The sequence below is a fragment of the Eleutherodactylus coqui genome, chromosome 8 (genome assembly GCF_035609145.1).
Source record: "Eleutherodactylus coqui strain aEleCoq1 chromosome 8, aEleCoq1.hap1, whole genome shotgun sequence".
In the NCBI taxonomy this organism is placed as follows: domain Eukaryota; kingdom Metazoa; phylum Chordata; class Amphibia; order Anura; family Eleutherodactylidae; genus Eleutherodactylus; species Eleutherodactylus coqui.
Window position 1 is genome coordinate 85,265,767 of NC_089844.1, and position 144,179 is coordinate 85,409,945.

The 144,179-nt window shown below is 42.0% G+C and overlaps 2 protein-coding genes across 2 annotated transcripts; both read right to left on the reverse strand.

Moving 5' to 3' along the window:
* Positions 1–6,401: 6,401 nt before the first annotated feature.
* TBR1 (T-box brain transcription factor 1) lies at positions 6,402–12,305 on the reverse strand. The gene is made up of 6 exons (XM_066577419.1): positions 11,617–12,305; positions 10,327–10,481; positions 9,958–10,079; positions 9,045–9,203; positions 8,204–8,265; positions 6,402–7,236 (listed from the first exon to the last, which is right to left on the reverse strand). Exons 1-6 carry the CDS (start codon positions 12,303–12,305, stop codon positions 6,402–6,404), a joined length of 2,022 nt encoding a protein of 673 aa, XP_066433516.1.
* Positions 12,306–28,829: 16,524 nt separating this feature from the next.
* PSMD14 (proteasome 26S subunit, non-ATPase 14) lies at positions 28,830–111,427 on the reverse strand. Its single transcript, XM_066575940.1, has 11 exons — positions 111,297–111,427; positions 102,791–102,842; positions 80,532–80,603; positions 76,093–76,212; positions 72,086–72,156; positions 64,876–65,026; positions 41,014–41,121; positions 36,564–36,638; positions 34,674–34,799; positions 31,246–31,308; positions 28,830–29,469 (listed from the first exon to the last, which is right to left on the reverse strand). The coding sequence occupies exons 2-11, from the start codon at positions 102,836–102,838 to the stop codon at positions 29,371–29,373; spliced, it is 933 nt and encodes a 310-aa protein (XP_066432037.1). The 5' UTR covers positions 102,839–102,842; positions 111,297–111,427; the 3' UTR covers positions 28,830–29,370.
* Positions 111,428–144,179: the final 32,752 nt, after the last annotated feature.

Consider the following 144,179-nt stretch of genomic DNA (forward strand, 5'->3'; position numbering starts at 1 on the left):
AGAGGCCATGGAAGGAAAACATCTTTCCCAGTAAAACAAGGAATCTGAAATTAGACCATTTACTGCAATTATAAGAACAGCTCTTGGGGATAGTTAAATAGTGGACTTAACCTAGATTGTAAAACCTATTAAAATTAGAAAATATATAAATACAAGACCGCAGATTCTGAAATATCAACATATATGATAACTTGAACTTGACTTACAATCTACTATTTACATATTAAAAATGATGTGATAGAATAATAGTAAAAATCAGTAGGAACCGTTGACATCAGTGAAACCCACCCTCATTGTAGTGATGGAATAAACATACGGAAGGAGCAGATTTACTAATACTGTCTAATAGTTGGGCAGTGCAATATTTAAATGCACTAGACTTATCATCCAGTATGAGCCACTGTGATGAACTGCTACATTTTAGGACTGCCTAGTCTACATTTATATGACCTATTAGTTGGCTTATTTTTATGCCAATTTTTTAATGCATTTAGGGTGCATGAGGTTACCTTTAGGCCACACCCCTTCCCATGAAGACACGCCCATTTCTCAGACACATTAAAAAAGTGTCTAAAACACATCGCAAAAACTAGCACATAGTAACTCTGCGCCATAATTAGCATTCCATCTTAGTACCATTTTACATGCAAGAAGAGAGGACTTGGAATGGGCTGAGTCATGGCAGCAACAATGAAAAGGAGGATACCAGACATGGTAATTATACACTTTACATCTCTAGTGACATTTTTACTGCATGCCAAGACTTATTTGCTTAGAAATGTTGCTTAAAGGCCCATTCACATGGGCGCATTTTCTGTCCTGTATTTTTTAGTGACTGAATATGGGCAGCACACAGATCCATTAAAGTAAATTGGTGAATTCAGATGGGCGTAGGTTATGCAGACCGATGTTGCATGTAAGAAAAAAAATCACAGCATGTTCAATTTTGGTCAGTATATGGACCAAAATCACCTTTGAAAGTTAATGGAAGTTTTAAAAAAAAGAAAGCAAACATGAATGCTACATTTATATGCAGTGCATTTTTTGCACAGGTCACCAGGAGACCATGAAAACAACAAAGTAACCTTTTTGCAGTTTTCTTTTTGAATGTGTGAAATCAGATGACACACGAATGGCACGTGGACTTAAAAGTTGCCCATAATCAGCAAAAATGCATGCAACATACACACAAATGCAATGAAATCAGTCCATCGTTCATGATGAACCAAAATTGCATACGCTGGTGTGAATGAGCCTTTAGATCAAACACTGGTTTCTTCACCCTGTAACATCAAATATACTGTATATGTTATATATCAAGTATTTAGTTAATCAAGTACATGACATTTACTGCAGCTCTTTCAGTAAAATCATATACTCCAGTTTTCATATAAAATATGAGAAATTGGAAAGAAGTGAGATTTTTAAGGAGCCAATATTTCACTCTTATACTTGGCCTTTTTTCATAATGGAAAAATATTCCATCATAGTCTGAGGTCATGGTGTGTACCGTTAGAGAATATATTGTAGCCATGGTCCACAAATCTATCATATTAGTTCATGAGTAAAATACTGATACTTTAAGGTTGATAAAAAGAAACAAAGAATGTTACTAGAAAAATGTAAAAGTAGCAATTCACATATGTACAACATTAACCGAATACTAATGTAATACAAATACAATATAACACATAAACATGAAATTCACATGTTCAACTACAAAACCCTCAGTGCTCTGTGGAATAATAAGTGCACAGAGCAAATTTTACAACTTGAATACCAATGATATAATATTAATTTTAGGCCTGTGCCTGAATAATACATTACAGTTTTAGTTCAGAGCGGCTAACAAGGGACAATATTTTCACTGCACTGATGTCACTATTAGAGTGGAGTTGGACATCATCAGTTCAGTTATTTCACAATCAGCAAGTACCCCATAACAAAAAAAAGAAATATTAATTCTTACAATGCTCAGAATTTCATTCAAAATATGCAGTGGAAATACACAGCTATTATACTTGTGCATTACAGTGTTCTTATCCAATTGTTGTGGTCCCAGAGAAGTCACAATTATGAAGTGTCGTTATCAGAAATATCCTATAAACATCATAATATCCATGGCTAGATTACGAAGTAGGAAATAGAATATATTTTATCTTTTGGAAACAATTATATATATTGATTGCATATTCTACTATCATGATCTATAATATATTTATCTATATAATACAGTGTAGATGTTTTAGGCAGGGGCGGAAAAAATGCTGCAAAATTAGATTTTTTAAATTAGAAAAATAAAACGTGTCTAATTTGCTCCAAATTTATTTTGCAGCCGGGCGACTCCCAACATAAAGCCAATGTCATTAAGAACTATCTCCAGCATAAAGAGGAACCAGGAGTCCACAGAAGATTAGATCAGTGGTTAGGTCTACAAGATGTTTAGAAAAACCTCCCAAGTTCCTTCAAAAACTGTGTGCAAGTGTACCTAGAAGAATTGATACTGTTTTGAATGCAAAGGCCGGCAACAGCAAATATTGATTTGATCTAGATTTCTCTTTTGTTCAGTCACTTTGCAGTTTGTTCATTAACACTTCTACTTTTGAAAGTCTTACACAGTAATAAATATATATTATTAAATATACATATTTACAGTATTCCTAAATATATATTATTTAAAAATATATTATTATTATTATTAATAATATATATGTGTGTCTGATTTTTAGGTTTAAATTCAGTGAAATGGAGCCTATTTGCATTGCATTGTATTCCTTATATTACTCACAAATCAGCAAGCTATATAATGGCAAATATAGTAGTAATACTGTATGTCAATTGTTGTATGGAATGCTGCTGATTTATATTGCTGACCAATATTGTGTAAATTAATAGACTGTGTTCATATGCCCCTATACTGTATGCAAGTTAGAGTACTTTTTTCTTTGCACCCCATTCTCATACAGTAAAGCATCTGTAGCTTTCACATCCTCCTCCCTTCCTGATACTGCAATAAATAAGAAAGCAGAAATAGCTATGCAGAACTTAAATGTAAAATCTCAGTATATCACAAGCTGCTGATATATTGCACATTTTAAGCTTTAATACAATATCTAGTATTGAAAAGCATATGTCATTATCACCAGCTCAGCCATCAGTCTCACTTGGAAATGGAAAATTGGGTTCTCATTAAACATTACCTGCACATTCAGCCGCTCAATGAATAGAAGGTCCCTTACAGAAAGCAAGTAACTACCTCCATGTATCACACACTCCATAATCATAAATTGCCAACACATTGGAACCCAAAGGTGAGAATGGAAAATATTTTTATCCATAACAGAGTCGCAGTTTTTCTCTATCACATTAATATTAGCTACAGCAGCAGAACAGAAAGCCTCATACACAGCTGCATAGCAGAACGAGGAAATAGAGGGGTTAAAGCCTATACAATCCCCCTCCACATTGGTTATTATATCCTGTTAGATACTGACTGACATATGCAGACATGATTAATGTTATAGTAAAAACATAAGGAGTTGAAGTAACAGTATATGCATTGGCAATGCAGGCTTGGAGGCTCGACTAATACGAGACAATCTGATAAATCCACTTATATAAAGTCAACGTGTGGACAAACTAGCAAAATATAAGGGAATGCAATTAAATATCTAAGGAATGAATACAAGAAATACGTTTAAGTAAAAAGTTGGACCAAATATAATATTAAAGCTAACAATACTAAAAAAAATACTGAAAATTGTCCGCCTTTTATGCATTAATACTGCTCACTGATTAAATATTAACAGTAAAGTGATAGTAAATGGTTAATGATTGGGGGAAATAGACAGATAGATATGAGAGAGAGAAAGAAGAGAGAGATCATGCATTACTATTTGCATGTATGTAATGTACTAATGCATTTCTTTCCCTCATCAATATAGCTACATGCACTTATTCTGTTACACATATTATTCATTCTGAGATAGATAAATAGATAGATAGATAGATAGATAGATAGATAGATAGATAGATAGATAGATAGATAGATAGATAGATAGATAGATAGATATGAGACAACAGAGTGTGTGTTGTGAGAGAGCGGTATATATATATATATATATATATATATATATATATATATATATATATATATATATATATATATATATATATATATATATATATATGTAGCTATAGATAGTAAATATAGAGAAAGATACCCTGTTTCCCCTAAAATAAGACAGAGTCTTATATTATTTTTTTCTCCAAAAGATTTTACCTTTTTACACGAATAGCTGCCTGGAAACGATTTAAATTGTTTTTTTATATATATTAACTATAACTAGGGCTTATTTTTAGAGTGGGCTTATATTTCAAGCATCCTTAAAAATCCTTAAAAAATCATACTAGGGCTTATTTGGGGGTAGATCTTATTTTCAGGGAAACAGGGTACAGGTATATTTATTCGTATAAATATTGGTTGCCTTCATATTATATCAGTACTAATTTAATATCATCAGGTAATTGTGTAGTAATTTAAAAAAAAACCTCTGTATTAAACCCCAGTTTAAAAGACATTTCAATGTATTTGTTGAATTTATTTTAGCAGTCGAGATACAGACAACACATGAGAAACACATCTATTTCAACGTCTCGATCATACAGACAAATAAATAACATAAAAGCAGATATTTACAAAACTGTACCATGAAAAAAATGAGTCCACCCCATAGACAGATCTGTACAGAGAAAATGTAACGTTTGTCTTCCATTGTTTACAGATTTTGGATATTATCATACTGATTATTATAACCATTTCTAACTGCATAACATGAGTGCAGTTTGGGTAAATGATTGCGTGGCTATCTTGTTTGCTTGCTTTTACATGTTAAATATGGCCGAATTTTTATTTATTTTTTTAAAAGGGGAAAAAATAAATCGAATAAATAATAAATAAATGAATTCAGCTAGACTAATGTTTCCCAACATCTATCCAATAGAAAAAAATGACGGATTTTCCTAAAATGTATTAAATGTACAATTCACATTTTATTTCCACTACACTATGTCACCAGCAGACCAGAAAAAAATTCCTTTGTTTATAAAATTAGTTCATACACAAAAAAATATTTAAAAAAAAAATTAAAAAAGAGACAAATAAGGAACAAATTAAAAATGAGTTATATGATGAATTAAAATAAAACAATTGAACAATATATGAAGTATTCTATGCAGTTTTTTGGCAGACTCTTGCCTTTGGCACAATGAATAAAATATAAATATTGTAGTATGATGTGAGAGAGAAAAAAAAGTCAAATACGACACAAATATGTGCAAGTTCCATATAAAACTGTGGAATACAATACTTGAGTGATTTCCACTATGTAAACATTCTTTGCAAGTGGTCAATACAGCAGATTAATGCAGAGGACGCATCAAGAAATAAATGCATAAAATACATAAATAACTAAAAATGATCATTAATTAAGTAAATAAATTATGTAGTTAGTTAATTGATTAGGACAAGATGAATTTTGCTGGCGACTTCACAAAGTTAACAAAAATAGTACAGTCATATCAGTGTATCGTTGACAGTTTATTCAACATCCCTACCATGAATGATATTTGCCATGGGAGGAAGCGCTGTATGATTTAACGTTGGGAGCACACAATATATCTCCAACAAGACTTGCTACAAATGAAAGCTGCCATAAGAAGGCAGCTGAGGGTACTACTAGGTCCTGTTCCTCCAAGCTAAGTTCAGCTGCCATTAAAGCAATCCATGGACCTAAACCAACCACTGTCCATGCTGTTGGAACTACTGCTGTTCATGGTGTTCGTACTACTTTTGTCCATGGTACTGGAACCGCCAATGCTCATGGTGCTGAACCTAACAAGGTCCATGGTTCTGAACCCAACCAGGTCCATGGTGCTGGAATCACTAGTGCTCATAGTGCTGAACCCAACAAGGTCCATGGTGCCGAACCAAACAAGGTCAATTGTGCTGAACCCGACCAGGGCCATGGTGCTGGAACCGCCAATGCATCATAGTGCTGAACCCAATAACGTCCATGGTGCTGAACCCAACAAGGTCCATGGTGCTGAACCACCTTCAATTGTGGCGTGGCATATAATTCAGGTAGTAAATAGGTGAAATGCAAAATAGGTGTCAGTGCTGTGATTTAAAGAGTTTTAAGACAAGTTCCCAACTCGGCAGCAAAACATAAATGGTCGGTGGTCTTAAGCACCATCCAGCACTTCTTTCTATGTGCAGAGTCTGTTTTTTTCTCATCAGAAGCTGTAGGTGAAGTTCTAAAGACACTGCAAAGGATTTGCTCATTAACTGTCCTCAAGGTGGCAAACCTTGGTCGATGGGCTAACTTTAAGCAGTGACTAAGTTAGGTGTGGGTGTAGAAGCCATAGTAACCAAGATCTTTGGCACAGTTCTTCTCACAGTCTCTAGAGGGCAGAACTTCACTTTTGAGAGGTGAGGAACTACCAGATACTGCCGGGTCTGAGGGGGAAAGTCGCCTTCTCTTGGCCTGTTCATAAATTCCGGAGTCGGAGGAGTCCATAGACTTAATTGAGGGAGGTGTTTCGATCCAGCTGGTGTCAGATAGGTCTTTGGGTTTGGTGTCCTCTCCCAGTGGGGACCTATCTGCAGCTAACGTTTCGGCGTCATCTGTACCAGATAGGTAGGGGTTTGAAGATCCTACCCTGGTCCCTGGGGCCCAGCAAGACAAGACAGATCCGGTTTTTGTGCAGTATTGTGGTGGGCTTCTCGCTCCCCAGCCAGTAGGGTCACTGTAGTAACCCAAGGGGCGCCCGGCGCAGCCGGCCGTCGGCAAAGGAAGAGCCTTAACGCCTGCCGCTGCGTAAGACAATAAAGTGGCCGCATTACCTGCAAAGTCTGTGGCAGCATCATAAGCAGATGCTGCGGTAAAGTCAAGTCTGTTATTAGCCGGGGTTACAAACCAGCGCTGCGGAGAAGGAGCCCCGGGGTCTTCAACCTGCTGGGGGGAAAGCAGGCCGTTGGTATGTGGAACGCTGCGGTCTGTACCTGGCCCTGGCATAGATCCTGGAGGGTGGAAGCGAGACTTGGCATAGTTACTGACGAACTGGTCTTGGAGAAAGGAGCTAGCCATAGAGTACCGGGCCCCGGGGACTATCTGTGATCTAGGGGAGTCATTAGGTGATGGGGTTAAGCGGTCCAGATCACAACCGGTGTAAATCCTGTAAGACAAAGAGTTGTCCTTCAATAATCAAGTACAGGTGGAATGGATAAATACAGTTGACGGACAGATAGAGAGATAGATAGATAGATAGATAGATAGATAGATAGATAGATAGATAGATAGATAGATAGATAGATAGATAGATAGATAGATAGCCATTGAATAAGCCAAATATCTTCTATTTAGTCCCCCTACTACGAAGCTGTAAACAAGTGTTTAAGTATTCCCCAAATATTATAATAGGAAATGGCAAACTGCGGATTATAAAGAACATTCTCAAATATTTGTATCTCTAGAGGTTCATACACATGACAAAGCTCTCTTCCAAATTCAGAATATCTACAACAGTTCCGCATATCCAAGAAAAGAAATATATGTGTTATGAAGAAAACAAACAATTATAATAATTATAATAATAGCAATGTTAACTTAAATTAATCATCATAATTATTGTGCTCTCTTTTTGAGCACACTGAGTAGGATCCTATTTTCTACTTTTACAAGCCATCCATTTCTTTCGAAATAACTCTTAGTATGCCAAAACAGGTGAAAGAGCACTGCAAATGATTATGCTGTTTCCAAAATATATTTTCAGGAAACGTACAGAGAGCTTATCTCCTACATATTGGGACAATAGATGCTCAAAGTGGGTAGATTATTATGAAATCCACAAATAGAGTAATAAAGTTAACAGGATTACTACTTATGAGAACATATATTGTGTGTGTGTGTATGTATAGTATATACACGCACATCATACACGCATACATATTTTCACCTATACATGCATATACAGTATAATGAACATACACACATATGTATAATTATACACACACACATATATATATATATATATATATATATACACACACACACACACACACACACACACACACACACACACACACACACACACACGTAGAATTAAAATTATCATAATTTGCCTTCTATAATCTTGTACATACGTGTCATAATTGTCCCGAAATCCTTTGGCAAAGGGATTATGGTCGATTTTTAGTTGGGTAATCTAAAATGCAAAGTACAGTTATTTAGAACACAAACGGTATCAGTATTTTACAAATATTTACATGTACGGAAAATTCTCAAAATTTTTGTGGTTTAGAAAATCGAAGATGAAAAGTGAACAAGTCCTGAGCGAGATTCCTCTTGTAAATTGTTCTATTTTCCTTTTTTTTAAGTTTTTTTCCCTTGCACTGATAGAATTCAACTTTATTCCTTTACCACAAATATTAAAAAGAAACTATATATCTTTTATGTTGCCAGAGCTCCACATGCAGTCTATGAGGAGAGGCGCTAGAAACCCTGCGCACGGAATTTCCAGACTTCTATGATGATGAGAGTGAACTTAGTTTTCTTGAAAGTATTATCATTACTAGTATTGATAATGATAATAGTAATAATAATTTGCAATAAAGTAAGTGTAAAATTGTTTTCAGGCCTCTCTAATATGTTCCATTTTTAAACATTCCATTAATTTGAGGTTTCTCTGGTAGGATCCCTATATAATGTGATTTGTAACAAATGCTACATTTATTTCTTATTTGACCATCTATATACTTCCATTGTTTATAACTGTAATAATAATGTTACTACCATTGCTTGTACTACGACTATTTTAGTACTACTACTACTTTCTACTAAGAATAATAGAAATGTGTCCTTATAATGATAAAATTGTACTTTATAATAACAATTAGTTTTTAAGTCATCATGTATCTTGATTTTTCATAACCCTCATTCATCACTCATGGTCTAAGCGGTAAATCATATAAAGGGTATATTTACATCAGTATTCTGGTAAGCAGTGACAGCAATAAACTGGGTCTCCGGGAAGGTGAAGGTTTGCACTCTGCCAGGTTGACTGGTATCCTCTGTACCGTCTTCATTCACCTCTACAACATGCAGCCGGGGTTGGTACTTATGTAAGGACTGCAACACAACCATCTACCAAAACACCAAGAGAGACCAGATCATATCACTGTGAGGTGTAGATACACGCTGTGCTATGTCAATGTGGATATATATATATATACAATGTTTGTGATAAATATGCACATTACATCGTAGGTAAGTAGGTAGGTAGGTAGGTGGGTAGTGGATAGATAGATAGATAGATAGATAGATAGATAGATAGATAGATAGATAGATAGATAGATAGATGGAAAGATATGAAAGAAATAGATAGATAGATAGATAGATAGATAGATAGATAGATAGATAGATAGATAGATGGAAAGATATGAAAGAAATAGATAGATAGATGATAGACAAACGGTAGGTAGATACATAAAGTAGATAGATAGATAGATAGATAGATAGATAGATAGATAGATAGATAGATAGATAGATAGATAGATAGATAGATGATACCATAGAGGAGGGTTTCGGTACACAGGACACTCTATATAATTGTTTCACAAAACTTATAAACCAAGCCTACAGTATATGGAGAAAGGACTTGCAATTGCAGCCGCTCCTGCACAATACACACATGCACAGTAATTTATTCCAGGCTGATCTGTGTATCTGCAAGTGTTTGAAATGGATCTTGCAGATGGTGTACAATGACACACATGCTATAAATATATCCCATGCTGGGTGATGATAGCAGGCTGGGGATTCAGTACGGGGCTGCACTTACAATACACAACTGCTGCTGCTGCTCAGTGCAACTTCTAATTAGGAGTATTGCACTGACCTGTCCATTGTTGTTGGAGGCCCCTTTATTGTTAGTAAGTTTCATCTTCCCAAATGAGATTTCCTGACGCATCCAATGAGCTCCTGTATTAGGGGAATCCGGGTGCATGTAAACCCTGTTACCTGTTACAAAAAACAACATAGGTACATACATGATCTACAAGCCGTGCATTGTGATATCTGTGCCTTCATTATAGTTACATGAATTCCATCATTTGCATATTATTTTCTCTAACACCCAATTCCTTTTTTCCCTATCATCTGCTCATAAAATCCCAGGCATTTTCCATATTACAAAAGCCTCTAATTAAGGTTTCTCACCTAAAAGAGTGTCAGAGATTAAAAAGGGAAAGTGTTAATTGGGACTTGCCTTGTACATTGGTGTCCGCTTTGCCACAAGGAACCCATTTGCCCCCTTGAAATCTCCAGTGATTGGGATCAGCAAGAATCACATCTACAAAAATATTATAATGTTGTGTGGGGTCCAGACCGGAGATGTTAAAACTTAGAAAGGGGAACATTCGCCTAATACACAAAAGGAAAAGACAGATAGAGAAAAGGAGAATGCTTGTTTAAGGGAGAAGATACACGCTATATGTAAAAAAGAAAAAAAATCTATATATACACACAAAAATTACTGTATACATGCAATATCTATCTATCTATCTATCTATCTATCTATCTATCTATCTATCTATCTATCTATCTATCTATCTATCTATCTATCTATCGTGCGTGTGCAGTAATTGCAAGTTGACCTTGTTGTTGACTTAAAAATGTAAAAGAATCATAACACTAATTGTTAAATAATAATAAAAATGTGATATTACTTAAAAAATCTGTATAGCTTCATAACTAAGTACTGTACTTAATATTAATAACATTATATACGAAGAGGGATTAGTGCTTCAAGCCATAATGGTCAATTTAAAAGTAGTGATGATAAATTTGCTTATGAAAAGAAACATAACTGCTCAATAATAAAGCAAGAAAGCAAGAAATAAGTAAAATATAAAAGTAAATAAAGCAAGGGTATATATTACAAGCATGAATACATATACAATACTACACGCAAATATAGATAGATAAACATCACTGAAATATACAATTATATATATATATATATATATATATATATATATATATATATAAAATCTAAAATTTTGCAATATTATAGACTTTTTAACAATACTGCATGTGTTATAATATTTAAAAGAATGTAAAAATATATTTTTTGTTATAGGTATGGATGTCTTGTCCAGTATAATATGTAGCAGCATTTAGTTCCCAACATAATAATAATAATAATAAAATAATAATAGTTGAAGTAATAACAATAGAATATAAATAACGATATAAAATACCTAAAATAATATGAAATATATAATACCAAACAACTAAACATTAACCATATACAGTATATAATAATATAACAGTCAATATAATATAAATAATAATAGCAATATGAAAGTGATAATGATATAAAATAAAACAATACAAAAGAAATAAACGATGTTGATATAAATAATAAAAAAGAGTAAATACTAGTCATACAAATCATACTAGTAGTGACAATAATAACACTAGCATCCTGCAGGGCTCTAGTTGCAGCCACATGCCTGGCATGGTACAGATTGTATCCGGCTGGCACGGTACCCACCTGCCCTGCTTTGTGATTATCATCTCAGTCTGGTGCCTGTGAAACTTGAGCCACAGCGGCCGGTTACATAGGTAGACCTGAGCCTTGCCAGGGACCAGTCCGGGCTGAGCGGTGGAGAACTGGTAGAAAGGTGCCCCTTGGTAGGAGTGCCCGTACTGCTGCGTGTAAGGGTATCCGGTGCCAGGGTATCCGGTGCCAGGGGAGGAATTGCCCAGGAGGCTGTTATAAGCTCCATTAGTGATGACTGGATGGTGAGCCATGTAGCGGCTGGGGCTCCCGATAGAGAAGGCTGGGTGAGCCGCTCCATGCTGACTTGGATAAGGGAACATAGTAGTTGGAGCTGCAGAAGACTGGGACTGACTGGACTGAGGGAGGAGATAGCGATCTGCTGCAGATCCATCGAAATTATGACGAATCTCAGAGACCCCATCCAAGACAGGAGACAGCTTACTCCTCTGTCCGTCCCCTGGTGCCTCCTTGGAGTCAGGGAAATTGTCTGGATCTGACTGATTCGTCATCCCCCTGGTAGTTTTTTTCAGAGGTGAACTTCTCTCCAGGTTGTCAGAAGTGGAGATGGGATGTTCATGTAAAGCATGCTCAGAGGCTCCTGGATGGGGGTAACTGCTGTTCACACTCAGGAATTTCTTGGAGAGCATCATAGAGGGAGAGATGCAGTGATCCAACTGCATAGCTAGCACCAAACTAACCCCTCAGCCCTTACATAGAGAGCACCCATCCAGGGGAACAATTAATGCCTTCCAACCCTTGGTGCTGCCTCTCACATCGACTTTTCTGGGGGCTCACAGATTGGCCAATTGACTCCATGCAGCAATAAGACAACATTCTGATCCTGCTGCATGGTGAACTGATGAAACAGCTCCTGCCATTGGTTAACCGATGACAGTAATTTAATTAGATAGGCATTAATTAGGATAATCACCTGGCTCTTAGATGGCAAATTGTCGGAAGAGTTTATTATTGTGAGCAAGGAGGAAAGTGTCTTGTGTTTGTCATGCACTAGAAGGATCTCATCACCTTTAAGCATGTAGGACTGTGAAGAATTGCTAAGAAGGATGTCTATTTAGTGTGACACTGGTGCAACCTCTTCATTTTCTTTGGGGTGGGGGCAGATGTTACGGTGGAGTAGGTTAGGAGCAAATTGGACATTGTATTAGATTTTATTATTTGAGTATCTTTAACTCTCTGCTGCAATGCTGTGCTGCTGCTGCTGCTTTTTCCTCCTCCTAGGCAGCAAGTGAATAGAAAAAGAAACTATCTAGCATCTGCTGGGGCTGTGTGATCTCAGGCGAGAGAGGGAATATTGAGTCCTTGGATAGGATCTGAAATAATTATAAGCTGCTGACTTGAAGTGACTTGATGCATTTGTAGTGATGTTTATATGACATCTCTGATAAATAAATATTTCATTTGTGTCCCTAATGCAGGAGGAGAGAAAACATCAGACCTGTATGAGCTTTAAATTGGAAGGGACTGAGGTCTTTGTTCCATCAGTGTATATTTATGGAGGTGCTCTCCTAGACCAAACCCACCCCACAGACACAGTTTATCTGCACCACAGCTATAATGTGCACAACAAGTGGGAGCAAAATTACAAGATTGTAATGAATATTAAAATTGCCTCAGGTTGCTTCCTTTAATTTTGAACAGGCCTGGAATATATAATGTGCCTAATAGAGCAGAAAGTCAACTACAACTCCCAGCATTTCACTTGCAATCTTGTCTTCTTTTTTAAAGAAGAGCTGTCACTATGTCTGACATGTCTGTTTCATTACTCACTTGTATTCCCCTTGGAATAACAATAAGGTAGACTTCACACAGGCAGTAAATGCTGCAGAATTTCCACTGACGCAATCGCTGTGGAATTTCCGCAGTATTTACAATACAAGGTAAGTGAATACGATTTGAGAAATCTCCTTCACACATCATGGAATTTTTTTTGAAACAAATCCGCATAAAAAATTGAAAAACGTTGCAGTTTGCTTTTCTGAAGCATCTCTATTTATGTTGTGGAAACTACACATTTCTGCAGCGAATTTTCGCCATGGAGAGCAATGGCTAATATGAAAACTGCAACATAGTCCACAAGTAGAGTGATGTAGCGCTTTGTTTTGCTCTAAATCCACTTGAAAATCTGGATGTTTGTTAATAAAGTTTGCCAATGTGGCCTGGGAAGTAAGAAACTACCATATCATGAAAAAGGCAACACATTCCACAGCAGAAAATCCATACGTAAAAACACGATTACATATACAAATTGCGTAAGAAAAATACTACTAATTCCGCAAAGGCTAATTAACTCTTCCCATCTGCTTAAAGGCAACATTAATTCTGCAGCTAATACGTCCTGTGTGAAGGTATCCTTAGGCCTCTGGCACACTATATCATCTATGTGTAGTCCAGGCAGCATACAGACCCATATTATTCAATGTGGCAACACGTACTAATGCGTATTATCACATAGACACGGACTGTTTGAAAAAACTCATTGCATGCACTATTCTGATCCAGTTTACCTATGAGACTCAAGCCTTCAAGTCAATGGGCATAAAAAAAAAAGAACAGCACATGGATGCTATCCGTGTGCAGTTCAGTTCGTGTGCTGTCCATTTTAAAAAAAGGATGCAAGAAAAAAAATTAGGCTTGTTTTAGGTTTGTTTAGTGGATGTGAAATATGGATGGCATACACAGTAAAACAAAATGGACACATGGACCGAAAACAGAGTATTTTTGCACTCGGAAGAAAAAATGTCAATTTTTTGCAGAGATATTGAAGACTTTTTTTTTCTTTACACAAGCGCACATCTAGCCTAATGGAGTATATTTTATCTGCATTGTGTCATTCCTCCTGGAAATGTATAAATAAATTGATAATTCACAACTGTTAGCACTGCTTTGACAGTGTAGGGACACGACTGCTTGTTAAAGGGGTTGTCCCACTTCTAGCTGTTTTGCAGCAGGAAGCAGATAGCGCCATACATTGCAATGTGGCCTGGGTAGGTACTGCAGGCTGAGTCTTTTAAAGTGAATGGAACTCCACCTGCACTACCAACCCTGGCCACTGCACAATGTCTGCTTTCTGCAGTAAAACAGCTAGACATGGGACAACCCCATTAAGGCGAATGGTTACACCCATTTGTGAATTTATTAATGCATTTCCCTGAAGGACAGGTTTTTATATGTCCAGTACTCAGTCTTTTTTTCACCTTAAGGCATTGTAGTGATACGTTGAAAGGAAACTGATGGCAGCACTGATCCAACAGCTTCTATGGGACAGTTCACATCAATTTTGATACTGAATGCCTTCCTGCACCAGACAGAAAAATGTTGCATCGTCAGGTTTTTTGTCCGGTTATGGCTGCTGGACGGGTCCAAAAAATGCTTAAAAATGTCATTATTTGTGTCTGACTCTGGGATAAAACCAAATTGGCTGAACACATCAGACGGTTGGAAACCCAGACTCAGGCTACATTTACACGGGTGAGAATCACGTGGGATTTTGCGTGTTGCGAGTTGCACACAACTTGCATGAATATGAACTCCATTCTTTTTAATGAACTTATTCACCTGAATGAATTTTTGATGGGTGAGGGGAAAAAAATCGCAGCATGTTCTATCCTTTCTGCGTTCCCTCGGAACGCCTCGCCCATTGTTTTCAATGGGACCTTTAAAGAGATGGCATGGCACTTGCCGGCCGTGTGAAGTGCATGCGAGTGATTTTTCCCATTGACATCAATCCTCTGCCCAATATTGTGCTCACCTGTGTGAATTTAGCCTCAGAGAGGAACAGCATAATGCAGACTTCTAAGAAAAGATGCTCCAGCATTATTAATTTACGGGCAATACAAGTATTTTACTAAAACAGGCATATCAGGAGGGCTTTCGTGCTATTTAAGGGGTCAGTTTTAAAGACAGATATTATTAGTATGGAAGATTAGCCACAGGACACATATTTAGTTATATGTTAATTCTGGCTTCAGTTAATAGAAACTAATTATCCTTGAAAACAGCACCTATCATGAGATGTGTTTAGTGCTGCATTCATCTACTTGAATGGAGTAACTAAGCTGCAATACCAAAAAGAAAAAAATTGCCAGATGGCAAAAACAAGGCCATACGATGGCGTCCCTAAGGTTGGTTTCAGACGACCGCATCGTAACACATCTGTAATACGGATCGATATTATGTACGTGCTACAGAAGACATTATAGCCGAATGTCATCAATGTTCGATCAGTATTTTCCTTTGTATATTTTATTCTCAACTGGGCAAATACTAATCCATATTTACCCAACAGGAAATAATAGCAATATGATGGCAAATACGGGAAAAACAGGTCATGACGCATTAAAAAAATTAGTAAACCCTACAACAACTATAGAGCAAAATGTCAAAAACACATTCGCCTCAAAATGCTGTCAATATATTATAATCTACTAGATGTAATGGTGATACAGTTTTTTAACATCACTTCCCAAGTATTAGCCCCTTTCCCCTGATGACGCCAGCTCCTGGTGAAACATGTTGGGGGTTATCGGTTTCTATAGGCAGTGGTCTCTAGCAGCTGTGAAGTATATGAAAGCATCACTCTGCAGCAGAGAACGTAGGCTTCCCTTTCCTCTGATAACTATGTATCATTAGTCAATTTGTATCTTCTTGGGAAGCAATGTTGAGAAACTGTATCACCATCAGGCCACTTTCACATGGCAGTATTCTGGTCAGTAAGCCAAAATCAGGAATGGAGCCTACAGAGAGAATAAATAAAGGAGAAATTTGTGCTTCTTCCGTATTTTGGGCTCCCGGTTTCCGCGTACAAATGCGGATGTAAAATACACCCTTTTGTGTGAAATTAGCCTTATCCTTAGTCTGTTCACACTTAGCATTATGAAACAATTGTGTTTTTGACATTTTGCCCTATAGCTGTTCAGGGATTTACATGTGGCAAACGTTTCTTTTTGTGACTGATGTATGCCCTAGGCTTCCCTTTGGGTCTTGCAATACCAGACAAAGCCTATGGTCAAAAGTGGTGCTGTTTCCGTGAAAAAAAAAAGAATAGAGAGTTTTAGGTTGATGTCATGTAGGTATAAGGGCATTTGCACAATGAGCATTGCGTATCTGCGCGATTGTGTGTTTTATGGTACTTGTTGCGCGTGTAAGTCAGGCACATTTGCATGCAAAAAACAGGCAAGCATCCTTCCATTCAATGAAATTGATAATGAATATAATTAGTTCAGTATGTAATCTTTCCCTGTGCAAATGTGCAGCAAAATAGAGAATGCTGCATATGTTTTCACGGAACTGCAATGTGTGCGCAAAAACCGTGCATGTGAATGAGCCCATTTAAATTAATCACGGCCCCATATCGCATTGCGTGCACCTAGCATGCAGTGGCCCTGTTGACAACAATGGGCGCTGCGATGCAAGAACACACAGAAAGATAGAAGATGACGCAATTTGTTTCCGGCATCGCGGTGCCGTGCAGGAAAACATCACTCATGTGTATGACCGCATTCAAAGCATGGGGTCCATATTTGCGTAAGATTTGTATGTCTCGCAACGTACAAATCTCGAGCATTTTTTCTCGCCCGTGTGAGCACAGCCTCATTGTGATCTGAGTCAAGCACTTTAAGGCAGAATTCACACAGACGTATTTGCACATTAAACATTTGTGTGCTTAATATGCAGAAAATAGAACCCATTGATTTCAAGGGGTTCGTATACATGCGCGTATTCACTGTGCATAATTTGGTTGCGCAAAAGAACTTGCAATGTGCTCTATTTTCCTGCTCATTTGCACAGAAAAAGAACACAACTTGTTAAATGAATTGGCCAATCCAATGGCTAAAGGCCATCGCTAAAACTTTGCTCATCGGCGATCGTTTTAGTGATAATCGGTGCGTGTAAATGAGCGCGGGGCACCTGCATTTTGGGCTCTTTTCGCTGATCATTAAAATCAAGTGAGCTTGATTTTAGTGATCAGTTTTATCAGTCGTTCTTCACGGGTAGTGCTGATAGCATTGTTTCCCCGTGGGGAACAAAGGATCTGAGCACAGATATTAGCCTTGGGCTATTAGCTGCTTTCAATGAAGGCATCATTAACATACATAATTGGCATTTGGGTAGCTGAGAAGCTACTTGAATACCAATTATTTTTTAAGCAAAATAATCGCTCAAAGCTTTGAGCCATTATCTGCTCGTGTAAATGGGCCTTAGGAGCATCAGTGCCAATGTGCAAAAACATGCCGAATGCAAATACGTACATGCTTGTGTGAAACTGTTTTCTGAACTGTCATAGACCTGGATACAATCACATTGGTGCGGTTGTTGAGCTTGAATCCGATTCCCAAACTGTAGAAATATCTAACAGAAAGCTCCATAAAGCGTTGCAGTCCTCGCATTCTGGAAGTCACTGATAGCATATTGTCACCGGTGTAATCTAATTAGACAGATCATGAGAAGAATATTACTACAATGGTTTGCCCTTCTGATAGCCAGAGTCACAGAAAATGATGACTTTATGATAATAAATGCACAGAGAATTCCTATAAATGCTATTTATTGGCCATGGCATCTATAGAACTATTGTCTATGTCCATTTTACATAACGCACATTTGGCCAGGATGTGACCTGAGCACAAACATATAAGTATTTCCTATTGTTTGGGCCGACTACTGAAATACATTGTTTACATATAATACCCTGAGGATCAATGATTAAAGGGAACATGACAGATGCCAACAATCCTGAAATACTTCAGTTTGCACACTGGCCGCTGGAGCACGCACAACAGGCTAACAGTTCCTGTTTTCTGCATCTCACTTAGCTTTGCAGCACAGACTGGTGCAGAATGAATTGCAGGGGAGCTGCATAAGGCAGAAGGGTGGTACTATACACAAAGAAAAGGCTTCTCTGACACTTCCAGGTCTGTGCGAGAGAGCACACTAATAATATCACCTTTAGGCCTCCTTCACATGTGTTTTTACGTTCGGCCGTATGCGCCGTTAAATAGCATGATCGAGCCCTGATCTTAATTGGTGTATTTTCATCCATTCACACTGGCAGCTGCTGTGTGTCGTTAACAAAAATACAATCATGTGACAAAAACCATTGATCGTCAGAAATCCTTGGAATGAATTTTAATGCTTAAATAAAGCCAACTGTCTACTTTTCCCAGTGTTGGACGCAGCTAAACTCGCTTTTTTTCAGCTCCCATTGAAGTCTATGGGAGTGTCCAGCGTATTTTGGTAAAAGATAGGGCAAGACCTATCTTTTGAGGCAGGTATAAAATCAGCAACAGAAAACTGTCCATATGTGCTATTTATCCCGGAGTGTTTTTTTTATGCGGCCAAAAATCGTTCCTGTGAATAAGGCGTTACTTTTATAGCGCATACATATTACACTGCACTTTACATGACTTGGTTTCAGGTTCTGTCCCCAATGGGGGTCACAATTTTTAAATTTACCTATTAGCATGTTTTTGGAGTGTGGGAGGAAACCGGAGTGCCCGATGGAAACCCACCCGAATACAGATAGAAAATACAAACTCAATGCAGATGTTGTCCTCAGCCAATTACTTCCTGGAGACTGTAATAGTCTATTGAGACTTTTCTGCCCATTAGGGCTAGGTCAACACTAGCCGTAAGCGTGGGTTCCACCTGAAATACTCGGACACAACTCACACCGGACAGCACATGGCCGTCAGTCTGTGAAATGGACAGTAAGAGGACATCCATGAGTTATTTTCAAGCAGGTAATTGGTCCATGTGAATAAACATCCATGTGGATCGTCCCATAGACTATAATAGGGCTTTGTGTTGTCCATAGAATTACACGGAGGACACATGGCCCCAATATACACTAGTGTGCGCCTAGCCTAAAGGATATCTGTCAGTGTCCCTGTAGCAACTAAACTAGTAGCTCAGCAGAGATGCTGATATTGGGGACAGGCTACACATATGTCCTCACTGCCCAGCATGCGTCAGGAACCCTGAAATCAGTCTATGATACCACCACATACCATATGTAAATGATGCTAGGAGTGGTCAGATGGACAGTCCATTCCGACATGGTGGTCCTGGGGTTTTTGCACTTGGTGGTTGTCAACTTTTCCCCTTTGCCTCCTGACCGATGCTTGAGTTGTCAGCCCATTGATTCTTTTTAGCAAACATTAAAATGCTCAATCTTCAGTTGCACATCTCCGTATGAACAGGGTGATGTGCTGCTGATCACTGATGGGTGTTTGTGGACAAACGACCAATTGGCCATCCCGATACAGACAATCCTCTGCTGTGCATGACCAGCAGTGAATGAGAGCCAAATGGCATGCTTTGTCAATGGGGCTCACTACAACGGGTCGATTCTTGTCCAAGACTGGGTTTCTATACTGCAGTAAAAAAAAGTTTGATGCTCCACCCACCAGCGGTATATGTTGCCCGTATGATCTTGTGGTGCATTATCAGAAGATATTGTGCTGCGGATGAGCGGGGTTTTGAATGCATGCAGTTGTCGCAGCATGGAAACTCAGCCTATCAGCTATTAGAGCGCTAAATCACGTGAACGAAGAATATCTGTGCCCAGGTCACGGCTATTCTTGCAATTCTACCCAGCTGGCTGCATGGATGAAGAAAAGCCGCGATTGAGTCCCGATCTTAATTAGCATTTTCTCATCCATGCACACGGGTGGCTGCGGTGTGATGGCAAAAAAAACTCCCCTAGAAAATCGTGATGCTGGAATGCGCCGTGATTTAGTGCATGTTTGCGAGACTCCCATTGAAATCAATGGGAGTGTTATACTATGTTTACCGCGGCATTCAAAATGCCGCAGTAAGCGCGGAAAGAGGCAACTGTGTGAGAGCGGCCTAATGCTTAAATAAAGCCAGCTGTCCTCCTTTCCCAGCGTTGGACACAGCCTAACTCCCTCCGTCTCCCGTTTTTTTCAGCTCCTATAGATGTCTATGGGAGCTTCCAGTGTATCTCAGCAAAAGATAGAGCAAGACCTATCTTTTGATGCCGCGTATAAAATCAGTTGCCGTTTTCGGTCACCGATGTGCTATTTTTTCCGGCGTGATTTTTTTGTTTACGCTCCCAAAAATTGTTGATCTGAATGAATACACTGGAATCCAAAGCTTCAGATGGTTGCAATTTTTGGAGGCAGCTACAATAGGTGCGTATGTACGGTTGTGTGAATAAGGCCTTGAAGTAGTTTAGAGATGATGCATGTGTTGTGCATCGTAAGCCACAAATAAAATAAACTCTTGATAATTTTAAGCTGCAAGCCGGGGTGCAGGTTGTAATTAGTGTCTCTGATACCTATCACAATGCTAGAAATTCAGTAAGCACCCTGACGGGGAGGAGTTACTCCAATTAATGAAGTGCAAATTAGGTAGAAAACATATTTGCCTTGGGGAGCTGAGAAGAAATGTATCTGATGCCAACGAAACTGTAAATTCTGTGCAGTGCGCTTTTTATGGAAAGTTAAGCAATATAATTATTACCGCTGCAACTGGAATTCATTACATGGCGAAAACAACAATAATTCCTAGAAACGTAACACATTGCAACTGCTGGCAATCAAAAATATAGGATATAGCGTATTGTGCACACATTTGCGCATGCCTATTGACTTCTATGCACAGGAAAATAGAACATGCTGCAGCTTCTTAGGCGTGTTCAAAATGTGCAGGAAAAACACACGCATGTGAATGATCCTATTGCAATCGATGGGTTCTATTCACTGCGCATCGTTCATGCAAATACGCCCGTGTGAAGCCGGCCTAAGGAGGAATTCACACGGAGGGGAATGGTTGCAGAATTTTAACGGCAGAATGTGAGATGACATTTCGCAACAATGTAATTGAATAGGGTCACTTACAAAATACAGAACCGAAGATAATCCTGCTGCAGGTTTTCTAATCCACAGCATTGCTCTATTTGTTGCAGGAATGCAGCATATTTCCACCACGGAACACATTCATCGTAACGCGATTCCATGGTGAACATCCACACCAAACTCTGCATTTAATCCCCAATGTGTGATCACAACCAAAGGCTACATTTATAAGGGCGAGTGCGGTCGCGTGCGTTTTACCTGCAGATGGTAGGTGTTCTTTATGACAACCCGTCTCGCATCTCTTAAATTCCAGCTCGCACGGTTCATATTCATGCCAGTTTTCTCTGTCTCGCAATGCACAAGTTTTGTACTCGTGTGCAAGTAGCCTAAGGGTCCTTTTACACAGAGCAATTTGCTCCAGCAGATGAGCGCTAATCAATGATATCTGTGCTCTGGGCTATTTATACAGGCCGATTCTGACTATTATGAGTCCTGGTTGACATTGGTCAAGTAACTGGGCCCAGCTCATGGGGTCAGTATATGACTTACCCTCACATTTTTGTGTTTACATTAGTCAGTTAATTCACCCTAGTAAACTCAACGCAGAAAAAAACAAAAATCAAAACAATCCCTCCTTCCGCTGCTATTCTACTACAAATGATGCCCGACACTCATCCCTGCGTGTCCTCGCTTTCGTGCTGTCACACGAGAGCTAGTATCACTCTCTCACAGCAGGGAGGCTGCAGATTTCTCTCCTCTCGCTCGCCCGCCCGCCCCTCTACATTGACTTAACATAGTGGCCGTTCAGTACTGAACAGCAGCTATTTACACTGAGCGATCAGCTCATCATCCATCGCTTATGCTGCAGAAACGATGGACAGTGTAAATAGCAGCTGTTCAGTACTGAACGGCCGTTATGTTAAGTGAATGGAGAGGGGGGGGGGGGTAGCCAGTGATACTAGCTCCTGTGCAGCAGCATGGGAGCCAGTATGTGCGGGGACAAGTGTTGGGCATCGTTTGCCCGCCACTTATCCCATCTAAATGGGGCTTTAGAGGCAACTCTGTTGCTGTGGAGCCCCACCTTTCTGAAGAGTTATACTTAAGTCTCGCACAGCTTTGTTTTCTAAATGGGAAAATGTCACAAGTAACCTTCTGACTGTAAAAAAAAAGTGATACTGAGCATTTTTTTGCAGCAGTCACACGAAACTATATTCTGCCCCATTAGTGAAGATAAATCCCAGTTAAGTTGCAGTTTTACCACTTCTTGCAACCAAATTTTGCCATGACCACTAGTCTTTGGGATAAATGTTGGACAACTATGCGTTTCCTAGCCTAAAAGGACTTTTTCGCCACAATTTCCATAAGAGGCAGCTTCAGTCTGATCACTTAATGAGCTTACATAAAATCAACGGATACTCGGTCACAAAAATACAACTTCAGCTAAATGCCCTGCTATATTCAGTTAGATGCGGCAGACTACCGTATACATGTTGTAGCATACTCTACTAAGAGTGCAAGAATTATATAGCTGGTATATGAAACAAAGATTGCCGGCAGAAAAAGGCTGCATGGTCCATCTAGTCTGCCTTTCGATTTCTCTCTTGGATGGCTATATGCTTACCTTGGGCAGCTTGAATTTATTTATTGTTGATTTTCCAACCACGTCTGCTCGAAGTTTGTCCCAAGCATCTGCTACTCTTTTTGTAAAATACACTTTTTGCCAAAAGGAAAAAAAAATAAAAATGAAGCACTTAGGAGGAGTTGTCGCTTTGCTACAAAACTCGGCATACAGTTACGTCTCAGGCAGATATACAGAAGATTAGAGTTGGGGCTCCTACTCACTTGCGTTTTTTTTTTAATGCGAATGTCAATGGGACCTTCTAATGTTAAAGACGCAGCGCAAGTTTGTGCTTTGCGATTTTTGTGCGATGTGTTTTTAATAGTAGAAAGTCCCATTGACAGTCACGTTAAAAAAAGTGGGTAGAAGACCTTGAGGTGTGATTAGATGAAGTCTTGCCACCTGAGGCCTTAAAGTGGTTCAAACCCTTGGCTTATAAAAAGGCTCTCAGAGGCTCCTTGTGTGTAGTGACCTCTTTTCCCACTTGTGTAGAGCTTGTTGACTACTAGACGCTTCTACGATGCAGAGAAGAGATTTCACCCAGTGACGAGTTTGACAGGGGGCACATTAGTGGGATCTGAAAAGCTGGATTGATGAATTGCCTGCCGCCTGACCAGACTGTTAGGAGGTGACCAACAGATGTGTGAGGGCACATACAGAAGGCGACTGGGTTTAGGACACCCTTGACAAACCACCAGCAGAAAGGATGGTCTGATTGACAGAACCATGCAGGGATTGAACTCGCAACCTTCACTCTGCGCCACACATGAGGCTCTACCGTTTTAAGTCTCCTCACACACTCTGTCTAGGTGCCCTCCCTAAGGAAAGAAAGATTGCCTTTTTGTACGGTCTTTGACACCCACCCACCATCACCTCCGTTTGCAGTGGTGTTGTGAACGATAAAACTGGACTGCTACGAGGGACAATGACAGCTCAGCAATAGGTTTAGGACTTCCTGCAGCCATGTGTTGCCCCTCATGACAGTGCTTCCAAGAGTCATCTTCCAGCAGGATAATACTCAGCTGCACAAGGGAGTCACAGAAATAGCCTCCACAACTTTGCTACAGTTCTGTGGCTTGGCCAGTCGCCAGATTTATTGCCAACAGAACATGTGTGCGACCATCTGGGACACCAACTTCAACAGCCTACAAGTTTGCACAAGCTAGAGTCTCAGTTACAGCAACGGTGGAGCAATAAGCCACAGGATATCATACAGAACCTAAATGCCTCCATGCCCCTCGTATCACATCTTGTATCCAAGCTAGGGGCGGTATAACAGAGTACTAGAGCCTTCATGCCCACCTGTATCACATCTTGTATCCAAGCTAGAGGTGATACAACAGAGTACTAGATCATCCATGCCCCTCCATATCACATTTTGTATCCAAGTTTCTCCTCCCTTCAATTATTCAGTTTTCCGCAATACATTGTCCTTTTGCTTTGATATTGTAAATCACTTCCTTATATCAACTTTACAATCACACAGGAAGTTTCATTTGATTCTGACAACTCCTTTTAGGTGTTTTTGACAATGAGTGTAATATTTCCTGATGTTGCTTAAAGGGGTTGTCCCGCGGCAGCAAGTGGGTCTATACACTTCTGTATGGCCATATTAATGCACTTTGTAATGTACATTGTGCATTAATTATGAGCCATACAGAAGTTATCAAAAGTTTTATACTTACCTGCTCCGTTGCTGGCGTCCTCGTCTCCATGGTGCCGACTAATTTTCGCCCTCCGATGGCCAAATTAGCCGCGCTTGCGCAGTCCGGGTCTTCTGCTTTCTTCTATGGAGCCTTTCGTGCAAGATGCCGGCTCCGTGTAGCTCCGCCCCGTCACGTGCCGATTCCAGCCAATCAGGAGGCTGGAATCGGCAATGGACCGCACAGAAGAGCTGCGGTCCACGGAGGCAGAGGATCCCGGCGGCCATCTTCACAGGTAAGTATAGAAGTCACCGGAGCGCGGGGATTAAGGTAAGCGCTCCGGTGAGCTTTCTGTACGTCCCTGCATCGGGGTTGTCTCGCGCCGAACGGGGGGGGGGGGGGGGGTTGAAAAAAAAAAAAAACCCGTTTCGGCGCGGGACAACCCCTTTAAGATTTTTCCCCCAACTAATCACAGATTGTGTCCCCTTATTCTTTCGCCTGAACCTCTAGCATACCTAGATTTCCATGATGTTTCCCCTTCCCCTTCTTTCCTCCACACAGTACAGATTAAGTTCTTTAAATCTTTCCTGACAAGTTTGGTTCTTGAGACCTTCCACCATTTCGCAGCCTGTCATAGAACACTTTCTATTTTATCAATGTGTTTGGTAGGTGAGGTCTCTACAACTGACCCCGGTATTGCAGATGTGGTCTCATTAGAGCTCTATACAGCGGGATCACAATCTCCCTCTTTCTACTGGTTATACATCCGGCTGAACAGCTGAGCATCCTACTCGCTTTCTTTGCTGCCTAACTGCACTTTTGATTCATTTTGAGGCTGTCAGAAAATCAGGACCTGTAAATCCTTCTCTTAAGTCCTGGATAACAGAACAGATAGTCTGAGGATTTCTACCCCCGAAGTAAATTTTTATAAGTTTGTAAATATTGAACTTAATTTTCTAATGTTTTCACAATTTATGCAGTAAGACTAAAGCGTTCTCCATGTTCAAGACAAGAATCAATCCTACTGCACACTTGTGTCCTCAGCAGACAGACCCCACTTGTTAACCCTTTGCAATCCAATTTTGGATTCAGGGTTCCTAGGGGGCTCTCTCTTTCTGCCATTATACAATGGCGCCATCTGCTGGCTAGAGCCAGTACTACGGTGTGTGACATGATGGAGAAGCCCCCCGACATAAGAGCGGCCAGTAATCTACAGTAAGAATACTCTGCCGGATGTCTTCCAACATCGGAGCTGTACAGCCTTCAATCAAAATGGTCTTTAGACGTCAGACAGTGGATTGGAAAGGGTTAAACCTTCTGTTACTTACCAAGATTTTTAAAAGAAAAGGACCCAGGACAGACCCTTGTAGTCAGCACTTATAACTCGTACATTCAGAATACACTCAGTTAAAGGTCAAAGCTGATGAAAACATTTTTTTCCATTCCTGACCACTCACCTGATTACCTGTCGCAACTCTGGAGGTCTCTTCAGCCCCTTGTCTGATACTTGTCAGACACCATCTTGAGCGAGTTCTTTTTTTTCACTTTTATTTTCCAAACTATTCCATGATTCTTCAGCACAGCATTAGCTGAGGCTATACCATTTCTGCCTGCTAGGAGCACAGGAGGCGATTTCTGTGGTAAGATTCATGCAACAGCATCACAAACTGAAATTAGTCGGTTTCTCAGACAGTAGATCTGAACTGGTCAGAATGGAGATCACATGACCATCTGAGGAGAAAGAGGCTGGGAGTCTCAGACAGAAAGAAATAACTGCCAAAGTATCACTAGCTCACATATATACTGGAGGGAATAGCTACATAATGAGTGGGGTGGGGGTGGGGGGAAATCACTGGAGTAGTCCTTCAACAATACCACCCTATTCTTTAAAGGGGTTGTCTCGCGAAAGCAAGTGGGGTTAAGCACTTCTGTATGGCCATATTAATGCACTTTGTAATATACATCGTGCATTAAATATGAGCCATACAGAAGTTATTCACTTACCTTCCCTGCGCTGGCGTCCCCGTCTCCATGGCTCCGTCTAACTTCAGCGTCTAATCGCCCGATTAGACGCGCTTGCGCAGAAGGGTCTTCTGCCTTTGGGTCTGTCCGGCAGCAGCCCTGTTTTGGCTCCGCCCCCTTCTACGCATCATCGCGTAGCTCCACCCCGTCCCGTGTGCCGATTCCAGCAAATCAGGAGGCTGGAATCGGCACACGTGACGGGGCGGAGCTACGCGATGATGCGTAGAAGGGGCAGAGCCAGAACACCGCTGCTGCCGGACAGACCCGAAGGCAGAAGACCCTTCTGCGCAAGCGCGTCTAATCGGGCGATTAGACGCTGAAGTTAGACGGAGCCATGGAGACAGGGATGCCAGCGCAGGGAAGGTAAGTGAATAACTTCTGTATGGCTCATATTTAATGCACGATGTATATTACAAAGTGCATTAATATGGCCATACAGAAGTGCCTAACCCCACTTGCTTCCGCGAGACAACCCTTTCAAACCAGCTGTGCATCCATTTGACACTTTTTTGAAGGATGTATTGACCAACTCTTTTAATGGCAAAATCTGTGTCCCCCAAGAGACTCTGGTCACATTGGCAACAATGTGTAAATGAAAAGACGTAGTAAAAGATTATTGGTGTTAAGCTGTGTAACACCTCAAAGTAAAAAGGAGACTGGGCATAATCCCTAAATGATGAGCTTAGGTTCACCACTAGTCAAGCAGGTGTACCTTATAAGTGGAAGCTGAAGACTGCTACTAGTCTGGTGCTGACTAAAGTGATGTGTAGAGTCTAAGAGATCCTCCCATTCTTCACCGGAGATCCCTCCACAAGGAAGCTTCAACTTAAGAGATTTTCCAGGAATTTACTATTGATGAATTATCCTCAGGATAGTTCATCAATACTTGTTCGGCGGGGATCTGCCACTCCGTGTCCCCACCATTATCTAATCCTCTGGCCTGCTGTCAGTGCAACCTAGCAGGACTATGCACATTGGGGTCGGAGACCAAAGTGAAATTGTAGGCATACTTCCCTTTGATTTCAATGGGAGCAATGCCTTTTATTACACTTTCAGCTCCGACCCAAACGTGGCCATCCAGCTCAGTTGCAGTGACAGAGGGCCGAAGGATCAGCCGATTGATGGGGATACTGAGTGGCAGATCCCTACTGATCAACTATAAAAGGACCTATCCTGAAGATAGGCCATCAACAGTGAACTTCCAAAAATCACTTTAGGGAGTTGCATCCCCAGATCATGGTTCTCAAACTAATCAACTATTGTCAGCAAGACATGTCGGTGCTAAAGCATAGAAGAGTAGTCATGCAGCAGAATCAGGAAGCCAATGGAAGACCCCAAATCCAGAGGACGAAGGAGGGGGCAGACTTAGAACTCCTGCCAGAGGTCAAAGCAGTGAGACGAACAAGATGGTGACAAACCCAAGGAGCGAGGCAATGGGCAGGGAACAGATTCAAACCGAAGCTCAGAACAAATAGATCTGAAGGAATCAATATTTGGGTAGAGGTAGTAGTCAAAGAATGGCAACTGATACTCAGACAAGGTCAGGAGCCCCCTGATTGTTTAAAATAAGAAACCAGAATTGAATAGCATCTGGCTGCCAAATTCTCGCCGTCTCTCAAGATCTTTGCTTGCCGGCAGTCTAAGAGAGCATTCTGGTTATGTTCAGAGTAGACCCAATACTCCTTTCTGCTAAAGGACTTGTTACAATTGTATCCCGTGTAGGCAACCCTCTGTGAGCTAAATGCATCAGCAGGACAAATGTCCCTCCTGTTAGTTTGTTACAATGTATCAGTGCAGGTCTGGAGTCCAGTCTGTTCATCTCACAGAGGAATCTCTAGACGGGGAACAATTGTAAAAATAATGCTCAACCGTGTGAATTATTAGGGCTGTTCAAGTTTTCACTCTTGAATATAAATAACACCTTACAGAAAGCGAGCAGAGATGTTAAAAATGTAAAGGCATTAAACCACAAAAGTTGTAGAACTTTTCATTTATACATTGATTAAAAGTTTATTTCCATAAAGCTAGAAATCTCATTTAAGAAAAAACGTACAGGAAACAAAAAGATACAAAAAGACAGGAAAAGTGTAAATGTATTTTTATTGTATAGCAACACTCACAGCACAGATTTCCCAAATATTAAATGCAGACTTAATAAAATTTGCCCTGATGAATGTTTAAAGAACTTTGTAGCCTGTGAAGTCCCCGACATTTAGGAACAGAAGTAATTACACAACAGAGACCAGGAGGTGTTACTGTGCTGCTCCCAGGTCACCAGCGATGCCAGATGTCCCCATCTGAAGTAGCAGTTCATGTTCTTGGATGTCTTTGAGTTTAGTAAAACGGAGTTTATTAACTGATGAAGAGTGAGCGTGCGATCGTCACTTTAGACGCATGCCCGATTTGTGTCCGTATAACCCCGTTATTTACATAGGATTTGGCCAGAATAGGTTCATTTCATAAGAATTAAAAAAAAGAATAAAACTGCAGAAAATAATAATAACGACTTATGAAATGAACATTATTGCAGCGGATACAAAGAATAGGACAGTCTGGAAGGCTGACTGCGGTTTTCATATATAACCCACTTAAGAAAAACAAGACGCATTCTTGGATGAATCTGTTATTTAAATACAACCGTGTCCAACATGGCTGCTAAACACTGGACTATGTTTGAGGTCATCAGAACATCCACGTGTTCTTCCAAGTGGCGTTTGGGATCCTGTTGGAAGGGAGGAAAAAAAAAAGTAGTAACCATGGTGTAATGCAATAAAGTCATTAGAGGGTTTTCTGGGCAAGAACTATTGGCTTAGAATAGGTCATCAATAATCAATTGCCAGGGACTCTCAGCTCAGGATCGGCGGTGAGCAGCTGATCGCAAGGCCCGCCATCAGTCGTCATTAGGGTAAGGTGCGGAAATACCATAGCTGGCTTCACTCCCGTTGAAATTAATGGGAGCTGAAGCTGGCCCATACACGTCTGCCACTGACACCAAGGTCGGACACAGGAGGATAATAGCTCCCATTGATCTCCGTGGAAGTAAACTTGACAGAACAGAACAAATCTCTCTTGTCCTAAGGTGCCCATAAGCAGTAGAGCTATATTGACGAAAATGGATGATTTCAATCATGACCAAAGTTCATTGGGTGAAACTAAGGAACGATCATTTTAGTCAACCAACTGTCTGGAATGAAGTCATCCATGTCTGAAACGGTCATCAGATAAATGAACAATTGTTCTGAAAGAGGCATTTTGTCCAGTGAAAAATCGTTCGTTCTTCGAGCAACATCACGGAGCATTTATGGCCAAGGTGAATAGCGATAACAGCCAATGTAAACTAAAACGTGTACGGCTGGGTCGGCGGAATGATTGTTCACCAGATGAACATTTGTTCAACCATTAACCTGCTTTTATCTAAGGTGTAAGGCCCTCTCTGGACTGATAGATTGGGAGAAAAGCAGGATTGGGGATTTTGAATTTCAACATGCAATTCTTTTGTTCTCAGGGGCTTTAAATTAAGCTTTTTTGAACTTTTGGTGCTATTTTTTAGTTCCCGAAGTGGACTTCGAGATGAATTTGCTCAATTGCTAGAATAGTACACTGCATTACTTATGTAGTGTGTTCTATTAAGCTTATGCCAACAGCCTTCTGGAATCTGTGGGAAGTAGGACCCAGTAGGCTGAGTTACATGGCAGAGATGAAGGCCTCTGTCAAGCTTCTGGTTGCCATGAGAACCCATTGGTACCCTGTGATCGTACTGCGGGCTGCTGACCGGTAACAGGAAGAGCCTTCTTCTCCTGTTATCTGCTTAGTTGCAGTTGCTATTAATTGTGGAATGGAAGGGGTTAAACTTGTAGGATATGAAGTTTTTCTGTTCATGGCCATTAGAACAGGAGCCTGGCTATCAAAAGTCAGATAAGCCACCGGCTTAAAAAGATGTATGAGTAAGTTTAAAGCTCAATAGTGACTGCCATAAAAAGGCATATTGGTGGTCACTAAGGGGTTAGGGGGGAAAATACACCTGGCACATTCTTCTGATGTTCATTTTAGAAAATAATTGCATTACCCATGATATAACAACTCTGGAGCAGCTGATCTGAGATCTGAGCGTTGCAAGGTCTCTCTTATTCCCCCTGAACATTTATGAATAGGCTGACAGCTGGGCGTTACCAGTTGGGGTTTGTCCTCATTGTCAGCACTGATTGGACAATATCAGACAATGTAGAGACACACCCCTTCTGACAAGAGGAACCATAACACCCAGTTGTCAATTAATTCAGGTATTTCTAGGTGGAATAACAGAGGAATGGCACAACACACATTTATAAGAGAAGATGCTCCAGAATGGTTCTTTCATGGGCAATATATTAAATATTAAAACAGACACCAATAGACAAATGATAGAAGCTCTCTTAAAGCCCAAAGCTATTCAACGCTTCATCAAAACGACTACAACTACTGTCATCTCCTTTAATCATGGAGTGTAGAAATAACGTACCTGTTTCCCAACATTTTTTATAGCAAGCTGCTCCGGTGTCATCTTATCTTCCTCTTCTACAGCCTGGAAAAAAGACAAATCTTGTAAATAACCTGTTGTTATGCATACAGTACAATGAGTTACAAGGTTAAAGGGAGCGTGCCACTTGGTTAACCTCTACTAAACCATCACCAACAAGCTGAATAGTGCAAGTAATTAACATATACTAATAATTCCACACCAGACAGGCACACGGTAAGTTACCACCTACAAGTCAACTGGGTTGTGCCGCCTGAGTAACCAGGAAGTTTGTGCTGTAATCATGCACATTGTGGTGTGAAAAGGTTCTAATGACCCCCGACGACCATCTGCTGAAATAGCTGTCACTCTGTCACCCAACTTCATGTGACTGTGCAGATGGATCCAAAGGATGTACACCCAGCTACATTGCACATATGCTGGAAGGTGGGAGACTTTGGGATCTGTTTACATTCCTTTTAAAGGGATTGTCCCACTTCTACCTGTTCTGCTGCAGGAAGTAGACAACGCCGTACATTGCGCAGTGGCCCAAGCTGGTACTGTAGGCAGAATGGCAAGTTTTATGGCGCTGAGTTTGGTATGCAGTGAAGAGGTGGTGGTCTTTGCCCAAGCCACACCGCCTCAGTTATTAATGATTTATTCTGAAAACAGATCATCAATACTGGAGTCCTGGTAAACGCCTTTAAAGGTGTTCTCATGTCTTTTGTTTACAATGGCTGCAGTGGTCACATGGTTATTTACCCACATGACTGCTGCAGCCAACTAAAGGCCCGAGAGGGAGATCATCAGCAACATCAAGTAAACTTGTCTTGGGCTCCTACGTTAGAAGCTCACAAGACAGATCTATGGCATGTCACTTGGCCAAAAGACCCAGTGACGTCACCTGCCAAGTAACGAACCCACATTCTGGTGCCACGGTGAGCATATTTCTTTTATATAGTTTTGGGCACGGACACCCAAAACTACATCAAAAAAAAAAAAAAAAAAGGGGGGGTGGGGGTGGTCAGACAACCTCTTTAGGGAAATAATGCTCTGCAGAGTATAAACAGAAACCTACAAGGTCTCCGAAGAAGTCCATAGGTCATGAAAAAGTTACGGCAAAACTTATTTACAGTCTAGTAAAAAGGTTTCAATACAAGATGCTGGTTTAAAAAAAAAAAAAAGCCCACCACAGTTTTCTTCCTCTGTAAGAGCATTGTACAATACTCCCTCCAATTATAGCAGCAGGCCAAACATGAGCGCCATTGTTCACTCCTCTATTCCTACAAGCTTTCAATTAAATTAAATATGTACCGATCAAATTTGACAAAGCAGAAGAAAGCTGAATATTTTCCTCCCGTCAGACTGTGACCGTGAAACCACAAGACAGATTTCACCTTCACGTCTTTCAAAGCTACATGGAAAGCTTCTCAATGCCATGCCTGACACCCACTCTCATCCACTGGCAGCAGCCACATCGAAAAAAAATATTGAAATGACAACACACGCTACAGGCTCAGATACTAATCAGTCCCCACTGCATGGCGACTAGAATGCTCGTCTGATATATGGAAATGGGATTCAGTAGTGAGCTAACAGAGCGAAAAAGCTCTGCCATTGTAACCACTTCCATTGTGAATCCATGTTAAACTGGACGGCTAGGGTAAAGTACTTCCTTTAACCCCTCTGCACGGTCGGAAAAGTCCAAGGTAAAGATTTCAGAATGGATCTTAAAGGGGTTTTCCCACAGAGGACATTTATCAGCCATCTACAAGATAAGAGGTGAAGTAGATTGTACAACCCATGTAAAGTGCTGCGCTATATAAATAAAGCTGATTAAATGCCTGATCTCTGGAGGCAGCACTGCTCCAAAAGCCTCCGTTCCTCCTCACTAGATCACAGTAATGAGTCGTCTGAATGGAACGTCAGTCGAACACATGCAGTATTATTCAGTGATCAGACATTTATCACCTATTTTGAGATAGGTGATAAAGGTCAATTGCAAGACTACCCCTTTAAAAGAAAGGACCAGTTGACACAATGGTTTCCTAGCAGTGTCGTCACCTCACTCTACGTGCACTGGAGGGGCCACAGCGTCCGGATCCTTACCAATATGCCACCAATTTGTTTCTTTTCATACTATAAGTAGGACAGTAGAGATGAGCGAGCATACTCATTAAGGGCAGGTACTCGAGCGAGTATCATCCTTTTCGAGTACCTGCCTGCTCGTCAGAAAAGATTCGGGTGCCGGCGGGGGTGAGCGGTGGGTTGCGGGAGTGAGCAGGGCGGAGTGTGGGGAGGAGAGATCTTCCCCCCTGTTCCCTCCCGCTGGCACCCGAATGTTTTCTGACGAGCAGGCAGGTACTTGTGAAAAGGACGATACTCGTTTGAGTATCTGCTCTTAACGAGTATGCTCGCTTATCTCTATAGAACAGCTAAATGTTCCGCTTAACACCTTAATGACCGCCCCTACGCCTTTTTACAGCAACTGTTAAAGGGCCTTACTCTCATGCAGGTATTATTTCACGGTGCTGCATCAGAAGCCTGGCACAACACTCTTGTGGCAGGAGGAGTGGGCGCTCGACTGTTAGAGCACGTACCAGGCTGTCATCCAACAGCAGGGACTGGAGAAATCTCCAATCCCTGCTATCTAACCCTTTACATGCCACAGTCAATACAACCATGACATGGAAAGGGCTGACCGATAGAATGGGCTCTGTCTGTCAACCAATGGTACCAATAGGTTGCTATGGCACTCAGAGGCTTGAATATGGGCTCCCCATCTGCCAGCTATGATGGCCTATGAGGCTCAGTATACGGACAGGAAATAAGTCTGTGTGAATGGGTCCCACGTCTGATGAACGATCACATTAAAAGCATTGCACTACTCAAATAGTTTTTTCCAGGACTCTAGTTGATCTAACTTTTCGATAAGACATTTGTATCCCATCAGTGGTGGTCCGCTATTCAGCTGTTTGAAGACATAGTGCTCCGGCGATTGCTGCGGCCGCTCATCACGCCAGTAAATTCAAGATGATTTCTCATGTGGCCTGAACACAACTCCGTCCCTTTCAAGTGAATGGGATTGGGCTGCTATACCAGGCACTGCTACTATGAAGCGTAGAGCAGGGATGAGGCTATGCTGCGAACTCTTCAAACAGCTGATCTGCGATGGTCCCAAGTAGTGGATCCCTACTCATGAGATTACTGATGTCCTGGAAAACCCCTCTAAAGAGGATCTCACCACCACTTTTTCCATAAGGATATAAAATATAGGTAACATCCGGGCCTTGGTGCTATAGCTTTTACCACTATAATATAAAGAATTTTTTTTTTTCTTTTAACTTGTCACACGATTGCCTAAAAAGCAGCCCACGAGTGATTTTCATATGTACTAAGAGACAGAGCGTCCTAGAGAATGCGCCGGATACCTTATTATAATTCTTGGCAAGTTCTAACATTTCCTTCACAACAGTCTCATTGAGTTTGCAATGTTCGCTGTAGTCCTGAAGCGTCAATCCCTCCATCCAGCTCTTCTTATGCAGGTTCAGAAGCATCTGCAATTAAAGTAAAAATGACAACATTAAAATCAGAACCATCTGAAACGATTGAGAACGTGTTGTCATTGTTAATAAAGCTCATTGTAAAAATGACTAAATTAGCAGAAGATGAAAAACTGTAATATCCCGGCACATCATTGAGAGAGAAGTGTTTTACAAACAGAGCGCAGCTGACAGGACGCCCGTCTCAGGCGCAGGTAACACGTAGCGCAGTGTTGGAACACTTCTCCTAAAGACTAATCCTCTGTACTAATAAACGTGTAGCTTATTATGCTCCAATAAGACAAAGTACACTTAAAGGGAACCAGTCACCTCCCTGCTGCAACATAAACTAAGGCATGGTGCTTTTAGGAGAGGTGACCGGGGCCAATCATGTATTTTTATTGCAGCTCTCGTGTAAATCAATGGGAGCTTCACTTGCAATTACAAGCTCCGGCCACTACACCGGGGTTGGGGGATTCTGCTCTGACCCTGATGCATCCTGGCGGGTGCTGCCTGAAAACACCATTAATGCTGCTTTGACGATATTAATTTAAAAGAGTTTTTCCAGTTATCAGCTACTGACAGCCTATCCATCCACAGCATAGGCCATCAATACCAGACTGGCAGGGGGCCAATGTTTGCCAGGCTGCTGCACTTGGGCATTGAGCAGATTTCTGCAGGATGTAGATCGACCCATTCCCACTGCAGTGGCCTGGTTTGATATTGCAGACCAAGTTACTTTCAAATGAATGCAAACTTGGCCTGCAATACCAAGCTGGACCACTGTAGTGGGAATGGAGCCCTGTGCCCGAGCTGATTGCTGAGGGTCCTGACTGGTAAACACCCCCCAATTTGCTATTGATGGCCTATGCGGAAGATTGACCATCAATAGCTCATAATTGGACAACCCACTGAAGTGGGGAAACTCTTTGAACACAAAGTATACTCCATACAGCTGCCCATCAGAGGCTTCTATACAGGTTGGGCTCTTAAAACAGTTAATGCTTTCTCTTCTACGACTGAGGTAGAACCAAATTCGCCCATTCCCCTACTTGATCTTTTATATTGAGACAGTAAGGGTGCCTTCACATCTGCTTAGTTGGGGGAGCAGCAAAGGGGAGACCCTGCAGAAGATCCCATTGACTATCTATTGGCCTGTTTTCTGCTCCGCTTTTGGACGGAAGAAAAAGTGTTTCCGGTATTTTTAGCCGTATCTAACAGAACTTTCGTCTGGAGGTTCCAACACAGATGTCAAACCACCGTAAAAATCCTTGATCATGTAAGGCTAATGCTATAACCAAATATGATATTTTACAGGGCGAGTGCTATACAAAAGGAAAGGCAAACAAAAATGCTGCAAATGCAACCAGGTATTCAACTAAGGCTCTGTTCACACTGGCATCTTGATTTCCATTATTACAGGATCCATGACGGATACATCTGATCTCAACAGTTCCCCGCAATGACTTATGTTGGGCATTGCCGATATTCCTAAACTTGCAGAACAGCTTAGCAGACTCTGATTTCGCCTGTCTAGGACAACAGCAATCTGACAGAGCCGGACCAAGACACTTTGCGGGTTCCCAAACTCTTCCAATTGTCACTTTTCATATAATTGTACTACGAACAAAGCGAAAATGTAAGATAAAAGCAATGCGAAATAGAGCCCTATATAATAAATCACCTAGAATTTTTTTTTCCTGTGTTGGGTCTTGGACACGGTCTTCTGTATTTCGATCATTATTAAAGCATAACAGAGAATATAGCAGAAGTACTCACCTTTTGTTCCAGTTCATTCTTCCTGTAGTTAATGGTTATAGAGTAGTAATGTCTGTTCAGACCGTGAATTAGTGCCTAAGGAAAAGCAAAATTGCCATCAGATAATTGTTCCACACAGAGTTTAACACTGGAACTATCTGCACCCAGGCAATTTAAATCTGAAGAAACTTGGACTCTGCACTTGCGGAGCAAAAAAAGGAGCAGACTAGGATGGACACCATCACTCCGCTGAGTAATGAACAGTGCTCTTAATGTGGTCGCCCAGTTTAGACCACCCACTATGATCCCTACCACGATCAAGTGCAATCTACATGGTAAACGCAAAAGCAAGTACTCAATTCCTCTACACGGGATAGGCCATAAATGTCTGATAAATGCAGGCCCCACCTTAAAGGATCTGCATGTTTCTTCATAATGGGAACCTGTCTGGTAATCCCATTATGGAGAAAAATGTGGGTCCCAAAAGGTGAGGAAGTCTCCAGCCCTCCCCACACCCAGGAGAGGAACGGAAAGGTAGCCATGCACGTGCGCGGCTCTCTTCTGTGGAAGTCATGAAAACAGCTGAACAAGCTTGCTCGGTGGACTCCCATAGATGCCAACAAAGACAGCTGCAAACATGAGTGGTCATCTCTCCCATTCATTCTCTATTGGGATGTAGCTGCCAGCTTACCTGCTGGGGTAGGTCACGGTATCCCCTTTCTGAAGACAGATGCAGAACCCACAGGTAGAAATAATAAATAATAATAAATAGAAGCTACTACTGTGATAGACCCGGCCCATACCTGTTTGATAAGATTTTCCATTTTAAAAGGCTGCCATGTAGTATTGGCCTCATGCGGTTTGCCCTAGCAAAAGCAGCTGATCACTAAGAATTGGAGTCCTTTCAAGTGGGGCGACCTGTTGGACGCAATTGCCTGACAGGCTGTCCCAGTAACAATAGTTCCTGTGCTTTCCCACGGGAACGCTCGCGGAGCGGGTCAGCCCACCTCCATTCACAATACACAGGTAGCCCTTCGTAGATGAAGGACTGCCTGTTTACATGGGCTGATTTGTAGTTCGGTTTTTAAGCATCTATAGAATAAACGATGAACGAATTACCACAATTTGGCCACATGGGCTAGTTGGGTCCATCTAGATCCAATAGCTCAATTCATCAGCTTCAGCCTCCAGCTCAGAGCTCAAGTTTCTCAGTTAAGCTTTCTGCCTGGTATTTCCCAAAAGCCTAAAGCTTGCTGGGTTCCTCGTTCAGTCTGTGCATGCCTATACACTGAATGACAATCGCTCAGATTCTTGAGGATCGCAAGGGCCCTTAGAAAAGCCGGACTTGAATGCAGGGCTGGCTTCTATTTCAGCTTTGGTGATGAGCAAACTTTAAAAAAGTTCTGTTTGCCTGCTGGCTCAACAAACTTTGCAAAGGATCGGTATGGTCTGAATTAGCTCAAACCAAACTGGAAGTTCACCAAAATCCCCAAAACTGGTGTGGAACACTGTCTGAGAACCTGAGAGTGTTATACAGGATTTTACGCCTCTTAGTTCTACTGGTTTGTTTCAGGACTAGTGTTGAGTGAACTGAACCAGTAGAACCTTGTTTAGGGTAGAAATTTGCTAAAAGCTTGATTCTGGTTTGCGCCAAACCTAACTTTTAGTAAGCTTCGACCCAAAACAGGTCCTGTTAGCTCAATACTATTACTCTTCAAGAGACAGCCATGTAATGCAGCATTACAGTTGTCAAACCAAGAGGGATCTCCCTTTTGACAGGAATGCTTCCTTGATATGGATACCAAATATGACCCAGAGGCCCAGCCAGTAGCATCCCTGCATTTTCACCTAGATGGAACATTACAAATACTTACAAACTCGTATAAAATACTACTGCAGCTCGGTTTCATCATGACTATACAAGATGGTACTGATAACACTCACTACATCATTTCTAGGCATTTGCCTCGTAAACATCAAAGCAATCCCAGATCTCTGCAATATTCCTTATATCCTCAGAAAATGGATCAGACAAAAGTCTAACATTGCATCACAAAATGGAGCCGCTGACCTAATAATGTCTGCCTTTTCATAGGTTTTCACTATGCTGAGCATTTTCAGTAATTTGAGTACCAATTTTCCTTAGCGGCCAACAATAATCATTGCCTCTTCCATGAAGCTGAAATTCTACACCCATGTTGTTGTAGATGGAGTCCGCCATCTGGGAATTTGTGGTTTTAAAGCTCCTGTGGAGGGCTGACTATGTCCGTTAACAGCAGCTATGGAGTCCTACTTTTTTTCCCCTTCAAATAAGGTTTTTAAATTCCCCATCAATTAGATTAAATTAAAAGAACGTCTTATGTAACAGCCATGCTTGATTTGTGGTGATCGTTCAATAATATCAAGTTGATTTAAAACACAAATCTGTATCCTAATGAGAACAGTAATTGTCTTTGTTCTTAAGTGAAGTCGGACAAGTCCATACATGCCGGTTTCTAGAGAATTGAATACGCTGGACCCTTCAGCCAATATACAATGACCTTCAATGCAAACATTTTGCTCCTTCATTATCTTTTAAAGGGGTTAAGACTATTCTGCACTTCAGACTCTCGGAAAATAAAACTCTCCGCCACCCCATAGGTTCTGCTAATTGAACGTAATCGCCTGCGTTTGCCATGTTAAAATTAGGCTTATTTCTTATGATTGTTATCTCTCAAGACGGCAATTCAGCTTTAAAAGGTCTACCATAAAATTATTGACATTTGTGTTTTTAGAAGACTTCTGTTTCCAGTTTATTCCTTTAAGGGTGCATTCACACGAACGTATATCGGCTCGGTTTTCACGCCGAGCCGATATACGTTGTCCTCATGTGCAAAGGGGGGGGGGGGGGGGGGGGGGGGAGGGGAGGCTGGAAGAGCCCAGGAGCAGGAACTGAGCTCCCGCCCCCGCTCTGCCTCCTCTCCGCCCCTCTGCACTATTTGCAATGAGAGGAGCCGGAACGGGGGCGGGGCTAAGTTCTGGGAATTAGCCCCACCCCCGTTCAGCCTCTCCCCATTGCAAATAGTGCAGAGGGGTGGAGAGGAGGCAGAGAGGGGGCGGGAGCTGAGTTTCTGCTCCTGGGCTCTTCCAGCCTCCCCCCCTTGCACATGAGGACAACGTATATCGGTTCGGCGTGAAAACCGAGCCGATATACGTTCGTGTGAACGCACCCTAAAGCAATCTGAAGCAACGTGAATTATCGTATATTTCTAACTATAAAATGTCTTTTTAGCAAGAAATAAATCTTGCAAAAAAGTCCCTGCCTCTTCTAGAATGACGTTTCCCATCCTGCAGGTCCTACAGAGATGAAAGATCCTGGTCTGAGAGACCTTTGTGACATCACGATGGCGTGATACCCGGACAGCATATGAGCACAACAGAACACTAAGGTTATTACTAGAGATGAGCGAACTTACTCGTTTAGGGCTATTTCGCAATCGAGCATCGCTTTTTTTGAGTAACTGACTACTTAGGCAAAAAGATTCGGGGGATGGCGTGGTGGAGCGCGCGCGCGGGGGGGGGTAGGGGGTAGCAGTGGGGAACAGGTGGGAGCTCTCTCTGCCAACTGACTGCAAAGTTGACAGCGCATCTAAGCATCCAGCTGGAGAGCGGGAGCCCCCCCAAAGCCCGATAGACCCACCAATGCAAATGAAGGCGATGGTATTGGGGGTGTTAATTGCAGGACATGTAATGGGTGTCATTACAACAGATTTCCCCCAGAATGCCTGGGAAAAGTCCAGAGAGAGACAGGTTTCTGTATTGAAGGAGTCACCTGTGTCTAGATGGTGGACAACGAGACAGTGGGATCTGCTCGTGCTTGGAGGATCAACCTATCCGCTGTACTGGTGGTCTCCATGGGCTGTCCACAGCTTTTTGCCATGTGTGTGTGTCCTCATGCAACGTTGCTCACAATACCCCTTAACAGCTTGGTTAAAGTGCCCCTCTTAAAGTCTGCTATACGTGCAAAATGCCTCTATGATGCTCTCAAAGACATGTATAGGAGTCAATAAGCTCTCAAAAAGAGGTCCACTACACAAAAGTAGCCTCTAAGAGTTTTTTCATAGGGCAATGGGGAAAGCACTTTTATGGCCTCTGGTGGCAAAACTGAGTCTAATCAGACCCTCACTGTAATTAATTGCATACAGTTGTCTCAAACATATAGAGTTTTGCAGAAATCCAAGATTTTCATTTGGGTGCATGTTTTTTTTGTCAATGAGTCTATATAGATCGTTCAGTACAGTTTTTATGTTTTCTAATATCTAATTTTGAAAAAAAAAAAAAAAGAGTTAAACTACAACTTTAAAATACATAATTTATATAAATGCAGACAATTGTTACTTCATCACAAAGACAAAATCTATCATCACCAATATGTAATATACTTATTATAATATTATAATAATATACTGATCCTTTGTTCTTGTTGACCTACCTGTATAGATGGCTTGTTTAAGTGCCCAAGATTGGAAGTGGTTTGTCTTGGTTCGTGTCCCAAAACCATCATGTTGGCATTGATTAATCTGAAGGCGTCAATAACAACCTGTAAAAAAGAAAAACTGTCACGTCAATTCCTTGTTGGACACCAGAACTGAACAACAGTGGTCATTGCACGATCCGCTCATATAAGTCTTGGCGCCGTTCCTGATACTCATTTAATTATAATATTAATAAAACCGCCCCCTGCTGTGCGGACCATCAGGCCATTTCTCTCATTCTGGAAGGAAAAAAATAACACCAATTATTGTATTTTTTTTACCCTTCTAGAGAAACAGACTAAGCATAGCGAGCGCATGTTTAAGGTATTTTATGGATTACGGGTAATACTTTCTGTACACCTGGCACCTGAGTACCATCTTATCTTCAATGTCAGGGAGAAGCTAAACATGAAAGTGAGCACAAGCTAAGGGACCCGGTTTAGGCCCAGTCCTGTCACATCAATTACAGTAGGATGCTATATGAAATGACAACAAAATTATAGCCAGCTAGGAACAATTCTCCAAATCAGATGGCTTTCATAAGTTCAAGCCATTGATGTCTATCTGTTGACAATCTGTTTTTTTCGGCGGTTTTCCCTAAATAACATTGCTCTTGTGACAAGAATGGACAATCTATGCACAAAATGTAAATGCAAGGTTAGAAGAAGTACACACTTCATTAGTCCTCCAATCATGAGCTCCCATGGCAGGAAGGTCAAACAGTAAATTAATCATGACCTCCTAGGTCTGACATAAGCCAGAGCACCAGTTGAATTTCTGCTTCTTTTCCAGTATGAATATGGCCACTATGTTCTTGTTGGCCAGGACTTACACCAAGGACCTGTCTACTCATGTTATTTAAAGGCATTCAGTCATCAGATTCATGCAGCCTGAACCACGGGCAACATAAACCAGAGATGGAGAAGCCTTATACCTCTCGTGAGTGCTAAATGTGAATCGAGTGGCGTTTCAGAATAAATGTACTTTGGAGTTTGGCTCGGAGTGGAGTTTTGATTCACGGGGTGGGCCATGACTGGTGAGACCTAAGTGGCCCACGTCCATGACTTAGAACATTTCAGAATAAGCCACTCCGGGGCATAAGGCTTCTTTGTCTCAGGTTCTTTAGATGACAGAATCCCTTTAACCCCTTGAGTGGCACGCCCGGAAATTTTCCGGGACGAGCTCCACTGCTCATAGTGACATAGCCCGGAAGATTTCCGGGCTATGTATCACTATGGGAGCTGCAGAGCACAATGCCACAAGCTGTGACATTGTGCTCTGCCTGCACAGACCCACAGAGAACAAAGCAAGGGCTTTGAAAAACCAGCAGAAGATATTGCCGATATGTCGGCAACCTTCTGCTTTGTTTACAGGTTGCCATAGAGACCATCGGCTTGTCAGAAGCAAGCCGATGGTCTCTGTGGCAGGGAGAGCTGGTTGTTAGCTGTCAGAGGACAGCTAGGTTCTAGCTCTTACAGCAGAGATCAGAGAAAACCTCCGATCTCTGCTGTGTTAACCCTTTACATGCTGCAGTCTATGTGACTGCAGCATGTAAAGGGCTGTCACTGCAGCATGTAAAGGGCTGTCACCATCGGACCCCTGGAATGTGATCAGGGGTCCTGATGGGTCCCTGTGGAAGTCCCCTAAAGGGACAAAAAAAGAAAATAAAAAAAAAAATAAATAAAAAAAAAGTAAAAAATTATTTAAAAAAATAATAAAAACACTTGTCTCCCTTTACTTTGTAAAAAATCAAAAATACAATCACACATGTGGTATCCGTGCTTCGTAATGACCCAGAGAAGGAAGTTAATACATTATTTAACCCCTTAATGACATGGCCCCTTTTTTTCTTTTTTCCCCATTTCTTTTTTTCCTCCCCCCTGTTTAAAAAAAATCACAACTTGTCCCGCAAAAAACAAGCCCTCACATGGCCATGTCAATGGAAAAATGAAAAAGTTATGGCTCTTGAGACGCAACTGCAAAATTAGTTGAAATTCAATGATTAGACCATTTTAAAAAACCTGCCCTCGTGGGCACGACAGGGTGGTAGGAAACCCGCCACTCAAGGGGTTAATAGTACTCCAGAAAATCCCTTTTAGAAGTTGGCATCTATTTTTGGTGTTACCCAGGGAGGGAAATTCCTGATCTGGTTTGAGTCCAGGGGTGCAGCAACTACACCTCATCACACTGGGTGAATTTTCCTCCCTCTTTTGTTGATGTCATCGCAGGGGGCTCACCGTTTGGCTCATTTCAATAACTAAGCCAGTTCTCTGTCTTTGCATAGGTTATGACAGAGAAGGGGGCTAAAAAGGTCAATTTGCATGGGATGAATATCGGGCAAACGAAGCCCGACACTCGTCACCGTGTTTCCTCGCTCCCATGCTCCTGCAGGGTAGCTAGCAGAGCTGCCTTGCTCACGGAGCGGCCTGCAGGGGGGGCGGGGCAGTGCAGGAGATTTCTCTCCTCTCGCTCCCCCGCCCCTCCCCATTGAGATAACACAGCGGCCGTTCACTACTGAACAGCCACTGTTTAAACTGAGTAATGAGCGATGAAGCTCATTGTCCATAGTTTATGCAGCATAAAAGATCAGCAATGAGCTCATCGCTCAGCTGTGCTAGCTCCTGTGCAGGAGCACGGGAGCGAGGAAACACAGGGACGAGTGTCAGGCATCGTTTGCCCGACATTCATCCCATGTAAATGGACCTTAACTTAGTTATTGAAATGAACTAAAGAGCCAGCCCCCTGTATGAGGTCACAGACAATGAGAGATACATACGTGACCTAGTGTTGGAACAGGCCTCGGAATCCGAAATGGATTGGGTTAATATTTCTTTCCCTGGATTAAACCCTTTAAAATGTATGGTTGAAAATTAGGAGGAGAAGAACTTGGGTTCTGTTCTTCTGCATCATGACTTCTATATAAAATGAAATGCTGCATTTTTGCTCAAATACAGAACCACATGGATTCTGGTATTTTTGACACCAGAACAGAGCTGCAGACTATAGTTTTCTTATCAAAAATAGCATACCCTCCACAAAAGCCATTAAAATGAATGAGGTCCGTCAGGGCTTGCCGATATACAGCGGTGCAGTTATGGGTCCATTGTAAAATATGGAAACAGAGCCTAAATAGAGCGATTTATGCCTTCCTTATTCAGTCAGTGGAAAAAGTTGACCAATTTCACTTTGAGTGTATGTGGGATTTATATCCGTTTATGTTGTGTTTACCGCGCAAGCCTCATCCGAGTGCAATCCATTTCATGAACACACAAAAAAAAAAAATATATATATATATATATATATATATATATAAAAGATGCAAGTTAGCTCAATTGATATAATTTAAAATGCCCCTTTAAGTCTGAGTGCAAAAAAAAAACAAAAAAAACTGCACTGACTTTAATAGACATTTTGGTGCATGAAACGGCCAAAAATAGGACATGATGCCATTCTTTTAAAAACAAAGTCCATGAAAAAGAAAGAAAAAAAAAAAACACATGTAAATGAGTGCATTTAGGCCCCTTGTCCACGGCAGTGTATTCGCCAGCGAATGACACCAGCCGCTGCTTCCCATAGCATTGCTATGGAAAGCGCCAGCACCTGTCCACAGCAGAGAATCATTGCTATTAGATAGGGCTGACCCGCGGAGATTCGCCGGCGGCTTCTGCTCCTGGGCGGTGGCTCCCGCAGCGGAGCTTCGGTGCTGGATACCGCAGCGCCCGTGGACAGCCGGCCTTACTTCGCGGGGTCCAGGTTCTGTCAGTTGGAAACTCGGACTGAGCTCAACTCACACGTGTTTCTTGTAGTGACAAGGTATACAGAGCAGTAATCTGTTCCTGATATGTCCTTATGTGTTTTAGCATTTCCATTGCCTTTATAGATTTCTTTCTTTCTATTCTCTACAGTGGTGTATAGCCTTAGATTATCACAATGAGATCCTAGCATAGTATGAAGATGCTGAACAACTCTGCACGTGCCAAGGCATTCTGTGCTTCCTTGGCTTCTGGATTCCAATTTCTTGTCATCTTTGTACACTTGATTGGTCTCCCACAGATTTGAAAACCTTATGTACAACTTTTGGATTTGTTCCTTTTTTTTTTAATCTTCTTGGAAAAACACCATTACAGCAGGGTGACAATTCACATTTTTCTTTTCAATGACATTACTAAATGGAGAATAAAGAACTCAAAATATACTGTGGTTATCCCCAGTAACTACATATGGAAGCAACGGACCGTATATTAGAGCCCAATTGACCTCTGTTCATATTTGCAATTCTTACATTCTGTGTTCTGCTCTGCTAATCTATTCAATGAGAGCGAGATATGCTGTTCCTCAATGTCTTGATTTCCACAAGAAGTACCTGGCAGCGACTTATCCCCTTCTACTGATCCAAGGATGAATATTTATGGCGGGAAGGTCTGTGTGTGGAGCATCTGGTTGTCAGCTTTCTACGGTGTATGGCCAACTTTGTAGCGCTGCCTGTTCCATTTTGCTGCTGTGTATAAGCTCACACTTACCAGGTACTCAATGCAAAGAGTGGATTTCCGTTCCAACAAGGATTGAACTATTGTTAAAAAGGGACTGTTCCAAGAAGACAACCCTGTCCATACGCCCTATTAGGGACATATGTTAAATAGAGGGGTTTTCTACTCCCGTCCCTCTTTATGAGTCAGAGCAGAGTTATTCAGTAAGAGTGCCTTCGGTAGACTTAGAGCTGTTTTTGCGTTACAAGGATGGCTATCTGTATGGCCATCCTGTAATATCGCAGATGCTGCAGCAGAAATGGCAAGCTGGCAGTGGCTTCCTAGCGCTAAAGCAACAGGCAGTGCTGGGAGCGGAACCACGTGGCGACTGGCTTTAACCCCGACTGCTGCTTTTGCGCTATGAAGCCACTGTCAGCTAGGCAGATGTGTATACCCCTTCAACTACAACTAACTCAATCACCAGTGAGAAAGGTGACTCCCAGGTTACTGCTATGAATATCCTGAACCAAAGAGAAGGGAGCCCTAAAAGGGGGTCTCCAGTATCACGTCCCACCTATCTGCTGCATCACAGTCATGGGGGCCCTTCTGTACTGGCTGTGCCCAGTACTTACTGCAGCTCCTTCCCATTGGAGTGAACTGGACTATACTCCCTTTAAGGTGTTTATGATCAGTAGGATTGGATCACGATGGTTCACACACTGATGGCATATCCCAAGAACGGACCATCAAAATGTAAATTCTGGCAAACCCTTTTAAACGTTAGCAAACGTGCCTGACAAAACAGAGCCGCTTGGGTAACGATAAGGTAAAATCTCTACTGCTGCTCATGGGGGTTATGCTGTAATTCCAGCTACTTGAATACCTCTAGCAAACCAGAAAAAAGGGTCTTAAAAAAGGTGGTGTGCCAAGATGTACAACTTCTTCAAGAATTCGGGTCTTAGGACAATCAGTCAAAATTGTGCCAAGTCCCACTCTTGGAAATGCATGCAAAAAGCAGATATTGTCAAGGAAAGCAGCCGTTAGCACAACATTTCCCATGCAGTGGCTACAGCAGTAGAAATGTAGACGTACGGGGTGGCCATACACATGAATGACCATCCTGTAGAAACATGATGCTAGAAGGTCCGCCACGACAGAAGCCTCTCTTACTGATCGTTTCTCTGTTCTGGGACAGGCGGGGTTTAAGCCCGCTCTACGGAATTCATATGCCCAGATAGGTCATACAACCAACGGATGGCATTTTGGCACAACCCTGAGCTTGGAGTCACCAGAGCACGCTGAAAGTTGTAGGAGAACAGTTGGAAAACCCCAGATTACCATTAGCCCAGGATCTTCCAATTAAATAACTAACATAATTACGCCATATTATCTCACTTTACAAAGTGTCACCCTCCACTGTGTACACTTACTTTGCTCCTTATTCATACGATGCGTGGTACTGTCATCACTAATCTTCAAGATTAAAACTACAAAAACATGGAGGAAACTTAACAGACTGCACGGCATCAGTGCTCTGGTGCACAATTTAAATTTAGACAGTGCTCATGATATTAGTCCCATATGTCACAATCTCTGACACAGAGCTTAACTCTCATACAGAAATAGCACTGGGAAGAAATAACAGGCAGAACTTTAGATCAACATCTGGACATTAAAGTCTTCTGCAGTAATTACCGCATTACTAATCTTAAATAATAAGGGGGAAAAACATTAACTATTGTAGCTGCACAATTTATTGCCTAGAAAAGCATTATGTACCACTGTCTGTGTTCAATACAAAGGGACCATAGTCGTCTGATAATCCAGCACTTCTCAAACCATAGCAAAGGTGGATTAAAAGGTGTTTTACAGTGTGATACATACACCCAAACCATGTAATATAGACAAAACTGCAAGTTGTTGAATGCATTTGGGCCATACAGTTCTGCCATTGCCAGCTAAAGCCACATACTTGGTAAATTATGCTAAAGTATTAGTCAAGAATGCATTACGAAAAATCTTAAAAGGGGTTGTCCACTTGTAAATTATTGATGGCCAATTCTCAAGATAGGATATGAACAGTAGACTGGCAGGGGTCTGTTCCAGATGCCCGATTAGTCATTTGCCAGGACAATGCACTTGTTCACATAGTTGGTTTCCACAAGAAACAGACAGCTCTGTTCTCACTGCAGTGGCAAGACTTGGTATTACAGGCAAAGTTCCAATTGAAGGGGATGAGAAATTTGCCTGTAATACTAAGCTGGGCCACTGCAGTGGTAATGGAGCTATCTGCTTTCATAGAATGGTAGAGTTGGAAGGGACCTCCAGGGTCATCAAGACCAACCCCCTGCTCATGTTTCAGGACAGCTATTAAGTCACCTTTCAGTCCTTTTTTGCAAGACAAGATCCTTTAACTGTTCCTCATAGGACATGATTTGCAGACACTCATCATCTGGTAGCTTTTCTCTGAACTTGCTCCAGTTTGTCGATGCATTTTTTAAAGTGGGGTGCCCAGAACTGGACACAGTATTCCAGATGAGGTCTGACTAAGGAAGAGTACAGGGGGAAAATTACCTCACGTGATCTAGACTCTATGCTTCTCTTAATACATCTCAGAATTGTGTTTGCCTTTTTGGCTGCTGCATCACATTCTTGACTCATGTTCAGTCTATGATCTATTAGTATACCCATGTCTTTTTCACATGTGCTGCTACTTACCCCACTTCCTCCCATTCTGTATGTGCTTTTTTCATTTTTCTTGCCCAGATATAGGACTTTGCATTTCTCCTTGTTAAATACCATTATGTTAGTCGCCACCCACTGTTCAAGATTTTCTAGATCTTTTTGCTTTCTCTCTCTCTCTCTCCCCCCCCTGGTGTTAGCGATCCCTCCTAGCTTTGTGTCATCAGCAAATTTGATCAGTTTCCCCTCAATTCCCTCCTCCAGATCATTTATAAAAATGTTGAACACCACTGGGCCTAGGACAGAGCCTTGTGGTACCCCACTAGGTACATTCTTCCACTTGGATGTGCAGCCATTTATGACTATTCTTTGAGTACGATCACTCAGCCAGTTGTGAATCCACCTAACAGTTGCCTTGTCAATGCCTTATTCGGGCATTTTTTCAATAAGGATGGTATGAGATACTGTGTCAAATGCTTTACTACAGTCAAGATATGCTATATCCACTGCAAAAATCAACTTGGTGTATGAGTGTACAGGCGCAGCAAGCAGGTAATCAACAGCGGTTCTCGAAGGCGGATCCCCACTGATGTACTATTGATGGATAGTTCATTAACATCTTACAACTGGACAACCCCTTTGAATTATATCCTGGCTAAGAGGGTCTATACAAATAAGCTATATAAAAAAAATTAATATATTTATAAAAAGTGAATAGAGGGGCCGTGACCATAAATACATGTTGTAGGAGTCTTGCCCAATAACCCAATTATGAATTATGATGCTCATTTTTAAGGTTCATGTACACAGCAGAGTAGTATACACAGATCGTGGTAAGATCGTCTGCACACGAATAGATTGGCATTGAAAAATTTGCGGTTGAAGTCCGCATGGCGGACTCGCAGCAAATACAGTCCATAGCGTGCTATGATAAATAAATTTTTCCTGCACTCTTGCGGAAACTAAATTGAACAAAGGGGGAAATTTATTTTTTTTTAAAAATCGCAACGTGCTCTATTTTTGGGCGGTGTCTGCACAGACAGCTTCCATGGAAGTCAATAGAAGCCGTCCGACCTGCAGCCCATCCACAATTGACATTGCGGATAGGTCACGGGTACCCGCATCGTTGCTGGGAAAAAAACCATTAAGAAATCTGTACTGCGCGTATCTGATAGTGAGTTGCCGCAGCCGCCCCCAATACAGATGAACAGAAAAGATGGCAGCGGTCAGGGTCAGATTCCACTGCGGGCTCTCGCATGTGGAATCTGACCTGTTTGTGTGCAGCAGGCCTAGGGTGGCACCCAGTTGCTAGAAGTTGGTAATACCATCCAGTAAGGACCCAGAGTCCGGACACATAATACCTTTGCGAGTTTCTGTATGGTCTCAAAAAGTACTTCAAAGACAGCATAGCTCTTCATGACCGTATGCATACATACATAATCAGAGGCCCACAGATCCAGTATGGACTCCCATAACACAGTTACGGTGCCTTTAGATGGAACCATCATCATTCAAAAAAGTAGGAGGTATGCAGTGGGCCAATTTACTATGGATACTACAAAATGCTGTGTGAAAAGGGCCTAAAGTTTGCCATAAACCGTTGTTGGCTGATGGCTATGCCTCCCGACCCCCCGATATATATGCATGTGCATGCAACAGAAAGAAGGGAACCTCAGATGGTGGCTTACAACATTCCCTGTAGAACAAAAAGATTGGGCATGTTGACATTCAACTACCTGGTCCTTCTTTTCCTTAACATCTGCCACCGGCGAAGATTTGGGGCACCGGATGTTTGTCCGGTCCTTCCGAAATCAACAGGTTTGGTTGACACCTTTCGGAAGCACAAGTCTAGGTAGCAGTGACTCAAGAATTAGAGCATCTTATTGTGTTTATTTGTTTTTATTAGATCGGTCGACAACATAACAAAATAGTCTGAACTGATCGCTTGGCTATCTGCCGACGGATACGCGCCTCTAAAGACACACAATACCAATGAACACGACAAAACAGTCCTACTCAGGTGTTGACATGAGCCCCTCCATCCTCCCGTTTGTATACATTCATCATTACCATATCTACAAACAGATTGTTTTCACAAACAGCATTATTTTAGAAGTAAATATGGCATCACTATAAATCACTATAGCAACAGTCTTATAAGACGTAGTGCACCAAACAACCTGCGATGTAAAATTAGAAACACAAACGGGGTGTGCATTACTTCTATATGACTGCATACAAGCACAGCCACAGCTCTATAGTGATGGGCAACCGTTACACACGGACATTTCTGGAAGGTTCTAATTGCCTTCTGTGCACAGTCAGACGCCCGGCCCTTCTTTATAGTACAACAGCAAAATAGATCGACTCAGTCATGTCCAGAGCCTTAATAAGTTGTGGGCAAAATAGGTGTTAATTACACTACAAGGAAAATGCCCCTGTGGGTATTTGCAGAGGCGCTCAAGGAGGCTGTATATGCATAAATGTTGTTTTCATCACTTATTAATGTAGGGGGGGGGGGGGGGGGGACAAATGTGTTCTAAAACTCACCCAGTTAAGGAGAAATCTTAGTTATTAAAATACAATGTATTCACACTGTACAGAAAATAATTCTAATGGGTCACTACTTGTGTCACAGTATTCCTTTATTTTTTGGCAGATTTTTTATTCTTCTAAAGGGAAAAAAAAAGTCAAATGGATAATTTGCTAATTGGAGCTACATTGTCAAACATGAGCTGTGACAGCACAGATCTCACATACGGATTCAAAATGTGGTGCAAAAGACCAGAACAAAAAAACTCTGATTTTTATTCTTCTTCCATTTAAGGATCCATCCTGTAATTTAAAAAAAAAAAAAAAAAAAAAAAAAAAAAAAAGTAAAACTAAAGATAAAAAGCAAAAACAAGAGAAAAGAAGAAAAACAAAACTAAAAATAACCAAACGTATAATAAAAAAGTTGTGAAAAATAAAATAAAAAGCAAAACTAAGTGAAAGAAAAAGCAAAAAGATATGGGAAAAAAAAAAAAAAAGAATACATCATCTATATAACTGCCCTTCAGAAATTAATTGAAAGGTTATATGAAGTATTTCCACAAAAACAGAGGCAGCCCCCCCCCCCCCCCCCCCAATGCATACACTCAGAGCTATACCAATGATGGCTAGTTCAAGCTTTTGGCACTAGCTCTCTTTGTAGCGCCAAGGTAACTTCCCACCTATCAGCCCTCCATAAAAATGTTATCTTCAGTTGCTTTTTGCTCTGCGCCTTCAGACTTCTAGGGTCATTGTTGGAAAAGACAAATTTATAGCAAAGCCGTTAGCGCTCGGCCTAGCTTTGGGAAACCTCTAGTTATCGACGCCGCATGAATCGGCAAGAACATGATGCTTTATAATTCCGTCGTCTTGTTAAGATTGCGGCTAAAGGTCTGTTTGCTTGTTGAATGCATCTTGTTCATATAACGCTGCCTGCTTGCTACGCGCCGTCTTTAATAGCACCTTTGGTCTACGCAGAACTTGCAGATCAAAACACTGCACTAAAAGAAGGGTTGATGATGCTATTTAAATGTGTGATTCCTGCTGTCTTCTTGTTAGTAGATTTAATATAATAGAAGACCTTGTCTGTTTTGTAATTAACACATCTTTACTGCGGAGATATTTGGAAGTGATTGCTGTGAATATACTGGTTAGTAAAATAAACACAATCGCGCGCACACACCAATTTCTGTTATCAGACAAATTTGTGAATTGTACACATTATACTCCAGATCAACAAACTGTGATCTAACAGCCAAGTTTGAAGACACGCGCATTAATACAGCCCTTTTATTTTTCTGAAAATATGTATTTTCTCTGACCTCGCTAACATAATTAGCTTGTGGGATGTGTGCTTGGAGTACCATGGTTTTGCTGTACTAATTGCAACTCTTGGAATTAAATACTAAATATTTGGAAGCTGTCAATAGGAAAATAGAAGCTACATCTTTTTTGTACATCTGTGTTCGCTTGGTGGAAATCATTATGGCTTGGAAAAATAAAATAATAATAAAAAAAAAAATAAAGCAGAAATTGAAACCCATATTTATCCTATACCAAGATGGCAGGTGACTGACCCCCGGAGTATTAAACATAATATTTGCATTAAAAAAAAGTCAATATGTGCCAAGATATTTCCAAACCATAATGCAATCCAATTTATCTTGCATTAAAATAGAGGTTTTTTTTATATTTTCCAAACAACTGTTTTTTCTTTGTCAGCTGCTTCGTATTTCATTTTGAAGCCCGGAGAAGAAAAGGTTTTCTTATAAGTATCATATAAAGCATAAAAGGCAACCTAAATTTTTTTTTGTAATACCGTAAAAGCAGTTTTCTAGGCGAATGCTGTTGATGCACTAGTTCTTAGGATTGGTCAACGATAGTTCGTTGGCTGGAGCCACTGCTAAGGATCCTGGCCAATGAGGTGATTGGGTGCCCGATGTCAGCACCATAACACACAAGATATGGAGTGGAAGCAGTTAGCTCTAACCACAGTGTAATGGCCAACACTTGTAATTCCAGCTCTCATTAAAAGGAATGACAGATGCACCTGCAATTACGAGAACCAGCCACTACACAGGAGTCGGAGCTAACTGCTTCTACCGTATCTCTGACAAAAAGGTGCCCAATCAGCTGATCGGCTGGGGTTCCTAAGCAGCAAACCCCAGCCAAGCAATAGTATTAGCCTGTAAATCCTCTTTAAGATCTATTTTACACAGTCCTTCAACTGGGTTGCCTGAAACATGACTGCCCAGTTGGCTTCTACTTATGTGATGGTCTATAAATATACTATAACTTGGCACATCCCTCATTTTAATTTGAACATTTGACTTGACCAAGCTCTACGAAAGTTTCTAACAGAGCAACCAACTATTTCTGGCACCACTTCTTTTCCGGCAAATTAATATGTCAACACCGGTTACAGGATGTCCAGCGTTTACGGTTGCTCCTAATTACTTTATATCCTGATGAGAACATTGGGACATCCCAACAAAATCTAATACATATAGTCTTAGGCTGCCCATACATTTTAGAAGGCTGAGAGGGAAGGGGAGAGGCAAGAAGCTGGTGTATGGCGCAACCTTTTAATTAAAAGCCCACACTTAGGAAGTTCCATTTCAATCATTGGTGCCTATACAATCATTTCAGGACCCTATGTAGCGTTACAGTATCTCTAAGCTTATCTAATGAACAGACACTGCCTCGAAACAGATTTTATTGTTGGTGCTATATTTAAGACTACTTAACTTCACCAATTTGCTAAAAAGGCTTTTCAATAGAAGGCTGCGGCATGCACCAAATTTTTTATCTTTTTAATCCAGTCCTTTACATATTTCACGCACTCCCATCATGGCGAGGCATCCACCAGGTTGCAGCACCTCCATTCCATGGCTTCACTCCCACTTTCTACTTCAAGCACCAATTTGGGTTCGCTACACCCAATTCTCTATCTGAAACAGATTACATGGTTGGCTGGTTTGACCGATCTAGATCTAATGTCTATGGCCATCCTTGGTGAGTCTAACGTATAATTCAATAGAAAAGCAATCGTCAGCAGGACTCCCCACAGTCCAAATAGTTGGTTGGAGTTGAAAAATATGGTGCTCGCCTCAGGGGAAATGGATCCTCAGTCCCAAAATCTAATCCAGATCTAATGTCTATGGCCATCCTTAGGGAGTTTAACCATTGAAATAATTTTCACATTCATTGCTTTGAACCAACTATGTCTTAGGTTCTCCCCCTGTGGCACTTGTTCCCCACATGGTATAATATAGGGCAGATTTACTATTGGAAACCCAACAAGTTTCTGTCACAAACTGCCTCAGGAAACTATTACACGGTTTACGCCACACATTGATTTGTTTTTAGACACTTTTTACAACTCATTCAACAAAGGAGGGTGACTTCTTGAAAAAAAGGTATGACCTAAATGCCCCATTGTTAGCAAAAAACTGTAAAAATTGCACCAAAGTTTTGGCAAAATTAACAGAAACAAAGACAACTAATATGTAGCATAAAGCTAGACTAAACAGTGTAAAGAGACACCAGATATACCGTTCAGCAGAGACACCGTGAAAAATCTGGCACATTTAAAGTATGCCTAGCCTAAATTTGCCATTCTAATTATTAAACAGTGTTAGTCTACCCTAATGTCTCTAGAGTGGAGGTTGCCAACCTTGTGTAGTTCACGAGTCACTTATAGCATGAAAGGTGATACCAAGCCACAGTGAATACTAAAAGGAAAATCCTCTAAAATGTATGACCAACTGATCTGATTGCTACCATGGCATTAACTTTTAACTAAATGGTTTGACTCTACCAACAAGTTCTAGTAATGCTATGAGATCCTGGTGCCATCAGTACACACCAGTAACTGCCAACACTAGTCACATATGGCTTCCAAATCAGTGTATGTATGTCTAATACTGCCATATAGGGTACTGTGTTGTACTCACAATCTACTCCATCTATTAAAAGCACAGCAAATAAAATCACAGCCCTGTGGAATAGCGGATGCAATTTAACTATGGGTACTTGGGTTACAAACAATGACAATCATTGCATTATGTGACTTTTTGAAAAACAATCCCAATCAGCAATCAGTGATCAGTGATAAATGTAATACTTGACCTCATAATGTGGAATAATTGGCCTTTCTTCTCCAGTTCATATCCTAGCCAACTCTATCATGTAAATCTTGCAGTCAAATCCATCTCCAGATGATAATCCTGATATCTGTATGGCTAATACTAATAATACCTACTCATTTTTCATTATGCATGACAATGGCCACACGTATTAGATGATTGTTGGATGGACCGGCCAACCATCTATGGTGAGGTAACGAGTTATAGGAAAAAAATCTCTGTGCTCCAAGGACCAGGGTTATAGTGGAAAATATCCCAATAGTCAAATCGTTATATAAACCACGTTTTATTTAGATATTTTATTTGCTATGCGTTTTGGCGCTGGCAAGGAGCCTTTTTCAAGCATAGAATACAAAAAAAGGGTTTCTGAGCATATATAAATACATATACACTTACTTCAATTAGTCACGTCAGACGCCGGGATAGTTGCTTGTAAACATTTGACTACTGGGATATTTTCCACTAGAACCCTTGGAGCACAGAGATTTTTTTCTATACCTCGTTAATTGTCTAAAGCCCTCTGGAACACAGTGTGCTTTCCTCTCTGAGACGTCTCTCCAGTGGCCTTGGATTCTGGACGGGGATCGTTGTGATGAACATACCGGGACACAAGGTGCTGGTGGGTTTCACCCTGCATGGGTTTTTCCCACCATGCTGCACTATAATATAATACAATCATTATCCTTTTCACAAGGCGCTGTTCATACGTTTATCTGATCTTTTGTGAGGTAGTCCTGACTTCCCCACAAAAGCAAATGCCAGGAAAAAGAAAGATTGGGCATATTGGATTTCAGTATGCCCAATCCCGTGTGTTCAAGGGGATATGCCATAGCCCTTTTGATTATTGAAAACACATGCATACCTAGCTGAACCTAGCATGAGTATCAGGGAGAGGCAGTTGGAAGGAATATGGGACAACAAAGTAAGGGTTTGTCCAACAGCCATCTTAGGTGTACGGCCACCTTTAGGCAAGTTCTCTTCAGTGTATTTTGTAGAATGTGGTACTTTAGGATGTATAGTAACAACCTGAAGCCCTACCTAGGCGACTACCAGTTCACTACAGAAAACTACCTGCATAGAAGAGGTTACAGGAAATTCGATCTTCTTGTAAATACTTTGCAGCTCAGTGACAGACAAATCTGGTTAGTTTCCCACCAGTTCAGGCAGAAGAAATCACAAGAAACTGAAAGGGGGAAAAAGTCATGGATGCTAATGTTAAAATGTCAAGAGACAAAAATAACTTTTTGGTTGAAGTTGTAATGACTGGGAGGGGAGAAAACAAAACAAAAACACAAAGTACCTTGGTGCAATCGACAATAACAAAGAAGAAAATTAAGAAAATGCTTAATTGCATCTCAGATGCTTGGGCTGCTGCTCTTGTTGAAGTATCTAGTCGATTTGATTTGGCCATAAGGAGTATGTTAGTAAAACATCACGTTTCATCTACATTCTCTCGAGATACCGTGTTTCCCCGAAAATAGGATCCTGCCTTATATTAATTTTTGCCCTCAAAAATTAGCTGCGGCATTGATTGGCCAATTCAAAAAACCTGCCTCCACAATGCGATGGCTGAACGGTGGTCGAAGAACCAATCAATGCAGCGCTCGATGAACTAATCACAGCAATCGCATTGGTTCATCGAGGAATGCATCGATTGGCTGAGCAGCGCTCGAGAACCAATCAGAACTATCGTTACCTAGATGAAGAGGGGTGGGGGTGGGGGATTTATAATATCCATAACCAGCAAGTGATCTTCTGTGGACGGCTGAGGACTGCAAGAAGCGTGTCAGATCTGGAGAGCATCTGGACCTTACCGAGCCAGCTAGGCAATGTAATTTTTAAAGTAATGCAGCTAGGGCTTATTTTTGGGATAGCGCTTATATTTTAAGGCTCCTGAAAAATCTAGTCAGGGCTTATTTTCAGGGAAGGTCTTATTTTGGGGGGAAACAGGGTAGATAGAAGTGGTGTTGTGGTCAACAGTGGAGAAGCTCAAAAAATGTCACTGGAAGACATTGAGGAAGACAGGTTTCCTGTGGCAGGCTTCAAGGAAGGTCAAGACAGCAGTAGTCAAGAGATACCATCAATCTTCCGAGTAATAAACATAGAACTTTTAAGGACGATTCCAAGCGGTTGCCTTCAGAATACAATTAGAGAACCACCGAAGAAAAACCCTGAAACAGAGACATGAAGAAAAGCACATCCTGGACTGGAAAAGAGTTCCAGCACCCAGAGACATAACACCAGCTTAGTAGTAATAGAGACAAGTCACAAGGCAACAGAAGAACACCAGCAGCAAATAATGGCAAGTAATTTATCACTTCTCACAAGACTAAAAGAATGTGACACAAATGCTACGACGATAAACCCAAAACTATCGGTATGCGAAAAACCCCAACAACACTAGTAAACAGGACAAAATATGGTGAGAAGAGCAAACTGCACACCTGCTAGGATTTCAGAGGACAAATCGTGAACTGTTGTCTTGGGGACAAATTAACACTTCCTGTGTTCATAAGAAGTGGTGCAAGACCCCGGCATTATACAGCCGAGAGCCCGATTTAATGGAAACACGGCTAAACACTACATGAGCCATAGATGGAGAAAGAACGATTTCTTGGTAGTAAGCAGAGAAAACCTTTACTTGCACTTAAGACTAATTTACAGCAATGAACATCTGTTTGCATTTCAGCGGTGCTGGCCATTTCCGATATGCTTGCTGAAGAGGTTGGCGTTGCGGGCTTGCAGCTAGCAAACACCACATCACACTGCATCTCAGCACTTCCAGCATTGCATGAGGCACTGCAAGGAGGGCGGACATTTATTACTTTACTCCAGGTTAATATTTGGAGATTCTGCTGGACGGGTGCACACAGCAGCTTAATGATATCACTGTTGTGCTGCAATTTACCCTTTTGAATATATTAAAATATTCTTATCTTTGGAGACCTTAATAGGGAACATCAGCACCTTTGAGCCACATAAACTACATTACTGGGCTCAAAAGGTGAGTGAACAAGGGTTCCGGGGAGTTGCTTTTTACACTCACGGGGTCTGCCGCTCAGTCGCTGTGCCCCCAAGAATCAACAAACAGCACCACTCTTGGTTGTACACACTCTCATTGGTCTCTATGGGAGACCACGTGCACAGAGCAGTCTTAAAAGAGTCACAATGTGTGCGTGAGCAGATTCATCAGGGGCACAGCGCTGGAACGGGGCCTGATGAGTATAAAAAATAGCTTGCTTGAAACCTAAAGACCCATAGCGCAGCTTATGGGGCTTAAAGAGGTTGATCGGCTCACCTTAATGTGAATGCAAACCCTTTAACACTAGGTGACATTTTAACTACCAAAATAAAGGCAGGCAGAAAAAGAAAGAAAAAAAAAAGGTCAGAGTGCTGCAGAAATAGAGGAAACTGTACTCCGCTCACCCAATCCACCATTGCTTCCTTCCCACCGATGTCCGCTGCCTCGTGACCTGATGCAGCATTAATGAGGTCCCAACATATGGACAGGTAACTGCCGGAGTTCATCACTGGATAAAGTTAGTTGGTGGCTTATTGCAACGGTCACACTAGTGCTGATGACATGATTGCTGCTTGCTGCAGACAGCAGCGAGGGCTTTCTTAGCCAAAAATAAGGATTTCTCCAAGGCCTCCCTCACACAAACGTTTTTTGTACAACACTCCCATCAACAAGCATGAAAATATCATGCCCTAGATGCAAAAAAAAAAATTATATATATATATATATATAATTTTTTTTTTGCATCTAGGGCTGATTTTCGGAGTAGGGCTTATATTTTTAGGCGTGTTGAAATATATATATATCTCTCAATACTCACCTAGCAGGTGCTGTCAGGGTCCCTCCCGCTGCTCCAGGCTTCCCCTGCACTGACAGATCATCTATTGCTGGTAGAGAGGTTTGCAAACCCCGCCTCCAGCAAGAGTTTGCTGTGTTTGGTTCTCAGCGCTGGCTCAGCCAATCAGAGTAGGTGAGCTCTGATTCGCTAAGCCAGTCAATGACTCAGCCAATCAGAGCCAGTGCTTGATGCACCAATCACAGCCATTCATTGATTGGCTCAGCCAATCACAGCAATCTCTTGCTGGAGTTGGAGTTCTCAAATCTCGCTACCAGCAATAGATTATCTGTCGGTGCACGGGAAGCCTGGAGCAGAGCCGGAAACCAGCAAGAGGTACCCCAACGGTACCTGCTAGGTAAGTATTGCTTTTCCAGCTTCCTTGGCTGCATTTTCAGTGCACTGAAAACGCAGCCAAAACGCAGGCATAATGGATGCGAGCGTTGCTGAAACCGTGGTGAACACAGCGTTGAAAAAAGGCTGCGTTTCTGCAAACGCCTGTGTGAGGGAGGCCAAACGAAGATTCAGTGTGGCCATATTTCCCCATCTATTAAACCAAATAGCACCATCTTTGGGTCTAAAGTAAGGGGAAAGGGTAGGAGTGGGGACAAAAAGGTACAGATCTCTGTCCAAAATTCTATAATGTGTGGGTATTTCCATATTAAGTGCTAGGATCCCGCATTTAGCTGATGACATCTATGACATGCTGATGTGGGAATCCTGCCCATTTTATGAAGTCTAGCTGGGGTTAAATAGGACTGATGAAAAATATACATCTGTATCAGCTTGTTGTTAATAGCTGGGGATACAGTTAGGTGTGAGTCCATCACGTCCTGCCAGTCTTCTAACGATTACGTAGGGATGTAGGTTTTCCATTTGTCATATACGGCTAAAGGGTTGTGACCAATATAGTCTGATAGTAGGTGTGCGTATATAGAGATCAAGCCCTTAGATGCTTGAGATGTTAATAAATCTATGGTGAGGTAACTGGATATTTTGATTAAAGGCGGGGGGAAATTGAGAATTTAGCGCATGGTGTAGTTGGAAATACCTAAACAACTGCGCTAAAAAGGACAGGGCTAGCTTGTGTAATGGTAATAAAGTTGATCACCTGGTCAACTCCGGATGTTCTAGGAAATTGAGCAAGTCCTTCACCGCCAGGCCCCCAACCAGGTAATGGTCCGCGAGAGGCAACTGCTCCCTCATACACCAGGGTTTTATATTTCACAATTGACCCGCCAGATAATAAAGTTTAAAGCCTGACAAAGCCATTCCGGCTTGGTCCTTGGGTCTTCGTAAGGTGGACAATTTCAGTTTGGAGTGAGAAGAGCCCCAAATAAATGTGTTGATAAGAGAGTTCGGGGATTGAAAAAAAAAAAAGATTTAACGGGACTTTTACTGGCACAAGTTGCAAAATGTATAAGCATTTAGGTTGTATGACCATTTTAAGTCTGATTACTACGACCCGTCACTGGAAGAGGCAGCCTAGACCATAGTTTGGGTTTTGTCTTGACTCGTTCTTGCAATGGGGAGATGGTCTCATCAATTGCTCTTCCGTGATCGCATGTCATAGTGATTCCAAGATATTTAAACTTTAGATACTAAATCGGCAAGCCACACCTGGAGACTAAAGGCTCAACCCGAGTCCCGAGCAGTGTACATAATTGCGGATTTTGGCCAATGATTTATTTCATGTTTGTGCAGCACTTGGTCAACTTTAACTTTTTTTTTTTGTGCGCTTAACCTCTTTAAATTTACACAGCATTTTGGATTTACTTAGAAATAAAACGGGTTCAAAAGGTTTTTCTTTGGATATTCAATAAATGTTGACTTCCATTTATAGGAAGAGCAGGGGTCCGTCAGGTGGTAGCGCCCACATCTAAAAGCACTTTTTGCCAATGTCCAAATAGCTGCTCATAATAAACCTCATCTTATATTTTCCGATTATCTGATAGCGGTATGCAAGATGAAAAATCATGACCAACTATGGGAAAAATAGGAAAAAAAAATCCGAGCTGGGAGCCCTTGTCTTATCCAGGCCGTAACTAGAACTGCTTACACAACCCGTTATGGCCATCTTGCGCTCTTCAATTTACTATACACATAATGCAAAATATTCCATAGTACCATAAGAAATACCCGCCGGTTCCTTTCAGCAAGCCTCATCTCACTCACCACTTTAAAGGAACCTGCAAGGACAGATGTAATTTGCAGTCAACCATGTTAACGTAATGTATTCTGTGATCACACAAACCTTGTTGATATGCCAGGTGTGGAATAAGAAGAAAAACAACTAATGTCCCATCTAAACATCTTTTATCACCTGCAACAGATCAGCTATCAGGAACTTGCTAAACTTGCGGAGTAGTTAAACATTTATGGTGGACATGTGACCCTGAGAGTGCAGCTCCGCGTAGGTTACTTCTGCTGCTGTGCACTGTCAGGCGGTCACGAGTGAAACGCATTATCCCCCGTCTGCTGTAAGCCCCTCGGCATGAAAAATTCAGAGAAATGAGACTTTTTATGCCATTTTCACTGGAAAGCACAAACAACTGAAACTGACTGATGCCAAAGGAATATCACTGAAATGATGTGATTTTGTGCTCAAACTTAAGACGCGCTCAAATTATTTATACCAATGTCAATTCTGGCTGCAGAAAACAGATTCCTTAGAGTATGTGCATCTTCTCGCCGCCTCGGAGGATTCATCGCTAGAGCTCTATTTACTAAACAACTCGGAAATACCTATAAGTGGCAGCCAGGGTTAACCCCTTTATTCTAAACTGAAAACATCTAAAGATAATGGCGGGGGGATTTAATAGGAGCGACATTTCAAATGCCAGGCTTATTTAGATCCCCGCTAATGCAAGGTGTATGCCAATTCATATACTAGTCGCATCCATGAGCCAGCACACAAATCTATACCAGCTGAAGTACATTTGCGGTATAATTTGCACCAGTTGACGGTATAAATTAAACATCAATGTGTAGGCAGGTAAGATTATTGGTAAGATTTTCTGCCAGAAAGGAGTACCAGCTGATGTTCTGGCCAGTCGATGGGTGCCTCCTCAGCTCCATGTACAAGGAATAATCAGCAAGCGCTACCTCATGTGTCCGAGTAAGATTTTGTGCTGCCGAAAACCAATGATTTTTGGTGCTTAATAAAAAATGCAATCACCAAAATACCCAAATTGCACATTTGTCTCCTGTTTGCTACCGCTATCACGTGGGACAATGATCAGATGAAGAAACATTTAAAACGTGATCGACCTGTGTGAGAGGACCTTGAACTACCCATTGCCTATAATAGTTGGTCTCTCAACTCCTTAAATCTATCATCTAATGGCTCTCAAAAGATCTCAGATGGTCTCCACTGCTCTACAGGCCGGCAGCTTTATACAAAACCATATTGTCAGTAACTATACCATGACGCTCGGTCTACGGCATTACCCCCTCCGCTTCCATCTTACCCACCTACATCATATCCTCCAGTACATATCTTATCTATTCATCCACTTACGGCATTACTCCCCCATATCCTATCCGTCTAGGGCACCCCCCCCACCCCCATCCATCCATCTAAAGCTTATTGCCACCCCTTATATCTTATCTAGCCATCCATCTACAGCATTTGCCACTCCCATATCTTATCTATCCATCCCTGGAATATCCCCCATCTCCTATCTAGGGCATACCCCCTCTATTTAACTATCTCTACAGAAAACCCATGTATCTCATTTATCTACACAGCCATCTATATCCCATTTGAGTTAGGAATATGGGTTAATCCCCGAAAATACTATATGCCCATGTGAATCTGTAAAACAGAGGCCGAATGCTTCCTAGTAAGATATCACATCACTATTCATCCTCAACAGGCTTATTGTCTTTAGACCCCCCGGGTTCTGATTAACTTTAGGGTGAAGTAAATTATGAAAAGTTAAAAATCCCTTCTCCTGACCCAATTACCCTGCCTTCTGGCGAACAAGAAGAAAAAGTTACATTTGTAGATGTCGAAGCACGTTATAAAATAGTTCAATAATTCAATTCCAATTTCTCTTGGCATTACTTAAGCGAACTAGCACTGCTAGAAAACTGAACAAGGAGGTTGCTGCAAAACTAAATTCTAGGAAAATAGACTATTTTTGTGAGCCGACTACACAGAGTAGATAGAAGTAGGCTGCTAATTAACAACCATTAAAACCGATCATATGGTGAAAGTTCATGACATAGATGCAGCACTACACATTTTAGTCCATACAGGCCATATACATATATGTTCTGTGACACCGGGCGACGAACAAATGATCTTTCAGGTTACATTTACCTTTTAACAAAAGACCGTTCACGCACAAAAGTTCTTTTTTTTTTGGACCAACTATCAGACGAAAATTTCAAACCGAGCAGAATATTTTCCAGATGATAACACTCACTCATCGGTCGACCAAAACAATAATTTTTTCCCAAATTTCACGTGACGATAGACTGTTTGGATTGAAATTGGCCAATTTCATCAACTGTAGTCTATAATGTGAATGGCAACCTTTACCTGTCCAGCCTAACGACTAACATTCCATATCTGGCCTAAGTTTTAGTAAGATCCTCTGGATGTTTTTGTGCATCTGTGAGTACATCGGCTTCTCCAAGTTGTCCAAAAGCTGATAACAGCGTCAATTCTCTAGGGAATGACTCCCTATATAGAGCTTTAGTTCTAAAATACTACATTACACTCCTCCTATCCTCTTCTCTAACCTTGGAGTGTAAGAAACAACCTGAAGGAACTTCCCAATAATCAGTCTCTCCTCCGATAGGGGACAGTGTCATTTTATATAGGCTCCAAAAACTTACATATTAGCAGCCCTAAATTACTCCAAAGAGTGTTTCAATACATCTGCTAATTAAACTTTGCTGAACCAATTAGCTTATTACTTGATTATGGACCAGCCATGCAAGACTTTTTGAAATCCCCTCAACTCCCCCCACCCTCCCCAAAAAGCAATTATATACTAGATTCACAGCAATTAAAACTTAAGTCCACTTGTGATCTAAAGGTTTCTTTATTTTGCCGATACAATATGCCAATAAAATGCTTCTACGTATCATTTACCTTTCCACCAAAACCGGGAGGGGAAAAAAAAAAAGTGTTGGTGCTTGAGCGGTGGCACGAGATGTTTAGCGAGATACATAATGACGGGCTATTTTAAGAGGAAGGCAAACTTCTCTAATAATGCATTGCGATCATTTTATCAAATCTATTATTTTACATTACAATGGAAGTGACATGTTCCAACAAGACACCTCAGCAGTATTTTAAAGCAGTAAACCATTCAAGCCAATTTCGGGAGCTTCTGAGTTTTTCTAATCCACTCTCCCTGTGGCTGAGCAAAATCGAATTGCCTCTCACATTTGCAGACAGCTCTGTGAAGGTGATAATAGACCTGCACCCTGCTGTCACGAGGCAGGAAATAGGAAAATGGCATATGGGGCTGAAGAGAAATAAAAAAAAAAAAAATAGAAAAAAAAAAAAAAAGAAAAAGAAACCAAACAAGAACAAAAGAGAATTAAACAAAGGACAACTACAACCCAATATGCTTTGCAAGTTAATTTCTTTTCAAAAGCAATAGGCATATTAAACTCTTTCGTTGCTTCCTTCTGACATGGAAGAAAAAAAAAAAAGTGATGTGCTTGGGACACAGTCTTCGAGGGGGGAAACTAATTGTCTACCAGTGCACGGTCTCCATAGTGGAAGCTGGTCTGTTAATTTAAGTGGGGAGTCTCTACAGCCCAATGTGATTGGGAAAGGACCCAGTAATCCTTAACAGCTCTCTAACAATACAAGCACTCATTTTTGGGAAAAAGATATATAAATATATTTTTTTTAAATTACGTGTCATTATCAAGCGATTAACCAAAAGAGAGATGGCTCATTTAAGCTGCACAAACCATCTCAAGCACGGACAAACAAGACTCTTGGGAATAAGGCGATGTATTAATTATACATTGAAGCGTGGAAAATTGTGAAAGCAGGAAAGAAAAAATTTAAATAAAAATTTTTTTTTTAAAAAGTGGAAAATTAACAAACGAGACACCACATACTAATTTACATTACCGGTCTGGTAAATAGACAGCTTGTACTTTACCTTTCCTTTTACACTCTGAATGGGATCGACTACCACAGCTACGGCTCTTTCGGATAAGGCTTCGAAGCTCTGCTGGGTGTTGATATCTACTCCGGAGAGCCAGCAACCAAAACCGGGGTGACTGTGGTACCAACCAACTACCATCTCAGGCCTGGAACGAGAAGACCGTTCAGATTCCCAAACATGGTATGACATGAATAAAGGCATTTATACTAAACAGGGTATAAATTAGGACTGGAAACAGGAAATTCGACGGTGTGAAAGAGGCACCATTAGGAACATTCACCATAGTATCATTGTGAAAGCATGAACATGAATAAGTGTGACAAAGGAGTGCTATCATTAAGGGATACACATTAGCAATAGTAGATCGTGCTTTCAGTATTTCACCCTGTTACCACACCTTCCCTGAGCCAGTTTTTACCCTTTCAGCACTTGAGTAAATATCTTCTCTTTAAATATCAATTAAACCAGCAGTACAACTAGGAACCCAGTCAAAAAGCAATTTGCACTGTTCCGCTCAGCTGCTGAGCCTTTTGCTAACATTAATTTTGAAGTTTTTTTTTCGCAGTACAAGAATTTTGAGCGTGCACATGACAACTGTTGAGAGGTAAAGAATAAAACGGCATAGAAAATGATTTGCTGTATTAATGTGAGCGCTTCGCTAGACAGGACTGTTTACTAATAAAGCAATTAAGACCCACCGTGATGGAGAATCCTTAACTATTCTCTTGCACTACACACAAAGAAACAAAAAACAAAAACATGTTGCATATTAGTGTGTGCAACAATGACAGCTGCTGGGATGGCAACGCTGCCGTGGTGGTATAAAATATGGGATGAATTATAATAGGGTGGGTGGGGGGGGGGGTGGGGGGTCAGAACTAGAAGAACCGGCATCCACTGAGAGCCTTTGGAGATCTATAGGCTGCAACTCCCATCTACATACTAGAATTATACATTCAATGTATTAGCACATACTAACAACTCTATCTACCTGCTAGAATTATGCATTCAATGTATAAGCATGTACTAACCATCTACATACCAGCATCTCCTATCTACATACTAGAATTATACATTCAATGTATTAGCATGTACTAACCATCTACATACTAGCATCTCCCATCTACATACTAGAATTATACATTCAATGTATTAGCATGTACTAACCATCTACATGCCATAATCTACATACTATTATTTCCCATCTACATCCTAGAATTATACATTCAATGTATTAGCACATACTAACAACTCCATCTACCTACTAGAATTATACATTCAATGTATAAGCATGTACTAACCATCTACGTACCAGCATCTCCCATCTACATACTAGAATTATATATTCAATGTATTAGCATGTACTAACCATCTACATGCCATAATCTACATACTAGCATCTCCCATCTACATACTAGAATTATACATTCAATGTATTAGCACATACTAAGAACTCTATCTACATACTAGAATGATGCACTATAGTCGCATGTACTAACCATCTACATACCATAATCTACATACTAGCATCTCCCATCTACATACTAGAATTATGCATTCACTGTATTAGCATGTACTAACCATCTACATACTAGAATTATACATTCAATATTTTGGCATGTACTAACCATCTACATACCAGCATCTCCCATATTCATACTAGAATTATATATTTAATGTATTAGCATGTACTAACCATCTACATGCCATAATCTACATACTAGGATCTCCCATCTACATACTAGAATTATATATTCAATGTATTAGCATGTACTAACCATCTACATACTAGCAATTCCCATCTACATACTAGAATTATGCATTCACTGTATTAGCATGTACTAACCATCTACATACTAGCAATTCCCATCTAGAATTATACATTGAATGTATTGTACTTTAAATATAATGCTACCCTACCCAAAAGGTATATCCTAACGCAAGGTTTTCTAAGGATGCTTTTAAATGGGATGACTGCCGGGCGCCTAAGGGCCTGACAGTCGTCCCAGCAATTATTGGTCCTGTGCTTTCATAAAGGAGCGTCAATGGCACAATGAATGGAGGTGGGGCAAGCCAGAGATTGCTTCCGGCCAGTCGCCTCCATTCACAGTAAGCAGGCAGATCATCGCTCGGTTTCCATGATTGCCTAAACTGAATGACGAACGATAACATCAAAAGAATAATCATTCGTTATTCAGTTGCTGGTAACGTTTACACTGAACGATCAATCAGTTTTGCACGATCCAGCAATAATATGAACAATAATTGCTTACTGTAAAAGGCCCCAACTCCAGTCCTTAAGACCCCCATGCTAAACAAGTCGTGATTTGAGGATATCCTACAGAGAACACACCTGTAGCAACGTCTGAGGCACCAGGACTGTGGGAGACAAACCTCCGACTCCCTAATTCTCGCCTTCATAGATGGCTCATGTTAAAGTGATAAATTTACTGTATCAAAGTGGCATCAGGCTTTTCGTCACCATTATGATAAAATAATCAAAATCATTTTTTAGCTATATAGCGCCAACATATTCCGCAGCGCTTACAAAACAGGGGACCAGAAACAAAACCACTGTTACATGAAGTAATCAGTTGATGGAAACAGTAGGGGTGAGGGTCCTGCTCCAACGAGCTTACATACTACAGATAATGGGATGATACAGAAGGTAAAGGGCTGGAGATGTGCACAGTATGGCGAGGTGGAGAGTGAGGGATGCTATACACATATGGTCAGACTTAAGCCATATAGTGGCTGAATCGGTATGACTGCAGGTACCAGTTGATTACGGCTAGCAGAGATTGCAGTCGGTAGGTCAGGGAGCATGTTATCAGGCGGAGTACAGAGGGGTTTGGTTTAGAAGATGTGGTATGCCTCCCTGAAGATGTACGTTTTTAGAACACGCCTGATGTTGTGTGTGTCTGGGATTGCCAGGATAACTTTCAGTAGCGTGTTCCAGAGGACTGGTGCTGCTCTGGAGAAGTCTTGGAGGCAGGAGTGAGAGGTTCAAATTAAAGGGGCTGGACAGGAAGATGAAATATACTTATAGGAAAACAATTTCAGAATACAAATCTTTGCTAAATTCCTATGCAAGGAAATATGCAACAAATTCTGCAACTAATTGTATCATATGTATCATTTTACTATTTATTTTAATAAGCCAAGTCAGTACATTTCTACTGACTCCACCAAAATGTGACTCTGCAGCAAGTATCCTTACAATAAAATTTCTTTAATTTAGAATGTGATTGGTAAATCCTGCTAATCTTGAATGCCACCACAATAATACCATGATGGGTTGCTAGGAAGTTGTCCAATTGTCTAGCAATGGACTCGAACAGCCAAAAAGCAGATAGGAATGCTGGATTATTGGGAGGATAAATACCAAGTCTATGTAAAACTGATGGCGTCTGAAGATTGTGCAAAAAATATGCAATCTTCAGGTGGCTGTCAGGAAATAGACAATTGTCACAATCATTGACTGGCAGCAATTTTAGCAGCTCTTCTATATCATGGCACATAAATGTAACTGCATGGGGATCTCTCCAGTGGGATGAACATCTATGGGTACTTTTAAACAGGCTGACAGTCGCCCAAATAATTACTCAAATGAGATTGTGGCCGACTGTCGTCTTGTGTAGACAGAAGACCTGCGAGCGGCAAGTAAGAGAGAAATCGCACCTTTGTTAAAGTCGCTTAGTTTCAGCTCAACTAAAATCCAAGTGACTGTCGGCCAATGTGAACAGGCAGTCGTTCATCTATGAAAGACTGCCTGTTTACTCTGAAAGGAGGCGGGCAGCTGGAAGAGATACCCGCTCACTCTCCATTCAGTGAGTGATCATTGCCCTTGTGTGAAACCACAGGCGTGATACTCGCTGGAAGGGCTATCATGTGCTTAAGTACCCAACAGTCGCCCCATGTAAATGTTCCCCATTAGTCAGACATTGCAAAAATCAACTCCTCCTTTAAAGAAGGAGGGCACCAATACATATCTCATCTCTTGCTTTAGAAACAAAGACTAACCGGATACTTCCTCTTGTGAGGACACCGGATCACGGTAGATTCTGTGGGATCTTGTGAGGCTGGCACAAGACCGTAGGGAACACAAACTAGACAGTTTGGATCTCTTTATAAGCTTTTCAGGTTTGATTCCAAAGGATCATGGGTGACTAAAAGTACCCTATGCGTTTCCATGGTTACAGACTACAATGAGACCTATCTGTAGTCTGATGAAGCAATCATGTATTACTCCTTATGTTGGCCCATTCTTCTATTGCTTGTAGGTTTTCAAGAAGAAGGGATAGAAGCAGTGGGGTGTAGCATCACAGTACACACAATTTGGTTCTAGTCTTAGGCTAACTTCACAAAGGCGAGTGCACGATGGGGCCGTGAATCATGGCCCGATGTCACGTTCGCCACCATGTGATTTCCCCGCAGATGCGAAGATAGGCAAAACGAAGGCCTGCCCGAAGATAGGGCGCACCGCGATTTGTTTAACACATCGTGGTACGGGAAAAAACAAGTCACTCATGTGTATGACCCCATTTAAAGGAACAAGGTTCATATTTGTGCAAGGTGTGTGCGTCTCGCAACACACAAATCTTGCATGATTTTCTTGGCCGTGTGAAAACAGCCTACCTATGAAGCTGCATTGCACTGGCACAGATGCATTTTTTTGGTTGCAAAGATGGACATACAACAACCTTTAGGCCTTACTCACATGGGCTAGAAAGTCATGCGATTTTGTAGTGTGTGTGAATAAGGCCTTAAACAGCAGCTCCTCATAGACATGGATGGAACAAAGTGGTTACTGAAGACTTGATTTACACTAAGAGCATGTTTCTGCAGTTAGGCCTCATGTTCCCTTGCTGAATCCCGCAGTGGAATCCGTGCGTGCCCTCGGCCATGGAGAAGGGAAGTTTCTTACCTCTCTGGATCCAGCACAGATCTCCTCCGTGCAGGCCAGATCCTCTTTCTACTGCCCGGCGGATGTGCTCGGCACACCAGCAGCGTGCCGCACACACCCTTTTTCCTTCTAAATCTCCTGCACTCCCACAGATCTATGGCACAGCACAAAACCAGCTGTGGGTGTGCCGCGGGTACGGACGGCTTCCAGGGACTTCAATGGAAGCCGCAGGAAATCCACACGAAAATGGAGCATGCTGCGATTTCTTCCCACGTGTGCGGGAATCACATCTGCATGCATTTATTTGCCTTGCGGATGCTAATGCATCCCTATGGGCTACTGAAGCTTATGCTCATTCAAAAGCCCATGCGCCCCCATTAATCTTGTAATATACTTACACTAAAGGTTTTCATTTTACCATTGTAAATCAAGTTTGCTGTGCCTGCCACTAGGGGACTCCCTTTCAGTGCCTTTGGAATCCACTATGAAGCATTTGGCTTCTATAGTAACAGGGACATGGGGCTGACTTTCAGCTGCATTGAGCAGGGCTATGCAAGGCATCATGGGAAGTATAGGAGAGGAAGTCACGGCCAGTACAGTATTGGCAGAACGACTGCCTTAGGACACGTCCCCCACCTCTAAGTGAATTGCAAACAGTAGCGCAGAAAAAACAAAAAGGGGAAATTTACATAGCAAAATGAATTGCTAGAGCTCAAACTGAGTGCAAGTAGCAGCAAAGCCGCCAATGGAGACCTGGGATAATTTGTATTTCATTTTTTTAAACTCAGGCACACTTTAAAAAGGAAGCCGTCATGAGATTTTACCATATTAACCCAAGGGCATGGTAAAATAGGACTTGTGAACACTACTCCAACCTTGCCCATGGTATACAAATCAGATTAAGCTTTTTCAAGCTAAAAAAGTTTAATCTTGGGCTGCCTGCATGCTAATTAGATACCTGAGCCATTGGGGTGGGTGTAGCACTGCCAAGTCATGGCTTGAAAAAAAGAACCCCCCCCCCCCAAAAAAAAAACAACAACAACAAAAAAAAACAACACCACACTTCTCCCGATACAACCGTCAGTGCTAGTCATGTACAGTGCCCCGATGCAGCTGAGGTGTATGCATCTTGGCTCACTGCTCATGCTTCCGTAGTATTTCACCCACTAGAGCCAACTTCAAACGGTAGGGGGTTGCAATTTACAAGCATGACTGGTGTCCACCCTGATGGCTTCAGTATCTAATTAGCATACACAGCGACCAGTGATTAAACTAATTGTCCTTGAAAAACACTAATACTTAATAGCCATTTAGCGTGCAAATGAAGCCTTTAGCTGAATGCAGTTAATAGCCGGAAGGCTCTTACCTGCTTTCAGTTACTTTGTTCTCAGACAGAAAACAATGCCATCAGCACTACCAGAGGAGAACTGCTGATAAGACGGCACAATGATTTTTAGGTTGGCCTAAATTTAACGATCAGCTAGCAGTGCCCGAAAAGTGCGCGATGGCCACGCGTTTATATGCAACGATTATCGCTCAAACGATCGCTTTTCAGTGATTTTTGAGCAATCATCACTCCGATAAATTGGCCCGCACTTGATAAGCTTACCAATAAGCATGGTTGGATTTGTGTTCCGAAGTCCTGCTCCACTCCTGCCTTGAGTTAAAGGAGTTTTACCAGGATCACCAGTTATCACCACCTATCCACAGGATAGAGGTTAACTTGCTGATCGTGGTGGTCTCACTGCGGAGACCTCCACCAATCCGATGAAAGGGGGACCTGTGTCCCCTGTCCTCCTCACCATGGGCTTAATGCACCACCAGCAGTGAGGAGGAGATTGAATGTTATGCTGGTTGCAAAAACATGCTGACGCTCCGTTCACTTTCAATAGGATTGTGGAGATAGGCAAGTGCCTGGGTATTTCAGCCGGGCCCATTGAAATGAATGGAGCATGATCACGCATGCTTGGCCAGAGCTCCATTCTTTCTAATGTCACTGCTATTCCCTAGCCTGTGGATGGGGGATACCTTGTGATCCTGGTACAACTCCTTTAATATGGGAAAATCTAATGGCAGGTTTCCTTTAACATATCAAATGACAACTTTTGATACTGCAAAGTCATGAAAAATCACTGGCGACCCACCAAAAAAGGAAAAATGCATATTTGATGAATTTCATAGGCAGGTGGGCAGCTAAAGCAGCTCTGCAGTGCGAGGATCCACCAATCACCACCAATCACGCCTATAGTGCGTTGAAAAACCGCTACGCACATAGATCATTAAACATTAAGATCTTACCTTCCAGTTTGCTTTAACATGTCCAACATTTTGGCCTGAAACACTGGATCCACGGCCTCCACACTGACACCCTATGAGATAAAACCTCACGATTATTTCCGATCTTTATGTACATTGTCATCAGGATTCCTGAAGGATATTGATTTCTTTATTTTCTGTGAAGATTTGCAATGTGCATAAAATGAGAATATGCACATTTATTTCAATATTTGCAGCATGGAATGAAAGTTGCAATCCAAGCTGTTCAGATATCTAATAGTAAAGGGTTATCGCTGTTACAAAACAAGACACAAAACTGTTAAAGGAAGCAGGAATCATCTTCTAAAATCAAGTTAATTAGCAAATGGAGCAATTTGTGACAAACATGACAGTTTTGTAGAAAGCCTACACAGTTATGAGTAAGGCCAATCCAAACATTAACGATGGCATTATGGAAAAAGGCTGTTTAAGCTGCACAAATGCTATTACAGAATCAGAGTCTACAAAAGACGCTTGGTTTGGGTCATTAGAAGCACTTTTTGGGTCAGGGCATGAACTGGTACATGCTTCCAGTTGTGGTGTAATATAAAAGCAGGTATATAATGTCAGGAGGTAAAAATATTGGATTAGTCTGTATCCTGGACTACTAATGTGAAAACATATGTATTTAATGTTGGATATGGGGTCCGAACTCCCTACATAAGAATGGGTAGAACTAGGGATATCCAAGAGAAGGACCCAAGAGTGCTGAAAGTTCTTATTTGAGGCAATGCGTTTCAGTGCTGCATCGGGACCTATATCCAGCCAATCACCTTTTGTAGCTCTGCTCAACCATCGGTGACTATAAAGGGTTTTAGGAGGGCCTTGAAGGCGGTATATGGTCCTTCACACCAAATTCGAAGCCCCTTGTGCAGCACATATTGTCTAATTCTAACAGACAAGGCATCTATTTTAAAATCGGTGGTCTGAACACTTTCTGACCCTCTTCGTTACCACCACATGGACCAGGACTCGGCAATACATTGCATCCCGGAAGAGCTAGACACAACAGAACTTGACGAGACTCCAACCCTGGAGGAAACCATCAAGGCTGTCAAACAGCTGAAAAGTGGCAAGGCAGCAGGAATTGATGGAATTCTATCTAAACTCCATCAGCTCTTTGTCTGCTGTTGGAAACAAGGCAAGTGGCCAAAGGACTTCGAGATGCAGTCATCATCACCTCATACAAGGATAAAGGGAAGACGGCGGACTGCTCCAACTATCGGGGGATAACGCTGCTTTCCATCCTAGCCAAAATCCTTGCAAGGATTCTCCTGAATAGATTGGTCCCCACCATCGCTAAAACAGCTTCCAGAGAAATGTAGGCAACAAAACAAGGGACTCACTAAAGCATCGAACACTAATATTAGGAAAGGCCTGTAGCAAATGTAGGCACAACTTATATGCCCTTCAAAATAACTCTATATGAGGATTATCCAACTGCATGAAGGCCAGCGGGGTCAAGTTAGTTACAATGTACTCTGAGCCCTGTCCAATAAACAATGGTGTAGAGTAAAAGGGCCATTTACACGGGCCGATTATCGTTCAGAATGGTTCATCTGGGACCAGAAGGATAATCGTTCCGTGTAAACTCATGCAGCGAGAATTGTAAAGTCATTCAGTTTCTGCAGGCAGAGGAATGAGCAATGCGCCGTTCAGTGTAAACTGCAGTCATTCACTTCTGAACACAAGTTCTCCATTAGCCCGAACCTTAGGAAGACTACCGTTAGCCTTGTATCACCATTAGTGAGTCAGAACTGACGGCGGTCCAGCATGTCAGCTACCAGGGGTGTATCATCTTCTCAGATGCAAAGATTGATAAAGCAATTAACAACGGACTGGCAAAAGCAAGTGGCGCATTTGGCACACTAAACAAAAGAGTTTAGTGCAAAACACACCTGAAGAAAAGCACAATGATCAGTGTGTACGGAGAGGTTGTATTGACAACCCTTTTATATGGCTCCGAGCCATCTATTGCCACCATCTACGACTCCTCGAGCGCTTTCATCAACATGGTCTCCACACCATTCTTAATCATTGGTATGACTTTACTGCCAACATTGAAATCCTCCAACAGGCGGAAATCAACAGTATTGAAGCCATGCCATTGAAGATGCAATTACGCTGGGCAGTACATATTTTCAGGATGGAGAACAGGCATTTTCCCAAGACATTGCTGTATGGGGAGCTCAGAACTGGTCACCGAAACGGAGGGGCACCGAAGAACAGGTACGAGGTTTTTGTGAAGAAGTCTCTTGAAGCCGTTCATATTTATCACAACAATTGGTCTACTCTACCCTCTGATCGCAGAGCTTGGAGGAACATCACATATTAAGCTGCCTACTCTTGGGTTACTCTAGGAGGACAAGAGAAGATGAAAAAAAGAACCAGGACAAAGCAGAATCAAATTCCGGACAATCGCTGTGGCCGGAGCTGTCAATCCTGAATAGGACTAGTCAGTCACTAGCGATCCTGTAGCAGACTACACAGTCCCTTACTTAGTTCGAGAAGCCAAGTCCTACAAGGACAGGATGAAGGTGCCAGTGCAGCACAAAAAAAACAAAACGCGTTGTCTCAAAGATTCTTCAGCATTCTTCAACTGGGTCCTTCTCCTGTTCAGGGCACCAGTTATCCCCAGTTTTCTACTCATTATACTGGTCTTTGTACAGAGGCTCTGTTGTTCCAGGGGGGAAGGCTGCTGCTTTATTGACCGGCATCTATATGTGTTGCGCCGTTGCACAACCATCCTAGGAACCATTTCTTCTATTGGGTTGGCCTTGGTATTCTTGCCATCCTACACCATGGACCCAGTTTTTGTCCTATTTGAAATTCCTTGCATAGACAGAGATAAGGGTGTTGTCCCACAATAGGCATATCACCTATACGCAGGATAGGTGAAAAATGTCTGATCACTGTGGGTTCCACCAATTACCAGAGTGATGCACTTGGCCATTTCTGGCAGTCCCACAAAGATGAATAGAACGGCAGTACACATTCTCGACCTCCACCTCTACTGATATGGGAGGACAGGGGGCCTCTGGTTTCGTGGACAGTGGGGTATGTGTGTTCAAGCACTATGTCCAGGGTTTTCTCATGAGCTACCCTGTGGTTATAAATGGGTGAGATTAAAAGGGGACTTCCAAGCTTAGAAAATGGGTCTTTGTCCATGAACGGTATATGCCATTACTGCTCAGCCTCATCTTCTCACTGTTTTGGTTGTATGTTGTTAGACAATATAAATCTATATAAAAACATAAAAGGGTGGTAGAAAAGTGAGGTTTAAGGTTCCGTTGCATTAGCATAACAGCTCCCATTTTATAGGACAAATGACTGAATCATTGTCATCCGTTTTGTAACTGATCCACTTGTATCCCAATGACTTAAAGGGGTTGCACCAGAATCAACTTTTAACGCCTAAGATAGGCTATAAACGTCTGATCAGTGGGGGGGTCTTCCCGCTGAGACCCCCACGAATCCCAAGAATAGGGTTCTCGTGTTCCCCTCTTCCAATGATTGTGAGGCCAGTCATCCTAATGATGAATGGAACAGAGGCTGAGCATTTCAATGGAGCTGACAAATAGGCGATTGCTTGTACTTCGCCATCTCCAACAGTCCCATTGAAAACGAATGGCGCGGCACCACCTCTGTGGATACAGTCCATGGACAAAGAGACCCTTTTTCAAAACCTGGAAACCCCTTTTAATAGCGTCCATTTATAATCACAGGGCAACTCATAATAAAACTCTGGCCATGGTGCCTGAGGACACATACGCACCGCTATTATTTATGTGATCTTACTGTATCGGGCTACAGAATTCTATTAAAGCAGTTTTGTGATCCCGATGGAATGACCCGGCACAAATGTCTTGCTTTCTATAATTTACACCTGGAAGCGAGTACTTGTATATTTGTTGATATCTTTGCTTTCAGTATAAAATTAACTATTAAACAGATGCACTTTATACTTTGAAAAAGAAAAGAGGACTTACAGTTCCAGACTGGGGCATAGCAAAGACATCAATGACTCTGACAGTGTAGTCATCCACAAACTCTCCCAGCATCAGGCCCATGACTTCCATGGGGACACCGGCCCGGCCATGCTTTAGCATCTAGGAGGGGTAAAGAACCATTAATGAAATGCATGCGATGTCTACCTAACTGGAGCGTGCAATACATTCCCTTCAACTTCCACATAAGACTCCTTCACGAGGTGTTCCATAATATAGAATCTGAATCATGCTGACAGTGTATGTCAATTAGGCATTTTTGTATATAAAAAAATTTATATATTAATATACATACACATATATTAGACAACTTACATAGGAAGTATTGCACGGACATTCTGGCTACATTATGTACAATGGTGGAGATCTATTGACACTGGCACATCGTATGATCAGTGTTCCAGTCTCTCCCTCACTGCAGCATTCATCATTATTATAAAACTGACTAATGAACGAGGACAGAACGTCACCATAACACATTATCGGGCTTTGTGCATCATTACTGCCTGAACACTGTGACAGACTACAAAATAACCAGAAGTTGGCAATACACATTAGATGGATGTTGTCCGAATCAGATTTTGGAAGGACCGGCTGACCACCTAATGTATATGCGGTGTCCAGACAAAGAACTTGAAGAATGAAATCTAATATGCCTGATCCTTTTGTTTTTCATGGGGGGCAGGCATGCCTGGCAGCAGATTATCCCCCTCATCCTATTGAGAACACATGCACGCTCGGAGCATGCATTGGGTACCAGTGGCTGAAAGCGGGTTCAGCCAACAGCTAAGGTGTATGACCAACTTTACTGGCAAGATCAAAACAGGCCGAATTAGAGGTCAAGCTACAACTGTAGCCGTTTTGCTAGTTGACATGTTTCTGACAATCCGAATTCAGCAGCAAATACAGTCCATAGCATACTATGGAAAAGTGACTTTTCATGCACATGAGCGGAAACCAATTTGTAACATGCTGCATTTTTTTGTGTGGATTCCGCGCAGATTGCTTGCATGAAAGTCAATGGAAGCTGTCCGATCCGTGGCCCTTTCGGAATTGGCATCGCCTAATGAGGACGCCGGTAAAGCAGGAGTTTTTTTTTTTTTTAAATCTGTACTGCGCATGTCCGATAGCTCACCATGTGGACCATACGCAGTACAGAAAAGAAAAAGAGAAAGCAGGTAGATGCGGACACCACTGAGGTATTCCCCATGTGGAATCCGACATGCCCGTATGCATGCAGCCTAAAACAAAGTTTTCTGCAAAATAAAATCTTGCCGAAAAGTGTCTGTGCCTTATCATCCGGAGGCAGGGGGGCTGATAGACAGAGTTCCCTGACCACTACCTTAATGATCCAGCAGTGCACTGATACAGAGCGCTGCCCGATCATCAGGAGAACTCTACAGCCATACATATCGTAGCTGCACAGGCCTCCCTCTCCAGCGGATAACACTGACCATAGCTCGCATATCTTCCCTGGGGTGCAGGTCCTCCTCTGTGCACACAAGGACAGGCCATAGCAAAGATCAAAAGGTATTGCAGTAGCAGCAAGACCTCTGATGGGGTGATAACCATGTGACCACAAGGCAGCTGGAGGGGGTCATGTATCACTACACTTGTATGTGGGGATATAGTGTTAATAAAATCAGTGTTTAACCCTTTCCAATCCAATTTGAATTCTGGTTTTCCTAGGGGGCTTACTCTTTTTCTGCTGTTATACAATGGCGCTATATGCTGGCTAAAGCCAGTACTGCATGACATGACACGTTGGATAGGCTCCAATATACAGTAACAGAACCCCGCCAGACGTCTTCCAACATCAGAGCTGTACAACCTTAAATCATAATGTCTTTAGACGTCAGACAGTGGATTGGAAAGGGTTAACATGTCCAATGCAGGTGCGTGTGTAGCAGAGCTGTATGTGTTGTGTGCCTGTAAAATGTACGGACAGCAATGCTGTGCATTTGTATTACGTGAACTTATGCGATTGCGCCATTGTTTGAATGGAAACACTAGGTTTAATAGGAGCTGACTGTTTACCATTTAGACCGACTTGCAGGACCTATTTTTTTTTTTTTTTACACATTGTATTCTTCGCTTGTTTTCAGTTTAACGGATCCGTTTGTTGCAACTGCACACACGCACTTGTAAAATAGAGCTGCACTTCATTAAAAAAAAAAAAAAAACGGATCCCCTAAAAACAGATGGCAACAGATCTAACTGATGGAAGCTGAAGCCAACTACCCGTTTTTTGGACAGATTTGTTAGCTCCGATTTGTATCAGTTAGGGCTCGCTCAATCCAACTTCGGAGATTCTGTTCGGATCCTTTGTTGCAGATTTCCACTAGCAAGCGGGACGAAATAGCACAGCAAGCTGCGCCATTTCCTCCTGTAAGTTCCAACAAAATATCAGACAGCTGGCCGAAAAAGGAAAGAACCCCATTATAGTCAACGAGGGTCTGTTGGTTCAGTCATAAGACAGAAGCAGGAAAATGGAACTCCCGAGTGTTGATGTGAACGAGCCCTTAGACATCAGGGTTTGATTTTGTTTGGAACCCCCCCACCCCTCAAAAACTTAACTGCAAATAAAGCATGAAAGAATGTAGATGTAAAGCCGGCCTAAGGGCTACTGTCGACGGGCGATTGTGCACTGCATTACCCACAGCACTAATCCGGCCGCGGGGAACGCAGTGAACTCTTTCCCTAGCAATTCTCCTCTCGTGGGCGGTGATTCTCAGTGGTGAGCCTGTCAGATAGTTCTCCGTGGTCAGCCTGACAGTTATCTCCCCAGCTCCCAGGCGGCGGAATATCGCTATTCCACAACACCTGTCGACAGGCGGCCTTAGGACATTCCTATTGTGAGAGTCTCTACAGTAATCCTAAACAGCAGCGCTCCCAGATATCCCACATGCAGAATTACTGCAACACAACCCCACAGCTGTAGCTCCCTGCAGGTAGAGCTTCCATGCGCAGGAGCCACAGTGCTGAAGAGAGGTGCAGCCCCTTTGTTCTAGGGACTGGAGGAGCAGTCAGACACACACTGATTAGGAAGACATCCTTGGGATGTGCCATTACATCTACAGCTGGAAGAGACTTTTAAAAAGGAATATATGTTGTAATTGATGCAGTATTGTTTCAAATTATTAAGGTATTTCATAATTTAAGACTGCATTAACACGAGGCATTGAGCTGAGATGTAATATAAAAATGTGGTGCAGTACAGTTTTTGATTATGAAAGACCCGCTTTAATCCAGGGCACCTAATAAGTGCAAGCTCCACCTCGATTGACTTTTTAAAAAAACTTTTAAAAATGGCCTTTATTTTTTTTGTAATTAATAAAAAAATTTTTAAACTAATTCTTACATCGTTTGAAGTTACTATAGGGGACTTGGAACTTTTGATCGCTTGATCGTTCAGAATATAATGCAATAGCATAATACTGCAACAGACGGTGTTCTAATAGGCAGTCTATCAAGCCACACCACATAGGCAATTAGCCAAGGCAGCCCTGGGAGCCTTCAGAAGACCCCAGGCTGCCATGGCAACCAAACAGCACCTAGTGATCTCATCATGAGAGGGCAGTTCTGAACCCTGAAATACTGATCTGTGCATTTAAGAACTGTTCACGCTGATCGTGGCTGCTGTGGGTGGGTGGCCGCTGTCAAAGACACTCGCATTGTATGGAGTGGAATCTGCTCCCAATCCTGCTCCACAGAAACTCCGAACCCCCAGGACGTAAGTGTACATCCTGTGGCGTTAAGGAGTTAAGTGAACAGGCCGGCCTGCAATGTACAACAAATAGTCAAAATTGTTGCAATTTTTAATTTTCGACAGCACCTTAAAATTAAGAGTCAGTCTTAGGGCGCCTTCACACTGGCGAGAAAACTGTGCGAGATTTATGCGTTGCGAGACGCACAAATATGAAACATTCTTTTGAACGGGTTCATTCACACTTGCGCTGTTTCCCTGCATAGCACCACATTACCATGTGAAGCAGGAAACATCACAACATGTTCTCCCCTTCTGCGATATTGCCCATTGTTTTCAATGGGGCTGGCAGGAGCACAATTGAAATCAATGGGGGAAGATCGCGAAACAGCCTGCGGGGCTGAAGGAATCCCCCATAGCGATGAGAGAGGAGGCGGTTCTCCTAGAAATCTCCCCATATTTCGAGATGGGGGAGGGGCTAGAGGACTTCCACGAGAGCGGGCGGGGCTAGATGGGGTTCTCAGTGATTCCGCTCTAGCCAAGAGAGGGGGCGGGTCTAGGACTGCGGAGGCAATTTCCCATGTTAAGTGTGAATCATGGTCCGATATCTTCCCTGCCAGAGTAGGAGCCTTTTATAAAATTTCCTTTAAAACATTTCACTGAAAGCAAAAATCACAAAAGCAAGCTCCTCAGGAAAGTGTATACAGGTACTTACTTTGAGCAACGCTAGAGAAGAAATATACACCTGTTCGGCTGTGTCCACTGCAGGAGCATCAGTGGGGGGACCCTAAAAAAGAGGAAGTCAGAACATAGGTCATAAAACTGGTCCTATTTAGGCACATATGCACTTACATACAATAGGAAGTCTACATAGATCTCCAACCATGGCGGGAGGAGAACCTGTAACACTGCTTGATAGCATAGCGCTTCCTGCCGCTGCTAAATAATATCATTTCCCATTAATCTCCATCACATGATGGTGTGAATGATGTTCGCTGGGGATGATTGACCCCACAGGTGAAGGAGAACTTAGCTCTAATAAGACAGCATTTGGCATCTCATTTATCTACAAGTGAGCATAACTTTTTTTTAAACACATAAAAAAAAAAAAAAGGGCCGGCCCTCCTGACTTGTCCGCTTTTGTAGAAACTTCTATATTTCCCTTGAAGTAATTCTGGATCATGCCTTTATAGACCTATGTGTTGTGAATTCCTCAGTTTTTCTTCCTAGAAATGTATAAATTAAGTGACACCATAAACATTTACCGTATATACCGGCGTATAAGACGGCTTTTGAACCCCGAAAAATCTGCTCTGAAGTCGGGGGTCGTCTTATACGCCGGTAATAAAAAAAAAAAGTGTAAAAAAAAAAAATCATTACTCACCTCCCCCGGCGTTCTGTCGCGCTCCGGCAGGATGTCGCTCGCTCCTCGTCCCCGACGCAGCATTGCTTTCTGAATGCGCGGCTTGGAATCCCCGCCTCCAGAAAGCTAATACACACGCCGTCAGCCAGTTACAGCCATTCAATGACAGCATTGAATGGCTGTGATTGGCTAAAACACACGTGGCTTCAGCCAATCACACTATTCAATGACATCATTGAATGGCTGTGATTGGCTGAAGGCGCACGTGTGTTAGCAATCACACCCATTCAATGAGGTCATTGAATAGTGTGATTGGCTGAAGCCACGTGTGTTTTAGCCAATCACAGCCATTCAATGATGTCATTGAATGGCTGTAACTGGCTGATGGCGTGTGTATTAGCTTTCTGGAGGCGGGGATTTCAAGCCCCGCATTCAGAAAGCAATGCTGCGCCGGGGACGAGGAGCGAGCGACATCCTGCCGGAGCGCGACAGAACGCCGGGGGAGGTGAGTAATGATTTTTTTTTTCCTCCACTGTATTACCGGCGTATAAGGTGAAAGTTGGGGGGTCGTCTTATACGCCCCGTCGCCTTATACGCCGGTATATACGGTATATCTAACTCTCTATATATGCCTGTTAAAGTGCCAGGTTTCAGATTTATCTCCTCCTTCAATGTGATCCGTTTTTTTTACAAATCCGTTTCAAAACAACGTAAAAAAATATTTGTTGGAAAAATAAAAAACCTACAATAATACGGTTGCATAAGTGTTCACACCCTCTTATATTTGGGGTGTGGTTGTGTTCAGAATCAGCCAATCACATTTAAACTGATAAATAGTAGTCAGTACTCCGCTGCCACTATTTACAGGGATTCTGATTTATCCCATTGAACGTTCGCACCTAGGCCGCCTGCACACGGGCGGGTTGGATTCTGCATGTGGAATCCGGCCCTGGCAGCAGCGGCGTCCTGTAGCTTCTTTGCTTTTTCTGTACTGCGGATGGTCCACACGGCTCGCCGGACATGTGCAGTGCAGATTTAAAAAAAAAAAAAAAAAAACAACAACCACCACAACTCCTGATTTCTCACGTCATCTCCTAGCGATGACACGGAATCCGTGACCTTTCTGCAATGTCAATTGCGGAAGGGCCACGGATCGGATGGCTTCCATAGACTTCAAATGGAAGACGTCCATGTGGAATCCACGCAAAAACAGAGCATGCTACAATCTTTCCCTCCAAAAGTGGAAACTGCAATTGGTTTCTACTCGTATGCAGGAGGAATCGCTTTACCATAGCATGCTATGGACGGTATTTGCAGGGGAACGCGGAGGCGGACGCCTGCTCCAGACTCCATCTGCAGCCGGCCTTTTAGTAGGTTTTCCCCTTTTCTCAGTTTTTCAGTATAAGCCGTAACAAGCTTTCAACGAATCGAAAGGATCTGATTGGTGAAAGGTATCAGTCAGAAGAAGGGGACCAAAGCATTTCCAAGACATTACATATACCGTGGGACACAGTGATGACGGTCATTAAGAAGTGAAAAGACCAGAAACAAGTTGCCATTATTTCCCCTGTCGTTATGTAGAACTACATGTACATAGCAGCCGTTACGGTAAACGGCTATCCATTCGCTATGTGGACAAGTAGCGTCTGTTCTGGCTTATGGTGGGAGGTCCCAAGCATGGGACCACCACTAAGATATCCATGTTAATAGGGTGTGTGGAAAGGGGGGATTAGACCCCTATACTTGGTGGAAAATCAGCATAATCAATAGCTGGTGTTTGAATTAAGAGATATTTTTCCACTATTTAAAAATTCTTCCACAATATTAGCTCTAATACATTCTGAATAATCAGTCTAAACGCAAAAAAAAAAAAAAATCTAATTTTTTTTTTAATAAAAAGGAAAGTTACGGAAGTTTGTCAATGGGAATCATTAAATAATTTCTGCTTGCTTGGATGGAGTAATACCGCTGAAGCTATTTTCAGCAGAGGCCAAAGGACAATTGTTTTCACACAACTTGTGACCAATTAAAAAAAGAGAAAATCCCAAATTAGGCCTCGCTGGTCCTATATTTAATTTCCATTCGAATGCACCGATATCACAAATACCGGAGGGTGGGGGTCGAATTTTGCTTTGGGTAGGAGGGGAATGTTTCCTAGACTAAAGAACATCTGAAATGGCTGCTCAAACACAACAGGATGCCTTCAACCATGCAGGAAATGCAAACTGTAAAAATTCCTTTATTGTACCATATGATAGTAACATAGTATGCTAGGCTGAAAGGAGACAATGGCCATCTAGTTCAGCCTGTTTTAACCTCCTTGATGGTCCAGAGGAAGGTTAAAAAAAAACCAAAAAAAAAAAAAACCCAGCGAGCCAATTCGCTCCTACGGAGGAAAAAAAGAAAAGTCCTTCCTGCCTCCATAATGGCAGTCAGAATAATCCCTGGATCAACATTAGAGATCAACAACCCGCTAGACACCTAATGTCTATATCCTGTAATGTCTTAGCATTCTAGAAAGGCATCAAGTCCCCTCTTAAACTTCTCTATGGATTTTGCCATCACCACGTCCTCAGGCAGAGAGTTCCACAGTCTCACTGCTCTTACAGTAAAGAACCCCCTTCTGTGTTGGTGATGAAACCTGCTTTCTTCTAGACGTAGCGGATGCCCTCTTGTTACCGTCGCATTCCTGGGTAAAAACAGATCATGGGAGAGAGCCTTGTATTGTCCCCTAATGTATTTATACATGTTTTTTGGTCGTCCATTAACCATCTTTTTTCCAGGGTAAATAATCCCAACTTAGATAGCCTCTCTGGGTATTCCAGTCCTCTCATTCCATTTATTAATTTAGTCGCCCTTCTTTGAACTCCCTCAAGCACTGTAACATCTTTCCTGACCGAGCTGTCTCATTTTATATATCCACCTATTATGCGGCACGGTGTAAAACCCGGAACGTTTCATAATCTTATTACACAGAAATGGAATATAAAATGGAATTAAGAATTCCTCTTCAAGCTTTCAGTGAGAAACCATGTGATTTAAAGAGGACCTATCATGGGATAATGTAAGTGGGGCTGGCTACATGACTCTACACCCCCACCCCCTCCACACACAATTTTTCTCCCTGACACTCACCTCAAGTGGTCAGTCACCACCATTCACTCTCAAAGCGTTACAGCAAGTCCGATGTTACACACAGAAAGTGAGTGTTGGGGACTTACCATGAGACATGTTGACTGCACAAGGAGCCAGACCCAAGAAAGGCCCACAAGTGCAAAGGAAGAGAGGAAGAAGAACCCCTCCCCATGGGGATCGAGTCAGCCATGGAGCTAGTCTCACTTACTTTATCCCACGACAGTCGCTTTTAATTGATTTTAGAAACCTCCTATCCTTGACGTAAGGCAAGTCAGCTGTCCCTGCATCAACATGCCGGTGAGCTTGAGCTGGGCTAAAGCTAATCCACAGTAGCCTATCAGAAAACACAGAGCTGCAGCAAAAAGAACGTAAGAGGAAGAGAGCACTAGTCTGAGGAACCGAAGTTTTTATGGCGTAGGACACCGGAAGAGTCACTCATCTTTGCGTGTCAGCTAGTGTTCTGGTATCAGCTATATTCACGACTGTGAAAGCCGAGCGAGTGAAATGCATGTGCTTGGGTGTGCACGCTGTCACGAGCAAAGCGGTGAATAAGCCCACCCTGCGGTCTGCCCCAGTGCTGTGCGACACAGATGGGTTTCAAGACAGAACTGCCAATAATTAAAACAGCAGTTAAGGATCCCCTATAAAAGGAAGTGCCTTAAATGTTCACTGACTTTTCAATAAACTTATATGATAGCCAGTCTGACAACTAACAAAATTGTAAAATAACTAAATTTACCTACAAAGATGCTTCTTTGCTTAAAAACACAAACGCTCTGAGGTCTCCATCACATGACAGGGTTGGATCCAGTATGCGGGATCCGACCCTGTGCCCGGCCGGTGACTACCCCGCTTACCTGTCGGGATTCTTCTTTATCTGCAGTACAGAAGCACCGGCGCACATGCGCGGTACAGATTAAGCTGTGCTGTCATAGGCGATGATGCAGATCCCCTGACCTTTCCGCAATGATGTTTGCGTAAGGATGGCAGGACAGATGGCTTCTATTGACTTCAATGGAAGCCGCACAGGCGGAAACCACACAGAAATGGAGCATGCTGCGATTTTTCTGCCGTGAGCGGAAATCGCAGTTGATTTCTGCTCGTGTGCAGGAAGCAGCGGTTCTCCATAGGAGACTATGGGTGGTATTTAGGGGCAGCCACCGGCCTCGGATTCCACAAATCAAATCAGCCCGTATGCAGGATCCATAAAGAGCTGGCCACTAAGGGCTCCATCACAATGGCATAGGCAATATCACCATCGCCATCCATGCTGCCTTTAGAACTCTATGGAGAAAGGAAGAGGAGGGAGACATAAGCAAAGAGACTTACACATGTTGCTGTAGCCAATAGTGTTTACTGTGTCACAGCTATTGAATTCACATCTACACTGCTCGGTAATTCTATAGAATGTCCTCCATGCAGCCCTTACATATAAGGGTGTACTGCAGAGTGATAGCAGATTTCTCTGTGTGCATAATATACGGGGGACATAGCAGCTAGCCCACATCCACCAGCTAATATGCAAGTCATATAATGCCCAGAATTAGTGTTTTTTTATCTTACAGATAACAGCCAATTCTGAAAAACATCAAGTTCCACTTTAATAGTACTATTAGTCTTACTGCTTCTGACCTACACACTATACATTCAGATCAGAAAATGCAGGATATAGAAGGAGACTTCAAGAGAAAGCAAACGATAAGGAAATTAGAACAAAAGTAGAATTCTTCTGCTTTCTGGCAAAAGGTCGGTTACAAGACACTTGAAAATCGATCTGACTGATTTTTCTCTGAAAAAAAAAAAAAGTATAGCTGCTACAATCTGCCTTTAACTGTCTAAAAGTGTTAGCCAGTGAGCTGACCTGCCTGCAGGGCAATAATCACAGCCTTCACTCAGGAGGTAGAAACAATCTGAAACCTGGAGCGTCTTATCCTGGGCTTCCACTAACTCGCAGCCCAGGATAATGATGATATCATGATAATGTAATTGGGAAGAGCAGAGAAAGTCATTCCAGTTCTCCTCTTCTCAGGTCCCATTTCTACGCCCTACAAATCATTTTTTTTGACGGAACATAAATCTGCAGGGCAAAATAAAATAAGCCAAGAATTTAAACAAATTGCATTTATTGTTCATTAAAAAAAATGTACATTGGTGTCCTTAATTTAGCAAACATGAGGGGTACATACGTCATGGAGGAAGGAGAAAAAATAGCAATGCAATAAAACACTGCAAAAAAAAGTATCTCGGAGGGAAAATTTAAAAGAAAGGGGAAAAAAGGAATAGAACAAAATGACTCCAGCAGGTCTTCATGCAAAGGAGAATGAAAAAAGGCAATATGGCGGCACAAGGAGTCATATAATCCCATAAGAAGAAGCAGGAGGCACCATTTGGTGGCTGAATACACACATTGTCCAGAATATAAAAAAAAAATTAAAAAAAGTAAAAACGCGCCCCTAGAAGTTGTCGTTTTGCTGCAAAAACTGGCATGCAGTTACATCTCAGGCAAATATACAAGTAATTTGTGCTGTGATGAGATAAAAGGTCTTGTCACATGATGAACTAAAAGTGGTTGCACCCTCGGTTCTCAGTAGCTATTTGTGTGTAGAGCTTGTTGACTTCCAGACGCCTCCATGATGAAATCAAAGAGTTTTCGCCCAGTTAACAGAGTCTGAGAGAAAGGAGGGGGTCAAAGATATGGAGTCCAAGAAGCTGGGTGGTCATATCGACGAATTGCCCCTCATCTAGGCCGTTCTGACAGGACTTTTAGGTGGTCTTGGGACCCATGGATGTGTGAGGGCGCACACACACAAAGTCGGGCCAAGGACGTCCTTGACAGACCACCAATAGAGAGCATTGCCCGATTGCTTCTGGCGGACAACGGAACAGTTAGCACCATTGTTACAAGCCCCTGTGTCTGCAGGACATTTGGTCTCACGGTGCCCATTACGTGTGGTGCCTTTGACACCCACTGTCCACCCTGTTTGCAGTGGTGTCATGAACGATGAAACTGGACTGCTACAGAGTCGAACTGGGTTGTCTTAATCAATGAATCCAGGTTTAGTTTGGCAATGGCGACGACCATGTTTGTGTGTCTGGAGACCTCGGGGTGAGCGCCTCAATCCTGCATTTGCTGTGGAGTGGCACACTGCCTCACTGCGGTCTGGGGAAGGGGGCCCATAACATACAACAGTCAGTCGCCTGTATCCCTCCATGCCCACCAGTATCACATCAGGTATCCAAGCTAAAGCTCACCCAACAGGGTACTAGAGCCTCCCCTCAATTGCTGAGTTTTACACAATTATCCTTCTGCTGAGATATTGTAATCACTTTCTTATATCAACCTTACAATCACAGAGAAAAAGTTTGATTCAATTTTGACAACTCCTCCTATGTGATTTTATTTGACAAGGAGTACATTATGGCGATTGTATCACTTCTAGAACAAGCATCTAACCTTATAACCATATAACAAGCACAATGGTAAAGTATGGGCCCACAGATTCTACAGCTGCCATATTTTGACTCTAAATCAAACTGTTAGCCTGTTTTTTTCTTTCCCTTCCAAAGTTACAGTGACAAGTCAAAAAGGAATTGATGCCAGAACTGATCCCACCGTTTTCTATAGGACAGTTCATGGCATTGGGCACATCAGTTTTAATGCCACAAGCCCAACTGCAGCGGACAGCAAAACGTTGGGCATGTGGCATTTGTTTGTCCAACGATGAACACTGGACCGGGAGAAAGTCTGCCAAAATAGTATCAATTGTGTCCAGTTCCGGTATAAAAACACCGACAATATACAATTGGCCTTCGAAAGTGGTTGTGTTAAAGTTTATTATCCTCGTCCATGAACTCTGGTGTATTTTCCAGCCTCTAATGAGGTCAACACGAAAAAAGGGAGATCAATTCCCACTCAACAGTTTCACTTACCGTAAAAGAAACTAATTTTTGTAAGTATGTCATTAAAAACAATAAACTACTAGCGGATTAGGCTGGAAGTCAGCGCACTGGCTTGTCTTTTTCACATGGGCAGTACTTGTTGACAAAGTGCTACAAAAGGCATTTCAGATGGTAACAGCACCAACCTAATGTGTTATCCGATCAGGCCTTTTAGCAAATTTATTAACACTATTAGCCGTTTTACTTCACCTTCCTGGTAGTGTGAACTTCTATCACTTACTTAGCCAGGTTTATTAAATACCTGCTGATTAAACAAGTCAAAACGACTGATAAGAAAGCTGTAATCAGACGCTGAACTGTGTTAGCCGTAAATAAACTTTAGAAAATAATGACTATTAGCAAGAGATACAATAATATACATGGTCTACTTTCTTTCTAGACAGCGTTACTTTTTTTCCATGACTGCGCTTTGTGTTATTTTAGGCTTTTAATTTACAACAAACTAAGTTAAAAGCAGGCAGAAAAAGGTCTTAAAAGAAAAGAAAAAAATGAGTTAAAAGTTAAAACAATACCAAGATAATGAGCAGTGACATTAATATAAGAAAGGAGGAGAAAAAAAAAAAACAGCCGCGGCTGAGCGCACGGGTCCGCAGTGTCGCACACAATAAACTTTAAAGGTAATTAGAATCTTTACATTTCTCCACGAGGGCTTTATAATAATAGGCATAAAGTGCCCATAAAGCATCCTAAAAGCATCCTATCTATACATCCGGGGAGCACGGACGCTATGTTTATTTCATAGTCGAGGAGCCATCCTTTTAATGCTTTAATTTTGTGAGCATTAAACAAGTAGTGTGAAAAACAAGCTGCATGTAAACTCCAGCGACTGCTTCTGCTTCAGCGCTGAGCCCAGGCAACCTGTTATAGGAGGTGTTAATTGGCAATAGGAGTACAAGTCAGAAGCATGTTCCCCATTGTCCAAGCCCAGCAAGGCTAGGTCATTAAAGTGGAAATGAATTCTTTCCTGCTGGTTTAACCCTTCGCAAGTTTAAACCGCCGACTTGTGAGCGTCGCATAAAAATTAAAAATAATGGGGTCGACGTTAAACAAAGCAAGAATAATAATTCAGACGGCCGATCCCTCTAAAGCTGGTCGTCGACATAGAAGAATCTCCGATATTGATTAGGTCTGACAACTCAAATTCGCATCAGGCTCAATGGAATGTGGAGAGGAAAAAAAAAAAACATTTTAAAAGGTCGGATGCTTCCTAATAATTTTAGAATCAAAGCCGTAAAATTAACATTAATAGTGGTTTATGGCCAGATTTTTCCAAGAACTGGATTTATGGTTAGCTTAAAGTATAAAGGCCAAATATTCACTGTTGTTTATATGCAGTATATCCATTATACAGGGGGATTCAAAAAAGTCAGGGCCACCCAAAATACGTTCTGAACAAAAGCAATACAAGTAGAAAACTTTGTAGAACACTTAGATGGCTGGGAAGAAACGTTTTGGCACTACGGAGGTGCCCATTGGCTCTCTTAGTGGCAGCAATCTTGAATTCAGCCAAAGACACTCAATAGAAACTAGGAAGTGTGTGTGTGTGTGTGTGTGTGTGTGTGTGTGTGTGTGTGTGTGTGTGTGTGTGTGTGTGTGTGTGTGTGTGTGTGTGTGTGTGTGTGTGTGTGTGTGTGTGTGGGTGGGGTGGGGGGTGTTCATGGTATACAGAATTTAACTGTAGATTTTTATCAGAAATTGATAGGTGTAGTTATTTTTTTTCAATACCTGCAACCCTTCTTGAGCTTTGGGTGATGTCATGTTGAGTATTAATAAAGTTATGCTGAATTATGTGGTATGGAAAACCAGAAGAAGCCATTAATAACACTGGGGAACAAAAACATTTCTTTTTCATGGTGCCTGGAATTTTAAAGCTTATTCTGGGTATTTGTGTGTCGCCGATTCCGAAAACACCATCAACTTTGTTCTAGGAGCTCTCGTTTTTGAGACATTTCTAATGTCACTTATCTATTTTTGTTATATTTCCTTTAGTTTTCCCACCGGCATTTGCTAACTGTTAGTACATGTGGTGCATATTGCCACCACCGCACATCAAACTTGGTTCGATGAAACAATGTGTAAAGTCATTGAAGAAAAACGTTTGGTACCATGTTAGCCAGTAGAGCAAAATGCGATTGTCCTCAGTAAAAGAAACCAAGTAATCATGTAGATATGATACCTTTTAATGGCCAATAAAAGACATGATGTTATAGCGAGCTTTCAAACCTACTTAGGGTTCTTCCCTCAGGCTCAATGGCATGAAGCCTGAAGAAGAACCCCAAGTAAGTTCAAAAGCTCGCTGTAACATCATGTCTTTTTGTTAGCCATCAAAAGGTATCATATCAACAAGATTACTTGGTTTGTCTTGCTGGAAGCAATCACATTTTAAAGACATTGAAATGAAATCTATGTTTCGACTACAAATGTAGAAGATTTCCTGTGATGAGCATGGAGAAGCCAAAAGCAGGTAAACTCGATGGACCACAAATCCAGGAACTCATGAAAGACCTGCGTTTCCAAGATTCAGTGGACAACTTTGAGGCTCGTGCGTGGTCATTGTTTTGTATGGTTGTAAAACATTTCCTTGGGAACTATAAGGCGGCTAACTACAGTTTTTTTCCTGGAGAATACGCTCACTTGTTTTTGAACAATTGGTTGTAACAGGAGCATCAAATTTCAGGACCTGCAGTTATTTTGGATTAACTCCAGATTGCCTTGGTGATGTAAGTGATGAACAGGGTGAACGATTTCCCCAGGAAATAAGGACCGTGGAAAAACAGAACTACAGACAATGGGATACACATATGATGGCGGACTACTGGTGACCGTGGAGGAACAAGACTGCGGACGATGGGATACACATATGATGGCGGGCAACTGGTGAAACATCCAGCGCGAATGTCCAGGAATATCTCATCGCCGGAAACCACAAAAATAAAGTTTCATCGACATCTCAATGAGGAAACTTTTAGTTTCATTCGTGTTCTAGGCTTCTTGAGATTCATCTCTGTACCTTCAGCTTTTCATTGGCAGTCATTACATGTATAATACAATATGTGTACTTGTCTACATTCATGTGGACATATGTCATGTATTGCTAAGTAGACCTGATGGAGAAAAACTAATGTCATTTTCAGAAACTATGACCCAAAAATACCCCCACAAAAAGCTCTAAATTGTGTTCCCCAGTGTAATCCAGAACAGAACCGAGATCATCCTAATGGTCAGTAACAAAAGTCCATGTTTGGTGGCCACGGTTCAATCAAGAAAACCCAGTAATACAACCAGTGAGCTCATGAACCTTCAGAAAACTGAAGTTCAGAGAGACTGGCAGTGCCCAGGAAAAACGAGAACTGGAAGCCTGAACAGCGTTTCTGATCCCCAGGTGTCAACAGCTGTGCTTCTGTGGACTTTCCGTTAAAACAACTAGCGTTTTACCATAAAGTCCCCATATCCACCCATTTAAGTGTTATAAAATCAAATAGTTTCCTACTTGTACCTCTTTTCGGTCAGAAGATACTCCGGGTGGTCCTGACTTTGGAATCACCTTACTGAACCTTAGACTAACCTTGTTGTTTAGTCCATCATATTAATGGAATTGCCTGTGAAGTAAATAGAAGAGCTACCACGGAGATTAGCTGATCGGCGCAGGTATAGCCCCAAGACCCACATTAAAAACTTTATTTTGCTGGGGGTTGTTGCCATTGGCTGACAATTGCCCCTGCAGAGGAAATCTGCTATTACATACAGCCAATTAAACAACACAACCGATCTGCCACGGCAAGAGCCGCTGCTCGTTAATGACTATCTGCTCTGGGTCACAGCAGGGGAGCCAGGTGAGGAATCCCTCTCTAGGGCATCCATCCATACCAATCTACCCTAACAAGACATATGGAGAGGGGTTGCAGAGAGGAGACAGACCCTTTTTAGTCATGTTAAGCTTCATTGCCTATTTACATAGTGTCAACTGCTGCATGTCACACAGGCGTAACCCCACTGCAGGCAACTTCCATATGCTACACTTAAAGGCCAGTTTCACAGGAAGCAAATTAGTCCTTTTTTTCCCGGATGTACATTAGAGGCCCTTGGAGTGTTGTACACACGAACCCATGGTTTATTTGAACATACATAGCAGATGCCCAAAGAGAATAGAAAGACTTGGTAGACACCAACGCTCGGCTTCACGGCATCTAGTCTAGTGGTCAAACTTTTAATTAACATCCCGGTGTCACTTCCTCTGCGGTAATAAACCACAGAACAATGTGATGCAGCCTGTTCCTACGTAACCTTAGCGAGCTTTATATAGATTGGACATCATCACCTGTAGAATACGCTTTTAAAAAAAGCCTGAAGGACGCAGTGAAGATATCTTCCCTACTAAGAAAATTCTAAAGAAAGTCTAACTAACTAGACCATAGAAACTTGTCATGTCAATGCGAATAAAGAATAAACCTTACGACTGGGAAAATATAAGGATTTTAATACATTTATGACTCACCGTCAAAAATGTATACGTTGCCAAATAAAATGAATATCTATATAGATGGAGGAATAAATTCGTTGTTGGGTTCTCTTGATTTGATTTCTCTTCCACATGCTCTCCCCGGCCCCCATGTTTTAATGGAAGCCGTCCACACGGAGTTCGCAGCTAGATAGAGCGTGCTGCGATTTTTCCTCTGTTTGCAGAATACGCAATTTACTTCTGCGAGTGTGAAGGTAAAAAGGTTTTTAAAATACCTTTTAATACATCCAGTTTGCTGCAGATCCTCCATGTGGACACCGACCGTGGATTCCGCAATAGAAATCTGATCGTGTGAGACCGACCTAACTAGGGAACAGCCATGAAGCAGACATGACATACTCTCAGAATGTTACCAACTGCAGTGTATGTTCAGGTGTTTTTACCCTAACTGATGTACGCAGCACATGGAGCGCCATTACTTTATCAGATGCCTTACATTGGGCTGTCTGTTTAAAGTCAACATCCACCTTCTAAACCCATATGGGTTTGTAAAGTACACCAACACCCTCAGATCATTTTTAAAAGGGTTTGTATGTATTATGGGCTAAAAATAATAAAATGTTTAAATTGTTTTAACCCTTTCCAATCCACTGTCTGACCTCTGAAGACATTATGATTTAAGGCTGTGCAACTCCGACGTTGGAAGACATCCGTCAGGGTTCTCTTACTGTATATTGCCAGCCTCTCTGCTGTCGGAGCCTATCCAACTTGTCACCTCATGCAGTACTGGCTTTAGCCAGCAGACAGTGCCGTTGTGTAACGGCAGAAAAAGAGTAAGCCCCCTAGGAAAACCAGGAAACAAATTGGATTGGAAAAGGTTAATTAAATATTTAGAATAATTTGACTATTGCAGTTTACATGTATTCCAATACATAGCAAGCTGCAGAATGCTGTTCAGAGTTCGTTCCTCCAGAAGAGTTCTCCGGCTGGGCAGTCTTCTCCTGAATGATCGCTCATGAATGGTAGCCCAATTCTGCTTGAATGAGCATTTAGGCAAACACAGCTGAGACTTAAATACCACAGACCCCACCTGATGGAATTGAAAGCATTCTGCAACTTGCTATGTACTGGAATACAAGCAAAATAGCGCAAAATGTTTACCAAGAACCAATTACAAGAATGCTTTTTAGCCCATAATATGTACAAAATCACAATATAGAACATTGATCCAAAGTTGTCCCCAGTCCTTAATGTTCAAGTATCGGTCCTTATTAATTTAATAGTACATATCTTTAAAGCAGTCGGAGCTTTAACTTTCTGATACAGAGTCAACCGTATGGTTGACTGCAACTTTAGGCCATCGCATTGAAATTGCTGTGATTGGTTCTCAAGCGCTGCGGCACGGCCAATGGGTGCCAGCACTGGATTAACCAAATCACAGACAGTGCTTCCTGGAGGCAGGGATTATGAACCTCCAAGCCAGGAAGCGCTTGCTGAAAAATAGTTGCAAGTCTGCCGGAGCTGAAGAAGAGACGTGCGGCAGACCTGACAGTGGCTGTTAGATGATGTAAAAAAAAAAAAAAAAAAAAAAAATTACTGCAGCTAGGGCTTATTTTCTGTGTAAGGCTCATATTTCAACCACCCCTGAAAATCCTGGCAAAGGAGCTCTACAAAGTTCCACGACTTTGTAGCGCCCCAAAATCCCAATATCTCTGTTGCCCATGTGACAACTCTTGGTGGCAGTCTGTAGTCATGGCATTGCATTCGTGAACCAGAAGGCCTTGGGTAAGCACGTCTTGAGAGCCCACTTAGATTGAAGAGTGCTGCGATACAAGGCACCACATATATATTTATTACTGTATTTTTAGACTATAAAAGCAGTCATACAGCCAAAAAAGTCATGCAAGATTTGTGCGTTGTGAGACGCTTGAATATGAGCCCCATTCTTTTTGACTTGGGTCATACACAAGCGATTTTTTTCTCCCGCATCATAGCAGGTCCTATATTTAGGCATTCTATCAGAACCCCTTGCATCGCCCATTGTTTTCAATGGGGCCAACACAGCATCACGCAAGGTGCGAGATGCACGCAGGTGTGATGCGAGGTTTACCCATTGAAAACAATGGGAAACATTCTGCGATCCTCCACTGCGGCTTTTGGGATCGCTGCTACCCTTAAGTGCTGTGTGGCGGTTCTAAACATAAAAATGCCTCGCATTCACAAGGACAGCGCATGCTGCCGAGCGCAATATTGGGCCGAGTTTCCTGGCCAGATATTAGCCTCGCTCGGGTGAAATTAGCTTAAGGGCTCCTTCACACTGGCGATCGTGATATCGCTGCAGCAAAATTACCGCTTTGCTGATGAGAGATGTGAGCATCACCGATGCTCGTTCTTGCAAAAACATTGCTGCGCTTGCGATTTTCTTGCGCATTTTTCTCGTGATAGACAACAGAAGTTTTTAATGTTGAAATGCATTGCACGAAAAATTGCAAGTTTGCTCCTTTAATGTGATAAAAAGAAGGCTCCATAGGGAAACATGGGAGATTAAAAAAAATAAATAAAATCACAGTATGTCCTATCTGTATTTTATTTTTATTTTTATTTTTAAACGCCACATCGCATGAGTGTATTCCTCACAAACGGGAATTAAACCGTTGAAAATCAGTGGGTTCATAATTCTGCGCTTTAACTCATTCTGGCAATGTGCACATTTTATGCAAGTATCCTGCTAAGAAGTGCCTGCATCTTATAGACTTAGGTTCGCCATGCTGCCGGTCTTCTAAAGCTGGTACTGTGACCAATCAGATGCAGGTCATACCCAGCCAGCAAGAGCCCAGCTCTTGGGAAAGTAAGAATATAAAGGAAGGAGGCGCTACACAGGACCAACAAAGTTAGTGACATTGACCCCTCCCTCTTCCTTAGACCATTAGAAAAGTTGCAATTAGTATAAAACATCTATTTCCTGTTTTTTTGCCCTCTAAACCTATGGTGCATCTTATAGTCCGAAGATTACAGTAGATCTTAAGATCAGGTAATTCAGCACTGCCGCACCTATAGTTGTAATATAGGAGGACCTTCTAGTGAAAGCGGACATTGAGACGTCCCTCTAATGTAACAGGTGCGAGTAAATACTCCGTCGGGACCGGGTGACAACTTAGTTTATGCCACTGGCAGGTCTTCCAGGTCTGCATCCATATTATGACTGTGTTCTCACAAGCTGAAGAAAACAGTTTCCTCTCTATGGATTTAATGACGAGCCTCCGAATTCACTTCCTAAGTGATAAGGATTGAGTGCCATCCACGTTGCCCTATCCTGGAAGTATCCCAACTATCCCATCTGATAAAATACTCTCACAGATGGGAGAACATGATAGATAATTGGCACTACGTAAGGAAATCTAGTGGCTATTGCCATGCAAGCCTCCTACCTAGCCAAATCAAAGAGCATGACACTGCGAACAGAAGAGGATTTAGCGTTCAGTCATTTAAAGAGCAAGTAGCAGCTATTAAAGAGACCAATTAGGAGAAGGTTCGCAGTGCGGATTTTTATAGTGGATTCCCATTGAATCAACGCAGCATGGAAACCATGCGGATTTCGGCATCATCCACAGCTGGTTCAGGCCGCGCCAACATGGCCTTCGATTTTCAGCAGATAAAGCAATTCTCTATTTATATTTTATCAATCCGTCACGATTTGATGTCCCTCAATATTAAACGTTTATAATTAACAGCCAGGGTACAAAACTCTGTCCTGGTCAAGTGGCGGACACCAATGCAACATTTTCTCAGACCCCAAGGCTCACATACACATGGGCGAGAATCTCACACAAGTTTTACGCGTTGCGGGACACGCAAATATGAACTCCGTTCATTGCTCACACAAACGATTTTTCCCCTCATAGTAATGCTGCGAGTTTGCAAAAGAAATTGCTGCGCATCCTATTTTTTGGCTCTCTCGGAACGCCTTGCCCATTATTTTCAATGGGACCCTTAAAGACCTCGCATGCACTCCCATGCCGTGTGATGTGAGGTTTCCCATTGCAAACAATGGATAACACTTGGGATCCTTTGACGTGCCTGAAAAAAAAAATTGCTATTTCACAGTAACGACACGAGGCTTTTTTGTATGACAATCATGTCACACCTGCATGTAAAACGCGACATCAAGCAGAGATCCTTGGCCCGATACCGCGCTCTCCCATTTGAATGTAGCCTAAATTTTAGCTAAATGTCTAGGCCATATCCCCTTCTGCTGTTCTTCTATAGTGTCAGTGTTCACCGATTCTGGAATTCTATTCACAAGCCAGGAGCATTAGGATGTAAATCAAGGATCCAAATTGGTTTGCAAAGCATGCAATTGTGAGATTACAGCCAAGAGCATGAAAGACTAAAACAATGGTGAGAGACCGCTATACCTCTCCAACGAATGACCAGCCACTAAAATACATACAGGTTTAAGAAGGCACAGAAACGTCTACGATTACAGAGTGACGTCAAGGAGGTGTAAGCAAAAAGATGTATGCAGTGCTGAGGAAAGAAGAAAAAAAAAAAAGTGCTTTTCAATTTAAAGCCAGTTGCCGACTATACACAGGACAGGAAAGTGTTATTTGTTGCGTTGTGCATATGATTTACGCTACGTGTTTCTTAAGGAGCACTGAATTAACATTTTGCTAATTTCTCGGCAGAATCAATTGTATAAAGCCCATATGTCGACCTTTCAGACACATTTTCTCACATTTCAAGAAGACAGATGACAGAAGCTGGAATTAAGGAAGTTAATTGTGACATCATTAAAATGCGCATTGAGAACTCCAATGGCACAAACAAGGTGAGAAACCCCTTTTGACTTTTCCTATGTCTCCGCTACACAAAGATCGAGAAAAGCGGAGACAAAGATCACAGGCGGGCATCTGCCCAGCTCCGAGGTTAGGCTGTGCCGCCAGATGTTCATAGAGGCAATCTTTTCATACCAGATGAGGCCGATGAACCGAGCATACAAAAACAAAAGGAAAAAGAAAAAAAAAAGACATTGGGGTCATATCTATCAACCGTATACCTAAAAAAAGTGGGCACCCAAAAACTTACGTAAAGGGAAGCTCCAAACCAGAGTATCCCATTGATTAGCCAATCCTTTGAACGATAGTAACCACATTCTTCAGACTATAAGACGCACCTGACTTTCTGGTTTAAAAGACAAAAAATGTTTTTTTTTTATATTTTCTACCAATTCAAACTTTCCGGGTGGTCAAAGGAAGTTGAGGGGTTAATGTCACTAACCTTGGTTGTCTAGAGTAGCTTGTCCTAATTTTGGTATTCTAGGGTAGGTGAAGGGGTTAATAGCCGACAGTTCAGTCCTGTTAAACAAAAGCTCTGTTCACATCATTCAGGGCTCCCATAATGGAGCAAGGGAAAAAAGGAACCCAAAACGACAATATGAACTTGGCGCTGCTGCGTCCTCAGCTACTGACTGATGGAACAAATTGCAATGGCGCACATTCCGCTATCCTCATGAATGACTGCACAATGTCCAATTGTCCCTTCTAATAAGCTTTATAGGATTTTAATTATATATTTTTTTACTCTCTCAAGGAGATTTTACACACACCCATCAGCAGTACACGCACGCACGCACGCACGCACGCACACACCTCTGCTGCATGTACAGAATTTATACCTACACAGCTCTGCAGGTATTATGTTATAGAGCATGATGCCTTTGGTCTGGGCAGCATCTTCGCACTGACAGATTCCCTTTAAACACTACTTATCCCACTGCCCCAGTCTAAATCCTCCTGGCATCTGGCCACATGACGATGATATCATGGAGGTAGTTCATACCATATCCACTGCCTTCTCTGTGGATGGAGAGCCTGAGCTCAGTTTTCTCTGCCACAGCTGCCTCTTTCTGATTAAGAAAGAAGAGGTCAGGAGGCTTTGGCACCGCCAGACTCTCCTGACTTTGGATTATAGGATGCATACATGTGTGTCTTACAGTCCAAAAAATTTGTGTAGTTGTCCAACAATAGGCACAGCAGGAAGACGGTGAAAACAGAAGAGTCTTAAGGTGCCCCCATGCACATTACACTAAAGTTGATGAAAATGAACAATTATAACCAAAACAACGGTCATATATATTTGTTAGCCAATTGTGTCATTATCCCAAAAGGGTTGCCATGTTTGAAGTTTTATCCAATAGACCTTTCATCCACGAACAACCTTTAGCTGGAAGAATGTTCTCAGAAAAAAAATCGGTTATCCTTCACCTGAACATCTATTGCCAGAAGAGCTGTAAAAATCAATATGGGCCAATATATCTGTGCTCGGTAAACAGTTATTTGATCATCCATCAACCTACTTCTTTAGTTTGGACATGCATATTACACGTATATAGTGGGACCAGTTGATCATCTACTGTACATGGCGGCCTCCTTCTCCAATGGTAGATTCAGGAGAGATCAGGATTGGGCATCTAGATTTCAGCAATCTGGTGGCGACTTTCTTCCCTCTATACATACAGAACACACGCATGTCCATCTGAGTGATGCGTGCGAGAGCAGGTGGCCTCAGGTACGAAAGCGCATTAGGTAGTCCGTTATGCACTGTGTATAACCAACCTTACTCCTGTGGTGACTGAAATGGTCATCTACTAGCTTGAAAACGTACTGGTGCTGAAGAGAAAGTTCTCCTCGGTGCAGGCGGAGGACTGGAATTTTGGTCCCAGAGCACAGTTCTACTAAATTGAAGGGGTTTTCCAGGGCCTAAAAAAGGCCACCATCTGCAGCCTTTGAGAAACCCAGACTAGAGTAACTAACGGTCCTTTTACATACGACGACCTGCAAAACACTTCATGACCACCTAAAGTAAGTTTATGTTGGGCCTTTGTAACAAATGTGGGAGCCCGCTCAATACCCAGCGGTTATCGGCCATTTCTGACAGCAGACAGCTGCCCGTGACTGCTGCGATGAGGGTTAGTACTGATCGCTACAATTAACCCTGAAGATGCTGTGGACAAAGCTGAACGCATGTCTAAACAGTCAACGGAAGGGGGGGGGGGGGGGGGGCCTTCAGTGCCCCATCAGCACTCTCTGCAATGTGATCGGGGGTGCCGATGGGTCTACATAGTAGCCTGGAACCTACTGAAGGCTCTCAAGGCTGCCAAGCATAGATGTTTAATCAAGTCCTGGCCGGCAGGGCTTTATGGGAAATATTTAAAAAAATACAAACAAAAAAAACAAACAAAAAAAAACAAAAAAACACACACCTTTTCCCATTTTCCCTATTAAAAAATCTAAGCACTTAAAAAGCCCCACATTTTTGGTATTACCATGTACATAAAAGAGGAAACTATGAAAATATCATAATATTTATCCCGCATGATGGACGTAAAAACAAAACGACAGACGGAATGCCAGAATCATGATATATTTTTTTGTGTGTCCCAACTTCCAAAAATGTGAATAAACAACAACCATAAAGACGTAGGCTTCCCAAAATGATGCTAATAAAAACTACAGCCCACCCCACAATCAACAAGCCCTCACACAGCCCAATAGACAAAAAAACAAAGTTCTGGATGTCAGAATATGGTGATGGAAAGCAGTTTTTGTTTAAGAAATTTTTTTTAATTCACTTTTAAAAAACAGAAAACATGAAAAAAAGGTGTATAAATGTGGCGTCATCGTAACTGTACTGACCCACAGAACAAAGCTCATGTCATTTTCACTGCACTGTGAACCATGTTAAACTCCTCTAAATTGGCACATTTTTTTTTTTTTTTAGTTTTTACATACATTGTATAGTGTATTAAATGTTACCATTAAAAAATACAGCTTGTCCTGAAGAAAACAAAACACTCAAATGGCTACGACAATGGGGAAATTAAAAAAGTTACAAAAATCTCTGGTCCTGAATAGGTTAAAGGTTGGATATGTAAGGCCCCCTGTCCACAGGCGTTGCGGTATCCTGCGGCGGATCTCCACCGCCCGGGAGCAGAAGCCGGCAGACAAATCTCCGCCGGTCAGCCTATCCAACATATGGGTTGACCGCGGAGAATCGCGGCAATTCGCAGCATGCTGCAAATTGCCGGCCGTGAGTGGAGAATTGCAATGATTCTCTGCTCGTGGACATGGGGTCGGCGCTATCCATAGCAACGCTATGAAAAAGGTTCACACGGCGTGATTCGCCGGCGAAATCACGCCCATGGACAGGGGGCCTAAGGCAGAGAGACAAGAGTTCAGTCCAAAAACAAGGCTGAAGGTTTAATTGGTCCTTTGGTCTCTTAGTTAAAATGGGTTGGCTGGAACTTTTTGTATTTTTTTTTCTATTGATGACCTGACAAATCAGGATCCCTGCCGCAGGAAGCAGATCGCACTGACCATAGCGCAGCATTCTAGGTTAGTATTGTAGGCGCATCTCCCATGGATACCAGAAATCTACGCTAGCATACAGAAATGGTAAAAACGGTAAATGGTAAAAAGTCACCAAGTTGGTCAATGTGTTCCACTTGCTGCCGTTAATAACTAGTAGTTTTTATTACTGCTAAAATAGTGTTCCGTTTTTTGTTTGCAACTGAAAGGATCAGCGTTATCAAAACTGTCCAACAACAACACTGTCTTTGTTTTCACAACAACCAATCAGAACTCCCCTTCCCCCTCACCACAGCAGTTTAAGAAATGAAAGCAGAGTTCTAATTGGTTGCTATGGGCAACAAAGATTTTCTTGTAAACCGTTTTGATAAATAAGACACATTTTATTTGCATTTAGGACACCTTACTACGTTGTCCCTTAATACCTGGTCTAACGGGCCCCGAGGTCTACAATATTGTATTATAGTCTATATCTAAATGAAGGTTTTTTGTTTTGTTTTTTTAAATAAACATAAGAGGACATAATGAAACGGACGCAAGCTGAAAGCCTTCATTTCTTTTTTTTTCATTTATTTATTTATTTTTTAAACCCACTGAAATCATTGAAGAAACAAAACAAAACATTTAGGCCCCCTGTCCACGACCGAGGCAGAATATCGTTAGCGATATTCCATCCCAGGGGAGGAGGCGGGAGAGCTGTCATGTCTCTGCGGTGAGCCTATCTAATAGAAAGACTCACAGCAGAGAATTGCGGCAAATCAAGGCTAGCCATGATTTAAATCCCACGAGCGGAGAATCGCTATGATTCTCCGCTTGCGGACGCCAGCCCTGTGCTTTCCATAGCAACGCTATAGAAAGCTTCAGACCGTGTGATAAATCGCCGGCGCATCGTCCTCCGTGAACAGGAGCCCTTAATTTCGTTTTTCTGTTCCAAAAGCGGAACAAAGAGGTAGAAAGCCCCAACGCAAATGTGACTGAGCCCTTAAGTGCTTTTATACAGTTTTTTTTGCCACGATCTAAGTTTTTGTGGGTGTGGCCAAAATATAACCTCGGACACCAAAATTTTGGTGCAAAAACTGGCATAAAACTATGCCAACTAATAGGTGATATGAGTATGACTAGACGGTCTAAAGATGCGCCAGGTTCCCCATCAAGCGGGAGTCACTGATAAACGAACATTTTAAGACTGCCTATCCGAAGTTTTCCCTATTAGACAGCTTTTTCCCGCTTATGAGCTGACAGTCAGCAGTCTATCGCTACGTGTGGCAACGCGGTCATGCACAGCCCCCCCCCCCCCCCCATTTCCCACTGTGTCTCTTAGAGGCGTTGCGTATAAACAGCGCACATTAGCAATGTGATTGTGTATGTACAGCATTTGTTACGTGCCCACAGAGAATAGGGCACTATCGGGCGTAATACACAATACAATAGAACATGCTGCCTTCTTTTTTTTTGCTGGTGTGAGTGCGTCAATGGAAATCAATGTACTTTCCTTCACTGTGTACATAATACACAGTGAAATTCTACTCGTGTGAGCCGGCCCTCACAGTAAACCCTTGCTGGCATTATGAAGGAATAAAAAAAAATATATATAATAAACTAGTATAATTGATGCAACCAATTTCTTACCTTTTTGCACTATTACAATAGTTGAATAAAAAATTTAAAAAAAGGAGGCGAACTCTACTGACCTGCCCGAGCCCAGGCATTCCCCCTCCGAGCCTCAGAAGCCGGTCCATGTTCCTATAAAATAAACAAATCATCATGTAAATGGGGCGCACCTTATCAGGCTAACTACATCCACCTTCAATCACTCAGTATGCCAAAAATATTGGTGGTAATTACAACACAACATCAGTCTTCCTGTTAATTAACGCCACATATTAATTCAAGAAGCTGTCTCCTCCACTAATTAACAGACAGTGTTTGCTGCTTTAGGTTTACTTACCATAAGTCATAAAAAAAAAAAAAAAAAAAGTTGTTTTCGATGTAATATTTTAACCGAAAAGGTATTTTTATTGCTTGAACGAGCGGCGTTGGAAGAGCTCAGATCTGATTCCTGAGCGCCGCAGAACACCTCGCTCTTACATCTTCTCATTAGTAGATCCTTCACTAATTAACTTTACGCTTGTCACTTTTCATCAAAACTGCAAGTGAAGGATAACAAGAGGAGCTGAACTCCGGCGCTCCGACAAGGCCCTGAATTTCCACGCAGTTTTATTGGCAGTGTGATTAAAAGTTTTGGGAGGATGTTCTAAAATAGTATGACAGTCGGAGAGATTCCCCCCCGGCGGGCGGTGCTGGGCGAGAGGCTCTCATGGGTCTGGTCGCACCCGGCTGGTGTGATCAGACCCGAAAATTTGAGATGAAAGCAGAATTAAATGGAAACCTATTGAAATCACTGGGGAACAAAATGGAAAGGTTTTATACGGTTTTTATTGCAGTTTTTCTGCTCCTCAAAAAGAACAGAGAAACAGAAATGCATAACCGAGCCCAACGCCAGTGTGGATGAGCCCCTCATGTTCTCCTAAGGGGCGCATGTACATAGAACTTCACTTTTTAAGTAGCAGCTTTCCACTCTCTCTCTTGGGCCCCATTTACACGGCTGGGCACAATATCGCTCTGAGATCTGGGACCAATAGGGCGCTTGTAAACATCCAATCTGACCTGCAATGCGTTTTGCAAGAAAAAAAAAAAAAACATCACTGCGCATGCGATTTTCACAAACGTAAAACACATGTGAATGCGAGTGCGATGCGCTTTTTATTTTTTTGTTCACATGGAAAACAACAGGAGATATGGCCAAAAAATAGAACCTGCTGTCATTTTGCCATCTTGGAGTGCGGCTCCACTTCTATAGTATTTTTTTTTTACAATGCAAAGAAAGCAAATTAGTATTCAAACGCCTCCTGCAGATTTCCAATTAGTGTTCCGAAATAGTGCAAGTTGCCCAACAGTTGAGGCCCATTTACACGGTGCGATTGCTTTAAAAAAAAAACAAAAGCGCTCAAAAGCGATCACCGTTAAGTCTAAACGCGTTGCCATTGTGCACTGCTAGTTGATCGTTAAATTCAAGCCAGCCTAAAAATCGTTGTGTGGTCTTTATCAGGACCGAACACTGAGTTCTCTGCGGGTAGTACTGATAGCATTGTTACCCCTCGGAGAACAAAGGAGCTGAATGGAGATAAGAGCCCTTGGGCTTTTAACTGCATTAAGCTAAAGGCTTCATTTACACATTAATAGGCTATTAAGTAGCTGAGTAGCTACTTAATAGTTTATGCAAAATGATCGCTCAAAGCCGTCACTCAGTGTGTAAATGGGTCCTAACTAGCAAGATCTCTCCCTTTACATAGAGGGGATATGGATCTGTAGCGCGAACGAGCTAACGATGACCTCATCTTCTCGTTCAGACGATAAATCAGCTCATCTGAAAGGGCCCTAAGTCGGTGTTTACACAGCAGAGAATAACATCGAGTTCCTTTCAATGGGTTATAGTACATGAGCGATCTTCCTCTTGCACCGACGCAAGCGATATTCTCCCCCATTTCGCACTAGGTCCCATTTTTGTTGAAGCCTCACACGAGAACAGGCCTTGCGATATCTCGCACATCACATGACGGCGTGTCCGTGCGCTGAGAGTTGCGCCTGCGTCTCATGTAAATCCGGCCTGATACTGTATTCTAGCTGTGTGCATGAGGCGCAGGGCGATTGTTTAGGGCTTTTTTGCTCAGCAGACATATGTTCCATCTCTACATACGAGCGTTCGCCATTTTTGTCCCTAGTGTTTTTTTTCCTCCTTTGGAGAGGTGGTTATCGTAGATTTTGGGAGATCCCCATTACACGCCAACATAGATTATACGGCAGAGGATGTACTGGAGATACAAAGTTACAAGTTGAAGCCTGGATACGACTGCGGGAACAATGTTATGTTGTGAGATTCTGCTGATTTTTTAAGAACACATATGCTGCTGAACTGAAGAAATGCGATGAGCATGGAAGTCATCCAACATCTATGTCTACCACTACACTGGAAGAATGAAGTCTAGTCTGACATTAAGAGGAGAATGACAACAGACAGCGACTATGAAAGCCTCAGCGCGGATGAGGACGGCGCCGCTCTGTCACGCCTCCCTGCAGTGGAGTTAGAAGGGAGAGGTTTTACCACTTAGATTAAGCTATATCACCTCCAGGAGAAGAATGGAGGAGATTTATACAGAGGAGCACTAATAAAAGGCGGGGTCATTGCACACATCAACCAATCAGATTCTGTTGTACAATTTCCAGAGGCCCTTTAAGAAATGGAAGCAGCGACCTTATTAGTGGATACAGATAACTACTCAGATATTACTGAAACACCCTGATATTACGACACGAGGACTTCTGACTAGACCACCGAAGAGATCCGCGGCTGCAGACCGCTTCTCATGCATTACCCCATTTGTAAGGCTGGATTTACATGGGCGAGTGCGACAGAGGGCAAAGGAAAACGGACGTATAATTCACTCATCTAACCCGCAATTGAACTGCCGGCAGGCCGCAGATTCCGCGAGAAAGCAGGAGTTAAAAAAACAAACAAAAAAACACTCCACTGTGCCGACCGCCGCTTCTGCCAACATCTGTAGTGAAGAAAATAGAAGAAAGACCCGGACAAGCATGCAGAAGACCCTGGCTGGCTCAGATTCCACTGTGGGCTTCTGCATGCGGGATCCCATCTCCCTGTGGACATTGGGCCTTAAAGCCAGTGGCACACGACCGTGCCGGATCTTGCATGCCTTGGCCCGCGGCGGAATCCGGCTCTAACTGCGGCCGCTCGCCGGTCATGCGCAATACAGGTTTTTTTTAATGCTTGTTTTTCTTGCACCGGCGCTAGGCGACAATGTGGGTACCTGCAACTCATCCGCAATGTCAATTGCAGATGGGCTGCGGGTTGAGCGGTTTCTATTGACTTTAATGGAAGCAGTCTGTGCAGATACTGCGGAAAAATAGAAAATGCTGCAATTTTATTTCCTTTCGCAAAAATCTCAATGGCTGTCCGCTCATGTCAGCAGACATACGAATGTTCTATTCTTTCAATGGATGCAGAATACTGCGGATCGTTTGTGCGGGTGATGATTGCAGATTCCGCAATCCAAGTGCAATCGCGTGCCACCGGCCTTAACCCTTTCAAATCCTATTTGTATCCCGGTTTTCCTAGGGGGCTTACTCTTTTTCTGCTGTTAGACAACTGCGCTCTCTGCTGGCTAAAGCCAGTACTGCATGAGGTGACACGTTGGATAGGCTCAAACAGCAGAGAGGCTGGCGATACACAGTAAGAGAACCCCGATGGACATCTTGCAACATCGGAGCTGTACAGCCTTAAATTATAATGTCTTTAGACGTCAGACAGTGGATTGGAAAGTGTTCAAAAGGCCCTGCTTTGTTCTTAAAATGTTGATATCAGTAAATAATTGGATCCTACATGAAATAACTCTGGAGTGTTGTTCCTCCTAGAAGCGCATGAATTGACAACTGGTTGCTACCTGTTGGGGCCATGACCCTAAAAAGGCTGAAACTGGACATTGATAGGTGGAATGACTGTTCATTTCCTCTTCATTTAGGCCTTCTGCACATGAATGGATATGCATTGCGGAATCTGCTGCGAGCGTCCACACCGCGGATCGACAGCAAATATCGTTCATTACACGCTATGGAAAAGCGCTTGGAGTCAAAGGAAGCCATCAGACCAGCAGCCCTTCAGCAATTGACATCGCAAAAAGGACGCAGATTCCAGCCAATCAGGAGGCTGGAATCGGCACACGTGACGGGGCAGAGCTACGCGATGACTCGTAGAAGGGGGCAGAGCCAGAACGCCGCTGCTGCCGGACAGACCCGAAGGCAGAAGACCCTTCTGCACAAGCACGTCTAATCGGGCGATTAGACGCTGAAGTTAGACGGAGCCATGGAGACGGGGACGCCAGCGCAGGGAAGGTAAGTGAATAACTTCTGTATGGCTCATATTTAATGCACGATGTACATTACAAAGTGCATTAATATGGCCATACAGAAGTGCTGAACCCCACTTGCTTTCGCGAGACAACCCCTTTAAGGTGTCACCAGGCTGGTCACAGTGCCCAGCACTTGTCATAGCAGCCCAGAGCTTAACAGTGGCCTCTGGGCTTTCCATGCAAGATGCTTAGGAACTGCTAGAGGCACAGCTTTATAGGTTAGCCCTGAAAGGCATAATACATTGCAATGCAGAAGTATTGCAATGTATTATAAAAGCAATTGCATGTTTAAATGCCTATGTAAGAGTTTAAAAAAATTAAATATTCAAGAAAACCTATTTCCCCTTTAACAATGTAATGTTAAGAAGGAAAATAATGACACCTAATGGTATCACCAGGTCCATAAAAGGTCCTTCACACAGGAATAGGCACTGTCGATTAACAAGCATCTTTATGCTCACTGAAACTGAACGATCAGTCGACAAACCAGCGATCATTGGTCCGTTTACACAACCCAAATGCAAGCGGACGAATGTTTGGCCCAATAATTGGCCCAAGTAAAAAGACCATAAGAGTCCGAACGATTAAAACATACAATTGTGGGCGTGGCTATGGAGGGGTGAGGATGCTTAGGGAGGTTTCACAGCTGCACTCCGGGTTCCGCTTTCCTGCTCCGGTCGGGGAGCAGGAAAGAGGAACCCCCACAGCTGAACGGATCCGGACAGACCCCATTGACTACAATGTTGTCCGTCCAGTTTCCGCCAAGTTGGATGGAAGAAAAGGCGCTTTTTCGTCCAGTATTTTGAGCCAAATCAGTGACGTAACCATGTGAAACTAGCCTTACTCGCTCGGCTCCCGCCTAGAAATCTAGGCTGTTTTTCAGGACTTTGAGGCTTTTGATCTTACTCAAATTGGCAACAGAAGGAAGAAGACTTCCTACCCCACAGCATAAAACGCACTTTCACAGCGAGTCTGAACTATAGGTGTCTTTGGAGCAGGAGGATTCCCAGATCCCACTAGAACTCCTCCCCTGGCTTGGCTGCTCTGACTGCACCCCCTACGCTCTCCCCCAATCCCCTTCTTTAGGGAATTCTTAAGACATGGGCTGTGCAGGACCACAGGGGTGTCCTTTCCAGAGACGGGAGACCTCACATCTGTATTCGCCAACCCAGCATTCCCTGCAGGGATGTACCGAGACCACTTCTTGGGATAGCGGCATCTGAAGATCCGTGTTTTCATCACATCCTTAATGGCTCTGCCCTCCCTTCCTTCAGGGGTATACCCCTTTGCTGGATGGAATATATGCAGCTACAATCATTTGTGTCGTCGCAGGGGATGGGCGCCCTTTACTCTCTTTTGTCTGAGGAGTCCGGAGACGCCGGTTACGCATGGGCTTGGGAGAAGCAGTTGGGAGCCGCGATCGCTCCACCCGACTGGCAGAAGGCACAAGTTATCCCCGGCCTGCTCTGCTCTGGAGAAGAGTTCCGAGACCCTTTGGCAGCGGTTTCTGACTTGGCTTCACAATAGGTTTCCCTCTGTCTCGGAGATGTGCTGGCGCTGCGGGCAGCCAGAGGTACCATGGCACACGTCTGGTGGGGCTGCGACAAAATCCGACTATTTGGGGACAATGTGTTCTCCACTTATTATTTGATCAGCCATAAGAGGGTAACTAATACTCTGCAGGTGGTCTTACCTCATGACCTACCTGGCTCCATTGGAGCTCAACAGAAAGATTTGCAGCCATATTGGTCATCTTATGGCGCCGATGCACTACCTTCACCCCTTCTATGCCAACAGGAAGTGACCCACCTGTGTAACATGGAGGAACACTGCGTGGAGCCGGACCACTACAATGACAATTTGTCAGTTTGTCAGCCCTGAATAACATTCATGAGCACCCAGGAATATAGAGAGACCTGTCCTCTTAGGCCGGCTTCATACGGGTGGATTTGTGCGCAATACGCAGAGAATTGAATCCACAGATTTCAGAGGGTTCATTCACATTTCTGTATTTTGTATGTGCTTTTCGGTGGCACACAAAAAATTATACATATATATAGTAATTAGAGATGAGCGAGCGTACTTGGTAAGGGCAGATACTCGAGCGCGTATCGTCCTTACCGAGTACTTGCCTGCTCGGCTGCAAAGATTCAGGTGCCGGCGTGGGTGAGCGCTGGGGGTGGGGGGGTGGGGGGGAGAGAGAGATCTCCCTCTTGTTCTCCACTGCTGCTCCCCACCCCCCTCCGGCACCCAAATCTTTGCGGGCGAGCAGACAGGTACTCGGTAGGGACGATGCTTGAGTATCTGCCCTTACCAAGTACGCTCGCTCATCTATTAAAAAAAAAAAGAAAAAGACATATTCTCTATCTTTCTGCGTTTTGCGCACCAAAGGTCCCCACAGAAGTCAATGGGGGAGGCCGAAAATGTGCACAGAATACGCAAGGAGGTGCTTGAAACACTGCATAATTCAGCTGGTTAAGGCCACGCACACAAGCGTTTTAGTGAGCGTTTGTCTGCGTTTCTTTTACATATATTACGCAGACAAAGCACGCCGATGACGTCACCATTTTCCAAGATGCGTTAAAAATGCTGTTGAACATTGTACACAGCGTTTTTAATGCATCCTATTCATTTTCATGGGTGGTGCAAGGCGTCAAAAACGTGCTGCAATGCCGAAAATAGAAAATATATCGTTCATTTCAGCGCGGGTTAGAAGAGTTGCGCTAAAATGCTCATCTGAGAAGCCCCATTGAAATGAGAGCTTTGTGCAGCGTTTTTAGTGTGTCGAAAACTAAGCGCTGTAAAAAATGCTTGTAGGAGAGAAGCCTCGGGGCTCCTGCCCACGGCCGGATGTTTGCTGCGGGCTCTGCACCGGGGATCCACAGAAGGTAGCGCCCATAGCATGCTATAGGAAATCGATTCTTCCTGCACACGAGCAAAAACCAGTTGCAGTTTCAGCGAGCGGAGGGGGAAAAACATTTTTTTTTAATTGCAACATATTCCATTTTTCCCGCAGATTTTGTGCGGACGGCTTTTATGTCAATGGAAGTCAATGGAAGCCGTCCGATCTGTGGTGCGTCCGCAATGATGTCGCTGCTGCCTGAATCAGATTCCGCATGCGGTGTGCAGGAGGTGCAATGCCGCGCTCACGCACCCCGTTTTCTACCACGATTAGCACAGTGTCTCAAATGCTGCGCTAATCGCGGTACAACGGCCCCATTAAATTCTAACGGGGCCTCGCAGGCCAGGACTCGGATGTGGCGTTTCTAATGGCATGATTTTCCACCGCTGCCTGCTCTACTTTCATGCGTTTTAGCGCTTTAACAGCCCTCATCACAGGATAGGGGGCGTTTAAAAAAACGCTGTCAAAAGCTGTACTATGCAATCAAAAACGTACGTAAAATTGAGGTAAAACGCTGCAGTTTTGAACGCGCCGCTTTGTGAGCACGGACCAAAGAACACATCGGGAACTAACTAGCCAATTCAAGCGGTGTGTTTGTTTGCGGAGCGCAAGGGAGCTCGCACTGCGGGCGGAAAAAGTACAATAAAACACGCAATGCGTGCGTAAAAAGGCCTCGCCCATTCGGCTAAAACACCGAGCTCAGGCGAGCGCAAACTGGCGTCAGCCTCTTAACGAGCAGACAGCGAGTACGGTTTTTATTACCCCTATTTCTGCAGTTTGCACAATGTTAGACAGCAGCGCGACTCACAACAGGAGAGACGTAGAAGGGCAGGAGCTGTTGCCAATAGCAACCAATCAGATCGCAGCTTTCACTACTAGAAGCACCTCTGAGCCATGAGAGCTGCAATCTGATTGGCTGCTGAGCGCAGTGATTGCACTGATGATTGTTAATATTGCCTCTGTGTTTTCACTCCTCTGCTTGCGGTCAGTGACTAGAATATAAGGCAACGGGACCGTCAGAGGAGGAGCAGAGGAAGGTCCCGGCGCGGCAGCATGAGTCGGCATTTCCCCAGCTTCACTTCCATCAATGCTCTACCCTCCCGAAATCACCAACAGACGACGGCGATATGGAAATAATAGGAGAAACGTCACTGGTGACCTACAGCCGGCCTGGATAACGCTCACAATATCCGGCCTCAATAACTACTCGAGTCCCAGGATGCACTTGCGGCCTAGTAACACACCGACCTCAGAAGCACCTCCCGGGCTGCGAGTAGCTGCAGTAATAACGGCTTCCGGTGGCCGCTTTACCTGTGAATTCACTTTTCAGAAGACGGAAGGTTTCGCCAAGTTTTCTCGCTCCGGCGGCCACCGTGAATCAGCCGGATTTCATTCAAAGCAATGCAGACTGAGCACTTCCGGGTGTAATGTGACGTCACATCCGTTCCTTTCCAGGCAGCCAATCAGGAGCTGATTAGATTTACAGTCATGTTACGTTGCCGACCATGTACGCGCTCTATGGAACGCTAGAGCGACAGCCGTATGGAGAGGATGTGTCTGCACTGCCTGAGCCATATCTGCTGCGTCGTTGGTAATCCATGTAGTGAGCTACAATAAAATGGCGACTGCACGGCGGCTATTTTGTATACATGTTGCCGTGTAATTACTGCAATAGACATTTTGAAAAGGATTTGAAGTAAATGTGAAATAAAATGTGTACAATTAGCAGCAGCAGATGTTTTACGTGCTTTTTTTTGGAGTGTTTATGGTACGTCCCCATGTGGCGTATTTTCCACCCCGGATATTCTGCATGTGTTACACAGTTCAACGTACGCTGCAGTTTTCAATTTTTATTCTACTGCCGCATTAAATGAAATGTAATAAAATCTCATCCGCTGTACGGTTACTGTAAACAATGCAGAGTTTTCAAATGCAACTCTGCTGCAGTAAATCTGCATCATTTATGCCCCGTGTGAACGACATCAAATATCCATCAGGACATAAACACACGGTCGTATGCGCAACTGCGCTCGCCATATTTAATCTGAAAACAGTCGCTGTCAGTAGTTCCATAAAGATAAAGTGCTGGTATGCAGTGAGGAATACTTGCGTCCTGCCACTCGGTCCCGGTGGTTACACTGAAACAATTGGTATGGAGGAGAAAGAGACGTCTTCCAAGTATGAACCGTGACTGCTTTATTTAATTCTTAGTGCCAATGAAACAGCAAACAAAAGACACGTTTCGATTCACAGAACGAGGGTTTTTTTGTGCATCCCCATTGACTTCTATGGGGACTCTTGGTGCACAAATGTGCGGGAAAATAGAGAATTCTGCGTTTTGTTTCTTTGCTCGACCGAAATGCGCAGGAAATACATGCATGTGAACAATCTCATTAAAATCCATAGGTTCTATTCTCTGCGAATTGCGCACACAAATACGCCCGTGTGAAAGAGGCCTACAGGTCCCAGTGGAAAAATCACGTGTGAATTCACCCATTCAAATGAATGGATTATTTTTCCGTGTACGTTCTGCCCATCTCGGACTTAGAAAGAACTTGCACATTAAAAATGCCCATTGAATACAGTCTAAGGGCGGCTTCAAACTGGCGCATGTGCAAATATACTCGCTGCTATGGAACATATTAGCGCATGAATCAGGCAAAGTTCTTTTTTTACTGTTCAAACTTCGCGCTATTGCACGCAGGTTAAAAAAAAAGCAGGAAAATAGGTCCTTCCCTATCTTATCTCGCACATAGTATTACCGTGTGCGAATCCTACTAGCTAAATCGAAACCATGAAAATCAATGGTTTTGTTACAGCACTTTTTGCGGCCGTGCAAAATCACGGCAAAATCGTAAAATACTTTCCATGTGGATGTTCCCCAGCAAAGCGACAGTTAATATTGACAGCAGTAGTACCACTATAATAAGGACAACCAAAGCCTAACTTGACTTCACACAGGTGAGCGTGATACAGGTGGCGTGAATCCCGCCCCCATATCGCGCTCACCATCCATATGAAAGCCCGGAGGATGCAAGGCATTTTCATGTGAAAACAGCCCTGCATCATTTTAGGGATGAATGGATCCTCTGCCGCCGCGGCTGTCACAGCAGAGGATCACAAAGGTCTCCCATTGAAGGCAATGGGTCTGCGATGCAAGATCACGCAGCTAGATAGAACATGCCGCGATTTTTTTTCCCCGCATAGCATCGCATTGTGTTGCCATGCAGGAAAACATCGCTCATGTGTATGATCCCATTTAAATGAATGGGGTTCATATTTGTGCGAAATTTGTGCGTCTCGCAACGCAGACTCGCACGATTTTATCAGCCTTGTGAAGCAGGCCAAAGGGCAGTATAAAGACAGCCACAGTCCACGTTTCTATCACCTACTGCCTGCAACAATATCCCTGCAAGTTACTGCTGTAACTACTGCGGAAGGGGGCTCACTGCTGTAATTACCAGGGAAGGGGGGAGGATATTTTTATTATAGGAGAAGGGTACATGCATTCCTGGAAATAAAGAGGGAAGGGGGGCATGTTTTTCGCTACAGGAGGTAAGCTAAGGAGGTTATGCTATGACCACAGGGGGAAAGGGGCACTGCTGTTACTACTGCGGAAGGGGGCTCACTGCTGTAATTACCAGGGAAGGGGGCCTATTATTACTAATATAGGAGAAGGGTACAAGCATGTCTGGAAATACAGAGGGAAGGGAAGCATGTCTTTCACTACAGGAGGAACGCTGAAGAGGTTATGCTATCACAACTGGGGGAAAGAGGCACTGCTGTTACTACTGAGGGAAGGAGCAAATGCATCAGCATGATTACTACATTTACCGTAAAGAAAACGTGTCAGTTGTCCTGATATTCCAATTTAATAAATACTTATATTCACCATGACATAACAGTTCTGGGGAAAAATACATTTTTTGTGTTGTGCTGTTCCTCTGTTATTCCACCTGGAAATGTATGAATGAGTTAACAACTGGTTGTCACTAGTTGGGGGTATGTCCCCACACAGTTTGACATTGTCCAATCAATGCTGACTGTGTAGGGGCACAACCCTTTCTCACCACAGTAAGTTATCTTTATCCACAAGGCAGGGGATAACTTGCTGATCACCGGGGGTCCTATCGCAAGGACCTCCATCAATCCCAAGAATATAGTTCCTCCAGCGCGTACTAAAGTATGAGCAGCCAAGGATATGCATGCTCATTTCCACTCCATTAAAGGGGTTTTCCAGTAAGAATACTATTGATGACCTATGTCAGCGCCGCAATAACACAGAGGTCGGAACTAAAGTCTCAGTGCCAACCTCCGTTTAGTGGCTGGCGTTTGTAAGTGCAGGCACGGCTCTCATTGAAATCAATTAGTAGCAAGCACCGGCCACTACTTGGGACGTCGGCGCGGAGACTTCTGTTGCAAATACACGGAGATCGGAGCGGAAGCCTCTACACTGACCTGCTTAAAGTGGCTGGCGCTTGTAACTGCAGGCATAGCTCCCATTAATTTCAAGTGACGAGTGACGAACCCCAGCCGATCAACTATTGCTGACCTATCTTATGGATAAACGAATATGAAGAAAAAAATAAAAAAGATCCAGCGCTCCAAAGCAGACCTTTTTCAAGTTCACTTGAAAAAGTCGCTGTTATGCGACGAAATGCGTCGGACATATTTTCAATAAAAGCATCCAAATGTTTTTTGATATGTAAGGAGCCTTTTATTGATTGGGCTAGAAAGGTCTGCTTTGGAGCGCTGGATCTTTTTTGTTTTTTTCTTCATATTCGTTTATACACAGTCGCATCCCCACCCAGGGATGTGACAGATCCTTGCTTGCTCTCTGCATTGTTTCCTTAACTCCGGATTGGAGAGAGGAGCCCCAGAAAACTTGGATTAAGCCTTCCAGGAATAACTGCATTTTACATACAACGCCTACCAGGACGTGGAGGTGTAAGGTGGGAGGTCTCATACGAGGTCCACCCACCTACGCCGGGTAAGTCCCGTTTCTGCATTTACTGCAGCATTATTGTATTGGAGTGGGTGGAGCGCCGTCTTACATCAGTTTTTATTTATCTTATGGATAGGTCATCAATAGTATTGTCCCTGGAAAACCCCTTTAATATAGTGGTAATTATCATTGAAGTGAATATCCCCTTTAGGGCTTCTTTACATGATCATATTTTCGCAGGTATTTGCACACGTAATATCTGCGCACACTAAACACAGAGAATAGAACCCATTGATCTCAATGGGTTCGCTGTCATAAACACATAATGCGCGCAAGAGAAAAACTAGGACCTGCGTTTTGTGGTGCGAGGAAAATATGCAAGGAAAAAGTTGTGAAACTGCGCAAAATGCAGGGAAAAGAACACATCTGGAGCTCATTAGGCATTAAATAGCCATGAAATCCACAGAAATGGCGTGTCTAGCCATTAAATCCATGCAAAGGGTGTGTCACAGGCGCGCAACACAGATTGTATACTGCTTCAAACCTCATTCATGCGCAAACATGCTGCCAATGCACAATTTTCATGGCGATGGAAATCATTTTCGATTAAAATCCCATTGCTTCTGTGAAATTGTGTTCCTCATCTGCGTTTCACACGTGTGATAGGATCGCAGATGTGTTTCCCATTGATATCAATGGGAGACATTCAATTGCACACAGGTGCACATCACGTGGCATGCGAGTGCCATGCGATGTCTTTGAAGGTCCCGTTGAAAACACATTGGGCGAGGTGTTCCGAGGGAACGCCCAAAGATAGAACATGCCGCAATTCGCTAGTGGGAGTATATCCATTCAAGAGAATGGATTTTATATTCGTGCGAGTTTTGTGTGCTTCGAGTCACGCAAAACTCGCATGAGAATATCGTTTGTGTGAATTAAGCCTGAAATGGTTAAAACTCAACAATTTACCGGTATTTACAAAATTTCCTTGCAAATGAGGATGTTTTACATATCGAAAATTCCATCTAATTCCCATAGGACTTGTAGACTGCTGATAATTAGAAATCCAGAGGGTGGGATAAAAATGCTAATAAAATGTTGATGTTCCAGTAAAATCAAGGACTAAATACAGGCTATATTAAGAGAAAGTCTGTTGATTCTTCACTGCTATCTGGGAGTACGTAATGTGTTCTCTGGTAACTCGGTGCAGCTCCTTCTCACTGCTAGATTTCTGTTCCCATCTGTTTATGTTTGCTTATGTTAGGATGACTATTCCTCATGCTATGTGTCCATTTCTTTTCCAGTTTTGCAGCTGTCTGTCTGTCTCTTTGCCATTTCTTTTCTTAGTGCAAATTATTTGCATCACTAATATTCCGAACATGTTGGAGACAAGTCAGTTTAAGGGTTTTATTGATAAGCACAGTTTATTTCTCATTTGTATTCTAGCAAACGAAAAGTAACAAAAAAAAATCCCATCATTGTATATAAGACATCTAATACATTGTATCCATGTGTTACACCTGGGCATCATTCCTTGTGTTTGTATATTCTTCTACAAACTGTGGAGTAACTTTGTAAATACTTTGCTGTACTTATCTTCTGCTGATGATGGGGTAATGATGCTTTCTTCTTCATTTACATCCAAAGCTAAATTCAGATTTCTGTTGGTTACCTGTAATTAGAGAGTGGTGCATTGTGGGAGCTCAGATAGATAGAGCCAAATTTGACGCTGTGTATCAATAATGGCTGGAGAGAAACTACTGTTTCCAAAGACTTTCAACAACATCTTAAAAGCATCTTGGTATTGTATATTACCTGTTATCCAGCATCAATCAGACTTGATAAAAGTTGTATTGTCAAATATTCAGCATTGTTAGACAGTTATTTGTAAGGGTAGGAAAGACAGCCCCAAATAAATGTTACATATAAAACCTGCAACTATTATTTAAAAGGGTTGTTCCGTTGTAAACTATCGATAGCTTATCATTAAGGTAGGTCATCAATAATTGATTGGCAGGGTTCTGCCATGCAAGACCCCAGCTTATCAGCTGTTCTCTGGGGCAATGTGCTCATGTACTGAGCTAATTTCTGCAGGAAGCAGTCAGCTCCATTCCCGCTGCAGTGGCCATGTTTGGTATTGCAAATATATTTTCAATTCATTTCAAGAGCAAATTGGCTAGCAATACCAAACCTGGCCACTGCAGTGGGAACGGGTAGGTCACCAATAGTGTTTTTCCTGGAAAACCCCTTTAATCTTTTAAATAGCAGAATTGATTCTCTCTGCTCAGTCTGCTGAAACTAGAGCCAGATTATCAGTTTGATTACTGAATATCAGATTAAGGGCATATTTACACAAGTGTATATTGGCCAGCGTTTTCATGGCTGGCCGATATACGCTCCCATCTAAGCAGTTCCCCCCTTCCCTACCCCTCACCGTCTCTCTCCTCCTCTCTGAGCGGTTTGCAGTGGAAGTAGGTGGGATGGGGGTGGGGCTAAGCTCCCACCCCCTCCCCTTGTTCATAGCCAGCAACGGAAGTGGGCGGGACAGAGCGGAGCTTAGCCCCGCCCCATCCCCACCCTCTGCCATTGCAAACGCCAGACTGAAGAAGAGAGGGGGAGGGAAGGGGGGAACTGCTTAGATGGATGCATATATCGGCCGGGTGTGAAAACACGACAGATATATGCTCGTGTATATAAGCCCAATGGGTCCTATTATCACACAAGTACTAATGACCACTGCTAGTATTTGCAGATTTGCTAAATACCGGGATGAAGTTGCAAGTCCCATACAGCCTATATGTAAATATGTCCCGTGTCTGGTACTGCAGCTTAGCCCCCTTATTTTGTTGACCAAGGACCCTAAGGATCACATCCCACATTCATTATTTATCTTAAAGGGATTTTCTGGATGAATGCTATTGATGACCTATCTGTAGGTGTTGTGGCTGTTCTGGGATTGCTTCCTTCCTGATAGTCTGGTAAAAGTTTTGTATGTGTTTCTCCATCTTCTGGCTCTGGGTTGAGTGATATTAAGTGAGATGTGCTTGGTCTTTCCTCTGGGTGTTTGTCAGGGCTATTTAGCCTGGCCCGATGCTTAGCTCAATTGCTGTTTAATCTTCAGTTTCCCTCTGACTGTGATAGCAGTCAGAGCTTTATTCTGGATCTCCTATTTACCTGTGTCATCTCAAAGCTAAGTACTGCGATTGTTATCATTTTCATATTGTTTCCTGTGTTATTCCCCTGTCCTACCTAGGGTCTACTAGTGCTCAAGGTAAGTGGTCAGGTCCGTCCTTGTCAGGGTGGGTTACCTGCATTTAGGCAGGTCCCTTACCTAGGAAAGGTCCATGAGGGACAGTGTTTTTCCTTTGTTGCGGTTGGTTTCATTGTTTAGCACTGTTTGGTGTCCAGTAGTGTGTGTCTCAGGTTTACGGATCCAGCGCATCCTGTCTGGACGTAACAGTAGGATAGGTCATTAATAACATATTGACATTGGTCTGCCGCTTTGCAGCCCTGTATATCGCCTGATAACAGCTGGTGTCAGCTGGCAGGAAAGCTTATAACACTGTACGTTCAGCACTGGCCCAGCTTGGCATTCCAACTCTCTCCTATTCTGCCAATGTATTATTGATGACCTATCCTAAAGATAAGTCATCAGTGGTGTTTACCCCAAAGTTATTTATTTTATATAGTCCCCCCCCCCCCCCCCATCCTACTCACTTTAGTGTTTCGGGAAACCAATGCCGTAAACCTATCATGTGAGCTTCTAGTATGAAAACCCCAGGCAGGTTTATGGGATGTCATCAGCCTTCTGTTGGCTGCAGCAGTCACTTGGGTAAGCAACCCACTTGACCGCTGCAGTGCTTGTCAGAAGAAGATCATAAGACCAGAAGAGAGCAGTTGGGGAGTATCGCGGCAAGGGAAGGTGAGTACTGAGTTTATTTTTTTTATGCACTCTGCACCCCCTACTATCCCCTGCACTTGAAAATCCCTTAAGGAATTAGTCATCAATATTTATGGAAAATTCCTTTAAAAGGAACTAAAAGCCTTCTGCTTATCCTTCCAGGTGTCTTCTTCTAAGCCACACATATGAAGAAAAAAACTGGATATTCCTATGATTTCCCTGTTCTATCCATCTTTTAAGTAGAGATACATCTTCATCTACAAATGCCACTAGCAGCTGCAGACTAGCAGATGTCTATTCTCCACTCTCTACAGACGTATGCAGACCTTGTAATCACCTACTTTATGCATTGGTAGGGGCACAGCTAAGAGGGCTGGTAGCATATGGGCTCTGTATGCTGGGTAGGTGCCATGGGAGGGGAATGCCAAGAAACCACTATGCCTTGGCTATTATATTTAGATATAGGACTAGGGTATCAAATAGAATATTTGGCCTTGGGTAATAAAGGTAAAGGAAATCTAGTTATGTCTCTGTACATCGGTGACATTTATCACAACATAATTATGCAAAGGAAAATTGGATGAGTGTCCTATAGCAAAAATCAGATTCCAGTTTGCAGTTTTATAAGACCCTCTTGAGTCATAACTAGATTCAATGTAGTACCCTAGCCATATATCTAAACCACTTGCCAAGGGAGAGTAGTTCATGGCATCCCCTGGCGCTCGGCACCCGTGGTTCATGTTCTGCAAGCCCCTCCCGCTGGCTACGCCCCTGCTTTTGAAAAGGAAATGAGCAGTCTGATTAGATGCCTTGAGCAACACCTTCACGGATCCATTGCACCGATTTTGTCGCGTATTCCCCACTGTAGTAAACAACGACTGAACGCGTCTAACAGTGAAAGAGATGGCAGTCTACAAACATCTCACTGTGTTTAAAACATGACAGCAAAATTAATATTTTATTGTAGGATTTGCATTCGATCGGTCTTAGGCGGAGGCTTTGCAAGAAGAATGTTCCCCTGCACAGACCTTTATATAGATATGCATACAGATGGTTTTTCTCCAGATACAACATGCCTTTGCACAGTTGTATAAAAATAACACGGTGTGACATATGATGGTGTTTTTCCCTTCATATTCTTCTTCCAAATCCTTCCCAAGTGCTTTAATCCGACTCCCTCCCCTCATACAGAGCAATATATCTATTCACTATAGGATTAAAAGAAAGAATAATAATTGAAATTAATGTTACTGCTTTGCCTTTTTTTTTTTCTTTCCAACGTTCTGTAGGCGGCCTTATCCAATTAATTGCTTTTTCAGCTTCAGTCACATGTTCTCCCCAAACTACAGATGCTATTGACTGTTTATGCCTAATTGTAAGTAATGTTGATTTTAATTAGACATATGTCGTCAGAGCAATACCTAGGCAGGAAAGTTACATCTTCTAAGTATCATTATCCGTTAATTATATAAGGCCAGCATCTGGATGACTGAGGATATAAATCTGTAGGAATTCCATTGCTCCTATGTGTCATGGAGATCATAAGACATGGAGAACACGAGCCTTGTACACCATTTTAACATTGCAGTCCACTAGTTAATTATTATAAATTAGCAGGGTGATACTGTTGTCTATTATGTATATTCTGCATTATTTCCTGAAGCCATTATGGGGATAATAAGTAACTTCTAGAGGAAGTTGTAATGGTTGGTTGCTATTGTCCAAGAGACAGTAGGACCACTGTGGTGATGATGTATTGGAATAAGTTTGTGTTACAAGATAAACTTTTCTTCCCTTTAATTCTTAATAAATGATTGCTTTTTAGTTGCTGTTTCTATACCGTTAGTATTTTTGTTATACATTCCTGATCACCATAAAACAGGGCTACTTAAGCTTTTAACTAGGTCCTTACCGACCACAACAAAGTGAAGCCTGGACCCTGCGAGGGGTGAAAGCCCATGACAAAAATTTTATCAGAATTCACCTCTTGTATGTAGTATAAGTAGAAAGGTGAAAAAAACAAATAGGGGTGGAGCTACCTGAATGGGTGGTGATTTGGGAAACGTGTGGAAGATGTGATTCTTCTCTGTCGTTAGGATGGTGGGTCGTGGAAGAAGACCTAGTTGTTCGGGTGCAGCCAACCCAATGGTAGTCAAACTGGCAGGTGACACTATTGTGGTGGATTAGTGAAGAATAAAATGTGATAGGTATTGGCGCAGCTGCCCGAAATATAATATTCAGTACAATAGAGAAATTAAGCTCAGCTTCTCAGTTTTATTTTAAACCAGCAGAAAAAGACGCATTTTAGGGCAACGCCCCTTCCTCAGTTATAGCTGGGGATACACTTTGTGTCAGCTGTTAGTATGTGCATGGTGTACCAGGCAGAGAGGCTCATTTTTTCTTCACTAATCTATGTAGTATAACATATGAGGGGGTAAGTCAAAAATAATTTGCATAATTTATTTTAATCAAATTTCAGAAAAGACAAATACATTATTTTCGACATAATCTCCCTGCTTTTCAATACACTTTGTCTAACTATCAACAAGCTTTCGTATTTCTTCATTTAAAAATATTTTCGGCTGAGCTGCGAGCCACAAATGCTCCGCTGTCTTCATCTCTTCATTAGATGTGAATTTTCATCCTCTTAGGGCTTCTTTCAGGGGACCGAACAGGTGATGGTCCAATGGGGCAAGATCAGGACTATAGGGAGGATGCTTTAAAATCTCACAACAATCAAAAAAATAGTTCTTGCTGAATTTGTCATCAGTCGTGGACGCAGAAGGGCATCCAGCTCCTTCTTCTTAGCTGACACTTGTGTGACCTTCCTTGAATTTCTCTATCCATTCATATACATTTTGGTTCCAGACACACCCTTACACCACAAAAAATAAGTCACTGTGCGCTGCTCTTCTGTGCAAATCATAAGTGGGGCGGCCATTTTTCCTTGCCCTGCAGGCAGAAATTAACTGACGCAATACGATCAAAGCTGCACAGCAGTAACTGGGGGACATGGCGACCCACAATGGGAAGCGTTGATAAGACAGTGTGGCCAACACAAGTCTTCATATAACTGGAGTGCGGGTAATTTTGTAACTCACCCTCATATCTAATTTTTGTCTCCTGTACACAGTTTAACTTTAACATTAGCACCAAATAAGTCTGCCATAAGTAGCATACAGCCAGTTGTATCTACCAATAACCGGTGAGCACCTCAATAGGATGCCGGCTCTTCTGCAGGTTTTCTTCACACTTTAAATAGTTTTTGAAGCTAAAATCAGACGTGGATCATAAAGGGAGTGAAAGTGGACACTGTGTATTGATACGCAAGAGAAATAAATCGCTGTTCGCTCTATTTCTCTGCGTATATATGCATCTTGGGGCTTATACACTTCTATGGGTTGCGTATGATACACTGTCCGTATGCGATACATTGTGTATGGGCAGCAATTCCACATTAAAATCTGCAGTTAGAGATGCGAATTTTGGCGAGGAATTTCGCAGCTGTTGATTTGGCTGCATACTGCGCCATAATTCCATCTTATGTGAAAGGTCCGTAAAGGGATCAGTATATGTTAGTGTGCAAGAGTTGGGTATAGTAACCATGCACACTTGGCATCAGATTGGTTACTACAGAAGAACAAGCGTGCTTTCATTGTTAAAGGTTATATCAAAAAGAAAATCTGTCTTTGTTGCCTGTTGCCACCAATCACAGCGCAGCTTTTCAAACTTTCATAAGAGTGTCATGCCAGACTCTTTCATGGCTCAAGGTGGCTCCACATGAGCGTGTTTTTGTGCGCTCATACGGACGCACAAAAACACATTTCCATCAGAACCAATGCATTCTCTGCTGCCTGGGAATCCTGTGGATGAGGGGGAAGAGGAGCAGGGCTTTGGGCAGAGGGGGCTTTAAAAAAATGTATAATGTTCCTGGACGGATTCAGCTCACATCACTGACAGCCACCGGGTCCCAGTGGCCAGCACTTGTCATTACAATCAGCCTGGAGCACTTCGTTAAGCTGTAATATTTAAAATCCCCTCCCCTGCTGTAATTGGCCCATAAGCACCACCCCCAGCTGCAGAACCCATCAGTCAATCTGGTTCACCCTCCAGTTTATCATATAGAGCCACTATAAGCACAGAAATCAGAGTTATGCATTATGTTCACGGGCGAGTCAGATTTTGTGCAGGGAATCCCACACAGAATCAAGCCCTGCCCGAGGCCGGTGAGCCCTTTTTACCTGTATTGCCCTGGCAATGGCGTCCGTGCCAATCCCTCCACATGCAGGTCCGCTGTACTGCGCATGGTCCTCACCGCTAGCCGTCGGACATGCGCAGTACAGTTTTTTAAAATTCAAATCTCCTGCTTTCCAGCGGGATCCGTGGTACGTCCGCAGTGGGTCTGCTGTGGATAGGACGGCTTCCATTGACTTCAATGGAAGCCGTTAGTGCAGGATCAGCACAATAATGGATCATGCCAAAAGGTCCGCAAAACAAATCTGCATGCTTAATTTAATTTGCGGACGCCCATGCTTCCCTGTGGGCGGCTTGACTTGTGGATCTCCCAAGTGGGTGTCCTGCGTGGGTTACACAAATCAAACCCATCTGTGGACATTGGGCCTTAAACATTTTTAATTACTTCCAATTACAAAAATTATTATACATTATACACCTGGAATTCATTAAAAGCCATTTAAATTGGGACGTGTTCATCTGCCACATGCACATGAACAGGCCCTGCATGCGCAAAAAGTACAGTAAAATATGCCAAAAAAGCCTCATGCATAGCACAAATATTTTGCACTGACGTGTGCGCAAAAACACATACGCCTGTCTGAAGGAGTCCTAACCGTATAAATAAAGAAGAGATTCAGCAGCGCAATTCAAACACGGCTGCATGCAGTATAGGATCCTGATCTGTAGATTAGCAAGTAATAGCCAATATTAGGGCTTAAACACATGAACGTGTTAATCTCCCCTTATTCGGCCACATAACGGGACAAAATGAAACCAATGATTTCAATTGGTTTTGGTGGTTTCGTTTTCACTATCAGGATTCTCGCCCGTTAATTGTACTAACCTGCGAGAAAGATAGGACAAGACCTAGATTCCCATATTTTTTTCAAACTCCTGCATTATGGCGCAGAGTTTAAAAAAAGCCAGAGAATAGGGAAAAAAAGTGGCGTACATTCACAACTACACTCCATACTGGCGAGCGTAGCTGCGTATAAGGCCGTCTGAAACTGTCCTTAATCCTGTAGAGCCATTACTTTGTTAGAAAACAGAATTAAGTCAGCAGGCACAGGGATAACTAAACTGCTCTTATGTGCATGCAGTCTGTCTATGCTGGACTCCTGGGAGAATGGCTTGAGGAAAGAGGGATATGACTTAGGGCTTCTTTACACAAGTGTGTTGCACATGCAAAATCTCGTGCGCTAAACACTGAGAATGGAACCCACTGATTTTAATGGGTTCATTTGCATAAGTGCATTTTGTGCGCACACAAAAAATAGGACTTGCTCTATTTTCCTGCATTTTGCGCAGCGAAACTGCTATAGAAGTCTATGGCATGTTGGAAAAAATGCAAGCGGAAGGTTGTGACACTGCGCAAAACGCAGGAAAAAGAAGACAGCTAGAACTTATTAAGCTTTAATAGCCCTTCAAATTCACACAAAGGTGGTGTCACGCACGTGTGATTTGGCCCTGTGCACGCAAAAATTCCAATATGCATAGACACGCGAGCACACCCTGATTATGGTCCTCTCCAAACCTTATTTATGTGCAGATACGCTGTGGCGAGCGTATTTTCCCATACTCGTGTGAAGCCATCCTTAGGGCTTAAATGGGTTCTGTCATTAGAAAACTAAAATTCTATACTTAACTCTTCCTCCCCCATCAGTCTTCTTACCGCATCTTCTTCCTGCTGATCTTCTCCTGTCTCCTGCAGTCCAGGGGGTCACGTCACCTCAAGCTAGCCGATTCTTCTTCCGGTTGACGAAGCCCCTATTCTTTGCAGTCTCCTTCCTGTATAGTACATGAACTCTCTCGGCGAGACAGCACACATGCGCAGTCTGGGCAATAGATCGGCATTCCTTCCTAGGTAGTGAACATTGTCACTAGTTACGTAAGTACTAGATCCATAACAAACCCTTCACAGATGTAGATAAAAATTACTAACTTTTATTAGATTAACTTAAAAGACATGGGCTTACACTGACATTTACAACATAAATCAAAGTGAAACACAAAAAAACCAAAGAAAGAAAGTACCCTGGTTCAGGATTGTATGGGGAATTCACCACCTCAATAGTACGTGGAGATTGGTGTGTTTCTCCCTCGTAATATAACTAGGGATATCCCGTATATATTGATGCAAACCCTGCTCATCTAGAGGCAGCTAATCAGTTACTGCTGGGTTTAAATATTCAGGTGTGGGTTCACTTATAGGTGATTGATGGAGAATCACCTATGTGAATATACGATTTAGCGGTGACTCCCTAAATATGCCACAATATTCATTTGCATATTCAATGTTTTTGTTGTAGGATCTGGTTATAGTGCAGTACGATATTCCGTTAGCCAGATCCCCTAAACACACTCTTTGCAGCTCAGTAGTGCTGAATCTAAAGCCTTTAGATTCAGCACTACTGAGCTGCAAAGAGTGTGTTTAGTGGTGAGGTGACCCAGGGGACTGGAGATCAGCGAGAGGAAGAAGCAGTATGAAGACTGCCTGGGGAGCAATAAGTAAGTTTATGTTTTTTTTTAATGATAAAACCCCTTTAAACTGATGGGTGTATGCGCAACTACGCTCGCCGCTACAGAGAGTAGTTGTGTATGAACCAGGGTTTTCGTTGCTTTTTTTTGGACCATTCAAAACCTGCATTTAAAAAAAACAAAAACAGAGGGTGGATTGGTCCTGCCCTATTTTTCTTGCATGTAGCCTCACATTTTAGCAATTTATTGTTTGTTTTGTTTCAAGTGCCTTGATTTTAATAATATTAATAAGTCACATTTTAGGAAATTTATTTTTCCTTTTAGTTTTGGTTCAACTCTGAGATTTTGTTACTGAACCTTCAGGCCTTCTGTGATAGCTTTAGTATCCCAGGATGTAATTCATCTTGACCTGGAGACTAGAATTCATTTAAGCTGTTTAAATGTTCCCTCACCATCTCTCTGCTTATAGATATCCTGCATGATTTATTTCTTTTATAGCACAAGGAATATCTACTTTCTGAGAGAAAACAGATACAAAATAGGAATTGAAAAGTTTGGCTTCTCAACATCATTCTTAAAGGGGTTGTCCCGTGATAGCAAGTGGGGTTATACACTTCTGTATGGCCATATTAATGCACTTTGTAATATACATCGTGCATTAAATATGAGCCATACAGAAGTTATATAGTCACCTTTCCTGCGCTGGCGTCCCTGTCTCCATGGTGCCGTCTAATTTCAGCGTCTAATCGCCCGATTAGACGCGCTTGCGCAGAAGGGTCTTCACGCTTCTGGTCGGTCTGGGCACGAGCAGCGTTCTGGCTCCGCCCCCTTCTACGCGTCATTGCGTAGCCCCGCCCCGTCACGTGTGCTGAGGCTGGAATCGGCAATGGACCGCACAGAGCCCACGATGCACCATGGGAGAAGACCCGCAAAGAAGAGTAGATAAGAGCAGCACTCAGGGGTTGATTCCAGAAAAACCAAAACTTTATTGCCCACAACGTTTCAACTCAGAGAGTCTTTGTCAAGTGCTGACTCTCTGAGTTGAAACGTTGTGGGCAATAAAGTTTTGGTTTTTCTGGAATCAACCCCTGAGTGCTGCTCTTATCTACTCTTCTTTGCTATTTGGAATACGGTCCAGGATCCAGGACTTCTAAGAGCGAGCACCACCCGGAGTGGAATATCTTCCCTGTAGATCTACAGGGTATACGTGTGCTGCGATCCATTCATTACTTAGGACTGATGGGAGAAGACCCGCGGTGCATCGTGGGTGAAGATCCCGGCGGCCATCTTGGAGGAAAAGAAGGAAGAAGTTGCAAAGAGGGGATTCGGGTAAGTAAAATTTTTTTTTAAATTTCAACGCATCCCTTGGGTTTGTCCTGCGCTGAACGGGGGGGCCTATGCAAAAAAAAACAAAAAAAACGTTTCGGCGCGGGACAACCCCTTTGACCAATTCACCATTTTCATCTTGTAAGCATCCTATAGCATCTTTGACTTTTCTTTTGCTTTTGAAATACCCCCAAAATCCTTTTTTATTGCTTTTGCAAGACTCAATTCATTATCAGCTTTAGCTTTTCTGACACTTTCCCTACAGTTTCTGAAGACTGCATTATATTCCTCTTTAGATATCCCCTCTTCTTTCTATTTGATAAACATATTTTTCTTCCATTTTAACATGTGTGCAAGTTCTGTGTTCATCCATCCTGGACTCTTTATATGCTTCCCATTCCTCCTTATTTTAGGGATTGTTAATAGTTGTGCTTTCAGAATCTCATTTCGCAATATTTCCCAACCTTCTTGGACATTTCTCTCTTTAAGAACCTCCAGCCATTGGATTCTTCCTACCCTCTTTCTGATTTCATTAAAATCTGCCTTTCTGAAATCCAATCTTGAGGTCTGAGTCGTCTCAGGTCTTCCTTCCCTTCTAATCCGAAATTCAAGGATAGCATGATCACTGCCTCCTAAGGACCCAGCCACCCGTACTTCCTCAACCATTTCCTCTCTGTTAGTAAGAATTGGGTATAACATAGCAGATCCCCTTGTTTTCTCTTCTACCTTTTGGAAGATAAAGTTGTCAGCAAGAGCGGATAAGAATTTGATGGATCCATTACTTTTAGCTGAGAGATTCCTCTGGATCGTTAAAATCTCCCATAATCACTATGTCATGCTTTTTTGAGAGCTTGGCCATCTGATGTAGAAAGAGTTCAACAATATCTTCCATCACTACAGGTCAAGGTTGACAACTGTGTAGAAATTCCTTGGGAATCCGTAAAAATAGTGCACTTTTTTCCAGTGTCCATAAAAAATATTAGATGCGTTTGTGAATTTTTTGAGGCTGGTGGTACTTGAGCAGGTTATTCTGATTGTATTCATCAGCCTTTTACAGTTCACAGTAAATAAAATAATTCATATCAGAATCTGATGTATAGACATGTATCACTTATAATCTTTATCATTCATTATGGTTCTCTGATGTATCCGTAAAAAATGTTGTCTATGATTTTTGGATAAGTTGCCAAGAAAATGAGAAATTTAGGTTGGCAGCCCTGCTACAGACTCGCTTGTATTGATATCAGATTGAATGGCATTTTTAGTGCTGCTAAAATAATTTCAATGGGACTGATGCAAATAGCCGAGTACAAGAGCTGGGCTATCTATCGCAGTCCCGTTGAAAATGAATGGAGCATCGTCTTGCATGCGTGACCGCTGCTCCATTCAATCTCCTCCTCACGGCAGGGGGTGCAGTGAACTCGCAGTGAGAAGGAGAGGAGAACACAGGATTCCCATTCTAGGGATCTGTGGAGGTCTCGGCAGTGAGACTCCTACTGATCAGACACATATCACCTATCCTGTGGGTAGGCGATAAAAGTGAATTCTCATACCACCCCTTTAAATTTTAGAAAATTCCAACATCATCCACAATAACTCACCAAACCAACTTAATCCATATTATATCCATATTGGAGGGTTGTCCAGGGTTAGAAAAACATGGCTGCTTTTTTCCAAGCACAACACCACCCTTGTTCACAGGTTTGTGTGTGGTATTGCTGATCAGCTCCATTGAAGTGGATGGGCGCTAAGCTGCAATACCAAACACAACCTATGGATAAGGGTGGCATTGTGTTTCGTAATGAACATGTTTTTCTAAATGGGAAAAACCCTTTAATATCCATATTGTCCTTGTATGAGAAGAGCATCCATATCAGCCCTTAATGTCAGGGTTATCCATATAATCTCTCTTGATGCCAATATCACACATAGCTGACGCTAAGCCACTTTTGTAGTCTATATAATGTCTCCTGATGTCACATCATTGATACAACGTCTAGTTCTAAGGCTCATAAGTAGCTAAACAGCCAGCCACTTTCTGTAGCGCATTTCTGAATTTGAAGCTGTTTAAGGTAGCCCCAAGAGGGTAATTAATCCCTGGCCGTTGGACAAAGGCAGAGCCTTCCATTCAGAGCTAAGGTTAGAGCTCAGGTAGTTCCAATGAATTTTCAGTTTGGAGGATTTTTTTTTGCAGAATTTTATACTATTAATTGCCAATTTGCATATGTGTGCAGCTGCTGTTTTGGCTCCTATCTGAATCCGATAAGCTTGCTGGAGGTAACACAGAGCACTTGGCAGCTTTCCTATTTGAAAAGCAAGCCTTCCCTAACTACAGAACAGCTGATAAACCCTGATGGCGTGAATTACAATTACACTACTTTTCACACTAAATCTGGGTGATAGCTACTTGGAAAGAAGTTTCATCATCTCTTACCACAAACTGGAAAAAGAATTACATGGTCATGCTGTGCTTTTAAAGGCAGGTTGATTCACTTTTGTCTATTTAACACCTAAGTTTATAATGTCCATAGGCATCCAGAGATCAAAATTCTGTGATGAAATCGATGTTTGGATTGAATTTTTTTAAATCTACCTCAAATTACATTTATTAACGAGAAGCGAAGGAAGTGTTAAAGTTGTCAGACACCTCACTTATTAAATAATTTGTGAGTATTTTCAGTTTTCATAAAGAGTCACAGGGTTTCCTTTTTTAATTAGTAATCAAAAACATTTGCTAATACAAGATATATCCTTGTATGAGACAGCAAAAGAAAAAAAAAACTTATTACTGGAGGAAGATTCTGGAATCCTATTTACAATAATAGGCTTTCGAACCATATTGCTTCTGAGATTGGCTGGAACTGCCGGCTGTAAAAAAAGAGAACTCATTAGCCAAGTAACACAAATATAATATACATCACGTCTTTATCGAATGGATGGATAGATAAATATTTTTACCTTAACTGACTTTTTAATATACCCCATTTGCTAAGATAGATAATATGAGATAGGTAGGTAGATAGATAGATTGACATTCTTGCCATGACTATTTTAATATACCCCATTAGCTTAGAACAAAGATAGATAGATAGATAATTATTACAAAGATAGTTATAACAAAGAGCTAAATATGATATAACCAGACAGATAATGTATAGAATATTACAAAAATAGAGAGATAATAGATATAAATATGAGATAGATAGATATGAGATAGCTAGATAGATATGAGATAGATATGAGATAGCTAGATAGATATGATAGATGAGATAGATAGATATGAGATAGATAGATAGATAGATATGATAGATGAGATAGATAGATATGAGATAGATAGATATGAGATAGATAGATATGAGAGAGATAGCTAGATAGATATGAGAGAGATAGATAGATAGATAGATAGAGATAGATAGATAGATAGATAGATAGATAGGAGATAGATAGATAGATAGATAGATAGATAGATAGATAGATAGATAGATAGATAGATAGATAGATAGATCGATCTGAGTGACATTTCTTACCATGACTATTTTTTTTAACTATGGGTTTTTATTGAAAAATTTTAAACAAGTATTACAATAACATATAATTAAGCATACGAATGAATAATTATAGGTATCAGTAAATTAGAAATTGCAATAAGAATAGTATAAAACTTAAACAAGTGGGTATGATGCTAATAAATAAAAGTAGAAAGTTTAGGGCTTAGACATACATTGCGCGTCGATAGGAAACGTCAATGACTTATTAAAGTGGCATATAGCAGTAGGAACTCTGGAGACAGGCCGTCCAATCACCATGACTATGTTTAATATAGCCTATTTGCTTAGAACAAAGATAGATAAAAAATATATATATTACAAAGATAGTTGCTAGAGTTAAATATTATAGACAGATGATATCTCTGTGTAATATGTTATAACTAGATAGATAATACATATATTATTTTAGAATGATAGATAGAATATGAGGTAGATGGATGGATAGATATTACAATAATAGACAAATGACAGAGTTCATTATGAGAAAGATAAGATCGATAATACATAGATCATTATATAAATAGGTAAATGATAGATATAAATGATATATTTATATATACTGTATATAACAAAGATAGAGGGACATTCTTACCATAATTTTAATGTACCCCATTTGCTTAGAACGAAGATAAATAGATGGATATCCATTAGGAAATCAAGCTGCACTCTGGAATTTACACATGTAGTGAGTGCCAATAAAATAAACCTTGATCCGAGGTCACTTGTAACAAGTATTGAAAACAATGTGACTGCACTCCAAAGAGTCCAATTAAAAATGATGATTTGACATTTTTAATCATTCGAAATGTTGCAGTGAAAACTCATTTTCACTGCAACATTTCGGCCCCATCATGGCTTGAAAAAAATCTCCCGGTGAGACTGAAACGTTTCACTGAACATAAGTAAACATTGAACTTTGTTGTGGAGTGCTGCAACATTCTTCGAAAGACAGATCGCTAGATGTTTCAGTCATACTCGTAACATGTTGGGTTGCTGGAAATTTAATGAACAACTTTTTAGGGAATTGCTATTTCAGCAATTCCCTGACATACTGTAAGATAATCGTCAAGGTCAATTTAATTGGCCGTGGCTTAAAGAAAATATACAAAATATTTTTTTTCTTTAAATGAATGCGTCATCAGAAAATGGCCTACTACATAAATCACATTGTTGTGTTAAACATTTAAGATTTTTTTTTTTTTTTTTTTTAAATCTTGGTCACAATCTATATTTAAAAAAAAACTAAAATCATGCATTTACTACCCTGACCACAGAGCCTAATAGTAGGATGATACTTCTTGAGTTGTAGAGAAAGCTTTGCAGTAGTTGTCTCACTGACATCACAGGTAGGATTACACTGAGAGGTAACACCTATATGTAGATAACACAGTTGTCTCATGAAGACATTCCCTTTTAACCTGAAGCCAACCCATTGATCAGCTAATTGCCATGGGTCCATACTGCTTACTGCTGTGTAAAGCACATCTTGCCCTGGTAGTATTACATACTAGCCATTAAATGAACAGCCATCAATATAATAAATAGAGGGTCCACCAAAATCCCTCTTACATAACTGCTATCTGCCTGGACTTGCAGGGAATATAGAGAATGACTTGTGTAGATTTGAGCTCAACCTCTGTTCATCCAGTCAGACGAAGCCATTGTAAAGAATGACCAACCATATCATACATAGACATCCGAGTCTGCTGGAACCACTCCTACTTAGCAGCTTTCTCTGATAGGACATATGAAAATAGGTTGCCTTGTAGACTTCAGCTCAACCCCCTGCTCTTCATCCAGCCTACAGATGCCATTGAAAATGATTGCCAACCATGTAGTACATGGATGGGCCAGGTTCATTGAAGCCACTCTTACTTGCCAACTCTCTAGCCAATAGGGCTTATGAAAATGAGTTGTCATGGACCAACTCAACCTTGTATTCTTTATTCAGCCTAAGCATGCCAGCTCTCCATTTTTGGAAGGTCAGATCTTTTGCTACGGTTTCAAGGTCACTTGCATCCTTTTACCATAGGGAAACATTAGGGTGCTTTCTAACATGGGAATATTCTACTAGATGAAGCAGAATATTTTGCTTTCAAAATCCGCATGTCTAAATTTTGCGGGAAGTTTGGTGAATATTCCGGTAAACACTCTTGTTTTTAGCTTAAAGGCTGCAATCCCGCCTCTTTACAGGACGTCACAAGCTGCTTCAGCCAATGTCATTTGGGCAGCCTGTAAACATGACATCACGGGGTGAATCTAGAAAGCGGAACAGGACATTGCAACATTGAGTGGGTAGAAGCGAGTATATACCTTTTTTTTTTGTTTTAGGGCAGCAGAAACAGTGTTTCTTTTTTTAATAGAAAAAAGATTGTGAACTACCCCTTTAAGTAGTATGAGATTTTCTAGAACTCCTACCCTAAAAAGCCTTTTGTTCAGTGCCATAGAACAAAACTAGAAGGTTTAAAAAAAATCTGTTCTATATAACAAAATATATTCAGGCTCTAAATATTGGAAAAAATCTAAATAATTAACAAATTCAAATAAAATATTTTAAGAGAATGTAACTTTAAAGCAGTTCAATTTTTTTTCTCTATATAATAATAAAATAAGAACAACTCCGTTCAGTATAAATAGGTCACTCGGATCTCGATCATTTTCCATGTAACTAGATTTTGTTAAAAAATACATCTTAAAATTCTATTAATTATATATTGTATTGTTTTTATCTCTCCAGAAGATCCCTTTCTTACCAAAGACGTGTAAAGTGCTACACGATTATAATTGTTTTTATTTTATTTTTTAAGTGACATAAATGTAATTTGTTAGACTGACCTAATTTACGGAATGAGGAATAGATTTCCTTTTTCCCACTTGCACTGCAGTCGGCTTGTTTATTAGATGTCCTACCTCCCACACAATAAGCACCAACTAGCCAGTGAATGACCCCCTGCTGGGCTGCATTTGGTGGAAAGAAAATCCTTACTGCTTTATTGGATCCCAGGGGACTGGAAGAACAGAACAAGATATTGAGAAAAATAATCATGGTTTAACAAGGTAATGATGGAAGGTTAAGACTTCAAGGCTCAGTGATGTGTTGTAAATTATCACAGCATCCTATTTCGTCAATGATTGGGAAAATAGAACCATGCCCTATTACTGACTTAATTTTCAGGTCGTATACAATATTTATAATGAATTTTATTATATAGTAATTATTATTGTGAACTTGTATTTTATAGCGGCCAGTATCTCACATATTAAAAATTATTGAACTTACTTGAAGTCTAAAGCCAAATGTTGACTGGTCTTATTCAGGTCAAAGACTCCCAAAATGTTTTTGACACTCTTATAGAGGCTTGTTATGTTTTATAAGGGACTTTTCAAAAAGGATGGAATGTTCCGCAACAGCATTGTGGAATATGCCCGTCTTCGGAATATTCAGCCCCAAAGTCTGCACTGCTAACATGAAGACTTTGGTACAAAATTGAAAATAGTAGAATCCTGCCAACAGTTCTGCATCAAAACCTGCAGTTGGAAGTGCGGATTTAGGTGCGGAATTCAAGAACGCCATTTTCTGCCATTCTGTTGTAGAATATTCCATCCCACATGCAATTTTTCATATGCATGAAAAACGCACATGAGAATCGAATGTTCGGTTATGTGATGCATTTTTCTCAAAAATCCCATTTCACTCGCAAAATTGCAATTTTACAAGCGCCATAGCTGTATGCGTTTCTCAGACCGATATCACACTTGCCTGTGTAAATACAGCCTATGGGCTTTGAGCAGACGAGCACATTTTTCACACATGTATAGGCGCGGGAAAAAAATTGCACAACATGTGTAGAAAAAATGTGTGACCGGGTGCATTTGTACTCATAGGTCCTTTTTTTTTGCAGGTGCGAATTTTAAACGCTTCTAAAAAATGGACATGTGACCGCTTTCATTGGAAAGCATTGATTCTAATAGATCCATTTTGAAAAAACGCCTATACATGCATGAAAAATTTGCTTGTCTGACCAATCCCTATATGTGTCATGCACATTCGTATTATGGATATGTGCCATCGGGAACTCTTTCATCAAGCCCAAAGAATCGTATAGAGTCATGCTGTACCTTAAAATTTGACAAGGTTTTTTTTTTTGTATTCTCTATGAATTAAAAAAATAATAATTTTACATTTCATCACATGCAGGGTCACAGAGGTATTCTTGTCTAGGAGCATAAAGGTACCATATCACATCATATTGGTTGCCTTTAGGGTCATAATTATATTTTTACAAAAAAATAGAGTAACCCAGGATCAAGCCAGGCAATTCAGGGACGATCAGCAAAAAAAGTTGTCTCTAGGGCAACAAATTAGCCTATGATCACGAACCCGTGAGAAAAAGCAGTAAAAACCATCTTTATTTCAAATCACCTAAAACACCAATAACTCTTTAACATACAGAAGGAACGCTACTGAAAAGCACCATAAATATGAGCTATACGGGCTTATGTGTACTAGACAAAGGTCTCAGAATGTCCCTAAGTACACAGAGGACTTTCAGCACAAGGGGAACGAGCTGCAGACCATAGGTAAAGTATAAGAGTCAGTGCCCAACCTAAAGCTAAAAGACACGACACAATAACCAAACCACCCCGTCCCGACAGGTTTTGCCTTCACAGGCCTCTTCTGGGCAGATCTAGGGCAAACGTTTTGTGGCAAATATATGTTAGCATTTCATTTCTATCCATTTTTATAAAATGACAGGATGCATAAAAGAGCAATTCCATCAGTGTATTTTATTTTATTTTAACTATTTGATCGCTTAAATAAAACATTGACTTTGCTGTATGGGTTGCTATGGTTATTTGAATACCAAATCTGAGTATTTTTAAAATTGTTTTAACTTTTATTTTTTTAATTCTGAATATTCTGTTTTTCAGGACTTTATTTTTATTTAAACTGTAATCTAACAGAAATTGTTACCGGACTATATGAAGGTGAACCCGAATGATCATGATGCTGGAAAACATGGTTAGGTAACAAAAAGAGCCTCTAAGGCTACATCCACACAAGGGCAAGTGCACTATCGGGTAGAGAAACGCGGCAGGATATCGCGCTTGCCAACATGCATTTGAGACACGATGTAAGGGGTTTTTCATGCAAGAACGCCTCGTATCACTTCTGTGAAATAGTGATCCTCAGGCACTTGTTTCATGCATGATAGAGAATTAATATAAATATGAAACCTCACATCGTACTCACGTGCACATCGCACTTCTATAAAATGCGCTTTACTGTCCTATTGAAAGCAATGGGCGATGTGTTCCAAGGGTACGTGAAAGGTTAAGGGCATGCAGCGATTATTATTTTTTTTTCCCGCTGTGCGAGATGAGACAAAAATCGCTCATGTGAAGGACTCCATTCAAAAGAATGGAGTTTATATTTGTGCATCTTGCAATGCACAAAACGCACGCAAGATTTTCCTTCAGGAAATCTCCTTCAGGCCCGCGCAAAAATCAGGGGATGAAAGAATCATTGAATGGCTGTGATTGGTCCCTGCGCTCAGCCAATCAAAGACAGAGCTTTCAGGAGGCGGGGATTTTTCAATCCCCAGCCACAAGAAATGAAGGATGGTGCAGGGGAGAAAACAAGCGCTGGAGCCGCTGGATAGCGCTTTTAGGTGATGTATTTTTTTTTCATGCAACAAAGAGTTATTTTTATGGTAGGGCTTATATTTGAAGGCCTTCCCTGAAAATCCCTGCGGGGGTTGCCTTCATCCCATTGCTTTCAATGGGGCAGCAGCAGCACTGGCCCCATTGAAAGCAATGAAATAGCATCACGCACCTCTGCCACAGCTGTGGCAGGGGATTTTTTCATCCCCGCGGGGAGTGCCATCGTCACTGAACACTGTGACAGTACTGTCACAGTGTTCAGTGATGAGGGGATCTTCGTGGAGCAGCTGCGCTTCTTCAAGCGCAGCTGCTCCAGTGAACGAGCAAAGTTTCATGCACTGCGCATATGAAACTTTGCCCGTTCAAGCGTTTTCTGCTTATGAGAGCAGCCATTTTTTTTCTCGCACATAAGTGCGCAAAAAAACATGCGCGTCTAACCTCGGCCTAAGTCAGGATACTGGATATACTTCTTGCAGTTTTTCTTAATGTACCGATACATCCAAATCCCGTAAAAGGTCAAACAGAGAAAAGTACAGGGTGTCCATAAAGAATTAGTGAGGTTTGAAGGGGTATTCCCAACTCATAAAGTGCTGGCATATTGCTAGAATTTGCCATTACTTTATGATTAACGGAGGTCCATCCTGTGGGTTCCCTTACCGATCCTAAGAATATTGCTGCATCCCCTTCACTGATTTTCCCAGCTATGTAAGAACTACAGTTTGCCCCCTTAAAGGGTTTAAAGTTTTTCATTTTTTTAATGGCTTGGCATGCTATAAAATAACAAAAAATTCAATATTTACGAATCTTCTTCCTAGGAAAGAAGCAGAATAATGCATCGCGAACAGAGTTTGTTCACACGATTCAATATCATGTCTCCTATAGATATGGGAAAGTATATTGCTCTGATGAAGGGAATGCCAATTATATGGGATTCCAACTCACCTTATTCCAAGGACTGCGGAGGGCCAAGCCTGGCAAGACCAAACATCTGAAACGTATCCTGCTGTGTCGCCTTGTGTAACAGCCCATCACAAAAAAGAGCTTTGTAAATAGACATTTGATGTTTTTGCATTTATGAGCATAATTCATAAAATTATGTGTTTTCTGTGATGGATGTGTGAAATTTGTATGGAGCTCAATCCGTTCCATACAATGTAGGTAATGGCTTATTTTCACAGTTGAACCCTCCTGGAGCCGCTGCATTAGCGTGAAAATTGTTTTTGGCATTTAACTTTTGTGTATACTGCTGCCATTTTTGACAACATCATGTAAATGTCCCGATCCATATTAGGTGGTCATGTTGCCTCCAAGGAAAAATGTAAATTGATGGTAATCTGGTATGTCCCACAAAATAACACTGTTGCGTTGTTGGACTGTTTTTGATATTTTGACAGTGTGGAGAAGGATAACAAAACTTTTTAGTTACGCCTAAAAAAGCATCTATTAATATTTTCTGAGGGCGTGTTGGAAATATGATGACATAAGGTGTGTAAGTTTAATATGCTTTTATAAATTAGTCTTTAAAAATGTTTTGCAGAGGCCGAAATAAAGACTAAGTAGAGAAGCAATCAAGATCAGTTCTTCCGGGAATAAAAAGCAGCAGCGCAGTGGATCAGGCACCCGTAAAAAAACAAATGTGTACCTCAATCAACTCATTTTTCTGGCAAGAACTGTGGATTTGTGCCAGTAAGTTTGTTGGTAGTGTCTGATGATAGACTGGAACATGTGTCCTCAGCAGCACAGTTCAATCATTCCGTGCCACTGGATATTGTTGCAATCCACAAAACCACCCAGTCCTGCCATGGAACCTACAGAACAGGGCTCAGGAAAGTTCTAGCAGTCATCTGCAGCTGCTAGGCAGGTGGCAGCAGTAGTTGCGGTAGCTACTCTTCAGGTGCAGAACACGGTCCTGGAACTGCTTGAATCCAGGCAAAATGAGGACTGGGCGGATGCATTTTGTTACGATGCTATGGCAGGGAACCTACCAAACATTTCACTCCATTTTCCCATGCCTATTCAGGTGTAAATGATGACCCTACTAGAGGCATGCACTCCCCCTCTCTTCTTTACTCCTAATTTTCAGACATGGACTGCTGGCACCATATGCACCACTAAACTGCAGAGCTTGACCAAGCTTAGGCTGAGTCATTCAGACCATCTGCTGTATTTTGGTGACTGTCATAGTTGACATATACCTTACCAACAGAGCTATAGGTCACATACACCTGAACAGAACACTGACCAATTTTTAGCATCACAGAGCCAGTCGTCCACCATGTCATATGGACCAGGACCTGCTTCTGGCCATATGTCAGAAACCAGTGTTAGACCGCTTTCACACACACACAAATCTTCCACGAATATGACTCACATTCTTGAGAATCGTGGTAGGTCCTTTCTTTGGGTGTTCCCTCGGAATGCTTGCTCAATGTTTTCAATGGAACCGTAAAAACACATTGCACGGTGAGTGTGATGTGCACAAGAGTGGGTTGCCAGGTTTCCCTTTGAAAACAATGGGAAACACTTGCTGATCGCAACTGTACTGAAGCAATAGGAGGCGTTTTTGATACAAAAAACGCTTCACATCTGCGGGGACATCACGTATTCAAGAGCACGATATCGGGCAGAGTGTCATGATCTGATATTGCCCTCAGCCGTGTGTAAGAAGCCTTACAGAAATCTTAAATTTTTTTGCGAGGGAGGGGGTGGGGTTTGTTTATTGCTCAATAAAATTTTTTAAATATTTTCTAGTTTATGTTCATGTCTTTATTTAATAAATATTAATTGCTTTGCAACAACGTGTGGTTTAATGTTTTCCATTTTAAAAGTTTTTTTTTAGTTGAAAACAGGAACCTATAGGCAGCTTTCACATCTTCGCTTCGGGGTTGCTGTTTTCTGCTGTGTTGTGGGAGCAGACAAAGGGCAAACCCTGGCCGAATGGATCCATAACAGAACTGAATAGCACCAAACGACACCATTGACAATAATAGGGTCCGTTTCTTGTCCTCTTAGCTGTTCAGGATTGTTCTGGATGAAAAAGTGCTGCACGCAATGCTTTGTCTTCCAGTATTTTGTGCTGGACCTGTCCTGCAACATTCAGAGGTTCAAGTACAATTTTTAAAGTCGCCTTAAGTACACCAGTCATAGGCCAGCTACAGATGTTTTACAGATGCATTTCTGTGTCCGTAACACGGACATGTGCAGCACGACTGCATTATTTCTGACACAAAATGCTAGCAACATAGGTCCCTTGTGTCAGTAATCAATGTGCTGCCGCTATTATACACGAATGTATGACAAACGCTGTATTATAGCTATAAATGGCATGAATTTGAACACAATCTAATCACATTCGGAATTTGAATCAGTATTGCTTTTGCTGTTCTGATCATGGAGACATCAGAAAGATACTGTACAAATGGACATTATCTGTTTTTTTTTATGTTGATGGAGATGAGCAACATGGATCAAGGCCCAGCCTTCTATAGCTCCATCCATATGCCAGTCACTGTGCTTGTGACATATTTAAACTTTTCCTCCTCCCAAAAGTAAAAAAAAAATACTTAAATAATGTAGCTTGTCCAATCATCCAACAGCACAAGCAGCTGCAGTCCTCCATGTGACTTGGTGTTTTGAGATGCAATGAAATACCAACACATACTTTTTGAAAGCCTTTATTTGTAAAAACAAAAGGTAATGAGCTATTGGTTTAGATTTTGGCCAAATAGTGCAAAAAAAATGGAGGCTAAATAACTTTGAATATTTTGGCCGAAATATATAAGCTTGCAACCCATGTCAAGGGTCCTCATTGTTTTGAGAGTCCATAATTTAAAACAAAACAGAAAGCCAGATAAATAAATGACATGGTTTGGACAGTCCGAATTATCTGTCTATGTGCCACAGAACCTATCCCTAAAGTAACAGAATCTGCTAAGATGTCTCTGACTCAGGGTTCAGATGCTGCAGGCCTACCCTGTAAAGTCCTATCAACTACAACAATTTGGGAAGTTGCTGCAATTTGATTATTTCCCCCATTCCAACCCGGAATCTGTTAACAAAAATTGGGGGAAAAAGGGGTTAAATTATAGGCAACAAACCGAGAGAACTCATGTGAGGGGAAAAGGGACTCTACACTGAACATTTTAGGAAGCTTAGAACTACAGATCCCACCAACACACATAACAGGCAGCCTCTGTTCCTCACAATAGGGAATCCCCCCCAACCACAACTCTCCTTTTCTTCTTCACAACTGCACTTCTTTTTTCCATTCAAGAGGACTCTGTGTGCTTATTACACAGTTCTTTGTGGGTAGAGTTATTTCTTGCTATACCTCTTTCTCCTCTGCTCTGTTCTTTGTGGGTAAAAACATTTCTTGCTGTACCTCTTTCTCCTCTGCTCTGTTCTTTGTGAAAAGAGTCATTTCTTGCTGTACCTCTTTCTCCTCTGCTCTGTTCTTTGTGGGTAGAGTCATTTCTTGCTGTACTTCTTTCTCCTTCTGCTCAGGAATGGAAACCTTTATATATGTTACAGGAGGAGGGAAGGAAGACAGAGGAAATGGTGGAAACCTTTATAAATGTTACAGGAGGAAAGAAGGGAAAGGAGGACATGATGGAAATCTTTATATATGTTACAGGGTGAAAGAAGGAATATGGGGTCTTTTTCTGCCAAACACCTTTTAGGTTTCTAGCAACTGTTTAAATCAAGTATTTATGTTAAAGATTTATTCTATCTGAGAGATTGCACATGGTATGCACCTGAAAATTGTGTACACACATTTCTGAAACTACAAGAATTTGGAAACCCTCTTTTAAAAACCCATGGTTTGCCCCTGGTAGCGTTCATCATTGCAGATTTACAATTAACTGAAAATAAGAATCATATATCAGGGGTAATGTACAATGTGATAAATAGTTCACATTGAAACAAGCATCGGCTATGCACTCTAGGCAGGGTAGTAAAGACCTACACATCACACGTCTTCTTGAACTCTATTTTCAGAAAAACAATTGATTCATCTAAAATGTAAAAACGTATAAAACACATAAAACTGCACATATCATCAAAGGTAACAGACTAGAAGACCAATTTATTCCAACTACCCAAGGAAAATTACATTTTTTACACTACTAAAAACCCAAAGCAGAAGACGTGACTGATTCACTTGTAGCCTGACACAGATATTAATGAAAGAAGATGATTTATGACAACAGTGGCTAGCAAGATATGGCAACTTTGTTTGCAGTATATCAAGGCCAACACTTTGCCTGTGAACAATGGAAAGCAAAGGTAAGCTTCTAGGGCAAATGTAAACGCAGTAACACGTTGAGGCTGTGTATATAAAGTGTTAATACTCAACCTTCACACGGTTTGTGTGAATATATATATATATATATATATATATATATATATACACATACATACACACACATACACACACACACATTGTAAAAGTAAAAATCAAGCCCCTAGGAGTTGTCATCTTGCTGCAAAACTTGGCATGCAGTTATATCTCAGGCAGATATACAAGTGATTAGCGTTGTGGAATGATTAGATGAACGGTCTTGTCACCTGAAGCCCTAAAGGTGGTTTCACCCTTGGCCTATAAAAAGGCTCTCAGAAGTAACTTGTATATAGTGGACATCTTTTTATGCTTGTGTAGAGCTTGTTGACCATTACGACAATATCAAAGAGATTTCACCCAGTTAAGAGTTTGAGAGGGAGCGAGAAGCTGTAAGGTTGTATCGACAAATTGCCTGCTACATGGGCCGTTCTGGCTAGACTGTTATGAGGTGTTGGGACGAGTAGATGCATGAGGGCACACACACAAGGCGACTGGGCTCAGGATGCCCTCAACAGACCACCAGTAGAATCGTCTGATCGTCCAACAAGCACTAGCGGCTTTAAATATTTCGGTGTCCCCCATCCAGAGACAGGGGGCACCATTGTTCTGGGCCCCTGATTTCATCGGAACCATTTCTAGGTGCTTGGCTAAAGGACATTTGGTCTCATCGTGCCCATGACATGTACTGCCTTTGACATCCACCCATCATCTCCATTTGCAGTGGTGTCTGGAACTACGAAACTGGACTGCTACAATAGGTAACCGGGTTGTCTTCAGCAATGGATCCAGGTTTAGTTAAGGCACTGTGACAGCCTATGAGTTTGCACGATCTAGAGGCTCAAAGTAAATGTGGGCTGATATGCCGCAGGATACCATACAGAACCTGTATGCCTCCATGCCCGCCCATATCACTTCTTGCATCCAAGCTAGAGGCAGCCCAACAGGGCACTAGATCCTTCCTTCAAGTATTAAGTTTTCCGCAATACCTTCTTCTTTTGCTCGGATATTGTAATCACCTATATCAACATAACAAATCACACAGAGAAAGTTTAATCCTATCTCAACAACTCCTTCTTGGTCTCAATTTTTTTTTACAAAGTGAGTGTGTGAATATGTGTGTATATCTATCTATCTATCTATACACACACACACACACACACAACGTGTTTCCCCCAAATTAAGACACTTTTATATGTATTTTTGTGGTTCAAAAAAACCTTTTATTTGGTCTGCCAGATAGGTATAATGAGTACAAAGTTATAATACCATTTTATCAAATAAACAGATTAACAGGTACAAAAATTGTCTTCATTTTCTGACCTACATTCTTTTTCCACAAAGCAGACAGTTTTATCAATAAAATACCTCTCAAAAAATTTCGAATATCTCATCCAACATCTATTAATTATTCAAAGTAAGTAAAAGAAAGCAAGAAAAAGAGGAGAAAGAGGAATAGAGGTATATAGGAAAAGGAAGGGTTGGGGGAGGGGGTGGGTGCCCAGCCTAAACCTCTGAAAAGATTATAACTTATGGTCTCGTAGCGTTGATTAAGTTGTTGGTCTTGCTTGTGAGAAGGTACAGGCTCATAATATGGAAGAATCGCAGACCATACAGCAAAGGCAGCGGCCCTCAAGCCGTGGAAGAAAAGAAGAAAAGAAGAATTTGACAAAAATCTTGGACATTGACTACATTTTGGACATTGACAAAACTTTGGACTTTTGATTAAACCTTTGGACTTTTGATAAAAACTTTGGACTTTTGATATGCTAAAGACTTTACAGTTACAAGCCAGCAAGGAAGAAAAGAAAAAAATGGACTAAATATGGGAGCAACAGAAACAGGACGGTGTATGGCGAACAGTCAACAGAACTTGCCTACCATGGTCCCTGTGCCCCATGATGGCCCAGCTGACGCACGGAAAGACACACCTCTCGAAGCAGCAATGATGTTGGCGCTTGAACGAGGACAGATGGCTCCTGGGTTCGCTGTAGCTGCTGCATCATTTGTCCACTTTTGCATGATCTTTGCTGTAAGCAACAGGGCAGAAGTAAAATTTGCCACATAACACTTGCCTGGGCCCCTCTACCCATTTCAGGGATTGCAAATTAGCTACATTCAGCTCCTACTTGTTGGGAAGCATGAATATGTGCTTGTTGTTGATTTCTTTTCAGGTTAGAGACCTACTCTGTTACCAAAGTAAATAAGCAGGTAACCGCACAGCAACTCATGAATGAGGTAATCTGCAGATATGGGGCACCGGAAGTGATTGAGTCAAACAAAGGTACACACTTCACAGGTAAAATAATGCAACACATCATGTCTGCTCTGGGTGTATCCCAGGCCTTTCACACATTCTACCATCCACAGAGTAGTGGGAAAGTAGATACAAAAGCCAATGGAGGAAATGGGCAAATCTTGAATTGAGTGCCTTCCATTAGTTTTTTCTTAGTTAAGTCCATACCACAGCAACTGAGTTTGGGAAATGATTCTCGTATTAATTTTGTCATGGGTCTCTTCAAGGAATTGTCAATAACACATTCTGTAGTCTCTGCTTCTCTCCCAGGTCCTACAGACGAGTGTCACAATCTGAAACCAGGTGACAGGGTCTATGTGAAAAAGTTTGAGAGAGAAACCCGGTTTGAAGGTCCCAAACTCCAGTCAAGCTCGAAGGAAAGCCCACTTGGATCCACACCTCGCACTGCAAAAAGGCCCTGGGTCCCGGAGCACAGAACTCATGATCCCGCATATCCTTTAC

Bases quoted from the DNA above. Each gene is read 5' to 3' on its own strand.
- TBR1 (XM_066577419.1), bottom strand. From the start codon at position 12,305: ATGCAGTTGGATCACTGCATCTCTCCCTCTATGATGCTCTCCAAGAAA. The intron at 10,080-10,326 runs GCAAGTCCCAAT...TTTTTGTAACAG, and splicing joins AGCGGACACCAATGTACAAG to GTAACAGGGTTTACATGCAC. The intron at 7,237-8,203 runs GTATGTACAAGA...TTTGTCTTACAG, and splicing joins TTTCGGGACAATTATGACAC to GATTTACACCGGTTGTGATC.
- PSMD14 (XM_066575940.1), bottom strand. From the start codon at position 102,838: ATGGACCGGCTTCTGAGGCTCGGAGGGGGAATGCCTGGGCTCGGGCAG. The intron at 76,213-80,531 runs GTAAGTACCTGT...TACCCCTCCTAG, and splicing joins CTTCTCTAGCGTTGCTCAAA to ATGCTAAAGCATGGCCGGGC. The intron at 31,309-34,673 runs GTATCCGGCGCA...TCTTTTTTCCAG, and splicing joins TTGCCAAGAATTATAATAAG to GCTGTAGAAGAGGAAGATAA.